Source organism: Erinaceus europaeus, chromosome 6, assembly GCF_950295315.1.
Source record: "Erinaceus europaeus chromosome 6, mEriEur2.1, whole genome shotgun sequence".
Classification (NCBI taxonomy): Eukaryota; Metazoa; Chordata; class Mammalia; order Eulipotyphla; family Erinaceidae; genus Erinaceus; species Erinaceus europaeus.
The window spans coordinates 6,278,706-6,420,040 of NC_080167.1; the positions used below are offsets into that span (position 1 = coordinate 6,278,706).

At 48.1% G+C, this 141,335-nt stretch overlaps 3 protein-coding genes, 2 long non-coding RNA genes and 3 other non-coding genes across 12 annotated transcripts; 5 read left to right on the forward strand and 3 right to left on the reverse strand.

The window, feature by feature from the left end:
• The first annotated feature begins 23,860 nt into the window (after positions 1–23,860).
• Positions 23,861–53,835, forward strand: MSI1 (musashi RNA binding protein 1). Of its 5 annotated transcripts, none has more exons than XM_060192959.1 (15): positions 23,861–23,993; positions 24,169–24,209; positions 24,797–24,878; positions 24,971–25,055; positions 28,024–28,065; positions 29,823–29,915; positions 33,532–33,580; positions 34,514–34,596; positions 37,286–37,403; positions 40,407–40,487; positions 43,230–43,286; positions 46,195–46,263; positions 48,307–48,494; positions 48,841–48,904; positions 52,017–53,835. In XM_060192959.1, the coding sequence occupies exons 1-14, from the start codon at positions 23,935–23,937 to the stop codon at positions 48,880–48,882; spliced, it is 1,089 nt and encodes a 362-aa protein (XP_060048942.1). In that variant the 5' UTR covers positions 23,861–23,934; the 3' UTR covers positions 48,883–48,904; positions 52,017–53,835. The 5 variants fall into 5 exon arrangements, with proteins under 5 accessions (XP_060048942.1, XP_060048943.1, XP_060048944.1 ...); XM_060192960.1 differs by having other exon boundaries at positions 48,340–48,494; XM_060192961.1 differs by lacking the exon at positions 43,230–43,286.
• LOC132539072 (uncharacterized) lies at positions 37,398–90,588 on the reverse strand. Its single transcript, XR_009550371.1, has 4 exons — positions 90,341–90,588; positions 58,266–58,355; positions 42,354–42,445; positions 37,398–37,764 (listed from the first exon to the last, which is right to left on the reverse strand). It is a non-coding gene; the product is annotated as an uncharacterized LOC132539072 (long non-coding RNA).
• On the forward strand, positions 71,663–79,163 carry PLA2G1B (phospholipase A2 group IB). The gene is made up of 4 exons (XM_007525280.2): positions 71,663–71,785; positions 75,815–75,974; positions 77,640–77,767; positions 78,956–79,163. Exons 1-4 carry the CDS (start codon positions 71,752–71,754, stop codon positions 79,078–79,080), a joined length of 447 nt encoding a protein of 148 aa, XP_007525342.1. The 5' UTR covers positions 71,663–71,751; the 3' UTR covers positions 79,081–79,163.
• On the reverse strand, positions 75,118–75,221 carry LOC132539146 (U6 spliceosomal RNA). The gene has a single exon (XR_009550452.1). It is a non-coding gene; the product is annotated as a U6 spliceosomal RNA (small nuclear RNA).
• On the forward strand, positions 90,578–104,968 carry LOC132539073 (uncharacterized). The gene is made up of 3 exons (XR_009550372.1): positions 90,578–90,664; positions 103,715–103,773; positions 104,871–104,968. It is a non-coding gene; the product is annotated as an uncharacterized LOC132539073 (long non-coding RNA).
• SIRT4 (sirtuin 4) lies at positions 97,802–105,463 on the reverse strand. The gene is made up of 5 exons (XM_060192964.1): positions 104,965–105,463; positions 98,791–99,085; positions 98,465–98,676; positions 98,076–98,351; positions 97,802–98,045 (listed from the first exon to the last, which is right to left on the reverse strand). The coding sequence occupies exons 1-3, from the start codon at positions 105,450–105,452 to the stop codon at positions 98,524–98,526; spliced, it is 936 nt and encodes a 311-aa protein (XP_060048947.1). The 5' UTR covers positions 105,453–105,463; the 3' UTR covers positions 97,802–98,045; positions 98,076–98,351; positions 98,465–98,523.
• A 31,931-nt stretch (positions 105,464–137,394) lies between these two features.
• LOC132539116 (U4 spliceosomal RNA) lies at positions 137,395–137,535 on the forward strand. Its single transcript, XR_009550423.1, has one exon. It is a non-coding gene; the product is annotated as a U4 spliceosomal RNA (small nuclear RNA).
• A 487-nt stretch (positions 137,536–138,022) lies between these two features.
• Positions 138,023–138,163, forward strand: LOC132539117 (U4 spliceosomal RNA). The gene has a single exon (XR_009550424.1). It is a non-coding gene; the product is annotated as a U4 spliceosomal RNA (small nuclear RNA).
• Positions 138,164–141,335: the final 3,172 nt, after the last annotated feature.

Consider the following 141,335-nt stretch of genomic DNA (forward strand, 5'->3'; position numbering starts at 1 on the left):
AATAAATAAAAATAAAAAAAACTAAAAAAAAAAACAAAAAAAAAACCCATTTTACTTATTTATTAATGAGAGGAATTAGGAGAGCGCGAAAGAACCAGACACCACTCTGGGACATGTGCTGCCTGGGACTGAACTCAGGACCACCTCCCGGACCACAATAAAGTTTTCTGTTTGTGTGTGTGTTTGTTTTTAACAAGCAAGAAAGCAGCAAACGGCTCCGCTCTGGCACCTGCCGTGCACGGACCAACCCGGGGCCTCCGGCACGCGAGTCCTGCGCCCTGCACTGAGCTGCCACCCCGTGGAAGCACCTAACTAACTTTCGAGCGGCAGGCAGCTTTGCATCCGAAGAAAGAGCCTAATGGGGGCTGAGGCTGTGTGGGGGTGGGCTGAGGGGGGTGAGGGGGTGGTGGCCCCACTGTGTTCAGGAGGAGGCGAACCCGCTCCTTCAGCAGAACTTGCCTGAGCTGCTTCGGTGCAACTGCCAAGTCTCCTCCAGAGCCTCCATTTCTTCCGCTCTCCAGAAGTGGCGAAGCGGCCTGGGCTGCTGGGGGCAGGAGGGCTCACTTCTCTCTCCCTTCTTTGGTGGCTGGACGGCCTCTCCGGGACCTCCCCGCTAGTATTCTGGGCAAGAAGTCACAGATCTGATCATTTCTGTACTCAGCGGCCGCAGGCCCTTCTTCCTCACCTCCGTGAACAACTCCTCGGGCGCCACGTGCACGCAGGATTCCTCCGTGGCTCGCCTCGTCCATGGCCGCAGACTGGGCTCTGTGCGCCTGCGCGGCGCCCTCTGACCCCCACCACCACCACGCAAGCGCAGACACTGCACACGAGGCGAGCAAAGGCATGTGCTACGGAGAGCCGCGAGGCTCACTCCTCGCGTCACGCGTGCGCCAGGCTCTGCTTCTTCCCTTCTACTGGTTGAAGACCTCAAGGCAGGACGGGAGAGATGGCTCGCCAGGTAGGGCGTGTGCTTTGCTGTGCACTCAATCCAACTTTGAGCCCTGACACCATATGAGAGATGCCGAGGCGATGGGGGGAAGCTCAGTTGCTGTGAGGCCTTTCCGACCATCCTGGAAGCTGTGAAATTTTTTTCCCCTTTATTTTATTTATTTATTTTTTTAACCAGAGCACTGCTCAGCTCTGGCTTATGGTGGTGCAGGGGATTGAACCTGGGACTTTAGAGCCTCAGGCATGAGAGTCTCTTTGCATTATGCTGTCTACCCCTGCCCGGAAGCTGTGAAATTATGCATGTGAAAGGTGCCAGCTCCATGATAGAAATTAAAATAGAGGGACTCGGGCTGTAGCGCACCGGGTTAAGTGCATGTGGTGCGAAACTCGAGGACCGGCGTAAGGATCCCAGTTCGAGCCCCCTGCTCCCCACCTGCGGGGGGGGGGGGGGGGGGAGGTCGCTTCACAAGTGGTGAAGCAGGTCTGCAGGTGTCTCTTTCTCTCCCTCTCTTCTCTGTCTTCCCCTCCTCTCTCCATTTCTCTCTGTCCTATCCAACAATGATGACATCAACAACAACAATAATAACTACAACAATGAAAAACAAGGGCAACAAAAGGGAAAATAAATAGATAAATATATAAATAAGGAAAATAAATAAAAATTAAAATAGATTAAATGGGGGGAGGCGTGGGGAGAAAGAAAGTAACTAAGCATAGGAGGGAGAGCTGCTCTCCAGGCAGGAGGAGGCATGACCAGGAAGGGGAAGGGCGCTCAGGTGAGACAGAGGTGTCCTGGGTTAAGCAAAGCCTATTGCAGGCTGAGAATGCTCTAGACTTGGAGCAGGCCACTCCAGGCTCGGTGCTCCAGGCTGGAGGGAGGAAGATGGCTCATGATGTAGAAAAGCTTGGTGAATCCAGGCTCTGAAAGGCCAGTTAACCAGGTAGAAAGGGGCGGCGGGGGGTGGGGGGGTGGGGGGTGGTGATAAGAGAGGGAGAGGGAGAGGGAGAGGGAGAGGGAGAGGGAGAGGGAGAGAGTCAGAGCCCAGGCCATGCAGAACTTAGTAGGCTGGATTTTGTCTGAGGGATCAGGGAAGCCATGGAAGGTTTTTAGCTGAGGCGGAGGGCAACAGCAACTGCTGTTACAGCATCTTGCTGAAGAAGGAGAGCAAGGCCTGTGTGCGGGGATGAGAAGATGGGCAGAGGTGACTAGACCCAGGCACATCAGGAGGCTACTCAGTAGCAGAGCACCTGCCCTGCATGTGGGAAGTGCTGAGTTTGAGCCCCAGCACCACAGGGGAGTAACAAAGATGAAAATGAGTCAGAATATATAGGGCAGTGGCGTACTGGGTTAAGCACAGCGTGGAAATCACAAGGACCTACACAAGGATCCCAGTTCAAGTCCCCACTCCCCACCTGCAGGGGGTCACTTTGCAAGTGGTGAAGCAGGTCTGCAGGTGTCTATCTTTTTTTCCCTTGTGGTCCAGGAGGTGGCGCAGTGGCTAAGGCACTAGACTCTCAAGCATGAGGTCCTGAGTTCAATCCCTGGCAGCACATGTACCAGAGTGATGTCTGGTTCTTTCTCTCTCTCCCCTATCTTTCTCATAAATAAATAAATAAATAATCTTAAAAAAAAAAAAAAAGAAAATGAATCAGAACGTCATCGATGGGGGAGCAATGCTTTACACACTCTGAGTGTGTGTGTGTGTGTGTGTGTGTGTGTCCATCACATTCTCTCATGGAAAATATCATTTTAAAAAAAGGAACTAGGGGTGAGGATATAGCATAATGATTATACAAAGAGATTCTCATGCCTGAGGCTCTCAAGTCCCAGGTTCAATCCCCCACACCATCATAAGCCAGAGCTGAGCAATGCTCTGGTAAAAAAAAAAAAAAAAACTAGGGAGACAGCATAATGGTTTCAGCTTTTCATGCCTAAAGCTCCAAGGTCCCAAGTTCAACCCCTTAGGACCATTGTAAGCCAAAAACTGAGCAGCACTCTAGCAAAACAAAACAAAACAAAACAAAACAAAAAACAGAAATTATTGAATACAAGAGTAGTTGGAACCTTGGAACCTGTCTCTGTGCAAATCTCTACTCCCTGTTTTCCTGTTTCTTCTTTTTAAGTATTTATTTATTTATTTCCTTTTTGTTACTCTTGTTTTTATTGTTGTTGTAGTTATTATTGATGTCGTCGTTGTTGGATAGGACAGAGAGACATGGAGAGAGGAGGGGAAGACAGAGAGGAGGGGAGAGAAAGACAGACACCTGCAGACCTGCTTCACCGCCTGGGAAGCGACTCCCCTGCAGGTGGGGAACCCGGGGGCTCGAACCGGGTTCCTTATGCCGGTCCTTGAGCTGTTTCTCTGTTTCTTTGCTGTGTGGCTTTAGATGCCACACAGCTTCTCTGTGTCTGGGCCTGCCCTTCTGACAAGTGAAGGTATTAAATGTATCTCCCTGGATGTGTGTGTGTGTGTGTGTGTGTGTGTGTGTGTGTGTGTGAACAACACTAACAACACTTGTCTTCTAAGGAAAACCCAGCCAAAGCACCTTGTAGGTTGTAAGCAGGTTATCAGTGGTAATTTTTTACTTATTGTTGTTATTGCTCTATTGTGTTGGAGGAGAGTGGTAGACCTGGGGGTGCTGTATCTGCCTATAGTCCCAGGGAAAAAAAACCCAGGTTGTCCCTAGAAAATAATAAACATTGAGTATTTGTTGGGCACACAGATGATTGCACCATTCTCTCTCATTTGATTTGATTTGACTATCATTTTTGTGGAACCAGGCTTCTCACATGCACAATTCCACTGCTCCAGGCCACTTTTTCGTTCAGATAGAGATACAGAGGGAGGGAGAGACACTATAGCCCGGAGCTTCCTCTAGACTCATAGCACCTCCCCGGGGCTTGAACCAGGTACGTGGGAAGGCTTGCACCCTATCTAAAGCTCTCTCTCCAGCCCTATTTTTAAATAAAATTTATTTATCAAGTCCAGTCCTCACCGTACAGGAGGAAGCTTTAGTGCTGTGGTGTTTTCTCTCTCTCTCTCTCTCTCTATACATATATATATCTGGCAAAGCTATCTTGGAGTGGTGAAGCCCTGGTGATGACAAAAAGGTTGTTTTGTTGATTTCATGAGAGAAAGTGAGAGCGCAGATGGTACCGAGGAGTGAACTCCGGACTTAACGCTGGCAACTCCAGCACTTTACCACTTGTGACACCACCAAGATTTATTTATTTGTTTGTTTGTTTTACCTGAGCACTGCTCATCTCTGGCTTAGGGTGGTGCTGGGAATTGAAACTGGGACCTCAGAACCTCAGGCATAAAAGTCTTTTTGCATAACCCTTATGTCATCTCCCCATTCCCTGGTGTATCACACCAAAGTAAAAGACTCTGGGGTGGGGGTGGGGGGAAGAATACAGATCCAAAAAGGATGACAGAGAACCTAGTGGGGGTTGTATTGTTATATGGAAAACAGGGAAATGTTGTGCATGTACAAACTATTGTATTTACTGTTGAATGTAAAACATTAATTCCCCAATAAAGAAATTTTTAAAAAAGACATCTCCCCATTCCAATAAAAAAAATTGATTTTCTTATTTATTAACAAGAGAAAGTACCAGAGCACTGCTCTGACATGTGTGGTGTTAGGAATCAAACTCGGCTTCATGTTTGCAAATGCTGTGCTCTACCACCGAGTCACCCTTCAAGGCTGCTCTATTTCTTTGTCTGATATATATATATGTACTTTAGAGAGTGAGGGAGAGCTAGAGAGACATAGGAGAGAGAGTGAGAGAGAGAACAAAGTACCATTCTGCCCTCCACGGGGCTCCCTTATGGTGCTGGACCTGGGAGCCAGGGCCTCACACACACATCGCGCATGTAAAGTTGTGAGTGTCACAGCTCCAGCCAGTACCAGGTAGTCCTTGATGGAACGCAGCATCATGCCCATGGGCCAGTTCAGCCAGCCCACTGCGCTCCTGTCTTGGTTCCCGGTACCTGCTCCCCTGCTTCTACTCTGCTGCACCATAGTGCTACTTTCTCCTTGCTCGCCAGCTTACATTTTAAAAAAAATTTATTTATTATTCATTGGATAGAGACAAAGAAATTGAGAGGGAAGAGGAGCGGAGATGGGGGCAAAGAGAGAGATGCTTGTAGCACTACTTGGTCGCTTGTGAAGCTTCCTTCCTGCAGGTGGGGGCTGGAGACCCGAACCTGACAACATGTGTGCTCAGACAGAGCTTCTGAACTCTCTCTTCCTTGAGTTTCATAAAGTCTCTTAGGGTTCTTATTTCCGGCTTAGGTGATCTGTCGTTCTGGTGTATAACGTCTGTGAGAGCAGGAGGCAAGGCTCAGTCGGGTTAGATCCCACTGACATCCATCTGGGAACGGGTGGGAGAGGCCTGCTCGCCTGATGGATTCAGTGCGAAGTGAAGTGATGGAGCCACCAGGCACTGGTGGAGTGTGACCTTGGGCTTGCCGCTGTTCTCTTGGATCTGGAAGTGTCTGTCTATAAAGTAAGCAGGGCCCATCAGAAGCTCCTGAACGCAGACCTTTTCCACCTGTCTTGAACTCCTCGGGACCCTTCCAATGGGGTGACATTTCCACTTACACCAAGCCCCCTTCCAGGGGCATTGAGATAAGATGGCCTGCAGCCCCGATTAACCCCAGCGCTTCCTCTTCCACTCGGGAGAGCTCGTCTGCAGGCCAGGGAGCAAGCGTGATGTTATTTATAGACTTAACCTTGAAGCTATTCTTTTTCATTTGTTTATTTCTATTTCTTCTTCACTTATTTATTAATTTCTTTAAAAGCAAGGAAAGCATTTGCAAGCTTCAGTGGAGGGAGCCGCTAAGAATAGCAAGCCAGAAGCCACGGAGACCTACATTGAAGTCCCTTTCCTTGCCACTGCTGGGTAGAGTAGCCTGGGCCCATGACCAAGCCTCAGTTTCCGGATCTGCAAAATGGGCTATGTGTAACGTAACTAATGTCCTAAGGCAACGGAGGGGAGAGTTACATGGCAGCAGGCAGATGTGTTCTACCAAAAGCAGCTGACAGCAAGGCCTGAGCAAAGTTGTCAGAGTCTGCCTTTACTGTTACTAGTTACAGATCACCCACTACACACTAGAAAGCCGGGATACAGTGCTGAGGACTGAAAACTAATTTCTCCATAAAATGATAAAACATGGGAGTCGGGTGGTAGCGCACTGGGTTAAGCACACGTGGCGCAAAGCGCAAGGACCAGCTTAAGGATCCCGGTTCGAGCCCCCGGCTCTCCACCTGCAAGGGAGTCGCTTCACAGGCGGTGAAGCAGGTCTGCAGGTGTCTGTCTTTCTCTCCCCCCTCTGTCTTCCCCTCCTCTCTCCATTTCTCTCTGTCGGATCCAACAACAATGACAATAATAATAACTACAACAACAAGGGCAACAAAAGGGAATAAATAGATAAATAAAAAGGAAAAAGATGTTAAAAATGATAAAACATAAAGTAAAATAAAGTGAAAAGTGCTATAATGCAAAGTGTGCATTGTCTATCAAATAATCTATAAAAGAATGTAAAACAGGATTAGTAACTTTGTATGGGGCTAGAATATGACTCACTTCACTGGGTGAGGTACACACCTTGCCAGGCTTGTGGACTGAGCAACACATGGGATTGCCCTGGTGCTATAGTGCCCCTCTCTCTCTGTCTAAAATTAAAAGAGCGAAGGGACAGTGAAATATGACGCATGCTCAAGGCCCCAGCACCTCCCTCCAATTTAAAAAAAAAATTATTTATTTATTTTCCTTTTTGTTGCCCTTATTTTTTTATTGTTGTTGTAGTTATTATTGTTGTTGTTGATGTCATCATTGTTAGACAGGACAGAGAGAAATGGAGAGAGGAGGGGAAGACGGAGAGGGGGAGAGAAAGATAGATACCTGCAGACCTGCTTCACTGCCTGTGAAGCGACTCCCCTGCAGGTGGGGAGCCGGGGGCTCGAACCGGGATCCTTAAGCCGGTCCTTGTGCTTTGCACCACCTGTGCTTAACCCACTGCGATACCACCGGACTCTCCAATTTTTTTATTCACATATTGAAATGTAATATTTTGAAGATATTGCTGAAATCAACCTTACCTGATTTCCTTTATTTTTTTTAATTAGGGGAATTAGTGGTTAACAGTAAATACAGTTTTTGATACATGTGTAAAATTTCTCAATTTTCTTCAAGATACTCTCGTCCTCAGCCTACGTTCTCCTCCACCATCGTGCACCAGGACCTGAAAGTTTCCCCTAGAATCCTTTACTTTGGTACCGTACACCACTTTACTTGCCTGTCTTATTTATTTATTTATTTATTCTCTTTTGTTGCCCTTGTTTTTTTATTGCTGTTGTAGTTATTATTGTTGTTGTTACTGATGTTGTTGTTGGATAGGACAGAGAGAAATGGAGAGAGGAGGGGAAGACAGAGAGGGGGAGAGAAAGACAGACGCCTGCAGACCTGCTTCACTGCCTGTGAAGCGACATCCCTTCAGGTGGGGATCCGGGGGGCTCGAACCTGGATCCTTATGCCGGGTTCTTACGCTTTGTGCCACGTGCGCTTAACCCCTGTGCTACCACCCGACTCTCTGTTTTGTTTTGTTTTTAATGTGACAAGAAACATTTAAATTATGTGTGATTTGCAGCTGTGTATTACATTCTCTCTCTCTCATTTCTTCAGAGCCAGGACCTCTTGACTTCAGTCTGCTTTTTCATTCTAATAGAGAGAGATAGAAAGAGGGAGAGATACCATAACATTGGAGTTTCCCTTGGTGTTGTGGTAATCTCATGTGGTGCAAAGGCTCAAATCTGGGCCACAGGCACAGCAAGGCAAATGCTCTGTCCTGTGAGTTATGTCTTCGACTTTTGCATCAGATTCCTGTCGGATGGCAGTGGCATACACATCTTCATTACAATAACTGGGGCTGGCAAGGTAGCTCATCTGCTAGGGCACCATGGCTTCAGCCCCTGGCATAGCACATGGAAGCATTGTCTCACCAAGGGAAGCCGAGGCACTATTGTATCCTCCCTTTGCTCTTTGTACTATCCCACTTTGTAAAACTCATCCCAGAGGTGAAATCATACATTCGAGAGGCCCTACAGATGGGGGGAGGGGGAAGGGAAGAAAGAAAGAAAGGAAAAGAGATAGAAAGAAAGAAAGAAAGAAAGGAAGGAAGGAAGGAAGGAAGGAAGGAAGAAAGAAAGAAAGAAAGAGAGAAAGAGGAAAAAATTCACCATGAAATGTTATCTCTTTCTGGTGCCAGGTAGTAGTGCTCCTAGTTGAGGGCACATGTTACAATGCACAGGATCTGGGTTTGAACCCCCCCTCCCGTCCCCGTCTGCAGGAGGAGAGCTTTGTAAATGATGAAGCAGGGCTGCAGGTGTCTCTCTGTAGCTCTTCCTCTCTATCTCCCCTTTTTAAAAAAATATTTATTTATTTATTTTCCCTTTTGTTGCCCTTGTTTTTATAGTTGTAGTTATTATTGTTGTTATTGATGTCATTGTTGTTGGATAGGACAGAGAGAAATGGAGAGAGGAGGGGAAGACAGACACCTGCAGACCTGCTTCACCGCCCGTGAAGTGACTCCCCTGCAGGTGGGGAGCCGGGGGCTCGAACCGGGATCCTTACTTTGGTCCTTGCGCTTTGCGCCACGTGCGCTTAATCCGCTGCGCCACCGCCTGACTCCCTGTATCTCCCCTTTTCTTCTCAGTTTCTTTCTTTTTAATTTCTTTTTTTTATTTTTTATTATCTTTTATTTATTTATTAGATAGAGAGGGAAGAGGGTGATAGAGAGGGAGAGAGACAGAGAAACACCTGCAACACTGCTTCACCACTCGTGAAGCTACTCCCCTGCAGGTGGGGACTAGGGGCTTGAACCTGGGTCCTTGCACACTATAACATGTCGCCACGTGCGCTTAACCAGGTGCGCCACCACCCGGCCCTCTTTTTAATTTCTTTATTGGGGAATTAATAGTTTATAGTTAACAGTAAAATAAAATACAAGAGTTTGTATATATGTAACATTTTTTTCCCATATAACAAACAATTCAAACCCCATTAGGTCCTCCTGTCTTCCAGAAAACAATATATGTTTTTAATTTTTAAAATCATATCTATGTATTTATTGGATAGAGACAGCAAGAAATTGAGAGGGAAGAAGAGATAGAGATGGAGAGAGACACCTAATACACTGCTTCACTACTCGCAAAGCTTTCCCCTTGCAGATAGCGACTGGTGGCTCAAATCCTGGTCCCTGAGAGTTGTAACATGTGCGCTCAGTCAACTGTGCCACCACTCGGTCCCTTTCCTCTCAATTTCTGACTGTCTTTATCCAATAAAGAAATAAACATAGGGGAAAAAAATTACTTAAAAATTATCTCTTTCTGGGAGTCGGGCGGTAGCTCAGCAGGTTAAGCGCACGTGGCGCAGAGCGCAAGGACCGGCATAAGGATCCTGGTTCGAGCCCCCAGCTCCCCACCTGCAGGGGAGTCGCTTCACAATCGGTGAAGCAGGTCTGTATGTGTCTGTCTTTCTCTCTCCCTCTCTGTCTTCCTCTCCTCTCTCCATTTCTCTCTGTCCTATCCAACAATGACGACGTTATCAAAAACTACAACAATAATAACTACAATAAAACAAGGGCAACAAAAGGGAATAAATAAATAAATATTTTTTAAAATTATCTCTTTCTTTCCTGTCAGTATCTTCTCCTTTACCTCCAAAGACATACTGTTTGAGCTTCTCTCCCCATAGATGAGATCGGCCTCTTTCAGAATTTCACGCCATAGGAGCTCCAATGGCGCAACTGAATAGCACGCGGTCCTTATACAGAATTTCACACCATGTGTTTTATTTTTATTTATTTTTTAAAAACATTTTATTCATTAAGGAGGAAGGATGAAAGAACCAAACATCACTCTGGTACATGTGCTGCCAGGGATTGAATTTAGGACCTCATGTTTGAGAGTCCAGTGCTTTATCCACTGCGCCACCTCCCGGACCACACCATGTGTTTTATATATGTATCAGATACATATATGTGAAAAAAGTGTTTCTCGCGGTCTGGGCAGTAATGCCCTAGGTTAAGTGCACATGGTGCAAAGCACAAGGACCAGTATAAGGGTCCTAGTTTGAGCCCCCAGCTCCCCACCTGCAGGGGGGATCACTTCACAAGCGATGAAGCAGGTCTGCAGGTGTCTTTCTCTCCCCCTCTCTGTCTTCCCCTCCTCTCTCCATTTCTCTGTCCTAGCCAACAACAACGACATCAACAACAATAATAAGTACAACAATAAAAATGACAAAGGCAACAAAAGGGGAAATATATATATATTTAAAAACAAATAAAATTAATAAAAAAGTATTTCTTTATACATATTTTGTTGCTACCTTATTTTGTTCTACATAATGTTTTTTTAATTTGTTTGTCAATGGTATGGCCCTTTTTATTTTTACATAATATTCTGTTGCATGAATATTTCATAGTTGATCCATTCTCAGGCTGATGGACTCTTGAATTGTTTCCAGTTCCTACCAATTTTTTAAAAATATTTTATTTATTTATTAATAAGAAAGATAGGAGGAGAGAGAAAGAACCAGACATCACTCTGACACTGTGTGCTGCCAGGGATCAAACTCAGGACCTCCTGCTTGAGAGTCCAAAGCTTTATCACTGCGCCACCTCCCGGACCACAGTTCCTACCAATTTTAAAGAATGCTGCTACAACCATTCTTGGAAAAGTCTACAGTCTTGTACAGATCATTTTTACTGTGTTTCTGAATCATTAAGAATCCAGGGGAGGGCAGTGGCATACCAGTAGAGTGCTTACACTACCAAGAGCAAAGACCCAGGTTTAAGCCCATGGTTCCCACATGGAGGGGGGAGGAGAAAATTTCATCAACAGTGGAGCAGTGCTGCAAGGGTCTCTATCCCTCTCACTCTCCCCTCCTCTCTCTCTCTCTTTCATATTTATTTATTAACTTTGAATAGAGGCAGAGAGAAATTGAGAGTGGGGGAGGGGACAGAAACACCTGCAGCCTGCATCACGACTGGCGGAGCTTTCCTGGGTTCTCGTGCTGCACTGGGATGTGTGTGCTCAACCAGGTGTGCCACCACCCAGCCCCTTCTTCTCTTCTCTATTTCTCTCTGTCTCTATCATAAAAAAAAAAAAGGCCACTGGGAGTGGTGGAGTTATGAAGTCATCATGCAGGAACCAAGCCCCAGAGACCCCAAGGAAGAAGACAGAAAGAGAAGAATCCATACAGAGGGGAAAAAAATACATACATACACTAACACACAATATGCAACTCCCCCGTGTTAACAGTATGGAGTTAATGGTTTATGGTTTGCCGCGCACCCTGCCAGACCTTTTGCTCCACATACTGCAGCAGGCATTTTTACTTTAATGGCATAGCCACCCTGGTGATTCCTCCCATGGTTGCCTGACCCCTGGGGGTGACAGCTTAACTCTTAGTCTTTGCCCTTCTTGTACTAGAGTCTGTAAAAGACCAGAACTAGTAAAGATGCTGGTGGGGTTTGTGCAGGGAGGACCAACGCATGGCTTTTCTTTCACTGTCCACAGACCACCTGCACCCATGGCAGACATGACTAATCAGTCACAAAATTCCATCCCCACCTTCATCTCAGCCACTACTAATCAATAGAAAAACTGAAACCAATTTCCCATCTCTGAAATCATCTGACCACCTTCCATTTCTGCCCATGAATAAACTAGGACTCAGATGGGGCATGGAGTGCCTGTCTCAAGGTCAGAGATAGCATCTCAGGCTCCTGACTCCTGTTCTTACCACCTTTTTATTTTTTTAACTACATTCGCTGGTATCAAAGGAGTTCCTTAGGATCCCTGCAAGCCTCATCTCTAGAAGGGTGTTTCACTCCCTCAGTAAAAGCTCAGAGATGGGACCCTCCCCTCTAGCCACCTACTCATTTTTGTGTCCTGCGGGAGTGTAACTGAAATCCACCAGCCTGGCTTCCCTCCCCCCACCGTCCCCACCGACAGACCTGCGGTTTCTCTCCTCCAGGTCTGCAGTTTCAGTTTCCCAAAATAGACACCTAGAGGAAAAAAATAAATAAATAAACAAAGGCAACATGTCCTGAGCATTTCTGTCTTCCACCCCAGAATTGTGGCATTATTTATTGACCAGACTCACTTCATGGTTAATTACAGCTGAGAGGTGACTTCAGATGCTGAAAACATAAAATGTGGGCAAGCATCCCTCCTTTCAGCAACACATCAAACCGACTGTGGCTGTCATTGGAAGCGACAGTGAGAAAGTGGGAGAGTCAGCAGCTCTGGACAGTCAGTGGGTGTTCTCAGCTGGACCCACAGAATAGTTTAATTCCTTTGCAACCTGGGGAAAGACTGGGCGGGGCTGTAGATTGTAACATAATGCTTGAGTCAGAACAGGCTTCTTAGACTAGCCCCACACACTTGCCAGCTGTGTGACCTTGAGCATGTCATCGTAGGTGTCTGAGTCTTGGCTTCTTCCTCGGTTAAACAGGCTTCTTCTTTTTTTAAAGATTTTTAAAAATATATTTATTTATTTATTCCCCTTTGTTGCCCGTGTTGTTTTATTGTTGTAGTTATTATTAATGTCATTGTTGTTGGATAGGACAGAGAGAAATGGAGAGAGGAGGGGAAGACTAGAGCACTGCTCAGCTCTGACTTCTGGCACTACTGAGGATTGAACCTGGGACATTAGAGACTCAAGTGCTAAATATTTTTGCATAACCATTATACTATCTCCCTAGCCCCTTAACAAATAACTTTTTTTTTGCCTCCAGGGTTATTGCTGGGGCTCGGTGCCTGCATTACGAATCCACTGCTCCTGGAGGCCATTTTTTTCCATTTTGTTGCCCTGGTTGTTTTATCATTGTTGTAGTTATTATTGTTGTTGTTATTGATGTCGTCATTGTTAGATAGGACAGAAAGAAATGGAGAGAGGAGGGGAAGACAGAGGGGGGAGAGAAAGATAGACACCTGCTTCACCGCCTGTGAAGCGACTCCCCTGCAGGTGGGGAGCCGGGGGCTCCAACTGGGATCCTTGTGCCAGTCCTTGCACTTTGGGCCACCTGCGTTTAACCTGCTGTGCTACCGCCCAACCCCCAACAACTAACTTTTAAGGATCTAAGGTTTGACCCTGAGGATGGTGTGTGTGTGTGTGTGTGTGTGTGTGTGTGTGTGTGTGTGTGTGTACGAGATTGCAAAGAGGCTTAGCACAAAGATCCTGTCCTGAAGTAACCCTTCCTGTAGCAGAGCTGTCCAGAGTCATCTCTACTAAGTGCACTGTGTATACATGAAACAGGAAGGTAATACTGAATATCATGTAGTGGTTTGCGGTGGAGATTCTGACATCGGACTTGAGTTCCAGTCTCAGCTCCTCCACTCGCTATCATTCTGATAATTTTTTAATATTTATTTATTTTCCCTTTTGTTGCCCTTGTTTTTTTATTGTCGTTGTAGTTATTGTTGTTATTATTGATGTCTTTGTTGTTGGATAGGACAAAGAGAGCTGGAGAGAGGAGGGGAAGACAGAGAGGGGGAGAGACAGATAGACACCTGCAGACCTGCTTCACTGCCTGTAAAGCAATTCCCCTGCAGGTGGGGAGCCAGGGGCTTGAACCAGGATCCTTGTGCCGGTCCTTGCGCTTTGCACCACGTGCACTTAACCCGCTGCGCTACCGCCTGACTCCCCATCCTGACATCCCCCCCCCCTCTTTTACCAGAACACTACTAAGCTCTGGCTTATTGTAGTGCTGGAGATTGAACCCTGGATCTTTGGTGTCTCAGGCACAACTGTCTTTTCACATAATCATCATGCTATCTCCCTAGTCTAAGACTTATTTTTCTTGGTTAGTAAAATAAACACATAATTGTTTCTACATTGTAGAATTGCTGCAGATTGAAGTAGGACAATCTCTGAAACGTGTTTAGAATGGGGGGAGGACTTGGACAGAATATTCACCACAGAAGAGATCCAAAAGGCCAAGAAACACATGAAAAAATGCTCCAAGTCTCTGATTGTCAGAGAAATGCAAATCAAGACAACAATGAGATATCACTTCACTCCTGTGAGAATGTCATACATCAGAAAAGGTAACAGCAGCAAATGCTGGAGAGGCTGTGGGGTCAAAGGAACCCTCCTGCACTGCTGGTGGGAATGTCAATGGGTCCAACCTCTGTGGAGAACAGTCTGGAGAACTCTCAGAAGGCTAGAAATGGACCTACCCTATGACCCTGCAATTCCTCTCCTGGGGATATATCCTAAGGAACCCAACACACCCATCCAAAAAGATCTGTGTACACATATGTTCTTGGCAGCACAATTTGTAATAGCCAAAACCTGGAAGCAACCCAGGTGTCCAACAACAGATGAGTGGCTGAGCAAGTTGTGGTCTATATACACAATGGAATACTACTCAGCTATAAAAAATGGTGACTTCACTGTTTTTAGCCAATCTTGGATGGACCTTGAAAAAATCATGTTGAGTGAAATAAGTCAGAAACAGAAGGATGAATATGGGATGATCTCACTCTCAGGCAGAAGTTGAAAAACAAGATCAGAAAAGAAAACAGAAGTAGAACCTGAAATGGAATTGGCATATTGCCCCCAAGTAAAAGACTCTGGGGTGGGTGGGTGGGGAGAATACAGGTCCATGAAGGATGATAAATGACATAGTGGGGGTTGTATTGTTAAATGGTAAACTGGGGAATGTTATGCATGTACAAACTATTGTATTTACTGTTGAATGTAAAACATTAATTCCCCAATAAAGAAATAAATTAAAAAGAAAGAAAAGTGTTTAGCATGGTATCTGGACTATGAAAAGTACCGAATAATTTCTGGGTAGTGATAAAGACAGACCAGGTGGTTGTGTACCTGCTTGAGTGCACACATCACCGTGCACAAAGATGTGGCTTCAAGGATCTGCTTCCACCTGCATGAGGTGGGGTGGGGTCGCTGGGGCTCGGTGCTGGCACTTCGAATCCACTGCCCCTGGAGGCCATTTTTTCCACTTTATTGGACAGGACAGAGAAAATTGAGAGAAAAAGTGGTCCAGGAGGTGGCGCAGTGGCTAAGGCACTAGACTCTCAAGCATGAAGTCCTGAGTTCAATCCCTGGCAGCACATGTACCAGAGTGATGTCTGCTTCTTTCTCTCTCTCCCCTATCTTTCTCATAAATAAATAAAATCTTTAAAAAAAAATTGAGAGAAAAAGGGGAGCTGGAGAGGGACAGAGAAAGATAGACACCTGCAGACCTGTTTTGCTGCTTATAAAGTGTCCTCCCCCCGCAGCTGGGAGCTGGGGGCTGGACCCTTGCACTTTGTACTGGGTGTGCTACGGCCCGGCGCCCCCAGCATAAACATCATTTGCTAACAATTTTAAGATGTAATTCACATACCATGACATTACCCATATAAATTATATAACTCAAAAGTTTTTTTTTTGTTGTTTTTTTTTGGTATGTTCACAGAATCACTTAGTTGCTGTCACAAATCTTAAAACATCTTTGTGACTCTGATTAAAAATCTGGGCCTATTAGCAGTTATCCCTTACTTCCTCTCAGCTCTGTATCTCAAGCCCCACTCCCCCAGCCCTCGGGAACCCACTTTTATGGGTTTTGCTAACGTGGATACCTCATCTAAATGGCATCACAGACTGTGACCTTTTGTGTCTGGCTCCTTTCATTTAGCACAATGTTCTCAAGGTTCACCTGTGCTGTAGCACATGTCAGAACGTCATTCCTTTTTATGGTCCCATAATACTCCATTGTATGGAGCTGATGGACATTTAGGCGGTTTCCACTGGCAAGCTATTGTCAATAACACTGCAGTTAACTTGCAGGTAGAGGTTTTTGTGTGGATCTGTGTCTCCATTGCTCTCGGGGGTGTGTGTAGCAGTGAAATTGTACCTTCACTAGGAATCCACTGCTTCTGGTGGCCGTTTTTTCAATTTTTTTGGATAGGACAGAGAGAAATTGAGAGGGGAGGGGGAGATAGAGAGGGGGAAAGACAGACACCAGCAGACCTGCTTCACCTTCACGCCTTGTGAAATGACTCCCCTGCAGGTGGGGAGCTGGGGTCTTGAACTGGGCTCCTTGTAGGCTATTTTCCATAAAGCTGCACCATTTTACATCCCTATCAGCAATATGCAAAGGTCTCGGTTTCTCTGTTCTTTGCAACACTTGTTTGTTTATATATATATTTTAATATTTATTCCCTTTTGTTGCCCTTGTTTTATTGTTGTAGTTATTATTATTGTCGTCGTTGTTGGATAGGACAGAGAGAAATAGAGAGAGGAGGGGAAGACAGAGAGGGGGAGAAAAAGATAGACACCTGCAGACCTGCTTCACCGCTTGTGAAGCGACACCCCTGCAGGTGGGGAGCCGGGGGCTCGAACCGGGATCCTTACGCCTGTCCTTGTGCTTTGCACCACCTGCGCTTAACCCACTGCGCTACCACCCGACTTCCTTCTTCATTTATTAATGAGAAAGATAGGAGGTGAGAGAGAAAGAACCAGACATCACACTGGTACGTGTACTACCGAACTCAGGACCTCATGTTTGGGAGTCCAATGCCCTATCCACTGCGCCACTTACTGGACCACCACACTTGTTTAGTTTGAGAGTGTTTATTTTGCTAGGATTTTACATATTCACAGAGCTCTGAGTTCCTGCAGTGTCACAGTACCTTCCATGTGATTCTGGGGTTCTAACCAAGGTTGCATGCATGGCAAGGTATGCACTCTACTAGTTGAGCTATCTCCTTGGTCCTTAACACTGCTTATTATTTCTCTCTGATTATAGTTCTCTCAGTGAGTATGAAGTAATATATATATATATATAAGTAATATATATATGGTTTTGATTTGCTTCTTTTTAGCCTCTACTACGAATCCACTGCTCCTGGCAGCCTTTATTTATTTATTTATTTTTTTATTAGATAGGACAGAGAGAGGAGAAGATAGAGATGGGGAGAGAAAGGTAGGCATGTGCAGACCTGCTTCACCACTTGTGAGGTGACCCCCTTACAGGTGGAAAGCCAGGGGCTCCAACTGGGATCCTTATGCAGGTCCTGGTGCTTTGTACTATATGTGCTTAACCCACTGTGCCACTGCCCAGCCACCGAATTTCCCTTTTTATTATTATTATTGCCACCAGGGTTATTGTTGGGGCTCAGTGCCAGCACTATGAATTCACTACTCCCAATGGCCATTCCCCCCCCCCTTTTTTTTTTTAACCAGAGCACTTCTTCTTCTAGCGTTTGCCCTTCTTCCGTAGCCAGTCAACAGCGTCAGGTTGAGCCTGATGTCTGCTTGTTGCTGGCTTTGAAAGTGACTGGGATCCATGTGGATTCAGTCGGCTAGGAAGGATCGTCAGTTTCCCCAATAAATGGGTACTCACGGGATGCACCACGAGAAGGTCGATCCAATGCATCCCAACTGATCAGCTCTGGTTTACAGCAATGCAGGGAATTGAACCTGGGACTTCGAAGCCTCAGGCATGAGAGTCTGTTTGCATAGCCATTATGCTATCTACCCCTGGCCCTCTATTTTTTTTTTTTAATTAGATAAGACAGAGAGAAATTGAGAGAGGACAGGGAGATAGAGGGAAAGACAGACACCTGTAGAACTGCTTCACTGCAGACCCCATGCAGGTGGGGAGCCGGGGCTTGAACCTGGGTAATATGTGTGTGCTACCACCCAGCCCCTGATTTGCATTTCCCTAATGGCTAGTGAGGTTGAACATACGTATCTTTTTCTTTTTCACCATTTGAAATATGTCACATTTATTTTCCCTACATGGATTATTATTTTTAAATGTATTTATTTATAAAATGGAAACACTGACAGGACCATAGGAAAAAAGGTGTACAATTCCGACCACCAGAGCTCTCCTCTTCCTCTACCCCCTCCCCTGATAGCTCTCCTCTTCTGTAACTCTCTGGGAGTATGGACCCAGGGTCATTATGGGGTGCAGAACGTGGAAGGTCTGGCTTCTGGGACATATGTATCTTATTTAGGGAAATGATCATTCTGGTCCTTTGCCCATTTTCAGTTGGATATATATATATATATTAACCAGAGCACTGCTCAGCTCTGGCTTATGGTGATGTGGGGGATTGAACCTGGCATCTTAGAGCCTCAAGAATGAGAGACTGTTTGCATAACCATTATGCTACCTGCCTCCACTTATTTATATTTCTTGTTGAGTTGTATGCTTCGTTATATATCCTAGATACAAGTCCCTTATTCGCAAAATATGTCTTCTTTTCTGTAGTTTGTTTTTTCTCTTTACTTACTTTTTTTTTTTTTTTTTTTACTAGAGCACTGCTCAGCTCTGGTTTATGGTGGTGCGGGGGATTGAACCTGAGATTTTGGAACCTCATGCCTGAGAGTCTCTTTGCATAACCATTATGCTATCTACCCTCACCCTCTTTTCTCTTTCTTAATGAAATCTTTTAAAGGTAGAGGTGCAACTTAACCCTTTGCACCTGTATGTCCAGTTGTCCTGACAACATTTATTGAAGAGATTGTTCAGTTCTCATTGAATTATATTCTTTTTAAAAATTTTTTTATATTTATTCATTTATTTTCCCTTTTTGTTGCCCTTGTTGTTTTATTGTTGCAGTTATTATTGTTGTTGTTAGTGATGTCGTCGTTCTGGATAGGACAGAGAGAAATGGAGAGGAGGGGAAGACAGAGAGGGGGAGAGAAAGACAGACACCTGCAGACCTGCTTCACCGCCTGTGAAGCGACTCCCCTGCAGGGGGGGAGCCGAGGGCTTGAACTGGGATCCTTATGCCGGTCCTTGTGCTTTGCGCCACGTGTGCTTAACCCGCTGTGCTAGAGCCCGACTCCATTGAATTACATTCTTACCCTTACCAAAAATCAGTTGTATGGTCCAGAGAAATAGCTCAGCTGGTAGAGTGTAGGACTTGCATGCCTGATGCTCCTACTTAAACCCCTGGCACCACATATTGCTGGAGTGATACTCCAGTTCTCTCTCTCTCTCATATTGATTTTTTTTAAAAATTTATTTATAAAAAGGAAACACTTGTGTGGTGCAGTGGATAAGGCATCAGACTCTCAGGCATGAGGTCCTGAGTTCAATACCCGGCAGCACATGTACCAGAGTGATGTCTGGTTCTTTCTCCCTCCTCCTATATTTCTCATAAATAAATAAAATCTAAAAAAGAAAAAAGGAAACACTAACAAAAACCATAGGATAAGAGGGGTACAACTCCACACAATTCCCACCACCAGAACTCCATATCCCATCCCCTCCCCTGATAGCTTTCCTATTCTTTCTCCCTCTGGGAGCATGGACCCAGGGTCATTACGGGGTGCAGAAGGTCTGGCTTCTAGAGTGGCTTCCCTGCTGAACATGGGCGTTGACAGTTGGATCCATATTCTGCCTCCAGGGTGATCACTGGGGCTTGGTGCCAGCACTACTTCTTCTTCTCCTTCTCCTTCTCCTTCTCCTTCTCCTTCTCCTTCTCCTTCTCCTTCTCCTTCTCCTTCTCCTTCTCCTTCTCCTTCTCCTTCTCCTTCTCCTTCTCCTTCTCCTTCTCCTTCTCCTTCTCCTTCTCCTTCTCCTAGCATTTGCCCTTCTTCCGTAGCCAGTCAACAGCGTCAGGTTGAGGCTGATGGAAAGTTTCGAGACCTCCTTTGAATCTGGAGAGGTGGCAGTCGTTGACTATGTGGGTCCTAGTCTGTCTGGAGCCGCAGGGGCAGTTCGGGTCGTCTCTGGCTCCCCAGCGATGGAACATAGCGGCACACCGGCCATGGCCTGTTCGATAGCGATTGAGGAGGGCCCAATCCCACCACTCCTGGTGGCCTTCTTTGTTTTTTATTTTTTATTTTATTGAATAGGACAGAGAGAAACTGAGAGGGAAAGGGGGAGATGAACAGGGAGAGAGAAAGACAGATATCTGCAGACCTGCTTTGCTGCTCATGAAGCATTCCTGCTGCAGGAGGGGAGTGGGGGCTTGAACCTGGGGCTCACACCCGAGTCCTTGCGCATAGTACTATGTGCACTTAATCCGGCGCACCACTGCCCGGCCCTTATGTCAATCTTTTATGAAATAAAATTAATCTTTAAAAAAAATCAGTTGATTATGTGAGGGTAGACTTGAGGGTCCTCAGTCCTGTTCCCCTGAGCTGTATTTGTGCTGTGTCACTGGACCAAAGTAACTGAATGCAGGACTGCAATCACACAGCTTCTGGACTTTTCCATAGTGCCCTAAACATTTAAGGTGCGTCCACAATGTGATCTCACTTAAGTCTTGTAGCAGCTGAGAGTCACTGGAAGCTCGGAGTGGCACAACCCGAGATCCACTCACAGAAACAGTGGCAGGTCCAGGAACAACCTGTGACTCTGGACTCTCAGTCAAGTGCTCTCTGCACCTCCACCAATCTCCTTCATAAATTTTGGGGGGAAATATAGAGACATTTTAAGGCAAAGGGGGAGAAGAGAGTAAAACAGACATTATAAATGTTTGGCTCCTAAGCAGCTTACAATCAATTTTCCCTTCTGCATGGACAAGAAATGGGATGTTCTGGGTAATCCAGGGATTTGCTTGGGTACTGCATTTTCAAAGAATGAGAACACAGTGGAATACGAAACTACATGGACTGGAACTTAACCTTTAATTTTGTTGTTGCTGTCAATGTTTCTTCAAGGATGGCCCATGGGAAACCTCACCTATCTTATCATCTGATAGAAGTGTTTGCTTAAAAATATAGATGTCAAAGAAATCCCCTGTCTACCCTGAGTCTACAAAAAAAAAAAAATCACTGGGTGTTTTTGTGTGCATGTGTGTGTGTGATCTGTACATTAAGGTTTGGGGGCCAGTGTTTGAGAGCAGTGAAAGTCTTGGCCCAGAAGGTGGCACAGTGGCCGGAGCACTGAATGTATAGGCATGAGATCCAGAGTTTGATTGCATGGATTGATGTTCTAGTCCCCCCCCCCCCCCAGCCCCCGTTATCAGTAACAAATCCTTCTTTTAAGAAAGCAGAGAAAATCAAATGATGATTATCAGTTATCAGTCCACTCAAGAGATGCAGACTTTCCACTTAAACATTCTGGCTAACACAAATAATGAGCCCTTTTTAGTTCTTTGCAAAGAAGTCACCTTCCCTATGATAATTTTCCAGATACAAAGTTGTGTATCAATCCTTCCCTGTGAGTCTCCCCTTCCCTACTTCTCCTTTGTCACACTTAAGCCAAACATTTCATTTCATCTAACATTTCATTTAACATTTCATCTAACATTCATTTCTGTATCTTCCTTCTATCTATCTGTCTATCTACTTGCTTGTTACTGTTACCTGATGCCTCCCTCTAGCAAACAAGCTTCACAAAAGCAGGTGTAGGGCAATAGCACTTTAGATGGGCTCCAGTAGGTAGCAGATAATCAGTAAATATTTGTGGAATGAATCAATGTACAGTTGTATCCGGTGCTTGGCTATAATGCCATTTGCAGGCTGTCTTTCTCAAAAGGATTAAAAAAAAAAAAAACCCAAACAGCAAATTGCTCTTTAATTTGCTGAGTGATGCTCAGTGTGCGGCACTAGGCAGAAAGAGCTAGAGCTGCATCCTCTTAATCTCCTAATTTTGGAGTCTGGGCCAGTTGCTCTCAAGATCATTTTTCCTTAATACCACTGAGAGACTCCATTTACTGTGAAGCCCAAGCATTCACAGTGGCACTGTCCTGCGAGGGCTACCCCTGAACGGCTCGCTGCCCCCACTGTGCACAAAGTGGACTGGAGCAGGGAGGCTCAGATGAACCTTCAGGAGGAAGTAAAGTCCAACCCGCACGCACAGTCCGGAGCTACAAGCCAAGCATGGACCAGCAGCCGCCTCCTCTTTGGTACAAGAAACCTGTCTCAACCCACTGCTCACACTGGCTTGTTGGCACTGGACAGATGACCCTTAGCCACTCCCTATGCTCCAAGCCACCTGCCCAATAGCACCAGCACACAAACCAATGCCTGGGAAAGTTGAGGTTCCCTTTCCTCGAGCCTCCCCAAGGGGCCCATTTTCCACCAAGGGACCTGAAGTTCAAACCAATAGTTGGGTCTCCTGACACTGGTGTGTGACCTGCTGTGTCTCCCCAGCACACACCTATGTTCCAGCTCGTGTTGTGATGTGAGAAGTGCCCTCTATGGGGTGTCCTCCACCCAGTGTTCAGGGGATGTTGAGAAACTGGGGGACCCAGCGGGTGCCAGCTTTCCCCTAGAAACAGGAAAAGGCACGTTTGTTTCTGGTGCTCTGCACACGGGGGGAGGGGGGGTGGTGGTGGTGGTGGCAGGATCTACCTGCTGAGCGTTCCCAGAAGGCCCCCAAGTCTCTCATGTTCTTATATGGGTGGCAGGTGTGGGAGAGACGGGGTAGTAAAAGGTGGCTGGGTGAGTGGTGGCGGTCAGGGTGGTCAGGGTGAGCAGCAAGGGACTCCTCCCCGCACTGTCACTGGGTCACACCGGCTGGAGTTAAGGAGGGCAGAGGTGCTGGGAGAGAGGGACTCCTGTAGCTGAGTCCCCCAGGATGTCTTAGCGTCCTACCTTAACCCCTTCTTGGGTGACTTCCACCGGGATCTGGAGAAGAGGTTATGGGCTTGGGGGTGCGGTGTGGCGGGTTTAAGGAGAACACCCCCTGGCTCAGGTGATCCAGAACGCCCTTCCTCAAGGCTCCTCCAGGGGAGAGTTCACAGGGTGGCTACAGGGGGCGGGAATAGGGCTCAGAGATGGGGACGAGGGGAGGAGGAGGGAAGGGAGGAGACCTTTGCCTTCTTGGAGGCAATGGAGATGGCTTGAAATGGACCCAGAAGTCGCTCCAAGAAGGCAAGAGGCTTTGGTCCTTCCAATCCTGTGGAGGGTGGTCACTCAATTTTGGGGAGGGGAGGGGAGAAGAAAGAGAGAGAAGGGTTTGGCTGAGTGGGTGAGTATGTGGAGTGAAAGTACCAGCGCTAAGCTGGGCTCCTAACCTGGGGACTTTGCCGTCAGGGGTCCCTGCCCTCTCCCTCAGCCTTGGGGTGGTGGTGGTGGGGGCGGGCAGCGAACTTCTGGGACCGGTCTCCTGAATGCAGACCCAAGTACGAGGGGTTTGGCCAGAGTGCGGCGGAGAGTGAGGAGAACAGTGGGGGGGGGGGGCAGGCAAGCTGGGGACCCTGGTCGGGAAAAGGGGTTTCCTGCAGACAGCAAGGATTTCGAGTAGTTAGCTAAGGAGGAATGGGGGTCTGCCAGTTTCTAGTGGGGTGCTGATGGAGGTTCCCAACTCGGGACGCGAGGCACTGAGAGGGTACCCCAAGCTGGATAGGGGGCTGGGGGCCACTACTAGGCTGGAGGAAACTGGGTGAATGGGGTGGGGGGAAGTCTCACCAGTGGGACCGTGAGGGGCTATCTCCCTCCCGACCCAGGCCCGCCGGGGGCCTCGTAAGCGCTGGGTAGCCTGGACTGAGAAGCAGGACTTGGGTGGGGACCCCCGATCCGAGCTACCTTGAAGGCACCGGGGAGCGCTTCATTCGGGGAGGGCGTTCCCGCGGCCCGGCCCCCGCGCCGCGGAGGGTGGGGGGTGGCGGCCGCGCCCGGGTCCCGGCCTCCCCCGGGTTCGGGTGCCCAGCCCCCGGGGCCCCGCGGCCCAGGCGGGACCCCGGCGGGAACGGGGAGCGGGGAGCGGGGTCCGGGCGCCGCCGCCTCCGCGGCTCCGCGGGCGCCGGGGTGCGGGCGGGCGCCGGGCTTTATGCGCGCAGGGCGGCGAGGGGAGGAGCCGGCAGGTCGGCCCCCGGCGGGCCCTCCCCTCGGCCGTCCCCGCCCGCCCGCCCGAGCGGGGTCGGGGGAGGGGGCAGCATGGCCTGTCCGTCCGGCCCCCTTCGCCGCGCTCCTCATCTGCCCCGCGCCGAGCACCGCCGCCGCCGCCGCCGCCGCCGCTCCGCTGCCCGCGCCGCCCGCGGCTCCCGATGGAGACTGACGCGCCCCAGCCCGGCCTCGCCTCCCCGGACTCGCCGCACGACCCCTGGTACGGCCCGCCCGGCCCGCCCGGCCTGCCCAGCCCGCGCTCGCCCCGGCCCCGCCAACATGGCCGATGCGGGCCGGCCGGGCCTCCCCGGGGCCCGCGCCCCCCGCGCCCCCGCGCCCCCCGCGCCCCGCCGCCCGGCTCACGCGGGCCCTTTGTGTCTCTCCTCCTCCCGCAGCAAGATGTTCATCGGGGGACTCAGTTGGCAGACCACGCAGGGTGAGCCCGCCCGCCCGCAGGGGCAGCCCGCGCCCCCCGCCCCCCGGAACCGGACCCCCGGCCCGGCCCCGCGCCACGCTGACCCCGGCCGCCCCCGGCCGCCCCCGCGCCCTTCCCCACGCCCCGCCCGGGGACCCCGGGCGCGCGGGGCGATCGGCGAGCGCGCACGGCCTGGCGGGCGGAGGGGGGGGCGTGGAGGGGCTCGGGGGGCGCCGGGGCTTGGCCGGGGCCCCGGGCCCGGCCGGCGGCAGCGCCAACTCCACTCGCACCTGCGGCTCAAACTTTTGTGAGGCGGCTCCCGGAGCGGCGGGAACCCGGCCGGGGCCGTTCCCCTTCAGCCCCGCTCGGCCCGCGGCTTCCTGGGGCCCCGGTGGGCGCCCCGAGGCTGCCCAGGAGCCGGCGAAGCTGGCGGGGGGGGGGGAGGCCCGGGAGTACGGGCGGCGGGGAGCGCGGGGGCGGCCAGGCGGCTCGGGGATCACAGGGGGCCGCGCGCTCGGCGGGGCCGGGGTGCCGGGGTGCGGGGCGGGGTGCCGGGCGGGGGGCGGCGTGGGGCCCGGGCGGGTGAGAAGGCGGCTGTGTGGTTGCAGAAGGGCTGCGCGAGTACTTCGGTCAGTTCGGGGAGGTGAAGGAGTGTCTGGTGATGCGGGACCCCCTGACCAAGAGATCAAGGTGAGCCCCTCACCCCGCCCCCGCGCCCGGTCCCCCCCCCCCGCACCCCGCTCTGCCTGGTAACCATCTGCCTCCCTCCACTCGGTGCGCAGGGGTTTCGGCTTCGTCACTTTCATGGACCAGGCGGGGGTGGATAAGGTGCTGGGGCAATCGCGGCACGAGCTCGACTCCAAAACAGTGAGTGGCCCTCGGGCCGTGGGGGTCCTGGGGAGAGGAAGGTGGTCGGGAGAGAGGGGCAGCATCCTTCTCTGGGGACACGGGGTCCGCTAGGCCCGAGGGAGCTGCCTGAGCGGATGGGCTGCCATGCTCTGAAACTTTGTCCCTGGACTTGAGGGCCGAGGGGAGGAGGATAATGCCAGGCATGTGAGGAGATGCCCGGCGCCCTGTCCTGGTGAGGGGAGAGGGGAGATGCCCGGCGTCCTGTCCTGGTGAGGGGAGGGGAGATGCCCTGTCCTGGTGAGGGGAGAGGGGAGATGCCCTGTCCTGCCTGGTGAGGGGAGAGGGGAGATGCCCAGTACTGGTGAAGGGAGAGGCAGCTACCACCCCCCCTCTCTAAATACTAATCTTGGAGCTTGGGGTGGGGCAGGGGCCCTCCCCTGGCCCAAATTGGGGTGAGTCAGGGCTGCAGCGACCCACCCTGTGGCTCCACTGAACTCTATTATACTGTTTGACTCTGCAATCGCCAGCCCCCAATTCCAGACCGAGGGCAGAGTACATCTATACCACCACCACCATCCCCCCCCCCCCGACTTTTCATCAAAGAGCTTCTGGCTTTGTGTACAAGACTCAGACCTCCTTCAGCCGGGGCTGGAAGTGACCCACCTCCCGAGGGCCAGGCCCTGGGAGAAGCTGCATGTTTGCTCTCTGAACTCCTGGAGATTTTTGCCCATGTCCCCCTGCACCCCAGCTTTCAGGACTCTGCAGGGGCTCTGGCCAAGGCCCTAACTCCAGGGGAAGGGGGAAAAACAGCAAAGTCAGAGGAGGGGCCCACTCTGGACTGGAGGTGACCCCTCTACCAGGGGCCTCAAGCACAGTGAGCTCTCTCTCTCTCTCTGCTCCACCCCTGCCCTGGGCCTCCTGCTTGGGTCAGTCCCTGGCTCCTGTTTACCTGCAACAATAGCTGGTTGTGCCCAAGAATTCGTTAAATCACCGCCTGTCCCAGCTCCTGTTATCTCTGCCCAGTGGCTCCCACTCCCGCTTGCAGTAATGAGCAAATGAGGCCAGGCCTCAACTTTGCCGGCTCTGAAAGGATCTTCTTGGCGCAGACTGAGTGACCCAGGCTGGGAACAGGGAGACAGTGGCCTATTGTTTTTGGTGATTATCTCCCATCAAGCTGCCTGCTCTTCTGCCGGCCCCTGTCCTCAGAGTGCATGGGTGGCTTTTGGCGCTCAGGAAGCAAGATTTAGGGCTTGGGTCTGGGGTCCCCTGGGCCGAGGGTATGGAAGATTGAGAAGGGGAACAGAGACAGAAGAGGAAGGAGAGTGAGACAGACGGGCATCCTTCTGCTTCTGCAACTGGGAGAAGGGCGCAGGCTCTGTGTTTGGCTTCCCTGAGCCTGGGAAGGGTGGGGTAGGAGGGAGGTTTGTTGTGGGGAGTGAGTCTATTTTGGGTTCTGACTTTCACCTTTTATTTACTTGTTGGGTTTTATTTATGTTGCCAGCTGTGAGTCACAGTGGAGGTGGGGTGTGTCAGGGACGTGGTGTGCGTGGGTCTGCAGGGACCATCTGCCCATCGGGGTCCTTCCAGGAGGACTGTCTGGGTGTGTGGTGATGGCTGGGGACACTGCCGCTGGGAGGATTGAAAGGAGTGAAAGGAAGAGTATGTCTGGAACCCCGCCTTCACACAGGGGATTGGGCAGTCTGATTTTCCTGGGGTGTCCCAGAGACTGGCTCCTGTGTGGACTTTGGAGGGACCCTTTCTGTGGGAAGAGGCTGTGGGAGGGAACCACACGCACAGAGATCAGCTGTCTGGAACGAGGTTGAGTTGTGAACTTCGGGAAAAGATAGCTCTTCTCTGCCATTGGGTGGTGGGCTTCTGAGGGGTTTCCACCCGTGGGGGTGGCCAGAGATTCTGAAAGACCCTAGCTTCACCCTGGTTGGTTCTGTGTAGGTTAGTGGACCCCAGTCTATGGATCCCAGAGGGACTCAGGAGAACCAAGGTGTCTCTTGCTTTTCTCCCTCTGGGCTTTCCTCAGCCGAGGGCAAAGGTGACCCAGCGTAATAACACCTTTGTTTGTGCAGTGAAGGGCCCTTCACAAAGGGCCGATTTTGCCCATCTTATCTCCTGTGGTTTCCCCATAGCTGCCCTTAGGAAAAGAAGGCATGATGGTCCCCACGCCATAGATGAGGGGACTGAGGCTCAGAGGGGTGGGGCTAGTTGCCAGGCTCCCAGGAAGCCGGGGAGGTGACTCAGTGGTGGAGTGCCTGCCTTCCATGTCCAAGGCTCTGGGTCTGATCCCCACCACTGCATGAGAACACCAAGGACAGAGACAAGTGAGGTTTCCTGGGAGGTAGAGATCTGGTGTCTCTCCCTCTTGTTCATATGTTTATACACAGATCACAGGTCTAGTCTCACGTCCTCGTGTGCCACCAAACTCGCCCCCAGCTAACCCTCCCTCCTAGCCAAGTTAGTTGGGAGCTTCAGAGAGGGCAGTCGGAGGCCTAGAGTGTTGGAGAGACTTAGCCTGCTCCTAGAAGTTTGTGAACTGTTCTCTCCAAGCCTTTCTGTGCCTCCAAAGTCAGGTTCACATGACTGGGAAGTCAGTTAGGTGGGGGAGGCCCTCTGTAGACCAGGGACCCAACTTCTCTAGTTGTTGCTGTGAACCATATATCCTAAGGAGCATTCTGGAAGTTTTTACCTCAGACAACCCTTGGGGGCAGATGTGACCATTTGTCCATTTTGCAGAGGAGTCTCTCCAGGGTTAAGTCACTCACCCAGAGGTCTCCCAGCAGCGGAGCAGAGTTAGGTGGGATGCAGAGCCAGCAGCCTGACTTGAGTGCCTAGATGCTTAACCCACTGTGCTCTCCTTCCCACAGCCCTACTGGTTTCTGTCACCTCAAGTTCCAGAAGTCCAGGGCTGAAGACTGGGTGGTCTGGCCATGGCAAGCGTGATAACCAAGGCTCCTTCTGCTTCTTTCTGTTTCAGATTGATCCTAAGGTGGCCTTTCCTCGACGAGCACAGCCTAAGGTAAGTGTGTCTGGTTAAGGAAGCAGCTCTGTGTCCACAGACAGTGATTTTCCCAGCAACCCCTTCTGGGAAAGATGCTTCTGGGTTTTCTGTTGGGACCATTCTGGACCAGAAAGTAGCAGGAGTTCATTGATACGCTTGCTCTGTGGGTTGGATACATTATGACTCTCTGGCGGGGTCTTCATGTGTTGGGAGAAGAAGCGTAACACTCAAGAGACTCAGTATCTTATATTTAATGCCGGTACAGTTCAGACCCTGAGTTAAATTCCGACTTCAGAGCTTACAGCCTCTGCGCCCAGCTCTCAAGGTGTCAAGTCCAGAACAGACCCCCTGAGGTTGAGCTAGAGTCAGGCAGGGAGATGCCTCTGATTCCTCCTCATTCTGGTCACCTCCTTTCCCCCTGGGGAACAGGGCTTGCAGAGGGGAAGGAACCGTGAAGTTGGTCACCTGATGTCTTTCAACTTGGGTGACTGCTGCCGCCCTCCTATGTGTACTTTCTTTCCTGAGGCTCTGATGAGTTTTTCTTTTTCTTTTTTTTCCCCGTTTTTTCTTTCTGATGAGCTTTTCTGGATGGGTAGGAAAGGGGTTTCTGGGCACTTGAGCTTTGGAGCCCCAGAAGCTCTTGGCACATGGCAGGGCCTGAGACTCTTCCAGGCCCCACAGAGCAGCTAGACAGAGCTTTATTTATTTATTTTTCTTATTATTATCTTTATTTATTGAGTAGAGACAGCCAGAAATCGAGGAGGAAGGGGGAGATAGAGAGAGAAACAGAGAGACACTTGCAGCACTGCTTCACCACTTGTGAAGCTTTCCCCCTGCAGGTGGCAACTGGGGGCTTGAACCCGGGTCCTTGCACGCTGTAAGATGTGTGCTCAACCAGGTGCACCACCGCCCGGCCCCTAACAGAGCTTTATTTGTATGTGGTCAAGGGAGAACAGGGCTTCTTGAGTTGTGTGTCCCAGGACCAGGTCTCTCTCCAGGAGGTCTCACTCTCCCCCTTCCCTGAAGGGGCTGATGGGAAACAGACCTCTTGACTCTCTCAGGCCTGTGGATTTCAGCATGGTGCTCAGTTGCTGCCAAGGGCAAAGGCAGAGGGGCTGGACTGAGGAGACAGGAAAGGGGCATCTCTGGAAGGGTCCAGCAGAGGGCCTGAAAGCAATTACAGAGCAGGTCTTCGGAGGAAGCTGCACCGGGGAGCACATGGTCGGAATTGGGTTAATTCCATTAAGCAGTTTGGTGACAGAAGGTGCTTTAGTGTTAGGATGGGGCTGGGAATTGCCGTGGATTAGCCATGCGCTCCTGGGGTAATTAGGACCATGTGTTCTTCCTAAAACAGGACCAGGATCATGGGGCTGCCAGAGGTTGAGTTGGGAGGAGGTCGAGGAGGGAAATGTCACTGTTGAGTGCTGGGGGTCCTATGCTGGGCCTTAGCCTCTGGGGGATGGATCCCTGAGGTGGGCTTTGAGTCTGAGTAACTCGCCTCCCTCCCTGTGCTGGCCCTTCAGGAAGGTGCTTGCTTGGTGGACACAGATGCTGGAGAGGGAGGCGGGAGTGGGCACACAGCAGGCAGCCAGGGTGTGGGGTGCACAGCTGCCTGTGACAGGTCTGGAGGCAGGGGTCCAAGGGGGACCTTGGGGTTCCTTCCGACTAGCTGGGGCCACAGAGAGCTCGTCAGCTGGCGCCCTGGCAGGAGGGCTGGAGCCCCTGTTGGTGGCAGCAGGCCACGGGATTCAGATGCCCACTATCCTTCCTGACAGATGGTGACTCGAACGAAGAAGGTCTTTGTGGGGGGCCTCTCGGTGAACACCACGGTGGAGGACGTGAAACAGTACTTCGAGCAGTTTGGGAAGGTGGGTCACAACTGGAGGGTGCTTGCTGCTGGGTGGCAGGGGTGTTTCCCAGGCCTGGGTGAGGCCTGGAGAACTGGCCATTGCCGAGGGGGTGCTGGCAGGCGAGGGAAGGGAGCTCTGGGGCCTTCTAGGGGTGAGGCCAGGCCACCCTAGTGCTCAGGCTCCTGTGAACCTTGAGCGGTGACCACATCCCCCAGGGAGAGAAGCCGCACAATGGCTGTCCCTGTCGTTGCCCTTCCCCTGTTTTTTCTCTTGCTTATCTTCCCTCTCCTGAGGGAGGCTGCACTCCGGTTCCATCCAGTGCAAAACCCCCCCCACACACACACACTCCTGGGAGCTTGCACCTGTCTAGGCCAGGGCGGTTGTGCCTTCCCCCACTGCTTCCTGGTGGGTATGATAAGGAGGCAATAAATACAGCTCCCAAAGGCACCCAGAACCCTGCCTGCACAGGTGGGCTCTGGGAAGGGGTACAGAGCACCATAGTCCTCTATGTTGGGAGAGACGGACCGAAGAGATCACCGCCCCCAATCCTAACCAGGTCCTGGAGACCGGCTCTCAGGTGTCTAATGTTTCTAGGCCATTCAGTCTATGTAATAGATGTGACCCATGTGACCATAAGGTGTCCCCAGAAAGGCACGTGACGTGATCACCAAGGGCAACAAGAGGAGCAAGCCTGAAATTTGGGGGGGTGACGCCGGGAGGTCTTCCTTAGTCCTGGGGCCCCTAAGCCTCATCAAAGCAAAAGAGAAAGTGGCTGGGGACCGAGTGGGTGTGCAGACCCGACCCCTGTTGTCTACTCAGGGTGGGAGGTCCCCACCCCACCCCATCCCCGGCCCCCAACCGGCCGTGGCGAGGCAGGGACTCAGGCGCCCCCGAGGGGCCCCGGGGCCCTGGATGGAGGGCAGGTCAGGGCCGGGCCCCAGAGGGAAGGGCGCTCCTGGGAAGCAGCAGGCCCCGCTCGGCTCCGGCGGGGTGTCTTTGTGTCTGAGCGCCGAGCATTAGAGCTCGCACTAATCTGATCCAGCAGCTGTGATTGGAGGCCGCCTGCCCCCGGGGCCGGCGTTGCCATGGCAACCGGGCCCCAGGAGAAGCCGTCAGCGGCCGCGTCTTTTGTTCGGGCCTAAATCGGCGTTGGCATGTGAAACCGGCCCGGGGAGGCCAGGGGGAGCCGCAGAATAGGCTGCCAGGGAGCGAGGGGGACAGCCGGGAATGCCAAGGGCCCCGCGGCGGGGGTGGGGGCGGGGGTGGGGGTGGGGGTGGGGGGTCCCCCCGCCCGGATCGAGGGGCCGCCGCCGAGAGGGGGGAACAATGGTCAGCCGCCATGGCTGCCACTCAGGCTTAGCGGCCGCCGAACTTGGCGGCTCCCACTGGTCAGCCTCCCCTCCCCCGCCCGCGCCCCCTGTCCCCAGGTTTCCATGGAGACCAAAGCCTATTAAGGACACTGGAGCCTCCCACCCCTCCAGTGGCCCCAGGAGGGGACACCCGTGGAGGTCCCCCCTCCTGGACCCCCAGACACTGTGCCTGCTCCCTGCCCTGCCCTCAACCCCGCTGCCCCTCCAGGGGTCCATGCAGCTGGATGGGCACAGCTGCAGGCTTTGGGGGCTCCCCTGGGATGGTGCCATGGGGCTGAATCCTGTGCAGGTCAGGCAGAGCTCCAAGCTGTGGGATTTGGGAGAAGGGTGTGGGTGGCTCCCCCATTCATTCATTCATTCAAAGACCATTTGCTGAGCACAAGTCCAGGTGCGCTTTGGCATGGCCATAGTGACATAGCGTCCCTCCAGTCTTCAGAGCCAGCAGAACTGGGTGACTCTCACTCAGCCTTGCCACTCATAAGGTGCTTGTTCAGCTCCTTGTAATAAAGATCCTAACAGCTATTATTTTGTGTCTTTATTGACAGTATATTGAGTAGCCAGAGCACCCACCGGTGAGCTCTGGCCTATGGTGGCGCTTGGGATACAGCTGGGGCCTCAGACTTGCAAGTTGTAGGTTCTGCTTATCTTTGTGGTTCCCTTGGTGGCTGATATTTATGTATTTTTAAAAAGATTTTTATGTACTTATTAATAAGAAAAATAGGGAGCGGGGTAGATAGCATAATGGTTATTATGCAAATGCAAAGAGACTCTCATGCCTTGCCTCTTAAGTCCCAGGTTCAGTCCCCCCACACCACGATAAGCCTGAGCTGAGCAGTGCTCTGGTAACAATAATAATATAAATTAAAAATAAGAGAAATAGCAGAGAAAAAAAGAACCAGACATCACTCTAATACATGTGCTGCTGGGGATTGAACTTGGGACCTAATGCTTGAGAGTTCAGTGCTTTATCTACTGCACCATCTCCCGGACCTCAGGTTTATTAAACCTAGGTGCTATCTCTTACCTCTCCGTAAACTCCAGGCTTCTGTGAGCATTTTACATGAGGGGCTTAAGCCAGGGACATATCAAATCAGACCCCCACCGGGACCCAAACAGCAGGAGCTGAGCACCTACTCTGCGCTTGTGCTGTGACCACAGCCTTTCTTCGGAGGCGTCTTTCTCATCTGCAGATGCAGAGCCTAGCGTGTTCGAACTGCTTAGGGAGGAGGGGCCTCAGAGTGGGCCCGAGAGGATGAGAGTGAGTTTGGCAGGACCCCCGGGGGCAGGAAGCTGCTCAGGGTGGGTGATGTCATTTCCCTCTGCGTCTCCAGGGACCCGGCTGCCTCCTGGCTCCATGGGGTCCCGGTTCTCCCTGAAGGACATGAGAGGCTTGGTGCAGCTTGGTGCTTGGGGGACCACCCTATTTTGGGCTTGCCCTCTCGGCCTTCAGGAGGCAGATCTCAAAGGGGGTGGGGGAGGCTGTTTCCCTTCGTCCGCTGGATATCTCACCCCTAGGGGGAGGTTCAGCAGCTGGAGTGGGAAAGGGTGGGGGATAACCACACCAGGCTTTGATTTCCAGGGTGAATCAGACCTCAGCCTAACCCCAGGAGGCAGGGGCTGAGGAGTTCAGAGGACTGGGAGAAAGCCCAGAGCTGGGCACAGGGAGTCACACCCCTCTGGCTGTGTGTGTGTGTGTCCCAGGGGCAGCCTGGAGGGGGCAGACTGGAGTCCAGGGGAGGGGAGGGAAGGTAGACTCTCCCTTCCTCAGCCCCTGTCCCTTCCCCCAGTCAGTGGGAGGGAGTGGCCCAGCCACTGAGCTCCACTTGCTTTAATTACAGCCTCTAGCAAAAGGAAACCTCAATTAGAGGAAAGGATCTGGACCCTGAGAGGGGAAGAGTCTGGCTGGAGTGGTCCGCTGGCCTTTGGCAAAGGGGATAATCTGTGTGTTTCCTTTCTCTGCTCCCTCTGTGCCTCCGCCTCCCAGCCTGCCCCCCCCCCCCCGCCCTTGGGCAGGTGACTTCTCCTCTCATAGTCCAGTTCCCCATCGACAGACCGAGGCCGGGTGGACAGTGGGCCATGACGGTTGAGGAGTGGGCAGATAACTGCAGCTGAGGGCTGGGTGTTGGGCGCTGGGACACACAGTGGGGTAGCAAATGGAGAACCATCCCCACACAGGGAGCAGGGTTCAGGGTGTGGGGCCCCGGTCCGGGTCGGGCAGAGTCCCCTGGTGACCAGTGGGTTCATCAAGGCTGGTTCTGTTGCAGGTGGACGATGCCATGCTGATGTTTGACAAAACCACCAACCGGCACCGAGGTGAGTGTGGGCGCCCCTCCCTCTTCCCCTCCCCCTGGGGCTGGGGCCTGTGGTCAGTGGGGGCTGCGGGCCACAGCTGCCCTTTCATCTCGCCTCCTGACATCCTATCCTCCTCTCCCAGCCTGGCCTTACAGAAGGCTTTTGTCCCTCCGTTTCCTGTGCTAGAAACTTGCAGACACCCAGGGAGGGAGCAGACATCAGCCCCTCACCCCCACTCCTGCAGCCACCCCAGCCCGGGCTGCCTGCCTGCCCTTACCTAGTCCCTGGTAACCAGAGCTTGGGCTCGGGCCTGGCTGTCTCCATGGCTGCCTGCTGCTGTCTCCACCTCCCAGTCCCCTTGGGCTGCGCTCAGCCCCAGTCACCCTGCCCTGAACCTGGGAGCAGCCTCACTGTTGTTGGTGTCTCTCCCCCAGGCCGAGGCTTCTGAGAAATCCCACTCCGGCCCCTGGGACTAGTCTCTCCATTTGCACCAGGACTTTGGGCATTTTACAGTGCTTAGGGAGAGAGGTCAGAGCTGGTGTGTGGGTTGTGTGTGTGTGTGTGTGTGTCTATGCCTGGTGTATGGGACCATGGTGCCGGTATAGGGGCGTTTGTGAGTGTGTGATATACAGACATGTTAGCGCACCTCTGTACACCTTTGTCTGAGCTTAACTAAGTGCATGTGCCCTTCCCTCTTTGGAAGGCAGCAAAGAGGAGAAAGGGCAAGTTGTGTGTTTTCACCCCTGCTTTGCCATTTTCTAGCTTTTTGTGTGGCCTCAGGCAAGTCAGTGGTCTTTTCTGAGTGGTAGCCCCCACCTGGGTTAGGAACGCAGGTCTCAGCGGGTGGTTGAGCGGTTCCTTGGGTGGCGGGAGCTGCTCCCCCACTGGGCTGGCTGGGTTTTAACCCTGAGCTCTGGTTCTGACCCTTTCCTCTGCCCTTTGGCCACCGACTAGGGTTCGGGTTTGTCACTTTTGAGAGCGAGGACATTGTGGAGAAAGTGTGTGAAATCCACTTCCATGAAATCAACAACAAAATGGTGAGTTGGGTTTAGATGGGGCATCAGGGGTGCAGAGAGACTGGGGCTGGGGCTGAGGTAGCCGGGTAGCAGGCAGAGGGGCTTGGAGTCTGGGCAGAACCAGTTCTCTCACCTCAGAAGATCTAAGCGGGGAGACAGTGTCCATGGAGGTTAAGAACCGTGGCTGGGAGGGCCAGTTGAGTGCACACATTACCATGTACAAGGACCTAGGCTCAAGCCGCCAGCCTATAGGGGAGAAGCTTCATGAGCGCTGAAGCAGTGCTGCAGCTGTCCCTTTCTCTCCCTGTCTACCACTCCATCCCTCTCAGTTTCTTTCTTCTTCTTCTTCTTCTTCTTCTTCTTTTTTTGCCTCCGGGGTCATTGCTGGGGCTCGGTGCCTGCACCATGAATGCACCGCTCCTGGAGGCCATTTTTTCCCACTTTTGTTGCCCTTGTTGTTTTATTGTTGTTGTGGTTATTGTTGTTATGGATGTCATTGTTGTTGGATAGGACAGAGAGAAATGGAGAGAGGAGGGGAAGACAAATGGGGGAGAGAAAGACAGACACCTGCAGACCTGCTTCACCACTTGTGACGTGACCCCGCCTACAGGTGGGAAGCCAGGGGTTCGAACTGGGATCCTTATGCCGGTCCTTTCGCTTCACACCACGTGTGCTTAACACTCTGTGCTACCACCACCCCACCCCACCCCATTTCTATCTGTCTTATCAAATAAAAGAAAAAAGTGACTGCCAGGAGCAGTGGATTCACTGTACAGGCACTGAGCTCCAGTGACAACCCTCATAACAATGAAAAAGAGAGGGAGGGAGGGAGGGAGGGAGGGAGGGAGGAAGGAAGGAAGGAAGGAAGGGCGAACGAGCATGACTGATCATTCCCCTGGAAGGTCACCCGCTTGGCCATGTGCATAGCGTGAGTCTGAGCCCCTGGTACCCCATATGGGAGTGTGACGGCACTAAGAGGGACGCTCTCTCTCTCTCTGTCTCTCTCTCTGTCTCTTCCTCCTCTCTGTTTCTGTTGGTCTGTCTCTACCTGGAAAATCTGGCTCAAAGTGGGGAAGCCCAGATGATAATAACAAAAAAAGCATGACTGTACACTTCAAACATAGACAGTGGCACCTGTCACTGAGGGCCCCTCCTTATCCATGAGGAAAATGTCTAGTGTCCCCTGGGTGACTTGAAACTGGCTGTCGCACTGAACCCTGTACACACTCAGGTCTTCTCCTAAACCTACATACTGATGACGACATTCAGTTCATAGATCGGACATGCTAAGAGATTATTAGCAATAACTCATACCAAAGTAGGACAGTTAATCAGTAAGCTGGAAGAAGTCACATGAGGGGGAGTCGGGTTGTAGCGCAGTGGGTTAAGCGCAGGTGGCGCAAAGCACAAGGACCGACATAAGGATCCCGGTTCGAACCCCAGCTCCCCACCTGCAGGGGAGTCGCTTCACAGGCGGTGAAGCAGGTCTGCAGGTGTCTATCTTTCTCTCCTCCTCTCTGTCTTCCCCTCTCTCCATTTCTCTCTGTCCTATCCAACAACGACAACAACAATAACTACAACAATAAAACAACAAGGGCAACAAAAGGGAATAAATAAGTAAAAAAAAAAAAGAAGTCACATGAGGGTGGGAGTAGATGGCATAATGGTTCTGCAAAGAGACTCTCTATGCCTGAGGCTCCAAAGTCCCAGGTTCAATCCCCCGCGCTACCTTAAGCCAGAGCTGATCGGTGCTCTGTTTAAAAATAAATAAAAGCAAGAAGAAAATAAATGAATAAAAAAGAAGTCACATGAACATGCTTTTTCTTTAAAAATATTTTTAAATGTTTTATTTATTTATTTCCTTTTATTGCCCTTATTGTTTTATTGTTGTAGTTTTTTAAAAATATTTATTTATCAGTGAGAGGGATAGGAAGAGAAAGAACCAGACATCACTCTGGTACATGTGCAGCCAGGGATCAAACTCCAGACTTCATGCTTGAGAGTCCAGTGCTTTATCCACTGCTCCACCTCCCAGACCACTATTGTTGTAGTTATAATTATTGTTGTTATTGATGTCATCGTTGTTAGATAGGACAGAGAAAAATGGAGAGAGGAGGGGAAGAAAGAGAGGAGAGAAAGATAGACACCTGCAGACCTGCTTCACCGCCTGTGAATCCCCACCCCTGCAGGTGGGGAGCCCGGGGCTCGAATGGGGATCCTTACGCAGGTCCTTGTGCTTTGCACCATGGGCGCGTAACCCATTGTGCTACCGCCTTACCCCCTCTTTCAAAATATCTTGTCGTTCATCATATTTTCACATAGCAGTTGACTACAGCCAACAAACCACAGAAAGTGCGATTGCAAATGGGGTTGGGGTGGGGTGACACTACTGTTTATCCCAGTAAAATGGGGTTGGGGGAAGGGGGTTTGTGGCTGGTGGGATCAGAGAGATCTGGGTGCTAAAATCCTGACTCCCACTTGCTGGTCTGGTCATCAGACAAATGGCTTGCCCTCTTGGGGCCTCGGTTTCCTCACCTGCAGTTGGTTGTGGGTGTCAGTAGCAGCTCTACCTGGAGTCGGTGTAGGCACCCCATAAACTAGTCACTGCACGCGAAGCCGTCTTCACATAGCCTGACACGTGGTGAGGGCAGGGACAGGAGGGCTGATGACCCTGTGTCCTCAGGGGGACTCAACTCAGGTTTTGTTGCAGGTGGAATGTAAGAAAGCTCAGCCTAAAGAGGTGATGTCGCCGACGGGCTCCGCACGAGGGAGGTCTCGAGTCATGCCCTACGGAATGGACGCCTTCATGCTGGGCATTGGCATGCTGGGTATGTGCATGGTCCACGCCTGCGCTTCTTCCTGCCTCACCTCTCGGGCCTCCATGGGAACCGAACGGGGCTGGCATCCCCGCTGTGGCCTGCCCTCCTGCCTGAGTCACTCGGGTGGGAGATGGAAAAGGGACCAAAGTGTTCTGGTCTCCCAGCCCTATGCAAGGTGGGGCCATTTGGTTGTTGGGTGCTGCCCTCTGGTGGTGGCCAGAAGAATAGTCCAGCTCCACCATATGAATTGGCCTGTCAGTCCATTCATTAGTCTGTCCATCGGTGCATTTACCCAGTAGTTATTGGGCAGTTTTAAATGTCAGGCATTGTGCCAGGAGGTACAGCAGTTCTTTCCTTAGAGGTTTATGGTCTGCAGGGAAGGTAAGGAAGGAAGAACATAGGTTGAGGGTGGGTAAGTATAGGAGCCCAGGAAGGCACCATCAGTGCCATGAGAAGGAAAGACCAGCATGAGACGCACAGCTCTGTGACTGCTGGGAGGGGGACTCCTGTGGCCTGGCCTCTGAGGTGACGTCCCAGCTGAGACTTGCACAGTAAGAAGAACCCAGGAGCATGAAGAAGAAGGAAGGGAGGGAGGGAGGGAGGGAGGGAGAAAAGCTACTTGGGTGAGGTGTTCCAAGCAGAGGGAAACTTGAGAAACAGCAGGGAGGCCATTGTGGCTGGAACAGAGTGAACGGGAGGGAGGCAGGAGTCAGAGCACCAAGGGCCTTGGTAAGGGGTTGGCGTGTTCTCACTCGATAAGCATTTCTCTGAGCCTCAGTTTCCCTCTCTGTAAAATGGGGTTCTAGGACCAGGGAGGTGGCTCAGCAGTAACCCACATGCTTTGCACATTCGAGGCCCTGGGTTCCACATCACTATCACCTGAAGTGGTGGACAGATGTTCTGAGCACTCTCTTTCAAAAAAAAAAAAAAATAGAGAGATTAATAGGGGGCTGGAAATAGCCTACCTGGCTGTGCGTGACCCCTGAGTTTGAGTTTCAGTACTGCTCAGAGGAGCACCAAGCATGGTAGAGTGGTAAAGATTAAAAATGGGGGCTGGGGAGACAGCATAATAGTTATGCAAATAGATTTTCGTACCTGAGCCTCCAAAGTCTCAGATTCAGTCCCCTGTAGCACCAAAGCCAGAGCTGAGCAGTGCTCTGGTAATAAATAAATAAGTTGATTAATAAAATAAAACTGGGCTGTGGATGACCTTGGGACTGTTTTAGAAATCAATAAATCGAGCTGGGGAAATCGCATAATAGTTAAGCAAAAGATTCTCATGTCTAAGGCTCTTGAAATCCCAGGTTCAATTCCCCAGCACCACCATAAGCCAGAGTTATGTAGTGCTTTGGTATTTTTCTCTCTCAAGTGGGGGGAAAAAAAAAAAAAATATATATATATATATATATATATATATATATATATATATTTAATTAATAAGTCATGGCTGAAGAAATAGCATAGTGGTTCTACAAAAGACTTTCATGTCTGTGACTCTGGGTCCATGGTTCAGTTCCTGGCACCACCATAAACCACAGCTGAGCAGTGCTTTGGTTTAAAAAAAATAAGTCTCAGGCGGGTTGGGCGGTAGGTAACTCAGCAAGTTAAGTGCACGTGGTGCAAAGCACAAATATTGGCTAAGGATCCCCTCGATCCCCTGGCTCCCCACCTGCAGGGGAGTCGCTTCACAAGTGGTGAAGCAGGTCTGCAGGTGTCTGTCTTTCTCTCTCCCTCTGTCTTCCCCTCCTCTCTCCATTTCTTTCTGTCCTATCCAAAAAATGACATCAATAACAGCAATAATAACCACAACAATCAAACAAGGGCAACAAAAGGGTAAATAAATAATTTTTTTTTAAAGTAAGTCTTGGGGGTCGGACAGTAGCGCAGTGGGTTAAGCGCAGGTGGCGCGAAGCGCAAGGACTGGTGTAAGGATCCTGGTTCGAGCCCCTGGCTCTCCACCTGCAGGGAAGTTGCTTCACAAGCAATAAAGCAGGTCTGCAGGTGTCTATCTTTCTCTCCCCCCCCTCTGTCTTCCCCTCCTCTGTCTTCTCTCTCCATTTCTCTCTGCCCTATCCAACAATGATAACATCAGTAACAACAATAATAATAACTACAACAACAATAAAATACAAAAATGGAAAATAAATAAATAATTAAAAATATAAAAAGTAAGTCTCCCATACATAGACTTTAGTGCCGTTGTGTCTTTCTCTTTCTGCTTCTTGGTTACTGGGGAGTGGGGTGGGGGGTAGGGATGTTGGCCCAGCACAGTGAAGCCCCGGCAACACCAACAACAAGTTTCATAAGCAGGTGGGGAAATAGCTGTAGTTGGCAAAGCATAGGACTTGAATGCCTGAGGCCCCTGCTCCATCTCTGGCACTGCGTGTATGAGAGCGATGTTCTGGCTTTCTTCTCTCATGTAAAACTCTCGACTACTCATGAAATAAATAAAAATAGCTTGGAACAAGAGACAGCTCATCTAGGACCCAGGTCTGAGCCCCTGGAACCATATGGGAGCACTGTACAGGGAAATCTTCACAAGTGGAGTGTGGTGTCTCTTCTCCCACCCCCATCTCTGACACTAAAAGGAAAAACACTTTTTTTTTCTGGTTGTTGCTAGGGGCATCTCTGCTCCAGGGTAACGTTTTCAGATCTAGAGAGAAGGAGAGACACCGGAACAATGATGCTTCCCCCAGGGGGAGCAGGGAGAGCAAAGCAGGCACCCTCTAAGCTATCTCGCCAGCCCTTTCCCCAAAAACTTTAAGATAAGAAAACAGGGCTTTTGACTACTAGCCTTGTAGGGCTCTTGTGAGGTTCACAGAGAGAATAAAGTATGCATTCACTGGACTCTGGACTTAGTTTAGAGCGCGGCATACTGAAGGTGTCTGTGTTACTGTCCCTTGTGATAGGCGGGGGGGGGGGGGGGGGGGGAGATGCTGGTCAGGATCTTTCCCACAGAGCTGGTCCAGGCTGTAGCTCAGGCATCTGACATGAGCCTCCTCTCCCCGTCAGGTTACCCCGGTTTCCAAGCCACGACCTACGCCAGCCGGAGTTACACAGGCCTGGCCCCTGGCTACACCTACCAGTTCCCTGGTAAGTCCCACTCGGTTCCCCTCTGCTGTCAGCATGTCTGTGGTTCCTGGGCAGCCTGACTCCTGGGGTGGGGTCTGGGGGTGCATGGCTGGGGGGTCGGTCCGCCTGCTGGAGGCTTGGAAGGAAAGGCATGTCTGAGGAAGAATCCCTCTCCCCACCGAAACCCTCCTCCCCTTGTTCCCCAGAAACTGGGGCGAGGGCTCACAGTGCGCCCTGCATGGCTCCGCTCTCTCCCAGGCCCTCTACCTGCTCCTGCCTCTCTCTCTGTTCACTTCTGTGGTTGCCACTTACCCAAAGAGGGCATCAGGCTGGTGATGGCCTTTCCTGGCATCCAAACCGATGGTGTCTTTGACGATGTACTTAGAATGTCCACATCCCCTGCTGAGCCCTTTAAAGACCATTTCAGACTCAAAATGCTGAAAAACTGTTCATTCATTTTATCTTTTTAAAAAATGGTTTGTCTATTTATTTATTTATGAGGAATAGAGCAAGAAAGGATCAGAGCATTACTCTGGAACATTCAAGATTGAGAATCAAACTCTGGACCCTATACTTGACAGTCCAGTGCTTTATTTACTGCACCACCTCCTGGGCTGCTATTCATTCATTTTTGGTGCCAGGACTTGAATCCAGGACCTCACACAAAGCAACTGCCAAAAAACTATATTTTTGGCCCTTGGAGAGGGGGACTTTAAAAGCACAAAATCTTACAAGCACCCTCATTTGCAAACTATTCTTGCAAAACTTATTATTTATTTACTTATTTACCAGAGCACTACTCATAAGCTCTGGCTTATGGTGTTCCGGGAGACTGAACTTGGGACTTCGTAGCCTCAGGTGTGAGAGTCTCTTTGGAGAACCCTTATGTTATCTATCCCTGCCCTAAAACTTTTTTCCCTTTTGTTGCCCTTGTTGTTTTATTGTTGTGGTTATTATTGTTGTTTGATAGGACAGAGAGAAATGGAGAGGAGAGGGGAAGAGAAAGACAGACATCTGCAGACCTGCTTCACCGCCTGTGAAGCGACTCCCCTGCAGGTGGGGAGCCGGGGGCTTGAACCGGTATCCTTAACGCCAGTCCTTGTGCTTTGCACCATGTGCTTAACCCGCTGCACTACCACCCGACTCCCAACACTTTTTTTTTTAATATTTATTCCCTTTTGTTGTCCTTGTTGTTTTTATTGTTGTAGTTATTGATGTAGTTGTTGTTGGATAGGACAGAGAGAAACCGAGAGAGGAGGGGAAGACAGAGAGGGGGAGAGAAAGATACACACCTGCAGACCTGCTTCACCGCCTGTGAAGTGACTCCCCTGAAGGTGGGGAGCTGGGGGCTCGAACCGGGATCCTTATGCCAGTCCTTGTGCTTCGAGCCATGTGCGCTTAACCCGCTGCGCTACCGCCTGACTCCCACTTTTTTTAAGAAGGCACTTCAGCCCTGCATCAGGGGTGATTCAGGGGCGGTGCAGCCCCCAGACTGTGCATTCCCTTTCTGATCCTAGCAGCAGGATTGTGGCCTCATGGGAGAGGCTGATCCTCCCTCATCTTTTAAGTGGGGCTTCCAGAAGAAAAGTGACTTACAGGGGGGTTGGATGGTAACGCAGTGGGTTGAGCACATATGGTGTGAAGCGCAGGGACCGGCATAAGGATCCCGGTTCGAGCCCTGACTCCCCACCTGCAGGGGAGTCGCCTCACAGGCGGTGAAGCAGGTCTGCAGGTGTCTATCTTTCTCTCCCCCTCTGTCTTCCCCTCCTCTCTCCATTTCTCTCTGTCCTATCCAACAACAATAATAACTACGATAAGGGCAACAAAAGGGAAAAAAAAATAAAAATTTAAAAAAAACATTAAAAAAAAGAAAAGAAAGTGACTTACAGAGACTCTAATTGAAGGCAGGACAGGCGGCTCAGCGGTAGAGTGGGGTGCCTCCCATGCGTGAGGTTCTGGGTTTGAGCCTGAGCGCCACTCTGAAAGACAAAGAAACGCAGGACTCAGTTACAGAGTGGCGGGACTGGGAGCCCAGTCCGAATCCGACCTGCTCTGGGCTTATTACTTTTCATCAGTGATGCTGATGCCTCCTCAGCTTCTCCCCCACAACCAAAAAGAAAGAAAAGGGGGTGGGGGTGGAGGATTCTGGGAGATTCCTTGGGGCCATCCCCAGCCTCTCAAGACACAGGGAAACTGGCTGCAGCACTGCTTGCTTTCTTGCTTTCTTTTCCCTCCAGGGCTATTGCTGGGGCTCTGTGCTCCTGGAGGCCTTCCTCCCCACCCCTTTTGTTGCCCTTGTTGTTTTATCATTGTTTTGATTATTATTCTTGTCATTGATGTTATTGTTGTTGGATAGGACCGAAAGAAATGGAGAGGGGAGGGGAAGACAGAGAGGGGGAGAGAAAGACAGACACCTGCAGACCTGCTTCACCGCCTGTGAAGCGACTCCCCTGCAGGTGGGGAGCCGGGGGCTCGAACCAGGATCCTTAACGCCAGTCCTAGCGCTTTGTGCCACGAGCGCTTAACCCGCTGCGCTACCGCCTGGCCCCCTGGCTGCAGCATCAGCCCATGCCCAGGGTACAAGTGGTAACTCTGCCTTCTCCCCCACCTCTCTCACCCCCTACCCCCCACCCTCCATGGAGCCATCTTCCCTGCCCCAATGGCTGGGACTGGGACCGTGCTCTGGCCACCCCCAGCTCTCGGCTCCTCTGCACCCACCCAGTGCCCTTGCACCTTCCTAAGCTGTTTTACGTTTCATTTTAGAATTCCGTGTAGAGCGGACCCCTCTCCCGAGCGCCCCAGTCCTCCCCGAGCTTACAGGTCAGTCGCTCGCTCGGGTTGCGTGCACCCCTCAGGCGCCCCGGGGACAAAGGGAAGCACCAGGGACCCTCCCGGGGACAGGGACAGCTAGCGGGAGCCTCCCTGTGGGGCTTAGACTGTGCCCGGGCACTGGCCGGCCCGCCTGTGGAGTGCCGGGGCTCTAGGGGTGGGGCAGAGGGCCAACCCACTCATTCATCCACTTGGCAAATATTTATCCAACGCCTCCTGGGTGCCAGGCACCACGTGGGCTCTAGAAGCCAGCAGTGACCAAGCCGGGGTGGGTCTCTGACTCAGACCAGAGCCGAGACCTGGGCAGATGTGAAAGGGCACGACATGTCCCCCAGGCTGGGAGGGGACATCGACCCGACCCCTTCCCATCTCGTTTTCCAAGAGGAAGCCAGAAACCATTTTTCTCGCTTTCGAAGGAATCTTCCAGTTATTTTCAAAGGTTGGCAACAAAGTCCTGATTTTCAGACTATTCCATGGGCCGATGCAAGCTCTCGGAGGGGTGGGTCCACCCCTGAGGCTGTACCTTTGCAACTAGGGGTGTATGTGGGTGTGTGTGTGTGGGGGTAAGGGTACTTGGCCAGCTGCACTGGGCTCTCTCCAGCTGGGCCTTTCACTTGGGAAAGCTTAGCTCTGCAGTTGGGGGGCAAGACCAGATCCAGGGGGTCCTGGAAGGTGGGACAGTTATAGATGAGTGAACTGTAGGGGGGTTTCTCTATTCAGCCTGCTCTCCCCCAGCCCGGCCATGTGTGGCAGACATGAGTGTGGACGCTGCTTTAGATGAGACCCTCCTTCCAGGGGAGTGCTTAGGAGTCCCTGCAGATGGGAAGTGGGAAGGAACGTGGGCTTCTGGAAGTGGGGAGGGGAACAGAGTATCTTGGAGGCAAGGGTGAGAGGCTGCGCCCTGAGCAGAGTGGGGTTTGGCTAGTGGGTGGGGGTGCCTTCTGTTCAACTCAAGAGTTGTGTGTGGAGGACGCTGCCAGGCCCCGGGGGCAGAATGGGGACAAGCCTGCTCTCCAAGAAGTGACATGAATGAGTCATTCTTCACAGTCGTGATCAGTGCTGGCTTGAGCTGCAACGCCAAGACAGACGCCTTTGCTTTGTGGAGAGGCCTCAGTGGGCCCCAACCCAGACCTCAGAGGCAGCCCCGGCCTGGGAGAACCAGGGGAGGAACGGCCCCTTGCAGACGGAAAGGGGGATGGGTCTGGGCTCCACCATTCTTGGAGGCCTGGGGGTGAACTTTGCTCCCTGCCTTCAGGAGATCTAGACGCGCTCTCTGGGCATTTGGTCAGTGCTTCTCTTCTCGGGCCACGTGCCCTCCTGAGCAGTGAGTGAGTGACACTCACAAGACCCATTTCTTTGGCTTTTATTCTTACATTTTTTTACTTTATTTATTGCTTCCAAGGTTATCATTGGAAGCTCTGTGCTGGCACTCTGAATCCGCTGCTCCTGGTGGCCATTTTTTTTTCCATTTTATTGGCTAGGACAGAGAAATGGACAGAGGAGGGGCAGACAGAGAGGGAGAGAGAGACAGATAAGCTGCAGACCTGCTTCACCGCTTGTGAAGCAACATCCCTGCAGGTGGGGAGCCGGGGGCTCAAACCAGATCCTTACATGGGTCTTTGCACTTCGTACTATGTGCACTTAACCAGGTGCACAACTGCCTGGCCGCCACAAGGTCCCTTTCTTCCCACTCCCCACAGGAAAATGCCCTGAAGTCTTAGAATTGTGGGCAGGGGGCTGCTTTGGGGAACATGGTCAGGGAGGGCTTCTCAGAGGAAGTGACATCTGAGTGGACAAAGAACCAACTGGATAAAGATTCTTCACTCACGGGGCCCCTCCACGGCACGAGAGCCATGTTGTCCTGAACTTTAATCCTCCTGCCCAGGGCCTGGGGGTAGATCTCCCAGTAGAATACACGCTGCCATGCATGAGGGCCTGGGTTCAAGCCCCCAGGACCAGCTGGGAGTACCATTCAAAGGGGAAGCTTCACAAATTACAGTTGGTCCTGTGGTGTCTCTGTCTCCCTGTCTGGGGAGGGGGAAGTGAGACGCTCAAGGGTGCATCTTGGGGTGGCTGACTGGGTTCCTGAGGTTATAGCCAACTCTGCAGACCTCGGTTCTGGACTCCCAGGAACTGCAGGAACAGAGTCAAGCAGCAGTGGGCGCCCACACACATCCCTCCCAGTACCTAGGCCCAAGTCCCTTCTCCTTAACCCAACCTTTATTCAACATCTGCCGTGTCCAAGGCAAGGAGCCAGGTGCTCTGGATAACTGGAGGGAGGGAGCAGTCAGTGCTGGCTTTGTGGGGTGGGGGGCAGAGGCAGGACTGGCGTGCAGGTGATTTCATGCTGGGGACAAGCGAGTGAGGGCAGCAGCCCAGCAGCGGAGGAGCAAAGCCTAGTAATGGCGCAGACTAGAGTCTGGCTCAGCCTGAGCCGTCCCCCCCTCTCCGCCCCCCAGAGCCCCTCCCACCTGGCGTCACTGGGCTGGACCTGTATCCCACACCTTCAGCCCCTGGGTGCCCCTAGCTTGACATGGGAAGGGGACATACCCCCTACCCCCAGGTAGCTCTGGGCTCAGGGACCTGCCCACCCACCCAGACAGCCAGAGACACTCCTGGAGAAGGAGCAGTTCTCAAGGTTGGGGGTACCCTGCACCCACCTTCTATGAGCTTGGGGCTGTCCCTTGAGTCTGGGGAGAAACTGAAAATGTGCTGGCCACCCTCCTCCCTCCTTTGTCCTTCTGTCCAGGGGTCAGGGCACAGATGGCGGCCAAGGGATGGTTTCTGCCTCCATTCCCTGGTGGGGTAGGGCTGGAGAGCTCTGCTCAGAGCAAGGGACGTCGCCTTTCCACCTCTGTCCCCCACCCTCCGGGCTCAAGTGCCACCCCTTTCCTTTCAGCCATTCCTCTCACGGCGTACGGACCGATGGCGGCGGCGGCGGCAGCAGCAGCTGTAGTTCGAGGGACAGGTGAGACTTTGGGGGTTCAGGAAGTGAGGGACAGATGGGGAAGGCAGAAAAGGGAGTTGCCCCCTTCCAGAGGGACTCACGGAGCACTTGCCCTGTTGTGCCTTCATCAGAGACTGACCTGACCCTGCCCTCCAGAGCAAGTAGACTGGGGGCCACCAACATAGCATTGTCCACCCTTTTTCATTAGGTAAGAGAGAAATTGAGAGGGGTGGGGGAGATAGATAGATAGAAAGAGAGAGGGAGAGTGAGCCAGCAAGCTGAAGACTTGCCTCACAGCTTGTAAAGCTTTCCTACTGCAGGTGGAGAATAAGGGCTCAAACCCATGGTGGCATGTGCACTCAAGTGGGTGTGCTACCACCTGGCCGTGTGTGTGTGTGTGTGTGTGTGTGTGTGTGTGTGTGTGTGTGTGTGTGTGTGTGTGTGTGTGTTTCAGCTCTGGTTTATGGTGGTGCCAGGGACTGAACCTAGAACTTTGGAGCCTCACGCATGGGAGTCTGTCACACTACCAATAGTACTAACCTCCCCAGCACTCAGTACCTTTTTGTTGTTGTTGTTGTCACCAGGGCTTCAGTGCCCCAGCCAGATTTTTTTTTTTTGCCTCCAGGGTTATTGCTGGGGCTCAGTGCCTGCACTACAAATCCACTGCTCCTGGAGACCACTTTTTCCCCATTCTTTTGTTGTCCTTTTGTTACTGTTAATTGCTGTTGTTGTTGGATAGAACAGAGAGGGGGAGAGAAAGATAAGACACCTGCAGACCTGCTGCACCACCACTTGTGAAGTGACTCCCCTGCAGGTGGGGAGCCCGGGGCTTGAACTGGGATCCTTGTGCAGGACCTTGCACTTCGCACCATGAACACTTAATCCCCTGTCTCCCCCCCCTTTTTTAAAAAAAAAAAGATGGGGAATGTTATGCATGTACAAACTATTGTATTTACTGTTGAATGTAAAACATTAATTCCCCAATAAAGAAATAAATTATTTTTTTAAAAAAATCTCCCCCAAAAATAAAAAAAAAAGAGAGAGAGAGACCACAGCACTGAAACTTCCTCTAGGATGGTAAGGGCCAGGCTTGAACCTAGGTCGCGCACATAGCAAAGCAGGCGCACTGTCCAGTTGAACTGTTACGTTGGCCTGGACCTCAGTCCTGTTTCAGTATCACAGCAGTGCTGATGCCAAAGGAAGTCAGGCTCTGGGCATGAGCTTTGTAGATGGAGAGGAGGAGGGAACTGCCTGGCAGAGGGAATCCCGTGTGCAAAGGCTTAGGGGCCAGCTTGCACGAGTGAGGTGCAGGAGTGCAGGGGTGGGGAGTGGATAGGAAGAAGTCAGGGAGACACTGAGCCTTGTAAGCACCTGATGGATGGCCACTTGATTGGATTGATTTAATGTTGGCTTACAGACCAGATAGCCTCGCGCGTGTGCGTGCGTGTGTGTGTGTGTGTGTGTCTGCTCACTTCCACCAAAGGTCTAGGATCATCACACCAAAGAGACCCTCTGCCTCTCCCCCTCCCCGTCCAGGAACCACTAGCCAGCGTTTTCTTTCACAGAATCTTAAGAGCTTGGCTGCTGCGATTGTTGTTTTTGTAGACTTATGTTCCACCTACCCAAGGAACCATGCTATTGTTGTCTTTCCTTTCTGGACTTACTTCTCTGAGCATCATCAGCTCCAGTTTCATCTGTCTGTCGTCTTTCTTAATGGCCAAGTAGTATTCCACCAAGTATCTGCTCCTCGGCCTTTTTATCCAGTCAGTTATCAACAGGCATTTAGTTCCATGTTTTGGCTACTGTGAATAGCACTGCTATGAACATAGTGCTTTTGTGCTTGGTGATGTCAGTTTTAGAAGTGTGGGGAAAGATGAAGTGGGGGGTGCTTAAGAGGGGAGTCTTCCAGGAGATAAGGGGCCCCAGGCTGGGGATGCTGGGAGGGGCTACTCTTAGAAGGGTCCCCAGGAGAGAGAGGACCCAAAAGACCTGCCAGGCTGGGGGACGGGGTGCTGTGGACGGCAGGGGCGCCGGGCTATCACTCTCTTCTTTCTGGGTTGCCAGGCTCTCACCCCTGGACGATGGCTCCCCCTCCAGGTTCGACTCCCAGCCGCACAGGGGGCTTCTTGGGGACGACCAGCCCTGGTCCCATGGCCGAGCTCTACGGGGCCGCCAACCAGGACTCGGGGGTCAGCAGTTACATCAGCGCTGCCAGCCCCGCCCCCAGCACCGGCTTCGGCCACAGTCTCGGGGTGAGTGACCACGCTTGGCAGCCTCACCACCCCTTAGCCCCTGGGGAGAGGGCTGGTGGAGTGTCACCAAGAAGGTCCACCATCCATTCAGTGGGTACACGACGATCAACTCTTGTGCCAGTGAGAGTCACCACCTCTGCCAGCACAGAGGCGAGCTCAGGGAGACCTCATCTGAACCTGACTTACATTGCAGACTCCCAGCACCTGCCCTGAGACTCTTTCAGGGGGTCTGCAGAACACTGTGTCTTCCCGGAGTTTCCCTGAGGGAGAGAGGAGCCCCTGGGCTTTCTCTGCTCTCCCCCTACACACCCCAGGAATCTAAAGGCTCAAATTCCTTTCTTTCCAGGGTCCCTTGATTGCCACAGCGTTCACCAATGGGTACCACTGAAGCAGGAGACAGGTGACAGGAGGTGAGGAGACAGGACGGGGATGGGGGTCTGGTGCAGGGTGATACCAGGCTGGTCAGGGCCTCAGACCTTCATATCAGCAAAGTCCATGACCTCGACCAAGTGCTCAGCTGGCTGGAGCGCAAATGAAAACAGCCGGTGGGCAGCGCATCCCAGCTCCTGGAAAGAAGTCTTTTTGTTCGTTGTTGTTTTAAAATTTATTAGGGCTGGGACACAGCGTAATACTTATACAAAGAAGAGAGTCAGGCGGTAGCACAGCAGGTTAAGCGCACGTGGCGCAAAGCGCAAGGACTGGCCTAAGGATCCCGGTTCGAGCCCCCAGCTCCCCACCTGCGGGGGAGTCGCTTCACAGGCCTGCAGGTGTCTGTCTTTCTCTCCCCCTCTCTGTATTCCCCTCCTCTCTCCATTTCTCTCTGTCCTATCTAACAATGACAATGACATCAATAACAACAACAATAATAATAAAGCAAGGGGAAAAATAGTTATGCAAAGAGACTTTCATGCCTGAGGCTCTGAGGTTCCAGGTTCAATCTCCAGCCCTACCATAAGCCAGAACTGAGCAGTGCTTGGGTCTCTGTCTCATTAAAATAGGATAAACTATTTTTCTCAATTTTATTTACCGACTTTTTCATGAGACACACAAAGCATCATTCTGGCACATGTAATGCCAGGGGGTTGAACTTGGGACATCATGTCTGAGACTCTAAAGTTTTCCACTGTGCCACCTCCCAGCCCACAGCTAGAGGTGTTTTGTTGTTTTTTTTATTTATTATTGTATAGAGACAGAGAAATTAAGAGGGGAAGAGAGAGACAGAGGGACACCCGCAGCCCTGCTTCACCACGTGTGAAGCTTTCCCCCTGCAGGTGGGGACCAGGGTCTTGAACCTGGATCCTTGCTGACTAATGCACGCACTTAACCAAGTGCGGCCCCTGCTAGAGTTTTTTTTTTGTTTTTTTTTCCCTCCAGGGTTATTGCTGAGGCCCAGTGAATCCACTATGAATCCACTGCTCCTGGAGGCTTTTTTTTCCCCTTTTGTTGCCTTTGTTGTTTATTATTGTTGTTATTGCTGTCGTTGTTGTTGGGTAGGATAGAGAGAAATCGAGAGAGGAGGGGAAGAGACAGACACCTGCAGACCTGCTTCACCATTTGTAAAGCGACCCCCCCACACACTGGTGGGGAGCAGGGGGCTCGAACTGGGATCCTTACGCTGGTCCTTGTGCTTTGCGCCATGTGCACTTAACCTGCTGCGCTACTGCCCCCAGTGATTTCATTTTTAGGCATTCTTTTTGCACAACTTCACAGATGCCAACATTTTTTGTTTTTGTTCTTTTGTTTTGGCTTTTAGAGGGGGGAGGCAGAGAGAAAGAAAGACACCTGCAGCACTGTTCCAACACTTGTGAAGCTTTACCCTGCAGGTGGGACAAGGCCTAGAACCCAGGTCATTGAGCGTGATAAACTGAGCTACCATTTGACCCCTGGCATTTGTTTTTATTTTGTTAAAGGTTTATTTATGGAGATAGGAAGAATCAGAGGGTCACTCTTGACATGTGCAATCCTAGGGCTCAAACTTGGGACCTCATGCCTTCAAGGCCAACATTTATTTACTGCACCACCTCCCACATTCTTACTTGAATTTGTAAAAAAGCATCTATTTCTTTATTTATTAATGAAAGATGTGGAGAGTGAAAACCAGATCATCACTTTGGCACATATGACACCAGGAATTGAACTTGGTACCTTGTGTTTGAGAGTCCAGCATTTTATCCACTGTACCACCTCCTGGGATATTCATCTTATTTTTATTTATAAAAAATAACAGGGACTCGGGCAGTAGCGCAGTGGATTAAGTGCATGTGGTGCAAAGTGTAAGGATCGCAGTTCGAGCCCCCAGCTTCCCACCTGCAGGGGAGTCACTTCACAGCCGGTAAAGCAGGTCTGCAAGTGTCTATCTTTCTCTCCCCTCTCTGTCTTCCCCTCTTCTCTCCATTTCTCTTTGTCCTATCCAACAACGACGACATCAATAACAACAACAAATAACTACAATAAAACAAGGGCAAGAGAATAAATAAGTATTTAAAAATAATACTAATAATAAATGCTTATTCATTAGGGAGAGAACCAGAGCATCAGTCTGTGACATACATGATGCGGGGGGCCTCATTCAGGACCTCGTACGTGACAGTTCAACACCTCCTGTGCTTCACTCCCTCTTTTTTTTTTCTTTCACTCTGGCCTATGCAGTGCTGGGGGTTGAATTCAGACCCTCATGCTTATAAGTCCTGTGCTCTACGAGTGGGGGCCTTGTCCCAGCCTACTAGACGTTGATTTTATTTTCAAAACCCATAAACCTCTCAGTGGTTAAACTTTAAGTGCGAGTGTGTGCAAACAGTGAGATATTAGGTACCTGTGAAAACAAGAGGCTGCCAGGGTGGTGCTTGGTGGTCCTGCACGTTTGGCATCTAGGAGGTCTGATTGTCCACACCAAAACAGACAGAGCAGACAGAAACCTGTCAGCATACAGGAGAGAGCCAGCAGCACCCTTTGCACTCAGCCCTTCTGCAGGGGAGAGGCCAGTGGGGGCTACTGTGTGGGCCAGTGGCATTTTATTCTCTTATTCAGTCCTTCAAAGAAATATTTACTGAGCGCCATGCTGAGAACAGGGGCAGGCCCTCTCTAGACAAAATGCCAGACTGTGTGTAACAGAACTAATTTAGGGGTTCTGAGAAGGGAACATTGGAACAAATCCAGCTCGTCGAAATCTGGGGGGAGAGTGTTCCCCCATAGGGAACAGAGAGTGCACAGAAGGGCTGGGAGATGGCAGAACACACAGGCCTTACCGCGTGTGAGGCCCTGCGTCCCGGCCTCAGCCTGACACGGGAGCACCGTGTACAGCACCGGGGGAAGCTGTGGATGGTGGGGTGCTGCTGTGCTCACTCCTCTCTGCCTCCTCCTCTAAGTGGGAGGGGAAGATTGGGCCCATAAAGCTCAGTGCCCCGTGCTGAGTGGAAGGGAAGTAAGTGGACGAAGACAGAATGCCGTTTGCCTGAGGACTGGTGTGTCTGGGGGCCTAAAGAGGGATTGGCAGGGCCCCCGTAACCTCTTCCTGTGTTCCAGCACCCCGGCCTGCAGCTGCCTGAGGACCACACGTGAGCCAGCCGGGGGATAGCCGCCTCAGCCGCAGGGACTTGGACCGCTACTGCCTGCCCTCTACCCCCTGGGGCCCCTGGCCCTGCCCCGCCACCCCCGGACACCGTCTGGCTCCCTACTAACCTCCCTCTCTGCCCCCCCAGCCCGCCCTGGCCTTGCTTTTATTTATTTTGGATTAGCCGGTTGCCCCCACCCCTGCTCTCCCTCCTGGGGTCTGCGCCCCTCGCTCCTGGCTTCCCCTCTTAGCACCCCCGCTCCCCAGAAGGCTTTTGTACTTGTGCAGAGCGAGCGAGAGGGCAGAGGGGGCAGAGGGGCCTGCACCAGGCCATAGCCCCACCCATTTGTGTTGTTTTGTTTTGTTTTGTTTTGTTTTACTCTGATTTTCCCTCCTTGTTCCTTGTTTTGGTTTTTTTGGTTGTTTTCTTTTGTTTCTTTCTTTTTTCCTTTTGGCTATTTCTAGGTTTGTGAATGTGAAGCCCCAGATCACAGGGGGCCAGGGGCCAGGGGCCCCCCACCAGCTGAGAACAAATGTGTCTGTGAGTGGGGTCCTTGGCCCCCTCCCTCCATTTCTGGAGAGGAGGACAGGGCTGTAGGCCAGGCCGAGCCCCTGGAATCATCCTGTCCTGTATCATATGTAAATACTGTGAGGTGAAGCCCCCCCATCCCTCTCTGAGACCCCTGGGTGGCTGGAGGCATCGCCCTGCCCAGCAGTGGTCTCCACGTTTCTGCCCCCTCCTCAGACACCGTTACTGTAAGCTTGCAGGCCTCAACCGTGGCCAAGGCAGGCCTTCTCTCTCAGGCCCTAGGGGTCAAGGCCTTGGACCTGCTCCCCGAAAAACCCAGAGTAGGGGTAGGGGGCGAGGAAAGAGAAGGGCCCGCCCAGGACCACTGCTGGAAAGGAATTAACTCTCCAAAGGTCTCCTCAAACCCCCAGCCAAGGTTGGGCCTTCACTGTTCTGCTCTGAGCCCCACCCCCCACCACCACCACTGTGAGTGGGCCTCAGGAGGCGCTTTGGGATGGGGCGGACCCCAGGGGAAAGGAAAGGGCTTCTCAGGGAACCCCCACACTCTCACTGAAGTTTCCCACCAGGAAGGTCCCATGGCCAGAGCCCCTGGGCAGCCCAAGGCTCAGAGGCAGACTCTTGATGCGCAGGGAGGCCTCGCCTGGTGTCTGGTGGCGGGCCGAGGGCCAGCGGACCCTGTCCTGCCCACACACACCCTGTGTATCCTCAGGTCTGAGGCTGGGGACCTGAGCTCCTTTCCCTTTTAAGCCCCACTTTGGAGAGTTAATTGTCTGTGAGGTGCTTAATCCTGTTAGCCCTGAGAACACAAAAGCAATAATCTTTGTTACTGAGATGTGCGGCTGTTCCTGGTGTTTTTTTTTTTTTTAATTATTGTTTTTTTTTTTTATCTTTCCTAATAAAAGAAAAGCTGCATTTTATTGGTTTATTTTTAATTTTCTACACATTTGAGCTAAGTCCTGAGAGACTGAGCTCCTCTTTGCTCCCCTTTCCTGGACCCCACCCCACACCTTCACAGGCCCCCACCCCTGGGATCAGGGTCCTGGAATTCCGTTTTCTGATTTGTTTGGGGAATTTTGTAAAAAAAAAAAAAAAAAAAAAAAAAAAAGAAGAAAAAAAAGAAAAAGAAAAAAAAAGATGTTACATGGTGTTTTGAGGCCAGCAAGTTACCACTCTCCGGTGTCTCTTCTCTCCACATCTGTAACTTCTTTTTTCCAGGTTTTATTTTCAGTTTTAAATTCCTAATAAATTATTTGAAAACGGTGCTGGGCTTGTGAGTGTCTTTTTCATCTCTGTGTAGGGTAAGGCCTAGGTACCCCAAGGAAACCCCCCTTCCCTGTCCAATACTTTGCCTCAGGGTACTGTCCTCAATGTCCGCTAGACGGGCTCAACAAAGCTTAGTGCTGACAGAGAGTTCATTTCAAACCCATGGGGGCGGTGTCTGCTGGAGAGATAGCATAGTGGCTGTGCAGATGACTTCCAGGGCCCCGGTGGTGGCGCACCTGGTTGAGCGCACATGTTACAGTGAGCAAGGAACTGGGTTTGAGCCCCTGGTGCCCAGCTGCAGGGGGAAAGCTTCACACGTGGTGAAGTAGTGCTGCAGGTGTCTCTCTGTCTCCCTTTCAATTTCCGGCTGTGTCTATCCAATAAATAAAAACTTTAAAATATTACTTTCATTCCTGAAGCACCAAAGGTAACAGGTTCAATCTCCAGCACCACCAGAAGCCAGAGCTGAACAATGCACTGCTAAAGAAAATGATAAAGTGAAGGAAAAGATGGAAGCAGCCGGGGATGTGGTAGAATCAGGACTTGCCTGCATGAGGTCCCGAGTTCGGTCCCTGGCACATGCTATGCCACCATGATTTTGCTTCTCTCATTAATAAGTTTTTTTTTTTTTTTTGCATCCAGGGTTATTGCTGGGACTCGGTGTCTGCACTATGAATCCACTGCTCCTGGAGTCTATTTTTCCCTTTTTGTTGCCCTTGTTTATCATTGTTACTATTGTTACTATCGTTCGTTCTTGGATAGGACAGAGAGAAATGGAGAGAGGGGAAGGCGGGGGAGAGAAAGACAGAAATCTGCAAATCTGCTTCACAGCTTGTGAGGTGACCCCCCTGCAGGTGGGGAGCGGGGGGCTCGAACTGGGATCCTTGAGCTGGCGCTTGCACTTTACATCATGTGCGCTTAACCCACGGTGCCACTACCACTGGACCCCCTCATTAATAAATCCTTTAAAGAGGGTGTCGGGCGGTGGCGCAGTGAGTTAAGCACGTGGTGCAAAGCGCAAGGACCGGCATAAGGATCCTGGTTCGAGCCCCCGGCTCCCCACCTGCAGGGGAGTCGCTTCACAGGCGTGACACAGCAGGTCTGCAGGTGTCTGTCTTTCTCTCCCCCTCTCTGTCTTCCCCTCCTCCATTTCTCTCTGTCCTAGCCAACAACATCAACAATGGCAATAATAATAGCCACAACAAAGCTACAACAACAAGGGCAACAAAAGGGGGAAAAATGGCCTCCAGGAGCGGTGGATTCATGGTGCAGGTACCGAGCCCAGCAATAACCCTGGAGGAAAATAAATAAATCCTTTAAAGACAAGATGGAGAGTAGGGAAGATAGCACAATGGTTATATAAACAAACTCTAATGCCTGAGGCTCTTAAAGTCCCAGGTTCAACCTGTCACACCACCATAAGCCAGAGCTAAGCAGTGCTCTGGTGAATAAAAAAATAAAAGTGGAAAATAATTGGGGCCTGGGTGGTGGCACACTGGGTTAAGCGCACATAGTAAGAGACGCAAGGATCTGGATTTGAGCCCCTAGCTCCCCCACTACCTGCAGCGGGGAGCGGCACTTCACAAGTCATGAAGCAGGTCTGCAGGTGTCTTTCTCCCTCACTGCCCTTCCCCTCTCAATTTCTTTTTTTTTAAAGTATTTATTTATTTTATTTTATTTTTATTTTTTTATATATATATATATTTTTTTAAAGGAGACATTAACAAAATTATAGGATAAGAGGGGTACAACTCCACATAATTCCCACCACCAGATCTCCGTATCCCAAGCCCTCCCCCTGATAGCTTTCCTATTCTTTATCCCTCTGGGAGTATGGACCCAAGGTCATTGTAAGATGCAGAAGGTGGAAGGTCTGGCTTCTGTAATTGGTTCCCCGCTGAACATGGGCATTGACTGGTCGATCCATACTCCCAGCCTGCCTCTCTCCCTCCCTAGTGGGGAAGGGATCTGGGGAAGCTGAGCTCCAGGACATATTGGTGGGGTTGTCTGTCCAGGGAAGTCTGGTCAACATCATGCTAGCAACTGGAACCTGGTGGCTGAAAAGAGAGTTAACATACAAAGCCAAACAAATTGTTGACCAATCATGGACCTAAAGGCTGGAATAGTACAGATGAAGAGTTGGAGGGTCTTCCATTTTGTAGATAGCTAGTAGGCACATTTTAGTTATATTTCAAAGGGTCTGTAGCTATACTAGTTTTTCTTTTTATTTTTTTTCCCTCTGAGCCTGAAATCTGATATGCATGTGGATCCAAGTTATTGTCTGGGGAGGTGATGTCATGGCTGGAAAAGGGACAGAAAGCTGGATCAGGGAAGAGAGTAGCTCCCTAATATGGGAAAGGGGTATCAATATTACTTTAAACCCCATCAATTTGATGTGATCTGGGGCCCATATTCAGCTTAGGAACCTATGTGACCTCTGCATCCCTGTAGATAATTTTATTTTTGAGATAGATGAAGAGAGAAAGACACAGAGAAACCAGAGAAACACCAGAGCACTGCTCAGCTCTGGCTTATGGTGGTGCGGGGGATTGAACCTGGGACTTCGGAGTCTCAGGCATGACAGTCTCTTTGCATAACCATTATGCTGTCTACCCCCACCCACCCGTCTCAATTTCTCTCTGTCCTATGCAAAAAAAAAAAAAATTGAAAAAATGAAAAATGGCCACAGGAGCAGTAGAGTCCTAGTGCCAGCATCAAGTCCCAGCAATAACCAGGGAGTCAAAAAAAAAAAAAAAGTGGAAATAACACATCAGTGAGGCTGTGGAGAATCCGAACTCCCTCTGCACTCATTGCTGGTGGGGTGTAGCCCCTACATGACAAGCAGCTTAGTGGTTTCTCAAAGAGCGAAACATCGAATTCCCATTTCTTCCAAGGATTCCACTCTTTCTGTCTCCCTAAAGGAATCAAAAGCAGGGACTCTGGACCAGCAAAATAGCTCACTTGGACAGTGAGCTGCTTTGCCATGTGCATGACTCAAGTTTGAGCCCAGCCCCCAGCACGTTTCATGCCTGAGGCTCCCAGGTCTAGCCCCCCAGCACAACCATAAACCAGAGCTGAGCAATGCTCTGGTCTCTCTCACTTTCTTTTTCCCTATATCTCTCTTTCATTAAAATAAATATTTTTTAAACTACTGCTGGGAGTAATTGGAGAAGAAACAAATAAATGGGAAGACATCACACATTCATAATTTGGACGACTTAGTTGTTTAGAAAAGATACAGACCCCCACCAATGTGTCCTGGAGCTCAGCTTCCCCAGAGACCCACCCTACTAGGGAAAGAGAGAGGCAGACTGGGAGCATGGACCAACCAGTCAACGCCCATGTTCAGCGGGGAAGCAATTACAGAAGCCAGACCTTCTGCCTTCTGCAATCCACAATGACCCTGGGTCCATGCTCCCAGAGGGATAGAGAATGGGAAAGCTATCAGGGGAGGGGGTGGGATATGGAGATTGGGTGGTGGGAATTGTGTGGACCCTCCTACCCTATGGTTTTGTTAATTAATCCTTTCTTAAATTAAAAAAAAAAAAAAAAGAAAGAAAAGATACAGACAAGGAAACAGAAGTAGAAAGAGAGAGAGAATTAGAGAAACCATCTCACTGAAATTTACTTCAGGCTAGTGGGGACCAGGCTCAAACCTGGACAGCACACTTGGCAAAGCAACACACTATCCAAGGAGCCTTTTACCAGCCCAAGACTTAAACATTATCAAGATGGTCACACTACCAAAAGCAACCTGTGTGGTCCGGGAGGTAGCACAATGGATAAAGCATTGGACTCAAGCATGAGGTCTTGAGTTCGATCCCCGGCAGCACATGTACCGGAGTGATGTCTGGTTCTTTCTCTCTCTCCTATCTTTCTCATCAATAAATAAATAAAATCTTTTTTAAAAATCATTAAAAAAAAAAAAAAAGCAATCTGCAGGGCCAGTGCCATCCATGCCTATCAAAATCCCAAAGACATTTTTTTCTAATATAACAGAGTACTCTCTTATTTTAATTTTAAAAATTTAAATTAGGTTTTTTTAAAAGAATTTATTTATTCATGAGAGATAGGCGGAGAGAAAGAACCAGATCTCACTCTGGTACATGTGCTACCAGGGATTGAACTTGGGACTTCATGGTTGAGAATTGAATGCTTTATCCACTGTGCCACCTCCCGGACCACAAGTTATTTATTTATTTATTTATTTATTTTTGGATAAAGACAGAGCAAAATTAAGGGGGGAGAGGGAAATAGATACCTGCAGCTCTACTTCACCACTTGTGAAGCTTTCCCCTTGCAGGTGGGGACCAGGGGCTTGATCCTGGTCCTTGCACACTATATAGTGTGTGCGATTAACCAGGCATGCCACCGCCAGTCCCCCTGCCCCCCAAAAAAAACAATTTTTAGCAGAAATGGAAAAACTCACCTTAGGAGGCCGGGCGCTGACACACCTGCTTCCGTGCACAAAGTAGGAATTGCAAGGACCCGGGCAAGAATCCAGAATGCAGCTCTCCACCTGCAAGAGGGGTGCTTCATGAGCCAGTGAAGCAGGTCTGCAGGTGTCTTATCTTTCACTCTCCCTCTCTGTCTCCCCCTCCCTCTCAATTTCTCTCTGTCCTATCCAATACAATGGAAAAAAATGGCTGCCATTAGCAATGGACTTGTAGACACTAAGCCCCAGTGATAACCCTGGAGGCAAAAAAGAGAGAGAGAAAGAAAGAAAGAGAGAGAGAGAGAACCCTTAAAATTCATATGAAATCTCGAGGAGACCATAATTATATATATAATTTAGAGGAGTCACACTCCCTGATTTCAACACATATTACAAAGCTACAGTAATCAAAACAGTGAGACAGATGCAGAGCCATGAAATAGCCCAGAAATAAACCCTCACCTATGTGGGTGAATGATTATCCATGAAGGGTGTCAAGGCCATTCAGTGTGGAAAGAACACTCATTTCAACAAACAAAGTTGAGAAAACCCAGTACCTACATGCCCGAAGAACGAAGTCAGACCCTTATCTGGCTTCCACTATCTACAAAAACTGCTCAAAGTGCTTTCAAGGCCAACATATCAGACCTGAAACTAACACGCCTAGAAGACGGGGGGGGGGGGGGGGGGGGCAAGTTTCCTGGCACTGGACTGAATAGTGACTTCTCAGAGATGGCAACAAACGCAAAAAAGAGACCAGTGGGACATGTCCAGCTTGAACATACTTGTGCATCAAAGGGCACAACAAAGTGAAGGCAACCCACAGAATGGGAGAAAACATTTGCCTATCATCTCACTGATGAGAGGCCTTTACCCCAGAAGCCGTGAAGAACTTCCCCAGATGGGTGAGATACAGCCAGAGCTGTTCCCAGACTGTTGTGGAAATCCAGATGCTGAGGATAGTGGCTTTGGGTGTGGGGAAAAGCTCTGCTTTTATTTCACGTATTTACTTATCCATTCCTTGTTTAATATTTTCATTTATTTATTAATGAGTGGGATAGGAGGAGAACGAGAGAAAGAGAAACAGACACCACTCTGGTACAAGTACTGCCAGGGATTGAACTCCACCTCATCATGCTTGAGGGTCCAACGTTTTATCCACTTTGCCACCTCCCAGACCACTACTTCTCTATTCTTACTGGAGCACTGCTCAGCTCTACTGTATAAACCTGCTGGGGATTGAACCTGAGACCTTTAGTGCCTCACACATGATGAAAGTTTTTGTGTTTTTTTTTTTTGTATAACCACTATGCTATATTCCCAGTCCTATATATATATATATATATATATATATATATATATATATATATATATAATTGCCACCAGGGTTGTTGCTAGGGTTTTGTGCCTGCATGACAAATCTATCACACTTGACAGCCACTTTTTCCTTTTCTCTTTTATTTCTTTTTTCTTTTGTTGAAGATACAAAGGAAGAACCAGGAAATTGATAGAAATAATATTCATGAAAACCTACATGTTAAAGGAGGTTGCCTGTAAAGTTAGTGTTGTTTTCGACGGGTTATGTTGTTTTCGCCGGGCTGGCTTCACGGGTGGGTAACAGACGACCAGGGACTCATGGTTGAGCTGTAGGCAGTATCTCTTTATTCATGCAGGACGCAGCGCAATCTAAGCCAAGCTGAGCTAAACTAAAGGTACAGTACTGTAAAACCCACAATGCTGTCTTTATATATACTTGCCAAGTAGGGTGGAAACAGGATGTGACATAGAGAGGGTGGAGAGAAAAGTGACTGGTGAAAATCAGAGTGTGACAAAGAGGGGGCAGATTAGGCGAGAATCCTATCACTGAACCACAAATGCCCTGGAGGGAGGGTGGAACTTGTTAACAGTGGTTATGTAAATAGAATGAAGTGGTTATGTAAATAGAATAGTGTTAAGCAGGGGGGATTTAAACCAAATGAAACAGAAGGGGTCTCATGCATACCAACAGTTAGGACCAAGAATGTGTTTCTTCCTTTTTTTAATATTTTATTTATTTATTAATGAGAAAGATAGGAGGAGAGTATGGTCCGGGAGGTGGCTCAGTGGATAAAGCATTGGATTCTCAAGCATGAGGTCCTGAGTTCAATCATCGGCAGTACATGTACCAGAGGGATGTCTGGTTCTTTTTCTCTCTCCGCCTGTCTTTCTCATGAATAAATAAATTCTTTTAAAAAAAACAAAGAAAGATAAGATAGGAGGAGAAGGAGTCGCTTCACAAGCGTGAAGCAAGTTGCAGGTGTCTGTCTTTCTCTCCCCCTCTGTCTTCCCCTCCTCTCTCGTTTTCTCTCTGTCCTATCTAACAACAACAGCAATGATAACAATAACAATAACAAAGGCAACAAAATGTGAAAAATGGCCTCCAGGAGCAGTGGATTCATAGTGCAGGCACCAAGCCCTAGTGATAACCCTGGAGGCAAAAAAAAAAAAAAAAAAAAAGATTTACTTCTTTCTCATTTCATATAAGATGTACACAGAGAGAGAACTTGCACATAAGAGAAAGAGGACCCAGAGCACCACTCTGGTACACAGTGTAAATGGACTCTGGAGCCTCAGGCAAGCAAGCCCTGCTCTCCACCAGATGAGCTCTTTCCTTGAAGCCGTTTTATTATGAGAGAGACCAGTGATTTCTGCATGTTTTGTCTCTGCTGTTAACTCCCTTGGTACCAGGGATGGTGCCCTCTCTGGATCTGCTCATCTGTAACAGCACTTGATCAGGGGCTTGGCACAGCACTCAAAAATGTCATCTGCGAGGCCAGGTGGTGGCGCACCTGGTCCCCACCTGCAGGGAGAAAGCTTCATGAGTGGTGAAGTAGGGCTGCAGGTGTCTCTCTGTCTCTCTCCCTCTCTATCTCCCCCTCCCCTCTCAATTTCTTTCTGTTTCTATCTAATAACAAATAAATTAATTAATAAGAAGAATGTCAGCTACTGCTACTGTTATGTCCACTTTTTGTTTTTGTTTTTCCCTTTTGTTGCCCTTGTTGTTTTATTGTTGTAGTTATTATTATTGTTGATGATGATAACCTCATGGTTGAATAGGACAGAGAGAAATGGAGAGAGGAGGGGAGACAGAGAGGGGGAGAAAAAGACAGACACCTGCAGACCTTGTGCTTTGTGCCACTTGCACTTAACCCGCTGCACTACCGCCCAACTCCCAATAAATAATTTTTAAAAGCTTATGGGTGAGGGTAGATAGCATAATGGTTATGCAAAGAGACACTCATGCCTGAGACTCTGAAGTCTCAGGTTCAGTCTCCTGCACCACAATAAGCCAGAGCTCTGCAGGGCTCTGCTGTTTCTCTCTGTGTCTTTCTCTCTCTACATCTCTCTCAAAAAATAAAATACTTAAAAAAAAAAAAAAAAAAGACTTAGGGGTAGATAGCATAATGGTTATGCAAAGAGACTCTCATGCCTGAGGCTCCAAAGTCCCAGGTTCAATCCCCTGCACCACCATAAGCCAGAGCTGAACAGTGCTCTGGTTAAATAAATAAATAATTGATTGATTAAAAAAAAAAGATTTATTTATGGGTGGTCTGGGAGGTGGCACAGTAGATAAAGCATTGGACTCTCAAGCATGAGGTCCCCAGTTAAATGCCCAGCAGCACATTACCAGAGTGATATCTGGTTCTTTCTCTCTCTCCTCCCATCTTTCTCATTAATAAATAAATAAGGGAGTCGGACAGTAGCGCAGCGGGTTAAGTGCACGTGATGTGAAGCTCAAGGACCCACATAAGGATCCCAGTTCAGTGGTCCGGGAGGTGGTGCGGTGGTAAAGCTTTAGACTCTCAAGCATGAGGTCCCGAGTTGGATCCCTGGCAGCACATGCGTCAGAGTGATGTCTGGTTCTTTCTCTCTCCTACTATCTTTCTCATAAATAAATAAACTCTTAAAAAAAAAAAAAAACGATCCCAGTTCAAGTTCCCGGCTCCCCACCTGCAGGGTGGTTTCTTCATAGGCGGTGAAGCAGGTCTACAGGTGTCTATCTTTCTCTCCCCCTCTCTGTCTTCCCCTCCTCTCTCCATTTCTCTCTGTCCTATCTAACAACGACGACATCAATAACAACAATAGCTGCAACAACAATAAAAAACAAACAGGGGCAACAAAAGGGAAAAATAAATATTTAAAAACAAATAAATAAATTCTTTTTTTAAAAAAGTTTATTTATGGGCCAGAAGATAACTCATCCAATAGAATACACACTTTGCCTCGTGTGAGGACCCACGCTCAAGCCCCTAGCACCACACAGAGGCACCATACAGAGCACCAGGGGGAGCTTCACGAATGGTGGAGCAGTACTGTGGCCTCTCTCTCTTTCTCTTTCTTTTTCTCTCTTTTTTTGTTTGCCTCCAGGTTTATCACTGGGGCTCGGTGCATGCACTATGAATCTACTGCTCCTGTGGTCTTTTTTTTTTTTTTTTTTTTTTGGATAAGACAGAGATTGAGAGGGGAGGGGAAGACAGTGAAGGAGAGAAAGACAGACACCTGCAGACCTGCTTCACCGCCTGTGAAACAGCTACCCTGCAGGTGGAGAGCTGGGGGCTTGAACTGGGATCCTTGTGCCGGTCCTTGTGCTTCATACTATTGTGTACCACCACCTGGCTCCCTCTCCCTCTTTTTTAACTTTTAATATTTATTTATTTTCCCTTTTGTTGCCCTTGTTTTTTATTGTTGTTGTAGTTGTTGTTATTGATGTTGTCGTCGTTGGATAGGACAGAGTGAAATGGAGAGAGGAGGGGAAGACAGAGAGGGGGAGGGAAAGACAGACACCTGCAGACCTGCTTCACCGCCTGTGAAGCGACTCCCCTGCAGGTGGGGAGCCGGGGGCTCGAACCAGGATCCTTAACATGGTCTTTGTGCTTTGTGCTACGTGCGCTTAACCCACTACGCTACCGCCCAACTCCTCCCCTCTCTTTCTCTATCTGAAATTAAAAGGAAAAAAAAAAAGTGGGGCAGTGAAGTGACTCTTGGAGCTGAGGAAGAAGGTGAAACCCCTAGAACAAGCCTCTAAGGCAGGGTCGGTCACAAAGTCTATCCGTACAGAAGAAACACTGGAGGCTCAGAGAGGTGAGGTGACATGGCAATGCCACACAGCAGGAACAAGATGTGATTTGGCTCTGGAGCTTCTGACACCAGATAGCTTCCTGGGGGGTGGACTGATCAGGGTGGGAACAGTAAAAGCCCCTACGACCAGAAGCAGGTTTGGTCCTGTCTCCTTCTGTCCCCACCCCTCCCCTGGCCTGCTGGAAGCTGTCCACAGGGCAGGCTGGACAAATTCCCAGGGACTCAGTACAGTCACAGTGGGGGAGGGGGCACGAGTCTCCTTCTACCCTCTCCCCTTGGTGAGAGACTTGCCAAGAGTGACAGCTCGGCCCTGTGCAGGGGCCACCGAGGTGGCAGGGGAGTGGGCTGAGCAGGTCATTGGGTCTCCTGTTGTTCCCTTACTTCCCGTGGACCGTACCCAGGTGTGTGTGTACAGCCCATCCCTGCCTAGGAAAAACACACTTTCCAGTGGAAAGAACAGCTGAAGACCAGCTCCTTCAGGTGACAGCATACCCACACTCCAGCAAGGTCACGCAGCCGCAGCCACGGAACAGCAACCCGCTACATAGCTACTGAGCGCCTTCTGCTACGGGCTGTCCAGATGTTGCCTTTTCAGCCAAATGGCAAGCTTCTTGTTTTGATGCTGCCTTTGGTTTTGCCCAGAGCCCTGCCTGACTGTTCCTTATGGTGGCACTCTTTCTTAGAGGATCGAACCTGGCATCTCGGAGCCTCAGGCATGGAAGCCTTTTTTCCCCAACCCCACAGTTTTGAGTGTTTAGAGTGTTTTGTTTGCTTAGACGGAGGCAGAAGAGAGCCCAACACAAAGCACAGCACCCAAGTTTCCTTCAATGTGTTTTGGGGACAGGTTCCAACCTGGGCTGAGTACACGGCAAAACAGTGCACTACCCAAGTGAACTAATTTTTTAAATTATTTTTAAATAACTTTATTTCCTTTTTTATATATTTATTGATTGATTTTTTCCCTTTTGTTGCTCTTGTTGTTTAACATTGTTGTGGTTATTGATGTCATTGTTGTTGGATAGGACAGAGAGAAATGGAGAGAGGCAGCGAAGACAGAGAGGGGGAGAGAAAGACAGACACCTGCAGACCTGCTTCACCGCCTGTGAAGGGACTCCCCTGCAGGTGGGGAGCCGGGGGCTCAAACCAGGATTCTTTGGCAGGTGCTTGCGCTTTGTACCACATGCAATTAACCCGCTGCACCACCGCCCGACTCCCTTAAATTATTTTTTTGGAGCAGTAGATCGCTTTCTCTCCTCTCCTCTCCTCTCCCGGATCAACTAGGAATACCAAAGGAGACCACCCGGGACCGAAACAAGACAGGACTAGAATGACCACAGGAACCCAGTAAATCACCCGTGAGTACAAACACGCGTGGCTGGTGACAGAGAGGAGAGAGGGGCCTAAGGAGAGATTAAGTGGCTGCTAACAGTTCAACAGTTTATCAGTGGAGACACCACCTACAGTCTGCTCCACCAACAAGAGGACAGCTGAAGGGAGGAAAGGACTCCCCAGAGACTCACCAAGTGCAACTCTGAGTCTCCATTGCTACTACCCTCAGAATCTGGAGCAGTGACAGGGAGGGACACCAGGGGACAGAGATCTAACCTGGAAACTCAGGAGAAGACCTATACCTCGGTGGCATAGCTGAGGGGCTGTGAAAGTCTCTTTGCATGACCACTGGATTATCTCTGCCACACCCTGCTTTATCTCTTGGTCAGAAGTCAGTGATTAAGCTAAGAAGCCTATTGATAGTTTACAAGCCCTCAGGCTCCCATAGCCTACAGGGAAGAAAAAAAAAAGAGGCTTTTAAACCACTGAGCTCCAACTCAGGGATTGAAAAAACTGTTAACTTCCACCACTGTAAACCCTTTAATTAAATTACTTAGACACAAGTCAACCCAGGCAATAGTGATAAATAATTTGAAAAGTACTGATAAAGGGAACTCATTACATAATATATAAAATGGTTAAAACAACAAGAAAAAATATTGGAGACTCGAACCAGGACAAGAGTCCAGCTAAAAGTCCTCCAGAGGGTGAAGCACAAAACAACGAGTTCAGCAACCAAACATTAGCTAAGGAAATAATAACAGGAGTGAGTAAAGAATTTGAAAACATTGTAATCAGAAATGCAGGAACAACAAATGAGAATGTGGAAGAAAATTCTAATTATCTCATGGTTATTAGAGAGCTGAAAGCTGAAATCGCTGAGCTAAGAAGGCAACTAGCTGAACAAGCTAAAACAGTATCAGAGCAGGGCAACAAAATAGATGAACTCCAGAAAGCAGTAGAGGGCAGAGAGAATAGAATCTATGAGGCTGAAGACAGAATTAGCAAGACTGAGGATGAATTAGAGACAACTAAAAAAGAAGTAAGAGATCTCAAAAAGAGATTAAGAGATGCTGAAAACAACAACAGAGTCCTATGGGATGACTTCAAAAGAAACAATATACGCATTATTTGGCTTACCAGAGGAAGAAAGAGAAGGAGAGGAAGAAAGCATTCTCCAGGCCATAATAGCTGAAAATTTCTCTAGTCTAGACAACATCAAAGACATAAAGATTCAAGAAGCCCAGAGGGTCCCAAACAGAATTAACCCAGACCTAAAGACACCAAGACATGTCATACTTAGAATGGAAAGGAATAAGGATAAAGAAAGGATCCTCAAGGCTGCAAGAGAAAAACAAAGAGTCACCTACAAAGGAAAACCCATAAGATTAGCAGCAGACTTCTCCATACAAACACTACAGGCCAGAAGAGAATGGCAAGATATCTATTGAGTGCTCAATGAGAAAGGCTTTCAGCCAAGAATACTATATCCTGCTAGACTGTCATTCAGACTAGATGGAAGCATCAAAACCTTCTCAGACAAGCAACAGTTGAAGGAAGCAACCATCACCAAGCCTGCCCTGAAAGAAGTTCTGAAAGGTCCCCTATAAACAACCAGACCACCACAAACAGGACATATATCAAAACACTCTAAAACTCTACAAGAATGGCGTTAAAAGATCTTCAATCTTTGATATCAATAAATGTCAATGGCCTGAATTCACCTATTAAAAGACACAGAGTAGGAAGATGGATCAGAAAACACAACCCAACAATATGCTGTCTACAGGAAACTCACCTAACCAACAAGACAAACACAGACTTAAAGTGAAAGGATGCAAAACTATCATACAAGCCAATGGCCCACAAAAAAGGGCAGGAACAGCTATTCTCATATCTGACATGATAGACTTTAAAATAGATAAGATTAAAAAAGATAGGAATGGACACTACTTAATGCTCAGAGGATCAGTCAATCAAGAGGACTTAACAATTATTAACATCTATGCACCCAATGAGAAGCCATCTAAATACATCAAACTTCTACTGAAAGAGCTACAGCAATATATTAACAGCAACACAATCATAATAGGGGACTTCAACACCCCACTCTCTCAACTTGACAGATCATCCAGGAAGAGAATCAGTAAAGACATAAGGGAGCTAAATGAAGAGATAGATAAACTAGAACTATTGGACATTTTCAGAGTCATTCATCCCAAGAAACTGGAATACACATTTTACTCAAATCCACATGGGTCATTCTCAAGGACAGACCATATGTTAGGCCACAAAGACAGCATCAGCCAATTCAAGAGCACTGAAATCATCCCAAGCATCTTCTCAGACCACAGTGGAATTAAACTAACACTTAACAATCAACAAAAGATTAGTAACAGTCCCAAAATGTGGAAGCTCAACAGTACGCTTCTTAACAACTTCTGGGTCAAAGAGGAAATCAAGGAAGAAATCAAAATGTTTCGAGAGTTCAATGAAAATGAAGACACAATCTATCAAAATATTTGGGACACAGCTAAAGCAGTCCTAAGAGGGAAGTTCATAGCTATACAAGCACACATTAGGAAACAAGAAAAGGCACAAATAAACAGCCTGATTGCACATCTTAAAGACATGCACTTAACCTGCACTTAACCTGCTGCTCTACTGCCCAACTCTTTTTTTAAATTATTTTTAATTTTATTTATTTTAAAGAATGTATTTATTTATTCATAAGAGAGATAGGAGAGAAAGAACCAGACATCACTCTGGTACATGCACTGCCGGGGTCCAAACTCAGGACCTCATGGTTGAGAATCCAATGCTTTATCCACTGTGCCACCTCCCAGACCACTTGTTTATTTATTTATTTGTTTGTTTGTTTGTTTGTTTATTTTCCCTTGTCGTTTTTCATTGTTGTTGTCATTATTGTTGTTGTTGTTATTGATGTTGTCATTGTTGGATAGGACAGAGAGAAATGGAGAGAGGAGGGGAAGACAGAGAGGGGGAGAGAAAGATAGACACCTGCAGACCTGCTTCACCGCCTGTGAAGCTACTCCTCTGCAGGTGGAGAGCTGGGGGCTCGAACCGGGATCCTTGTGCCGGTCCTTGCACTTTGCACCACGTGTATTTAAACCAATGCACTCCTGCCCGACTCTCAAATTATTATTATTTTTTTAAGATTTTATTTTATTATTTATGAGAAAGATAAGAGGAGAGAGAAAGAACCAAATATCACTCTGGCACATGTGCTGCCAGGGATCAAACCCAGGACCTCCTGCTTGAGAGTCCAAAGCTTTACCACTGTGCCACCTCCCGGACCACCCAAATTATTTTTTTTTATTTATTTGATACAGAGAAATTGAGAGGAGAGGGAAAGAGAGAGGGAAAGAGACAGAAACACACCTGCAGCCTTGCTTCATCACGTGTGAAGCTTTCCCCCTGCAGGTGGGGACCAGGGGCTTGAACCCAGGTCCTTGTGCACTGTAATGTATGCACTTAACCAGGTGTGCCACCACCTGCCCCCCCTTTTTTTAAAGACTGACTTATTTTCATTAGTGAGTGGGAGAGAGAAATTGAGTTAGATCACAGCATTGGTCAACTTTAGTATATGGTGGTGCTGGGGATCAAACCTGGAATGTCTGAGCCCTCAGGCATGAAAGTCTGATATACTACCATTTCACAGTCTCCCCAGCCATGAACAGGTTTCTTTTTGTCTTTTTTGCCTCCAGGGCTATCACTGGGGCTCGGTGCCTACACTATGAACCCATTGCTCCTGGAGGCCATTTTTTGATTTTTTTTTTTTGATAGGACAGAGAGAAATTGAGAGGGGAAGGTAGAGAGGGGGAGACACCTGCGCTTAACCTGCTGTGCTACCATTATGCTTTCTTCTTCTAGCGTTTGCCCTTCTTCTGTAGCCAGTCAACCATTATGCTAACTTCTCAGCCCTCATCCTTTTTTTTCTTTTTTGCCTCCAGGGTTATCACTGGGGCTTGGTACCTGCACTATGAATCCACTGTTCCTGTGGCCATTTTTTTTTTTAGATAGGACAGAGAGAAATGGAGAGAGGAGGGGAAGGCAGAGAGGGAGAGAGAAAGACAGACACCTGCTGACCTGCTTCACTGCCTGTGAAGCGACTCCCCTGCAGGTGGGGAGCTGGGCCTTGAACCAGGATCCTTGTGCAGGTCCTTATGCTTCACACTATGCGTGTTTAATACAGTTTGCCACCTTCCAGTCCCCACCCCCATTCTACTTTTGATAGTAGGAAGCATCATGCCTGAGTCTCCAAAGTTCCAAGTTCAATCCCCTATACCACCCAAGCTGAGAAGTGCTCTGGTAAAAAACAAACAAACAAACAAACAAAAAACGGGTTCATTATTATTATTATTTTTTTTAACCAGAGCACCGATTAGCTCTGTTTTACAGTGGTGCAAGGGATTGAACCTGGGACTTCAAAGCCTCAGGCATGACAGTCTGTTTGCATAACCATTATGCTATCTACCCTGTCTGGGTTCATCGATCTTAACAGATACTGAGGGGGTGGACAGCTCAGCTGGCAAAGTTTACCACTTGCATGCTCATGGTTTGGTCTCTGGCATTGCAGGTATGTCCCAGAGTGGTGCAATCATTTCTTTTACTCAACTGAAACTCTGACCAGGAAGATAGCTCATCAGGTAATGCTTTGGCTTGCACTCGGCCCAGTTCTAAACCCCAGCACCACACAAGATGTGCCGTAGTGCTGGGGGAAGATCTTTTGTTACGGTGTATCGCTCTGCTAATGAAAAGATAGTAGCGTGGTGCAGGTATGAAACCCAGCAAAACAGAGCAAAACAAAAAAGCAGGGCCTCCCCCATATATGAGGTGGTTGTAAAGATCACACAGTAACTCCCTAAGGAGCATCAAGGGAGTCACTTCTTCTTCTAGCGTTTGCCCTTCTTCTGTAGCCAGTCAACAGTGTCAGGTTGAGCCTGATGTAAAGTTTCGAGACCTCCTTTGAATCTGGAGAGGTGGCAGTCGTTAACTATGTGGGTCATAGTCTGTCTGGAGCCGCAGGGGCAGTTCGGGTGATCTCTGGCTCCCCAGCGATGGAACATAGAAGCGCACCGGCCATGGCCTGTTCGATAGCGATTGAGGAGGGCCTGATCATAACATGCTAGGTCAAAGCCGGGTGGACGCTTGCAGGAGTCTGTGATGAGGTGTTTGTTCTTGACCTCAGCTGACTGCCAACTCTGTTTCCAAGAGTCTGGAACAGAGAAGTTCAGTGTAGGCGAAGGGGACCAGATTGGGTGACGAGACATCAAGCGTTGGACAGGGTGGGCGAAGATATCCGCGTATATTGGCAGGTCCGGTCGAGCGTAGACGTGGGAAATGAACTTAGATGACGCCGCATCCCGACGAATATCTGGCGGGGCGATGTTGCTAAGAACTGGCAGCCATGGAACCGGGGTGGAACGGAATTTCTGGAAGGGAGTCACTGATAAACTGTCACATATTCTACCCATTACCCAGAACAGATAAATCTGTAGAGACAGAGAGCAGACTGGCTCTCAGGAGCCAGAAAGTGACTGCTAGTCGGCACAGGGTTTCTGGGTAAAACTGTTCGGGGGCTGTACTGAATGATGTCTGCACAACATCGTGGGTGTGTTTGATGCTGAATTGTTGGCTTTAAGATTAAATGGTCAGGGGGTTGGACGGTAGCACACCTGGTTAAGCATACATAGTACTAAGCTCAAGGACCTGGGCAGGATCTGGGTTCAAGCCCCTGGTCCCCACCTGTAGGGGGAAAGCCTCACAAAGGGTGAAGCAGGTCTGCAGGTGTCTCTCTCTCTCTCTCTCTCTATCTATCTATCTATCTATCTCCTCCTCCCCTCTCAATTTCTCTCTGTGCTAGCCAGTAAAATGGAAAAAAATGGCCACCAAGAACAATGGATTCACAGTGTGAGCTCTGAGCCCCAGTGATAACCACAGAGGCCAAAAAAAAAAAAAAAGAGAGAGAGAGAGACAGAAAGAAAGACAGACAGACAGAGAAATTAATGGTCAAGGGCTGAGATGTAGCTCAGTGGGAAATCTATGAGCCTTGCATATCCACAGCCCCAGAGTCAATCCATGAGACCACAATAAGATACAGAGCTTGATGTCATGCTATGTGACACACACACACACACACACACTCACTCACACGTGTGCGCTCTGTAGAAATTTGGTAGGATCGTTCCATATTCTACAACCTTGATGCAAGAAGTTTTTAGAACCCCCAAGCCCTAGGTTCTCTTAGAAACCCATATTCGAGGGCCAGGGAGTTACAACAGCCTATTACAGCACCAGTTTGCATGCTTGAAGCCCCGGAGGCTGCAGGTTCAAACCCTGGCATGACTTTATGTCACAGCTAAGCAGTGGAAGGGAGAGAGAGAAGGAGGGAAGAATGAAGGAGAAGGAGCAGAGAAAAGAGGCGCCCAGAGGAGGAGAAGGAAGCAGTCAGTAGTGGTATTATGGGCAAAAACAAAAGATGGCCCTGCAGAACACAGATTGCGCATGCATGAGTCCTGGAGTTCAATCCCCAGCCCCACAGACAAACCGAAGTCTCAGCGCTCCTCTGCCACCTGCTAGCTGTGTGACAAGGCACTTCACCCCTCGGAACTTGTCTCCTCCTCTCCAAGCGCATGACTTATGGGTCATTCACTAAGACCCGAAGCTCAGACCCATGGGGACAGTAGTCATCTCCTTTCTGTTCCCTTCTCCCAGATGTCGGGGTAGGGACTATTTCCTGTCCCCTAACTTGGAAGCCACACTGAGTGCAAAGGGTTGGGTGAAGGCCAAGATTCCTGGAATAATCAATCCCCTTCGGGAGAAAGTGCTGATGACAGTACAGTGACGGCTTTCTTCCAGTGACTCCTTGCTGGCAAACTGACTCAAGGCCAAGCCCCGGTCAGCAGGGAGCAAAGCAAACACTCCAGCCTTATCTCCTGGCCTTGTGGGCAGCTATAAGGAAGGCAGCCAGGGGAGGCTTCAGCCTTTTTTCTCAGCCTCAGACAGCAGGATGAAGCTCCTTGTGTTGGCAGCTCTGCTCACAGGTAGGCCTGGGGCCGCCAACCCCACCCTGGATGCTAAGAGCTGACTCCTATGGAATAGGGGATACAGGTTACCGTGGTCGGTCAGGTTTGGCCAGACCCAGGTCTGCTCAGGGCTCCCCATGGGCCCTAGGAGCTCCTGTGTTAGGGTATCCTCAGATCCCAACAGATGCCTTTCATGTAGTATGTATGTACATGTGTGTGTATGCATGTATGCGTGTACTTAGTTGAGAGGGCACCAGAATCTCACTCTGGCACGTGATTAAACTCGGGACCTCATGTTTGACAGTCTGCTGCTTGACAGACTGCACCACCTCCCAAACTATCAGGCATCTTGTAGTCTTTGTCTTTGTCCGATGAGAGCACTACTCATCTCTGGTATACGGCGGTTTTGGTGACTGAACCTGGGCCCTCACACGCCAGTCCCAGCACTGTGCTACCTCCCTGGCTCTGGGGCTTTTCAGTCTTCAGGTGTGAACTCAGATAACCCTCTCAGAAAGGCTTAGCCTGGGGCTCAAGGCGTAGCTGACCAGGTAGAGCATCTGTCTTGCCACGGACGTGACCCTGGTTCCACACGGGATTATCACAGCACTAGAGGCAGCTCTCGTGCCGAGATGTCTCTCCCTCTCTCTGTCTCTTTATCTAAATGAAAGAGAAGCCCAAGAGTGGTGAAAGTACACATGTACATGGTCCCAAGTCAGAAGGAAGGAAGGAAGGAAGGAAGGAAGGAAGGAAGGAAGGAAGGAAGGAAGGAAGGAAGGGGAAAAGGGGAGGGAAGGACAGGGAAGGGAAAGGAAAGGAAAGCCTGGCCTGGCAGCCCCTTTCTCCCCGTCCCCAACCATGCTGCCTTGGGACTGGGTCTCCCAACACCTGCCTTTGCCCTGCAATTGCTTTCATTTCTTCTGTGGAGTGGAGGACTCAGGCCTGCGCCATTCCATCGCTGCAGGGTGAACTCTGTCACTCAGCTAGAGAGACAGAGGGAGAGAGTCACCACAGCAAGGGACTTGCCCCCACCCACGCCGTGCCATGGCACTCCCACGGAAGGTACACACTCTCCCAGGGAGCTTTCTCTCGGCCTTTCCTGCAAGCTGTACCTTGATTCACTGCCCTACTTTTTTCTTTTTTACCCCACTCACACTAAAACACGGGCTCTGGGAGAGCAGGGTGAGTGCTATTGACATGTGTGTGCTTCATGAGCAAATGGAGTAAGACTCACTAGAGTTCAAACCCCACCTCATCTGTCCACCCATCCATCCATCATCCATTCATCCATCTGTCCATCCGTCTATCCATTACTGATGGTGGAGGAGCCCCATGCATCAGGCTCTGGGTTTAGACAAGGACTAGGCCCTGTCCAAGGAACGCACACAGAGACACACACGTACACTCACACAGAGACACACACGTACACTCGCACGTACACAGAGACACACACGTACACTCACACGCACACAGAGACACACGCGTACACTCGCACGTACACAGAGACACACACACTCACACACACGTACACACACACAGACACACACGTACACTCGCACACAGAGACACACACGTACACTCGCACACACAGAGACACACATGTACACTCGCACACACACAAAGACGCACGCACAAAGAGGCTCTGTGTGAGTCTTACCTCTGTAGTGAGCCAAGTTGTCTGGGTTAGAGGAAGGGAAGGGGGGTCTGGAGAAGGGGCAGGGTACTGCTATCTGAGTCAGTCCAGGCTCAGTCACTCCGAAGGCTGCTGGCAGGGGACAGTCATGGCTGCTTCTCTGCCTCACTCAAGGTCTATAGTAATGACGGCAGCATAGCCCGCAGGCCAGGGCAAGAAGCAAAACACAGGGCAGAGAGACTGGCAGCCAACTGACCAGGACCCGCACATCAATCACTAGCATCTTACAGGGCAGTGAATGAAATGGGGGGAGAGCTGCCTCCATGAACCTACAGAGCTCCACTTTGGCTGATAAGCATTCAGCCAGTGGCAGAATGTTTGCGTTTATCTAGAGGGTATTTCGTGAGCACCTACTCTGTGCTGGGCACTCTAGTTCACTGTCAGCTGGGGGGGGGGGAGGCCTGGGGGATCAAGGCCCCTGGGGCCTGTCATTACTTGCTGGGCTTGTAGTAAGGTAGGCATACAAGAGCTCAGAAATAAAGAAAAAAAAGGAAGGTGAGAGCAGAGGGGCCTCTCAGCTTGGATGGTCAGAAAGGGTGTGTGGTGTGGGGAAGAGAAAGGAGAGCTGGTGGGAGGAGAGAGCTCACAGCACTTCTCAGTCATTCATGGCTCTGGGGATCAAACTCAGGGTCTCATCCATGCAAAGCCTACAGTTCACCCTCTGAGTCACCTCCTCAGCCCCAGTTTTTGGGGTTTTTTTTCCTTCTCTCTTTTCCTTTCCTTTCTTTCCTTTTTTCCCTCCAGGTTTATCACCGGGGCTTGGGGCTGGCACTACAAATCCACTGCTCCTGGTGGCCACTTCTTTTTCCATTTTATTGAATAAGACAGAGAGAAATTGAGAGGGGAGAAGGAGAGAGAGAGACACCTGCAGTCTTCTTCACCACTCATGAACTTTTCCCCTGAATAGCAGGGGCTTGAACCCGTGTCCTTGTGCACTGTACTATTTGCACTTAACCCGGTGCACCACTGCCCAGCCCCCAGGACAATTTATTTATTTACTTATTTATTTATGCCCCCTAGGGTTATTGCTGGGGTTCAGTGCCTGCACTACAATCCATGGCTCCTGGAGGCCACTTATCCCATTTTGTTGCCCCTGTTAATGTCGTTATTATTACTGTTGTCACTGCTGCTGTTGTTGTTGGATAGGACAGAGAGAAATGGAGAGAGGAGGGGAGACAGAGAGGGAGAGAGAAAGACAGACACCTGCAGACCTGCTTCATCACCCCTGCAGGTGGGGAGCCAGGGGCTCAAACCCAGATCCTTACGCCGGTCCTTGCACTTTGCACCCTGTGCACTTCACCCACTGCGCTACTGCCCGACCCTCAGGACCACTTATTTCTATGACTTGTTCAGAGCAGGCAAATCCACAGACTCAGAGACCCGCTGCTGGCTACCAGAGCAGAGACAAAATGAGGAACCGCTGGTAATGGCCACACAGCTCCATGAACATACTAGAAGCCACTAAATTATACTTTTTGAAAAAGATTTTATTTATTAATTAATGAGAAAGATAGAAGGAGAGAGAAAAAGAACCAGACATGTGCCGCCGGGGACTGAACTCAGGACCTCACACTTGAGAGTCCGATGCCCTATCCACTGCGCTACCTCCCGGACCACACTAAATTATACTTTTACAAAAAATACAGTATACTAAAAAAAAAAAAATACAGTATGCTTCACAAATGTGCATGTCATTTTTGCACCAGGGGCTATGCTAGTCTTCTCTGTCTCATTCCAATTTTAGTATATGTGATGCCAAAGCAAGGCATTAAATCATACATTTTAAGTGGTTAGAATGGTGACTTGTGTGAATTCTACCTATTCAGTAAAATTTTATTTTTTTAAAGGCTTATATTAAAAAGAGAATTCCTAGTGGGCTGGGTGGTGGCACAGCGGGTTAAGCACACATGGCGCAAAGCGCAAGGACCAGCACAAGGATCCCGGTTCGAGCCTCCGGCTCCCCACCTGCAGTGGAGTGGCTTCACAGGTGGTGAAGCAGGTCTCTGCTGGTGTCTCTCTTTCTCTCCCCCTCTCTGTATCCCCTCCTCTCTCCATTTCTCTCTGTCCTATCCAACAACGATAGCAATAACAACAATAAACAACAAGGGCAATAAAAGGGAAAAGATGGCCTCCAGGAGCAGTGGATTTGTAGTGCAGGCACCAAGTCCCAATGATAACCTGGAGGCAAGAAAGAGAGAGAGAGAGAGAGCGAATTCCTACTTGTTTCACTAGCTTCTTGTGTCTGCTCTCTTCTGAGGATGCAACTAGGAGCAGAGGCCAGGGGGACAGTGTGGGGCCTGGGGGTGCTTGCACAGTCAACAAGAAGGACGTTTAACTCTGGTTGCCTCTTCTTGTAGTGACTGCTGGGAGGCCCAGCTCCAAAGCAAAGGCGCTGTGGCAGTTCCGCAAGATGATCAAGTGCATGATCCCTGACAGTAACCCCCTGTTGGACTACAATGACTATGGCTGCTACTGTGGCTTGGGGGGGTCAGGAACCCCGGTGGATGAACTGGACAGGTGAGTGATGGGTGAGGAGGAAGTGTGGTGGTGGGCCCAGGGGGGCAGGATGGGCATATGCCAAAGGGTCCAAAAGGAGGCTCAGAAGGGGAGTTGGCATGTTTGATCGAACTCAGGACCTTGCCCATGTAAAGGGTGCACTACTACTGAGCCATCTCCCAGCCTCAGGGACAACTTTTGCCCATGTCCTGTCCTGAAGAGCAAAACCTTCCAGGGGATCCTTACTCCCAAACTTAGACCTAAAGCGGCTTCCTGAGATGTGATATGATGGTTGCTGCTTCCCTCTAGTGGCAGAATCTTGCAACACAAAAACAATATCAGATTTCAATTGTCAGCTCAAGCAGTCATAGTTCATAAACTTATTTTTATTATTATTTTATTTATTTATTTATTTATTGGATAGACATATCCAAAAATTGAGAGGGAAGTGGGTGATAGAGAGGAAGAGAGACAGAGAGACACCTGCAGCCCTTCTTCACGACTCATGAAGCTTTTTCCCTGCAGGTAGGGTCCAGGGGCTTGAACCCCGGTCCTTGAGCACTGTAACATGTGCGCTCAACCAGGTGTGCCACCACCCGGCCCCGTTCATCAATTTCTTTTTTTTATTATTTATTTTTCTTTTTGTTGCCCTTGTTGTTTTATTGTTGTAGTTATTGTTGTTGTTGATGATGTTGTCGTTGTTGGATAGGACAGAGAGAAATGGAGAGAGGAGGGGAAGACAGAGAGGGGGAGAGAAAGACAGACACCTGCAGACCTGCTTCACCGCCTGTGAAGCGACTCCCCTGCAGGTGGGGAGCCGGGGGCTCGAACCAGGATCCTTATGCCGGTCCTTGCGCTTCGCAACACCTGTGCTTAACCCGCTGCGCTACAGCCTGACCCCCTTTCTTTTCTTTTTCTTCTTTTTTTTTTAGCTAATCATTTTCTTTTTTTTTAATAATTTATTTATTCATGAGAAAGATAGGAGAGAAAGATCCAGCCATCACTCTGGTACATGTGCGGCTGGGGATCAAACTCGGGACCTGATGCTTGAGAGTCTAGTGCCTTAGCCACTGTGCCACCTCCCAGACCACAGCTAATCATTTTCTATCTGTCCTATCTAATAAAAAAAAATGGAAGGAAGAAAAGAAAGGGGGGCAGGTGGTAGTAACCTGGTTGACGCACATGTTTCAGTGCTCACAGGCCCCAGGCTTGAGCCCCCAGACCCAACCTGCAGGGGCTAAGCTTTGCAAGTAGTGAAGCAGTGCTGCAGGTGTCCTTGTCTCTCCCTCTCTGTATCTCCCCTTCCCTCTAGATTTTTGGCTGTCTTTATCCAATAAACGAATAAAGATAATTTAAAAAATAAGAAGAAAGAAAGAAAGAAAGAAAAATAGGAAAATGGCCATCTGGAGCAGTGGATTCATAGTGCCAGCACTGAGCCCCAGCAACAACCCTGGTGAAAAAAAAAGAGAGAAAAAAAGAAAAAGAAAGAAAAAATACTCCATCTTCAGAATACAGGATTCTATGCTGTATTCCTGCAACCATTTGCAAGCTGTCCTCTGTAAACATGATGAAAGGATCAGTACCACCCCCACCCCCCAGACCATGTCAGCGGAAGCATCCCCACCTGTCCCTGACTTGCTGTCCCACCCCGGCTCCTGCCTCAGCTCTGTCCTTCCCTCTGTGCAGGTGCTGCGAGACCCATGACCACTGCTACGACCAAGCCAAGAAGCTGGACAGCTGTTTATTCCTCCTGGGCAACCCCTACACCAACAGCTACTCTTACTCATGCTCAGACAAGGAGATCACCTGCAGCAGTGAGTTTACCCTGGTCTTGGCTGCAAGTCCCTCGCCAGGCTTGGGTGACAGAACCATGAGTCATGCTCAGTGACTATTTTCTTGGCGTCAGGCAGTATCTCCCTAATGCTCTCACCAACCCTAGGGGCTGAGTATTGTTATTCTCCTTTTTGTTGCTGTTGTTATTTTCCCTTTTTGTTGCCCTTTTTTTCCATTGTTGTATTAGTTTTTATTATTGTTGTTATTGATGTCGTCGTCATTGTTAGGAAGGACGGAGAGATATGGAGGGGGAGAGAAAGACAGACACCTGCAGACCTGCTTCACCGCCTGTGAAGCGACTCTCCTGCAGGTAGGGAGCCCGGGGCTCGAACCAGGATTATGCTGGTCCTTGCACACCTGGTGAAGTGCACATGTTACAACATGCAAGGACCTGGGTTTAAGGCCCTGGTCCCCACCTGCAAGGGGAAAGCATTCTCTCCATTTCTATCTCTCCCTTTGCTCCAGATTTCTCTGTCTCTATCCAAAATTAAATCAAACTGGGGGTGAGGAGTGGTGCACCTAGTTAAGTACACACATTACAGTGTGCAGGAACTCAGGTTCAAGCCCCTGGTCCCCACCTGCAGAAGGATAGCTTCACAAGTGGTGAAGCAGGACTGCAGGTATTTCTCCGTCTCTATCCCTGTCTGTTTCTCCTCACCTCTCAATTCTGTCTCTATCTACTAATAAGTAAATAAAAAATTAAATATTAAATTAAATTTTAAAAGAAAGTACAGGAGGTCAGGAAGTAGCACAGCAGGTTATGTGCCGGTGGTGCAAAGTGCAAGGACCGGCATAAGGATCCTGGTTCGAGCCCCCGGTTCCCCACCTGCAGGGGAGTCTCTTCACAGGTGAAACAGGTCTGCAGGTGTCTATCTTTGTCTCCCCCTCTCTGTCTTCCCCTCTTCTTTCCATTTCTCTCTGTCCTATCCAACAACGACGACATCAATAACAACAGTAAAAATAAAACAACAAGGGCAACAAAAGGGGAAAAAATAGCCTCCAGGAGCAGTGGATTTGACAAGCCCCACAATAAACGTAGAGGCAAAAAAAAAAAAAAAAGTGCAATAGTATTTAAAGAGAGAGGGAAGGGAGGCCACTCAGTTCTTCCTGCCACGGTTTGTATAAAGTGGGCTCCCGCCTGGTTCAACCCTCTCCCCTCTATTTTCTAGGCAAAAACGGCGCCTGCGACGCCTTCATCTGTGACTGCGACCGCAACGCCGCCATCTGCTTTTCAAAGGCGCCCTACAACGAAGAGTACAAGAACCTGGACACCAAGAAGTATTGCAAAAACTGAGCGTCCCCTCTGAAAGGAGCCCACGCCCCTGCTTCGTGGCCTTGGTGCTCCACTGAGCCCCCAATAAAGCCCCTGTTGAAAGGCCTCGTGCTTAAGCCCATTTTTTTCTTTGTCTGCTGACTATGACTCCGTCTCCTCCTTGTCCTTTGTAAATACCATTCTTTCCAGTCTTGGCAGGTGAATTAAAATGTTTTTTTTAATTTCTTTTATTTTTATTTTTATTTTTATTTTTTTTTAATTTTTTTTAATATTTATTTTTATTTATTTATTCCCTTTTGTTGCCCTTGTTCTTTTATTGTTATAGTTATTATTGTTGTTGTCATTGTTGTTGGATAGGACAGAGAGAAATGGAGAGGGGAGGGGGAAGACAGAGAGAGGGAGAGAAAGATAGACACCTGCAGACCTGTTTCACCGCTTGTGAAGCGACACCCCTGCAGGTGGGGAGCCAGGGCTTGAACCAGGATCCTTATTCGGGTCCTTGTTCTTAGCGCCACCTGCACTTAACCCGCTGCGCTACAGCCCGACTCCCTATTTTTTTTTTTTTATAATTTATTTCTTTATTGGGGAATTAATGTTTTACATTCAACAGTAAATACAATAGTTTGTACATGCATAACATCCCCCAGATTCCCATTTAACAATACAACCCCCACTATGTCATTCATCATCTTTCATGGACCTGTATTCTCCCCACCCACCTACCCACCCCAGAGTCTTTTACTTTGGTGCAATACGCCAATTCCATTTCAGGTTCTACTTGTGTTTTCTTTTCTGATCTTGTTTGTCAACTTCTGCCTGAGAGTGAGATCATCCCATATTCATCCTTCTGTTTCTGACTTATTTCACCCAACATGATTTTTTCAAGGTCCATCCAAGATCGGCTGAAAACGGTGAAGTCACCATTTTTTACAGCTGAGTAGTATTCCACAACTTGCTTAGCCACTCATCTGTTGTTGGACACCTGGGTTGCTTCCAGGTTTTGGCTATTACAAATTGTGCTGCCAAGAACATATGTGTACACAGATCTTTTTGGATGGATGTGTTGGGTTCCTTAGGATATATCCCCAGAAGGGGAATTGCAGGGTCATAGGGTAGGTCCATTTCTAGCCTTCTGAGAGTTCTCCAGACCGTTCCCCACAGAGGTTGGACCAATTGACATTCCCACCAGCAGTGCAGGAGGGTTCCTTTGACCCCACAGCCTCTCCAGCATTTGCTGCTGTTCCCTTTTCTGATGTATGACATTCTCACAGGAGTGAAGTGATATCTCATTGTTGTCTTGATTTGCATTTCTCTGACAATCAGAGACTTGGAGCATTTTTTCATGTGTTTCTCAGCCTTTTGGATCTCTTCTGTGGTAAATATTCTGTCCATGTCCTCCCCCCATTTTTGGATGGGGTTATTTGTTGTCTTGTTGTTGAGTCTGGCAAGCTCTTTATATATGTTGGTTATTAAACTCTTATCTGATGTATGGCATGTAAAGATGCCCATTCTGTGAGGGGTCTCTTGGTTTGGGTAGTGGTTTCTTTTGCTGTGAAGAAGCTTTTTAATTTGATGTAGTCCCATAGGTTTATACTTGCCTTAGTCTTCTTTGTAATTGGATTCGTTTCATTGAAAATGTCTTTAAAATGTATGCGGAAAAAAGTTCTGCCAATATTTTCCTCTAAGTATTTGATAGTTTGTGGTCTAACATCCAAGTCCTTGATCCACTTGGAATTTACTTTTGTATTTGGTGAAATACAGTGATTCAGTTTCATTCTTCTGCATGTTTCAACCCATTGTTTCCAACACCATTTGTTGAAGAGACTCTGCTTTCCCCACGTAATAGTCTGGGCCCCTTTGTCAAAGATTAGATGTCCATAGGTGTGGGGCCTCATTTCTGGGCTCTCAGTTCTATTCCACTGGTCAGTGTGTCTGTTCATGTTCCAGTACCAAGCAGTTTTGATGACAATGACCCTATAATACAGTTTGAGATCTGGGAGTGTGATGCCTCCGGTTCTGTTCTTTTTTCTCAAGATTGTTTTGGCAATTCTAGGTCTTTTCTGGTTCCAGATAAACATTTGTAGCATTTTTTCTATTCTCCTAAAAAATGTGCTTGGGATCTTGATGGGGATAGCATTAAATTTGTAGATGGCTCTGGGTAATATATGCATTTTGATGATGTTAATTCTTCCAACCCATGAACATGGAATATCTTTCCACTCCTTTGTGTCTTTTTCTTTTTTTTTTATAATATTTATTTTATTTATTTATTTCCTTTTGTTGCCCTTGTTGTTTTATTGTTGTAGTTATTATTGTTGTTGTCATTGTTGGATAGGACAGAGAAATAGAGAGAGGAGGGGAAGACAGAGAGGAGGAGAGAAAGATAGACACCTACAGACCTGCTTCACCACCTGTGAAGCAACTCCCCTGCAGGTGGGGAGCCGGGGTTCCAACCGGGACCCTCATGCCGGTCCTTGTGCTTTGCGCCACCTGCGCTTAACCCGCTGCGCTACAGCCCGACTCCCTCTTTGTGTCTTTTTCAATTTCTTTGAGTAGTGACTCATAATTTTCAGTATACAAGTCTTTCACTTCTTTGGCTAGGTTTACTCCTAGATATTTTATTGTTTTTGTTGCTATAGTAAAAGGAACAGATTTCTGGATTTCAATTTCTTCTAACTTAGTGTTTGCGTAGAGGAATGCCACTGACTTTTGAATGTTAATTTTGTAGCCTGACACCTTACTGTATTGCCTGATGATTTCCAAAAGCTTCTTGCTGGATTCCTTAGGTTTTTCCATGTATACTATCATGTCATCTGCCAATAAGGAGAGTTTGACTTCTTCTCTTCCAATCTGTATGCCTTTAATTCCTTGCTCCTGCCTGATTGCTATGGCAAGAACTTCCAACACTATGTTGAATAGTAATGGTGATAGTGGGCAGCCCTGTCTAGTACCTGATCTGAGGGGAAATGCTTCCAGTTTCTCACCATTGAGTAGGATGTTGGCTGTAGGTTTGCTATATATAGACTCCACAATCTTCAGGAATTTTTCATCTGTTCCCATTTTTTGTAGTCTTTTGATCATAAAGGGATGTTGTATTTTGTCAAAGGCTTTCTCTGCATCTATTGATATGACCATGTGGTTTTTGGTCTTGCTTTTGTTGATGTGGTGGATCACATTGATTGATTTACGTATATTAAACCAACCTTGCATGCCTGGGATAAACCCCACTTGGTCATGATGAACAATCTTTTTGATATACTGCTGTATCCGGTTGGCTAGAATTTTGTTCAATATTTTCGCATCTATGTTCATCAGAGATATTGGTCTGTAGTTTTCTTTTTTGGTTGTGTCCCTGTCTGCTTTTGGTATCAGGGTGATGTTGGCTTCATAGAAGCTGGCAGGGAGTATTCCAGTGTCTTCAATCTTCTGGAAGACTTTTAAAAGTAGAGGTATTAGTTCTTCTTTGAAAGTTTTGTAGAATTCATTTGTAAAACCATCTGGTCCAGGACTTTTATTTTTGGGAAGATTTTTGATAACTGTTTCAATTTCATTAGCTGTGATGGGCCTGTTCATGTTATCCACTTCCTCTTTACTTAGTTTTGGAAGTTGGTAGGTATCTAGGAAATCATCCATTTCTTCCCGGTTCTCTAGCTTGGTGGCATATAGTTGTTCATAGAAGCCTCGCATGATATGTCGAATTTCTGCAGTGTCGGTTGTGATATCTCCTCTTTCATTTAGTATCCTATTTATTTGGGTCTTCTCCCTTTTTTGTTTTGTGAGTCTGGCTAAAGGTTTTTCGATTTTGTTTACTCTTTTGAAGAACCAACATTTACTTTCATTGATCTTTTGTATGGTTTTCCTATTCTCAATGTTATTTATTTCTGCCCTAACTTTAGTGATTTCTGTCCTTCTGGTTGCTTTAGGATTCCTTTGTTGTTCTTCTTCTAGGTCTTTAAGGTGTGCAATCAGGCTGTTTATTTGTGCTTTTTCTTGTTTCCAATGTGTGCTTGTATAGCTATGAACTTCCCTCTTAGGACTGCTTTAGCTGTGTCCCAAATATTTTGATAGCTTGTGTCTTCATTTTCATTGAACTCTCGAAACATTTTGATTTCTTCCTTGATTTCCTCTTTGACCCAGAAGCTGTTAAGAAGCGTACTGTTGAGCTTCCACATTTTGGGACTGTTACTAATCTTTTGTTGATTGTTAAGTGTTAGTTTAATTCCACTGTGGTCTGAGAAGATGCTTGGGATGATTTCAGTGCTCTTGAATTGGCTGATGCTGTCTTTGTGGCCTAACATATGGTCTATCCTTGAGAATGACCCATGTGGATTTGAGTAAAATGTGTATTCCAGTTTCTTGGGATGAATGACTCTGAAAATGTCCAATAGTTCTAGTTTATCTATCTCTTCATTTAGCTCCCTTATGTCTTTACTGATTCTCTTCCTGGATGATCTGTCAAGTTGAGAGAGTGGGGTGTTGAAGTCCCCTATTATGATTGTGTTGCTGTTAATATATTGCTGTAGCTCTTTCAGTAGAAGTTTGATGTATTTAGATGGCTTCTCATTGGGTGCATAGATGTTAATAATTGTTAAGTCCTCTTGATTGACTGATCCTCTGAGCATTAAGTAGTGTCCATTCCTATCTTTTTTAATCTTACCTATTTTAAAGTCTATCATGTCAGATATGAGAATAGCTGTTCCTGCCCTTTTTCGTGGGCCGTTGGCTTGTATGATAGTTTTCCATCCTTTCACTTTAAGTCTGTGTTTGTCTTGTTGAGTTAGGTGAGTTTCCTGTAGACAACATATTGTGTTTTTTTTTTTTTCCCTTTTTTTTTATTTAAGAAAGGATTAATTAACAAAACCATAGGGTAGGAGGGGTACAACTCCACACAATTCCCACCGCCCAATCTCCATAACCCACCCCCTCCCCCAATAGCTTCCTTCAACTGTTGCTTGTCTGAGAAGGTTTTGATGCTTCCATCTAGTCTGAATGACAATCTAGCAGGATATAGTATTCTTGGCTGAAAGCCTTTCTCTTTGAGCACTCGATAGATATCTTGCCATTCTCTTCTGGCCTGTAGTGTTTGTATGGAGAAGTCTGCTGCTAATCTTATGGGTTTTCCTTTGTAGGTGACTCTTTGTTTTTCTCTTGCAGCCTTGAGGATCCTTTCTTTATCCTTATTCCTTTCCATTCTAAGTATGACATGTCTTGGTGTCTTTAGGTCTGGGTTAATTCTGTTTGGGACCCTCTGGGCTTCTTGAATCTTTATGTCTTTGGTGTTGTCTAGACTAGAGAAATTTTCAGCTATTATGGCCTGGAGAATGCTTTCTTCCTCTCCTTCTCTTTCTTCCTCTGGTAAGCCAATAATGCGTATATTGTTTCTTTTGAAGTCATCCCATAGGACTCTGTTGTTGTTTTCAGCATCTCTTAATCTCTTTTTGAGATCTCTTACTTCTTTTTTAGTTGTCTCTAATTCATCCTCAGTCTTGCTAATTCTGTCTTCAGCCTCATAGATTCTATTCTCTCTGCCCTCTACTGCTTTCTGGAGTTCATCTATTTTGTTGCCCTGCTCTGATACTGTTTTAGCTTGTTCAGCTAGTTGCCTTCTTAGCTCAGCAATTTCAGCTTTGAGCTCTCTAATAACCATGAGATAATTAGAATTTTCTTCCATTTTCTCATTTGTTGTTCCTGCATTTCTGATTACAATTTTTTCAAATTCTTTACTCACTCCTGTTATTATTTCCTTAGCTAATGTTTGGATGCTGAACTCGTTGTTTTGTGCTTCACCCTCTGGAGGACTTTTAGCTGGACTCTTGTCCTGGTTCGAGTCTCCAACATTTTTTCTTGTTGTTTTAACCATTTTATATATTATTTTATGAGTTCCCTTTATCAGTACTTTTCAAATTATTGATCACTATTGCCTGGATTGACTTGTGTCTAAGTAAGTTAATTAAAGGGTTTACAGTGGTGGAAGTTAACAGTTTTTTCAATCCCTGAGTTGGAGCTCAGTGGTGTAAAAGCCTCTTTTTTTTTTCTTCCCTGTAGGCTCTGGGAGCCTGAGGGCTTTTAAACTATCAATAGGCTTCTTAGCTTAATCACTGCCTCCTGACCAAGAGATAAAGCAGGGTGTGGCAGAGATAATCCAGTGGTTATGCAAAGAGACTTTCACAGCCCCTCAGCTATGCCACCGAGGTATAGGTCTTCTCCTGAGTTTCCTGGTTAGATCTCTGTCCCCTGGTGTCCCTCCCTGTTGCTGCTCCAGATTCTGAGGGTAGTAGCAATGGAGACTCAGAGTTGCACTGGTGAGTCTCTGGGGAGTCCTTTCCTCCCTTCAGCTGTCCTCTTGTTGTTGGAGCAGACTGGAGGTGGTGTCTCCACTGACAAACTGTCGAACTGTTAGCAGTCACTTAATCTCTCCTTAGGCCCCTCTCTCCTCTCTGTCACCAGCCACACGTGTTTGTACTCACCGGTGATTTAGTGGGTTCCTGTGGTCATTCTAGTCCTGTCTTATTTTGGTCCTGGGTGGTCTCCTTTGGTATTCCTAGTTGATCCGGGAGAGGAGAGGAGAGGAGAGAGAGCGATCTGCTGCTCGTAGCTCAGCCTCTGGAAGTCGAATCCAAATATTTTTTATATATATATGTAGGGAGGTGACAATCTTTTTTTTTAAGTTTTCTTTCAATTTTCTTTTTTTTAATTATTCATTCCCTTTAGTTGCCCTTGTTGTTTTACTGTTGTACTTATTGTTGTTATTAATGTCATTGTTGTTGGATAGGAAAGAGAGAAATGGAGAGAGGAGGGGAAGACAGAGAGGGGGAGAGAAAGACAGACACCTGCAGACCTGCTTCATCACTTGTGAATCGACTCCCCTGCAGGTGGGGAGCCGGGGGCTCGAACCAGGATCCTTACGCCAGTTCTTGTGCTTTGCGCCACCTGTGCTTAAGCTGCTGTGCTACCGCCTGACTCCCGAATTAAAATGTTTTCTTTACTGTATTCCTTTTATTTATTTATTTATTTATTTACTTATTTATTGCCTCCAGGGTTATTGCTGGGGCTCGGTGCCTGCTCTACGAAGCTGCTCTCCTGGAAGGCTATTTTTTCCCTTTGGTTGTCCATGTTGTTTTATCATTGTTGTTGTTATTATTATTGTTATTGTTGTCACTGTTGTTAGCTAGGACAGAGAGAAGTGTAGAAAGGAGGGGAAGAAGAGAGGGGGAGAGAAAGAGAGACACCTGCTTCACCGCCTGTGAGGCGACCCCCTAAAGGTGGGGAACCGGGGGCTCGAACTGGGATCCTTGAGTCAGTCCTTGTGCTTCCCAGCATGTGTGCTTAACCCGCTGCACTACTGCCCAGCCCCATCTCTTATCTTTTTAAAAAATATCTTTATTTTTTTATTATTGGATAGAGACAGAGAAAAGTTGAAAGGGGAGAAGGAGATAGAGAGGGAGGGAGAGACAGAGAGATACTGCAGCCCTGCTTCACCACTCATGAAGATTTGACCCTGCAGGTGGGGACTGGGAGCTTGAACCTGCGTCCTTGCGTTGTAATATGTGCATTCAACCAGGCATGCCGCCACCTAGCCCCTTGGGAGTTGAATTAAAGGTCTCTTTCCAGGAAGGAAGCCTCCTGGGGCTAGAATGATGACTCATGGCCGCTATCTATTGATGTTCTCCTCTGTGCCAGGCCTACATGTTTCTAAATCTCCTGATTTGTGGTTTTGACACTACTGGCAAATCTTACTTCTTTCTGAGGCTCAAGAGGAGAAGTATCATGTGTTCAAAGCTAGGTACCTAGTTAACCATTTTCCTGCAATGCTCTTCCTTCCTCAGTCCTTGAAAGACTTCACCACACTTGACAAGCTGATTCTTACACAGCAATTTTCAGATATATTAAGCATAACAGCTTCCACTTCTTGAGCACTTAGTGAATACAGCTCTGTTCAGAATTTTTCACATCTCAGTAATTTCTCAAACCAGCTCATGGTGTGTGTGTGTGTGTGTGTGTGTGTGTGTGTGTGTGTGTGTGTGTGTGCTGCCCCCAATCCATGGCCAATGAACTACAAACCCAGAGAAGTTGTCACTGTTCAGTGATGACACATGGTAGAGAGGGGATTTGACCATGTAGTGACAATGCTTGTGTTTATTTATTTATTTATTCCCTTTTGTTGCCCTTGTTTTATTGTTGTAGTTATTGTTGTTCTTATTGATATCGTCGTCGTTGGATAGGACACAGATGGATAGCACACAGATGGATAGCACACAGAAAAATGGAGAGAGGAGGGGAAGACAGAGAGGGGGAGAGAAAGATAGACACCTGCAGACCTGCTTCACCGCCTGTGAAGCGACTTCCCTGCAGGTGGGAAGCCCGGGGGCTCAAACCGGGATTCTTAGGCCAGTCCTTGTGCTTTGCGCCACCTGCGCTTAACCCGCTGTGCTACCACCTGACTCCCAATGCTTGTGTTCTTAATCATTAAGTCATCAGGACAAGGTTCTCTTGGAGTATTTGTAGTCCACTAGCACTGAACTTCACAGAGAACAGGGAGGGGCAGAGAAGAGAAAAACAAACAGCAGGTGCTAGACTGTGCTTCACATGAAAGCTTGATCCCTCAGAGTTTGATCCCTGGCACCCTTCCCCCCCACCTCCAAAAAAAAAAAAAAAACAGGACAATGGAAACTACTAGAAGTCACTCCAGTTTTAAAGCTCTGCTGGTTAACAGCACAGCGGCCACTTCTTTGCGAGCTCTGGGTAACAAAGGGCCTTCAGTTTGCAAAAAGAACTGGGTACACATTTGCCATTTGGCCTTTTCCTCTCATTTCATTCATCTAACAGATAATTTATAAGATGCCTATTCTGGGTTAGATGCTACACAAAACACTGAGAATACAATGCATCTGGGGTCAGCCTTCACACAATGATTTCTTGTTAGTGAGTGCCTGGGGTTGAGTCTTCTCTGAAGCTTTTTTTCCTTGCTCTTCACACCGACACTTGTGATGTTAGACACCCTATGCTCGCTCTTACGACCTGGGCTACACTAAGCATTTTATACAGTTACCTCATCATCCTCACAATGGCTCGGTAGCCAATGGCTAAGTCTTCCTTTTTAAAAAATATTTATTTATTCCCTTTTGTTGCCCTTGTTGTTTTACTGTAGTTATTCTTGCTGTCATCGTCATTGTTGGGTAGGACAAACAGAAATGGAGAGAGGAGGGGAAGACAGAGAGGGGGAGAGAAAGACAGACACCTGCAGACCTGCTTCACCGCCTGTGAAGCGACTCTCCTGCAGGTGGGGAGCCGGGGACTCAAACAGGGATCCTTACGTCGGTCCTTGCGCTTCACACGTCTTCCTTTTATAGAGAGGAAACTGGCTTAAAGAAGCCAGTGATTTGTCCAAGGTCACCCACTCATAGGTGGCACCCATGAAACTGGATAACTTAGAGGAAATGTATCATCACATGGCTGAGTGCAGAGTCAGGGTTTTTTTTTTTTTTTTTTTTTGCCTCCAGGGTTATCGCTGGGGCTCAGTTCCTGCACTACGAATCCACTGCTCCTGGAGGCTATTTTTCCCATTTTGTTGCCCTTGTTGTTATTGTTATTGCTGTTGTTGTTGTTGGACAGAAGAAAGAAATCGAGAGAGGAAGGGAAGAGAGAGGGGAAGAGAAAGACGGATACCTGCAGACCTGCTTCACTGCTTGTGAAGTGGTCCCCCTGTAGATGGTAGACCACTTACACTGGTCCTTGTGCTTCGTGCCATGTGTGCTTAAACATGGCCTCAGCTTTTAAGGAACTGTAAAGGTGATACATACCTTCCTTCCGTTAGTGGAAAAAAGTGCAAGCCCGTTTGGATAGAGCAGTGGAGGAGTTCTGATGGTTGATTATTTCCATTTTGAGGGGATGACAAAAGGAGGGCCTCAGGTAAGAACAATCATATGGGGAGTCGGGCGGTAGAGCAGCAAGTTGACACACACAGCTTGAAGAGCAAGGACCAGCCGAAGGATCTCAGTTCGAGCCCCCAGCTCCCCACCTGCAGGGGAGTCACTTCACAGGCAGTGAAGCAGGTCTGCAGGTGTCTATCTTTCTCCCCCTGTCTGTCTTCCCCTCCTCTCTCCATTTCTCTCTGTTCTATCCAACAACAACATCAATGGCAACGATAACAATAACGATAACAACAAGGGCAATAAAAATGGGGGAAAAAATGGCTTCCGGGAGCAGTGGATTCATAGTGCAGGCACCGAGCCCTAGCAATAACCCTGAAGGCAAAAAAAATAAATAAATAAACAATCAAATGAGTACCAAAGGTTAGAAATGGGTTCTTTTTTTTTATTGATTCATGATAAATTATAGGAGAGAGAGAGAGAGAGAAAGAACCAGATATCACTCTGGTACATGTGCTGCTGGGGATTGAACTCAGGACCTCATGCTTAAGAGTCCAATGCCTTATCCACTGCACCACCTCCCGGACCACTAGAGCTGGGTTCTAAATGTGTCTTTTTTAAAAAAATATTTATTTTTTATTCCCTTTTGTTGCCCTTGTTGTTTTATTGTTGTAGTTACTATTGATGTCGTCATTGTTGGATAGGACAGAAAGAAATGGAGAGAGGAGGGGAAGACAGAGGGAGAGAGAAAGACAGACACCTGCAGACCTGCTTCACCGCCGGTAAAGCGACTCCCCTGCAGGTGGGGAGCCGGGGGCTCGAACCGGGATCCTTAAACCGATCCTTGCGCTTTGTGCCACCTGAGCTTAACCCGCTGCGCTACCGCCTAAAAGTGTCTTTTAACATACAATTTTTTTTCATTTTTTCATTACCTTAAGGATTGGGAGAAAATAAATTCCTTTAACAGCCGTTTAAAGAAAGACTTTCTCTATTCTATATGAGAGAGCAAGTCAGAGCACCACTCCTGCCTGTACATGTGCCAAGAAGGGAACTTGGAGGCTCAGGCATGCAAGTCCTGCTCTCTACCGGGTGAACCACCTTCTCCCCCCCCACCCCCCCCACACACTTATGCCCTTAAATAACATTCCTATGGGTGTCGGTGACTGAAAACAATTCCGGAAACACTAATACAATGCCTGGGGTATATATTGACTGAGGAATATACTAAATTATTAGGGATATACTAAATTATCTGAACTGCCAGTCCTGATCCTGGGATCACACCCTAACAGCCACAGTATTTTAGCAGCGTTTTAGCACCTGACGCATACTCACTAAATAATCTTTCAGGAAGGTTTCTAGGCAAACGCTAGAAGAAGCAGGCGAGCGAAAAACTAGGGATCCACCGTTACCTTTGGGGGAGGTCACGTGGCCCTGGCGTCCACCTGTGTCCATCCACGACCGGGTTTTTGGACTGATGTCGGAGCTGGAAACTTGATTGGCGGGTGCACGGGCACGTGGCCCTAGGTTCCTCTTTTCTATTGGTGAGTAGCGACCTGGCCCCCCAGGTTCAGGCCCCGCCTCCCGGGTGTTGGAACTGCGCAGACGCAGTGGGCGATAAGGAAGACAGCGGGCCGAGCTCGCAGGGTCCAGTGGCGCTGGATGCTCTTCTGCGGGACCAGAGCCCGACTGGAAGGACCGTGGGCGGCTCAGGCGTAAAAAGAGAGCGAACCCAGGTGGTTGTGGCCGGACTCGTCCTTACACGCCTGCACCCCAGCTCCCCGCGTGTTTCGGGTTAAGATTTCCTCCCTTGTGTGGTCCCTCCATTGAAGGGGACCTAGAGGAGGTCTGGTCACGAAAGGCAAGAGGATTCGAGGTAGCCGAGGCCCTCGGGCGCCCCAAGTCCAAATTTGTGTCCCCAGCCTATGCTCCCGCCAGCAAAAGGCAAGGCGAGCGGGTTTGCAGTCTCTGCATTGGGAATACTCTTCCTGCTTGGCGAGCTGCTGCTGCTGCTGCTGCTGCTGCTGCTGCTGCTGCTGCTGCTGCTGCTGCTGCTGCTGCTGCTGCTGCTGCTGCTGCTGCTGCTGCTGCTGCTGCTGCTGCTGCTGCTGCTGCTGCTGCTGCTGCTTTTTCTTCCTCCTCCTCCCCCCCTCTCCCTCCCCTCCCCCTCCTTCTCCTCCCTCTTCCTGCTTGGCGAGCTTCTTCTTCTTTCCCTTCTCCATCTTCTTCTTGGCTAAACACAGCCAGAAATTGAGAGGGCAGGGGGTGATAGGGAAAGAGACAGAGAGACACCTGCAGCACTACTTCACCACTCGTGAAGCTTTATCCTCTGCAGGTGAGGCCAGGGGCTTGAACTTGGGCCCTTGCGCTCTGTAACATGTGCGCTCAACCAGGTGAACCACCACCACTCAGCCCCAAGAGCCCCCTGTTCTTTCTTGACCCGACATGGCTCTTCTGGAACTCCCTTGAACCAAGCCTTCATTCCCTCCCCTTTCAACGGACAATTGCTCAGCTACCGCACCGGTTTTTGTTGTTGTTGTTGTTTTCCTTGTTTATGAGATTGTTTTCCCCCTTTTGTTGCCCTTGTTTTATCATTGTTATTATTATTGATGTTGTTGTTGTTGGATAGGACAGAGAGAAATGGAGAGAGGAGGGAAGACAGAGAAGGGGAGAGAAAGACAGACATCTGCAGACCTGCTTCACCGCCTGTGAAGCGACTCCCCTGCAGGTGGGGAGCCGGGGGCTTGAACTGGGATCCTTAGGCCATAAAGTTTATTTTTGTAGACCAATAGCTGGAGTTGAGCTGTACTTTGGTTAAAAAAAAAAAAATTAAGAGTTTAGAAAGCAAGAATGTAAAGGAAGGAGACCATAAGAAGCTTCTGTTTCAGGAAATAGTAAGTTGCTCTGAGACAGATTTTTTTTTTTGAGAATTCTATCTCAGGAGGAAATATGAACAATACAAACATTCCTACGGCCCTCAAGTCTTGGTTTCTTAAACCTGGCACTCAGATTGTGCCATTGTGTCAGTCTTAACAGGTGAAGAGAAAGCCTGCCTTCACTCCCTAATCTGCTCCTACCACATTCTAACCATTCCTGGTCTCCTTGGCCTGTGTAAACTACTGGCTTCTACTTCAGGCTAACATTTTTTAAAATATATTTTTATTATCTTTATTTATTTTTTGGAGACAGCCAGAAATTGAAGGGGGAGATGTTGCTGAGGAAGAGAGACACCTGCAGCATTTCTTCACCACTTGTGAAGCTTTGCCCTGCAGGTGGGGACTGGGGACTTGAACCTGGGTCCTTGCATTTTATACCATGTGTGCTCAACCAGGTGTACCCCCACCGGGCCACCAGGCTGACTTTTTTTTTTTTTTTTTTTTTTTACCTCCAGGGTTATCACTGGAGCTTGGTGCCTGCACTATGAATTCACTGCTCCTGGTGGCCATCTTTTCCCATTGTTGTTGTTACCATTATTGATGTTGTTGCTGCTGCTGTTCTTGGATAAGACAGAGAAAAATTAAGGATCCTAGTTCAAGCCCCTGGCTTCCCACCTGCAGGGGAGTCCTTTCACAAGCAGTGAAGCAGGTGTGCAGGTGTCTATCTTTCTCTCCCCCTCTCTGTCCTCCCCTCCTCTATTTCTCACTGTCCTATCCAACAATAAAGACATCAATAACAACAATAATAACTACAACAATGAAAAACAAGGGCAACAAAAGGGAAAATAAATATAAATAAAATTAAATTTAAAAAGACAGTAAAAAATTGAGAGAGAGAAGAGGGAAAACAGAGAGGGGGAAAGACATTTGCAGACCTGCTTCACCGCTTGCAAAACAACCAACCTCCCTGCAGGTGGGGAGCTGGGAGTTCAAACCAGGATCCTTCACACCATGTGTACTTAAGCTGTTGTGCCACTGCCTGGCCCCCCTTTTTTGCCTCCAGGGTTATTGCTGGGGCTCAGTGCCTGTACCATGAATCCACAGCTCCTGGAGGCCATTTTTCCCCTTTTTGTTGCCCTTGTTGTTGTAGCCTTGTGGTTATTGTTCTTGTTGATGTCATCGTTGTTGGATAGGACAGAGAGAAATGGAGAGAGGAGGGGAAGACAGAGAGGGGGAGAGAAAGATAGACACCTGCAGACCTGCTTCACCGCCTATGAAGCGACTCCCCTGCAGGTGGGGAACCAGGGGCTCTAACTGGGATCCTCACACTGGTCCTTGCGCTTAACCTGCTGTGCTATACCGCCCAATGCCCCAGGTTGACTTTTTAAAGGGTTGGGGAGCCAGTGCAGTGATAATGTACCAGACCTAACATTCAAAATGTCCCATGTTCAGCCCCTGTACCATCAACACCCAGAGCTGTGTGATGTCTGGGCTAAATGTATACATATTTATTTACTCATTTATTTTACAAAGTGGAAAGGCCAGAGCATCACTCTGGCATATGCAGTGCTGGGGATCAAACTTGGGACCTCATATGTGCAAGTCTTGCATTCTACTGCCGTGCCACCTCCCAGACCCCTAACTTTTATTATTTTTTCTAATGCAACTCTGGGCCCAGTCATGTGCAACACTGTCAGATGTGCTTTTTAAAAATTCTTTCAGAAGTAGGGAGAAGAGCAGACATATCACAGCACCACTCTGACATCCCTGGAGTGCCCCCATGATACACCTGTGTGGTCTTGGGGAGGAGGTGCTTGAGCCCAGAATTTTTTTTTTTTATATTTATTTATTCCCTTTTGTGGCCCTTGTTTGTTTGTTTTTTACAAGACTTGATATCTTCTTTTTTATTATTTATATACATTTTTGTCTCCAGGGTTATTGCTGGGGCTCAGTGCCTGCACCATGAATCCACTGCTCCTGGAGGCCATTCTTCCCCCTTTTTTGCCCTTGTTGTTGTTCCCTTGTTTTTATTTTAATTGTTGTAGTTATTATTGATGTCATTGTTGTTGGATAGAACAGAGAGAAATGGAGAGAGGAGGGGAAGACAGAGAGGGGGAGAGAAAGACAGACACCTGCAGACCAGCTTCACTGCCTATGAAGGGACTCCCCTGCAGGTGGGGAGCCGGGGGCTCAAACCAGGATCCTTACGCCGGTCAGTCCTTGCACTTCGCGCCATGTGCACTAAAACCCCCTGTGCTACTGCCCAACTCCTGAGCCCAGAATCTTGGTTTGTTTTTTTTTTCTTTTTTTTTAAGGAATTTTGAACAATGAAGGGATTTTGTAAATATGTAATGAAGCACCCTCCCCTCCTCCCCACCTCCCTTACTCCCCTCCTGCCCTCTCCTTGCCCTTGCCTTCTCCCTTCCTCTCCCCCTCCCTTCCCTCTCCTCTCCCTTCCTGCCCCCTTCCCTTCTTTTCTCCCTTCCCTCCCCCCCCCCCAGCCCAGAATCTTTATTCAGGGTAAGACACATGCTCTATTAGGTCAGCTATCTCCTGGCCCCAGGCTGAAGCTCTTGTAACCACAGTCACTGAAGGAGCAGTCCTAGCTCTGGAACTACGTAATGTGATCCTAGGAAAGTCTAGATCTTGCTTTCCTCAAAGATAAAGAGAGGGTGATAGTACACATGTGCTCTCATCGTTATTTTCATATCGCTGGCAGTTTCTGGCAGAGAATAAGATGGTGAGGTAAACAGCACATCTCCCCACCTGCAGGGGAGTCGCTTCACAGGCAGTGAAGCAGGTCTGCAGGTGTCTGTCTTTCTCTCCCCTTCTCTATCTTCCCCTCCTCTCTGTCCTATCCAATAACAGTGACATCAATAACAACAACAATAATAACTACAACAATAAAACAAGAGCAACAACAGGGATTAAATATTTTTTTTAAAAAAAGAGCACAGCTTGGGGAGTCGGGCTGTAGCACAGCGGGTTAAGCGCAGGTGGCGCAAAGCACAAGGACCGGCATAAGGATCCCGGTTCGAACCCAGCTCCCCACCTGCAGGGGAGTCGCTTCACAGGCGGTGAAGCAGGTCTGCAGGTGTCTATCTTTCTCTCCTCCTCTCTGTCTTCCCCTCCCTCTCTCCATTTCTCTCTGTCCTATCCAACAATGACAACAACAATAATAACTACAACAATAAAACAACAAGGGCAACAAAGGGAATAAATAAATAAAATAAATATTAAAAAAAAGAGCACAGCTTGATTAGTTACTTGAGGGCAAGAGGTTGTATCTTTATAGCCTTAATGCATGAATAAAGTGTCTGTCAGTAACCATCGATGAGATTTGTGTCAAAGAATGGCTTGAGACTCAGGAGTCAGATGTCAGTTTAATTTTTGACACACTGACCTTGAGTAACCAGAAAATCTAGTTCAAAGCGCATTAGAAGGGAGTTGGGCGGTAGCACAGTGGGTTAGGGTTAAGTGCACGTGGCGCAAAGCGCAAGGACCCATGTAAGGATCCCAGTTTGAGCCCCCAGCTCCCCACATGCAGGGGAGTTGCTGCATAGGCGGTGAAGCAGGTCTGCAGGTGTTTATCTTTCTTTCCCCCTCTCTGTCTTCCTCTCCTTTCTCCATTTCTCTCTGTCCTATCTATCAACGACATCAATAACAACAATAATAAAAAACAAGGACAACAAAAGGGAAAATAAATAAATATTTTTAAAAAGTTTAAGTTGGGGGGAGGACATGGACAGAATATTTACCACAGAAGAGATACAAAAGGCCGAGAAACACATGAAAAAAATGCTCCAAGTCTCTGATTGTCAGAAAAATGCAAATAAAGACAACAAGATACCACTTCACTCCTGTGAGAATGTCATACATCAGAAAAGGTAACAGCAGCAAATGCTGGAGAGGCTGTGGGGTCAAAGGAACCCTCCTACACTGCTGGTGGGAATGTCAATGGGTCCAGCCTCTGTGGAGAACAGTCTGGAGAACTCTCAGAAGGCTAGAAATGGACCTACCTTATGACCCTGCAATTCCTCTCCAGGGGATAGATCCTAGGGAACCCAAAACATCCATCCAAAAAGATCTGTGTACACATATGTTCTTGGCAGTACAATTTGTAATAGCCAAAACCTGGAAACAACCCAGGTGTCCAACAACAGATGAGTGGCTGAGCAAGTTGCGGTCTATATACACAATGGAATACTACTCAGTTGTAAAAAATGTTGACTTCACCGTTTTCAGCCAATCTTGGATGGACCTTGAAAAAATCATGTTGAGTGAAATAAGTCAGAAACAGAAGGATGAATATGGGATGATCTCACTCTCAGGCAGAAGTTGACAAACAAGATCAGAAAAGAAAACACAAGTAGAACCTGAAATGGAATTGGCATATCGCACCAAAGTAAAAGACTCTGGGGTGGGTGGGTGGGGAGAATACAGGTCCATGAAGGATTCAGAGGATGTAGTGGGGGTTGTATTGTTATATGGGAAACTGGGGAATGTTATGAGTATACAAACATTGTACTTACTGTTGAATGTAAAACATTAATTCCCCAATTTAAAAAAAAAAAAAGTTTAAGTTAAAAAAAAGCGTATTAGAAGCAGTCAGGGGGAGTCGGGCGGTAGTGCAGCAGGTTAAGCCCAGGTGGCGCAAAGCACAAGGACCGGCGTAAGAATCCCATTTCAAGCCCCCGGCTCCCCACCTTCAGGGGAGTCGCTTCACAGGCGGTGAAGCAAGTTTGCAGGTGTCTGTCTTTCTCTCCCCATCTTCCTTCCCTCTCTCCATTTCTCTCTGTCCTATCCAACAACGACATCAATGATAAATACAACATTTTAAAAGAACAAGAGCAACAAAAGGGAATAAATAAATATTTTTTAAAAAAATGTTTAAAAAAAAAAGCTAACATGGCAACAGAACCTCAGAGGCAAAAAATAAAAAAAAAAAAAGCAGTCAGGGTGGCTCAGCAAATAGAAAGAGCCTAGTTCAGGGGCTGGGCGGTAGTACAACAGGTTAAACGCAGGTGGCGCAAAGTGCAAGGACCGACATAAGGATCCCAGTTTGAGCCCCGGCTCCCCACCTGCAGGGGAGTCACTTCACAGGCGATGAAGCAGGTCTGCAGGTGTCTATCTTTCTCTCCCCCTGTCTTCCCCTCCTCTCTCCATTTCTCTCTGTCCTATCCAACAACGATATTCATAACTACAACAACAATAAAAAAATAAAAAGAAAAAAGAAAGAGCCTAGGTCTAATAAGGATCAGGCCCTGGGCTCAGTACCACATATAATAGATTTTTTAATCTTGAGGATCCCCTCTGCCAAAAAAAAAAAAAGTATGAGATTTATAGTCTTGCACCTTAGATAAACAACTGAGCACAGCTGTAGTTGTGCAAGTGAAAAGAACTGTTTTCAAAATCCATGACTATCCCAGTTAACTGGACTTTGCTTCCTAGGCAGGTGCAGGATGAACACATACTGCTTGCTCTCATTTTAGACAAAAGATTAACCGGAATAGGCTGCTATTCTCCTGTCTGCTTCACTTTTTGATGAGAACCTGCAGAAAGCTTTAGCCCAGTGCAGATTCTTCTGGCAAAAGCAGTAATCAAACAAGCCTTGCTGCTTTCCTGGGCAGAAGCACATCAATTTAAGAGGTCACTGGGGAATTGACTGATTCCTCTCTGCAGACCAGGTTCAATGCAGATTCTTATCCTGGTTGCTGACAACAAGCTGTAGTCCTTAGAGAACCATGACAGAAAGCCCCACACACTCTTAGTTGCTTAAAAAGATAATATGGGGCTGGGAAAATAGCATAATGATTATGCAAAAAGACTTTTGTGACTGTAGCAGGTTCAGGTTCAGTCTCCAGCACCACCATCAGCCAGAGCTGAACAATGATATATATATATATATATATATATATATATATATATATATATATATATTCAGGATGTGGCACAGTGGACACAAGTATGAGGTCCTGAGTCTGATCCCCAGCAGCACATGAACCAGAGTGATACCTGGTTCTTGCTGTCTCTCTCCTTCTATCTTTCTCGTTAGTAAATGTTTTTTAAAAGGAAAAAGAAAAAAAGAAGATAAGCTCAGTTCACACATGTTATTGGAAAATTAGTCATTTATTCCTTGATTAGTAAAAAAAAAAACAGTGCTCATCTTATTAAAAAAAGAGGTACATCAATGCTTCCAGTAGAGACACTTAACTGTTTGGATTTAAAATCAGATCCTGCCCTTCTTTTGCCGTCAGCATTGGTGAGATACTCAGGTTAGCCATCCAGAAACCATTCTGGTTGACGTGCTTCTCAGATCACTTCTACCTGATGAGATAAAAAGGGCCCTGAGGTGCTGTTTTAAAAATGTCTTTCTTGGAGATCAAATTTCATCAGCCTGAAGACCTTGAACTTCATTGGTTCTGAAACCAGCCCTGTGCTGTGGAGACAGGCTGGCAGAGATGTTGGTTTGCTGCCCTCTGCAGGTTGCACTTAGGTTGCACTTCCATTCCTTGGAGCAGCTGCCGAGGAAGGAGTCCTTTGGGATCTGAAAACAAGTTAATGACTTTATAAACTCAGTGTGGGGTGGGGCAAATGACTCCTCTCTCAGTTTCTCTCTGTTGGACCCCCAGAAGCTGCTGTCTCCACAGAAGTGTTTACCTGTGACAACAGGATTCCAGTAGAGGTCACAGCTTCGGACTCAGGACCCGCAGGCCCGGTCAGCGGGGGTCTATCAAAGGCAGCAGCTCCCCACAGCGAGAGTCCAGTTTCAGACATGCCAAATGGTCTGAGCGCGTAGGCCCGATGTTCAGGATGGCGATGGGCAGCTTCCTCTCCTGGGCAGTGATGATAAACCGGTAGCCAGAGTACACCTGGCCGGGGAGAAGAAGACCCAGGAAGAGCTTGCAGGATGGAGGAAGGGAACAAGCAGCCAGGAAGCCCCTCCCTCCAGCGGAGGCAGTGCCCACCCAGACCAGGCTCTGTACCTGCAAGGAGGAGCCCACCACCAGGAGAGAGTCAGCCTCCTGGACTCGCCTGCGCACAAAGTCCACCTTGTCGCGGTGCACTGTGTCCCCAAAGAAGACGACGTCTGGTTTCAGGGGGCCTCCGCAGCGAGCACAAGATGCCACCTGAAAGCTCTGGACCTGATCTTCCGAGAGGAAGATATCGCCATCAGGAGCCAGCCCGTGGGCCTCGGCGCTCCAAGTGGGGTTCAGGACCTCAAAGCGCTCCTGCAGCAGCCCTCGAGGGGTCTGGTCCCCACAGTCCAAACAGAGGACTCTGCAACCCAAGAGAAGCCAGTGAACAAGCTGTTGGGGGGAGAGCTGTCCTCCCAGCCATCTCCAGCGCTCTGACGTTCTCCCCACTCCTGTAGTCCACCCCACCCTCCATTGTGGGAGTACTTTCTAGCGACCTCTCTCATCACCACCATTTCCCACCCTGCTCCACTGCCAGCCTTCTAGAACACTGAATGTGTCTTCCTGGCTTCTACTCACTCACATTTTTTTCAATCTTTATTTATTTATTACTAGAGAGAAATGGAGAGGGGAGGGGAGATAGAGGGAGAGAGACAGAGAGAGACGCCTGCAGTCCTGCTTCACCACTTATGATGCTTCCCCTCATGCAGGTGGGGACCAAGGGCTTGAACCTGAGCCCTTGCACACTGTAATATGTGTGTTTAACCAGGTGCTCCACTGCCTGCCCCCCCCAACTCCCTTTTAAAAAAAAAGACTTTTTGGAGGTCGGGTGGTGGCGCACCTACTTGATCATACATGTTACAGTGCACAAGGACCCAGGTTCAAGTCCTCAGTCCCTACCTGCAGGGGGAATCTTCACAAGTAGGGAAGCGGGGCTTCAGGTGTCTGTGTCTCTCCCTCTTATCACGACCTCCTCCTGATTTCTGGCTGTCTCTATCTAGTAAGTCTCTATCTAATAACAAAATATTTTTTTAAAATCAATTAAAAGGGAGTTGGGCGGTAGTGCAACAGGTTAAGCGCACATGGCACAAAGCCCAAGGACCAGTGTAAAGATCCCGGTTCAAACCCCCAGCTCCCCACTTGCAGGAGAGTCACTTCTCAAGCAGTGAAGCAGGTGTCTGTCTTTCTCTCCCCCTCTGTCTTCCTCTCCTCTCTCCATTTCTCTTTGCCCTATCCAACAATGATGACAACAGTAACAACTACAATAATAAAACAACAAAGGCAACAAAAGGAAATAAATATTTTTTTAAAAGCAATAACAAAGACTTTTTGGCAGGGGTAGGTAGCATAATGGTTATACAGACTCTCTCATGCCTGAGGCTCCGAAGTCCCAGGTTCAGTCCCCTGCATCACCATAAGCCAGAGCTGAACAGTTCTCTGGTTTAAAAAAAAAAAAAAAAGTCTCAAAAAATTTAAAAAGGGAGTCGGCAGTAGCGCAGCGGGTTAAGAGCACATGGCGCAAAGCACAAGGACCGGCATAAAGATCCCGGTTCGAGCTCCCAGCTCCCCACCTGCAGGGGAGTCGCTTTACAGGCGGTGAAGCAGGTCTGCAGGTGTCTGTCTTTCTCTCCCCCTCTCTGTCTTCCCCTCCTCTCTCCATTTCTCTCTGTTCCTGTCAAACAACAATACTAACAACAAATAATAACAGCAACATTAAAAACAAGGGCAACAAAAGGGAAAAATAGCCTCCAGGAGCAGTGGATTCGTAATGCCGGCACAGAGCCCCAGCGAGAACCCTGGAGGCATATATATATCTTGGTACCTCAGCCATCATTCTGTTACCCTGTCTGGGCCCGTCCAGCTGGCCTCCTAGTCACTCTCTAATCCTGTCTACCCTTCCTATTTTTATTCTTCTGTTTTCTCACTCAGAAACCACTAATGACTAGTTGGGCTCTCCCAACAGATCCAAACTATGCCGCCTGGCTTTCAGGGCATCCATGACTTAGGGTGAGCTCCTCAGACAATCTGATGTCATCCTGTTATCCACAGGGGCCAAACCAGACTCCTTCAGATCCCCCAAATCCTGTCTACTTAGACCAGTGCACCGCTCCATCTCGGTTGTTCTTGTTTTTAAATTTAGGGGGGGGGTTTGTTTGTATTTTTTTGGTTTTTGGTACTTTTTGCCTCCAGGGTTATCACTGGGGCTCAGTGCCCACACTACAAATCCACCGCTCCTGGAGGCGATTTTTTTTTTTCCATTTCTGTTGCCCTTGTTATTATTATTGTTGCCAATGTTTTTATTGTTGTTATATAGGACAGAGAGAAATGGAGAGAGGAGGGGAAGACAGAGAGGGGGAGAGAAAGATAAACATTGCAGACCTGCTTCACCGCTTGTGAAGCAACAACCCCTAGACACACAGGTGGGGAAGTAGAGGCTCGAACCGGATTCTTAAGTTGGTCCTTGTGCTTTGCGCCATATGCACTTAACCAGCTGTACTACCACCCAGCCCCCTAAATTTGTTTTTTATTTATTTATTTATTTATTTTTCCTTTTGTTGCCCTTGTTGTTTTTTTCCCGTTTTTTTTTTTTGTTGTTGTTGTTGTACTTATTATTATTTCTTTTTTTATATAGGACAGAGAGAAATGGAGAGAGGAAAGAAAGACAGAGAGGGAGAGAAAGACAGACACCTGCAAACCTGCTTCACCGCCAGTGAAGCGACTCCCCTGCAGGTAGGGAGCCCTTGTTTTTTTAATTCCCTTTTGTTACCCTTTTTTTTTTTAATTGTTGTAGTTATTGTTGTTACTGATGTTGTTGTTGTTGGATAAGACAGAGAGAAATGGAGAGAGGAGGGGAAGACAGAGAGGGGGAGAGAAACACAGACACCTGCAGACCTGCTTTACCGCTTATGGAGCGACTCCCCTACAGGTGGGGAGCTGAGAGCTCGAACCTGGATCCTTAACGGTCCTTACGCTTTGCGCCACATGCGCATAACCCACTGCGCTACCGCCCGACTCCCCCTTGTCTCTTGTATTGTTGTAGTTGTTGATGTCGTTGTTGGACAGGACAGAGAGAAATGGAGAGAGGAGGGAAGACAGAGAGGGGGGAGAGAAAGACAGACACCTGCAGACCTGCTTCACCGCCTGTGAAGCGACTCCCCTGCAGGTGGGGAGCCGGGGGCTCGAACTGGAATCCTTACGCCAGTCTTTGTGCTTTGCGCCACATGCGCTTAACCCACTGCGCTACCACCCGACTTCCTAAATTTAGTTTTTAAATGAGATGCCTGGCATCAACTCAGAGGCACACACGGGGATACACTTACTGCTGAACCTCCTCTCCATTTAGAAAACTCCTTCCCACTTTGCCTAGCCTGACGGAGCCGGTGGGCAGGAGATAGCACACCTAGTGGAGTACACGCCTTGCCAAGAAGGAGGCCGTGAGTTTGGGTCACGGTACCACGTACGAGTGAGATGGAGGATGGAGAGGGCATCTTACCTGTCTCTCCTTCTTCCCTCTTTTTTTTTTTCCTACTTTCCTCTCTACATCTTTCTCTAAAATAAGAATTAAGATGGGGCTGGGGGAGTCGGGCTGTAGCACAGCGGGTTAAGCGCAGGTGGCGCAAAGCACAAGGACCGGCATAAGGATCCCGGTTCCAACCCCGGCTCCCCACCTGCAGGGGAGTCGCTGCACAGGCGGTGAAGCAGGTCTGCAGGTGTCTGTCTTTCTATCTCTCTGTCTTCCCCTCCCTCTCTCCATTTCTCTCTGTCCTGTCCAACAACGACAACAACAATAATAACTACAACAATAAAACAACAAGGGCAACAAAAGGAAATAAATAAAATAAATATTTTTAAAAAAAAAAAGATGGAGGGAGTCGGGCTGTAGCGCAGCGGGTTAAGCGCAGGTGGCGCAAAGCACAAGGACCGGCGTAAGGATCCCGGTTTGAACCCCGGCTCCCCACCTGCAGGGGAGTCGCTTCACAGGCGGTGAAGCAGGTCTGCAGGTGTCTGTCTTTCTCTCCTCCTCTCTGTCTTCCCCTCCTCTCTCCATTTCTCTCTGTCCTATCCAACAACGACAACAACAATAATAGCTACAACAATAAAAAAAAAAAAGATGGGGCTGGGTGGTGGTGCACCTGGTTGAATGCACACATTACAGTGCACAAGGACCTAGGTTCAAACCCCCAGACTCCCCAGCAGAGGGGAAGCTTCTTGAGTGGTGAAGCGGTGCTGTTAGTCTCTCTCTCTCTCTCCCTATCTTTCTCTTTCCTCTCAATCTCTCTGTCTCTAGCCAAAGTAAATAAATAAAAATATTAAAATAAGAATTAAGGGATGGCAGCATGGGAAGTATGTCAGTGGCTGAAGCATCGGGCCTCTCAGGCACGAGATCCTGAGTTTGATCCCTGGCTTTGCCATGTGCCAGTGACACTCAGGGTCTCCCCTTTTCCCTCTTTCTTTTACTAAACAGATAAAAAATTTTATGATTTTATTTTTTTATTAATGAGAAATACAGGAGGAGAGATTAAAAAAGAACCAGACATCACTCTGACATGTGTGCTGCCAGGGATTAAACTCAGGACCTCATGGCTGAGTGTCCAGTGCTTTATCCACTGAACCACCTCCAGACCACAATAAATAAATTTAACTAAGAGACTATAGCTCAAACTGGTAAGAGTGCAAAACCTGCATCATTCCTGAGGTTCCTGGTTTCATTCCCAGCATGACATGTACTGGAGCACTGGAGCGGTGTTCTGGCTTCTCTCATGTGAAACTATCATCATGATTTCTTTCTTTCTTTTTTTTTTTTTTTTGCCACTAGAGTAATCACTGGGACTCAGTGTCTGTATAATGACTCCACCACTCCTGGTGGTCTCTTCTCCTTCCTTCTCCTCCTCTTCCTCCTCTTCCTCCTCCTCCTCCTTCTTCTTTTTCTTATATAGAGAAGGAGAGACATCTACAGCACTGCTCCACCACTCATGACACTTATCCCCTGCAGGTGGAGACCAGGGGATTGAACCTTGGCTCTCGAACATGATGACCTGTTTATTCTATGAGGTGTGTCACTGTCCAGCCTCAAATCTTTTTCAAAGATTTAGGCCAGAGAGATAGCATAGTGGTTGTGCACAGGACTTTCATGCCTGAGGCTCAAAGGTCCCAGGTTCAATCCCCAGTACCATCATAAGCTAGAGCTAAGCAGTGTTCTGGTAAGATAGATAGACAGACAGACAGATGATAGATAGACAGATGAAAAAGATAAGAGGGGTGTGGTAGAGAGGATAATGGTTATATAAAGAGACTCTTGCCTGAGACTCCCAAGTCCCAGGTCCTAGCCCCCAAACCACCATAAGCCACAGCTAAACAGTGCTCTGGTAATAATAATAATAATATAAGAGAGAGAAGGGGACCAGGTGGTGGGTGGTGGTGCACCTGACTGACTGCACATGTTACAGTGTACAAGGACGGGAGTTCAAGCCCCCAGTCTCCCATGCAGGGGGGAAAGCTTTGCAAGTGGTGAAGCAGTGCTGCAGGTGTCTCTACCTCTCTCCCTCTCTACCTGTTCTCTCTCAATTTCTGGCTGTCTATATCAATCAATAAAGATGATTAAGGGAGTCGGGCTGTAGCGCAGCGGGTTAAGTGCAGGTGGCGCAAAGCACAAGGACCGGCATAAGGATCCCGGTTCGAACCCCCGGCTCCCCACCTGCAGAGGAGTCCCTTCACAAGGGGTGAAGCAGGTCTGCAGGTGTCTATCTTTCTCTCTTCCTCTCTGTCTTCCTCTCCTCTCTCCATTTCTCTCTGTCCTATCCAGCAACGACGACAACAATAAAAAGAAACAAGGGCAACAAAAGGGAATAAATAAATAAATGAGTAAATTTAAAGAAAAAGATAATTAAGAAGAAAGAAAAAAGTTTGAAAAGAGAAGAGAAAAACGAATAAACCAATGAGAGGAAATAACCAGAGCACTGCTTAGCTCTGGCTGATAACGGTGGCTGACATTAAACCTAGGATCCTCAGGTCTCAGACATGAAAGTCCTATGCACTGTGCGATCTCCCTGGCCAAAATATTAAAAAGTAAAATAAGAATGTGGAGAATTGCCACAGAGAGACCAGTCAGTGGCGATATCCTGCACAACTAGCACTCAGATCCTTCCCAGGCACCACATTTAAAGAGGTGGAGGCGGTCGGCAGAGGACAAGAGCCGAGGCCCTGCGAGACCACCTCCGTGCTGCCCAGCTGGCCATCCTGCACCTGTTCATGCAGCCGTGGAGCTCCGTCAGGCGCTGGCTCCCTGCCTTGGTGTGCAAGGCGTCCACGTTCTGCGTCACCAGCCAGTACAACTTCCCGTGCCGCTCCCAGCTGCTCAGTGCCTGGTGTGCAGAGTTGGGCAAGTGGGACGAGAAGCGAGGCCAGCCCACGAAGTTCCTGGCCCAGTACTGCTGGCGGACGGGCGCGCTGCTAATGAAGTCCCGGTGCTGGATGGGTCTGCGGTCCGTGCGAGCATAAAGGCCCACCTTCTCCGACCTGTAGTCTGGGATCCCCGACTCGGTAGACACGCCTGCCCCGGTCATCACCAGGAGTCTCTTGGAAAGACTGATGAAGCGCTGCAGTTCTCTAACCTTCTCAGGGTCCAGCGGAGGGCTCTGTGGCACAAAGAGCCCCGTGGAACACTGCTGGCTATGTGTCACCGCCAGGCGTCCTTTCCCCTGCTTGAAACCCAGGCCCAAACTCAGCCTCATTCTAGGGAGAAAGAAAGGTAACACAGTGGTTATGTTAAGACGTTCATGCCTGGCTGGGAGTATGGATCGACCCCGGCTCCCCACCTGCAGGGGAGTCACTTCATGGGCGGTGAAGCAGGTCTGCAGGTGTCTATCTTTCTCTCCCCCTCTCTTTGTCTTCCCCTCCTCTCTCCATTTCTCTCTGTCCTATCCAACAACAAAGCAACGTCAACAATGGCAATAATAACCGCAACGAGGCTGCAACAACTAGGGCAAAAAAAAGTAGGGAAAAAGGCCTCCAAGAGCGGTGGATTCATGGTGTAGGCACGGAGCGCAGCAATAACCCTGGAGGAAAAAAAAAATGACAAAAACTCTCTTCCCAGATCCAGTTTTCTGGTCCGTTTTCCAGCCATGACATCATCTCCTCAGACAATAACTTAGATCCACCTGCATATCAAATGTCAGGCTCAGGACAAAACAAACAACAAAAAAAGTGGGTTGGGGAGCTAAAGAGTGGCTAAAGACTTTCTTCTATTTATTTATTTATGTATATGCCCCCCCACCTTTTCTTGCCCTTGTTAGGTTTTATTGTTATGGTTATTAATGTCGTCGTTGTTGGATAGGACAGAGAGAAATGGAGAGAGGAGGGGAAGACAGAGAGGGGGAGAGAAAGACAGACACCTGCTTCACCGCCTGTGAAGCAGAGAGCTGAGGGCTCAAACCAGGGTCCTTATGCCGGTCTGCCAGGCTAGCGTGGGGCGCGTACTCTCTGGGTTGAAGAGAACTGACCGGAACCAGCTACTCAGCAGCTACTAGGCTGCTACTCACTCAGCGATGATGCGTGAGAGATGACCCAGGAACAGAGCTGAGCACTGTTCAGCTCAGGCTTATGGTGGGTGGTGCAGGGGATTGAACCTGGGAATTTAGAGCCTCAGGCATGAGAGTCTGTTTGCATAACCATTATGCTATCTACCCTCTGCTGCTTCAATTCTTTATTGATCAGAAAGCCAAGCTTTTAAAAGTCGAACCTGGAAGTGGCAACTCGGAAACAGAAATGGCTTGACAATACCATACAAGATTAGGAAAGAGGTGGAGAAAGCCAAAGGGGGCTGGGAAAGTCATGAATTTCCTTAGCAACTGTTAGGAAGGTTTTAACTGGTAGGATTAATAGTATCCTGTATGCAGGGAGGGTCTTGAGGGTAGAAAGAAGACAGATCAAAGCAATGGAATGGGTGGGGAAATAGGGGGGGATCTTTCAGGCATAACAATGATGATGTAGATAATAAGGGAGCAGGCCACAGTATCAGGAATGTGGGATGCTTTGTGATGCAGGGAGTCTGATAAGATGAGGCAAACCTTGGGGGGTCTCGTGTCCCTCCTCACTCACTCAATAGAGAGAGGGAGACTGACAGGATATTATTATTGCCTCAGCAATAAGCCTGGAAGCAAAAATAAAAAGAGAAAGAAGACATTGCAGCTTCCGAAGTTTTCCCCTACAGGTGGAGACAGGGCTTGAACCTGGGTCCTTGCCTTGTAACAAGTGTGCTCTGCCAGGTGCACCACCACCCAGCCCCCCAGACATCCCCATGTTTATCACTGAAATCAGACACATGCACGCCTTTACTCGTCCCATATTCAATTACCTTCAAGTGCAAACTGCACTAGAACACCCAGACCCATCAAGATGTTCTACTGGGGTGGGGAAAACAGCACAATGGTTATGCTAACTGACTCTCATGCCTGAGGCTCCTAAGTCCCAGGTTCAATCCCCTCCACCGCACCCCCCTCACCCCCACCACCCCCACCATAAACCAGAGCTGAGCAGTGCTCTGGTGTTTCTGTGTGTCTCTCTGTGTGTGTGTGTCTCTCTGCATCTCTCTCTCAATAAATACATAAATAAAGGGGGTGGGGCGGTGGCGCACTGGGTTGAGAGCATGTGGCACGAAGCGCAGGGACCAGCGTAAGGATCCCAGTTCGAGCCCCCGGCTCCCCACCTGCAGGGGAGTCGCTTCACAGGCGGTGAAGCAGGTCTGCAGGTGTCTGTCTTTCTCTCCCCCTCTCTGTCTTCCCCTCCTCTCTCCATCTCTCTCTGTCCTGTCCAACAACAACGACATCAGTAACAGTCACAATAATAACTATAACAAAACAAGGACAACAAAAGGGAATAAACACATAAATATTAATAAAATAAAGACAGGAGAAATCCCTCGCAAGGACCCACAACTTGTAGCCGGGAGCCCTTATACTGAGCACTTACTTCTCGCAGCTTCCGAGACCTGCGGCTCTCAGCTGGGGCGACCTGGGTGCACTTGCATTCTGGGAAATGGAGTTCGAGATACTGACAGTGCAGGAGAAACTACAAAGCCCATTATGCCTTGACTTTGACCATTTAAGGGACCCAGGTTATTCAACAGCGCCCCTGTCGGCACTTCCTGTTCCTGATCAGATCAAAATGTTGTTTTTTGTTGTTAATATTTATTTATTTATTTCCTTTTGTTGCCCTTGTTGTTTTTCATTGTTGTTGTAGTTATTATTGTTGTTGTTGTTGGATAGGACAGAAGGAAATGGAGAGAGGAGGGGAAGACAGAGACGGGGAAAGACAGACACCTGCAGACCTGTTTCACCGCCTGTGAAGCGACTCCCCTGCAGGTGGGGAGCTGGGGCCTCGAACCGGTATCCTTGCGGGTGTCCTTGTGGTTTGTGCCACCTGCGTTTAACCCGCTGAGCTACAGCCCGACTCCCCATGTTTTGGTTTTTTTAAGATTTTATTTATTTGGGCGGAGGGTAGATAGCATAATGGTTATGCAAACAGACTCTCATGCCTGAGGCTCCAAAGCCCCAGGTTCAATCCCCAGCACCACCATAAGCCAGAGCTGAACAGTGTTCTGGTTAAAGAAAAAAAAAAAAAAAAGATTTTATTTATTTATGACAAAGATAGGAGGAGAAAGAACCAGACATCATCACTCTGGTACATATGCTGCTATTTTTAAACATATTTATTTATTTATTTATTTATTTATTAATGAGAAAGAACTAGACATCATCACTCTGGTACATATGCTGCCAGAGATAGAACTCGGGACCTCATGCTTGAGAGTCCAAAGCTTTCCCACTGCGCCACCTCCCAGACCACCAGATTAAAAAATTAATTTGCTCTCACTTAAGCTAACACATTGACATCTCTGAGAAATGGTTAATTTTGGACATCACTGTCTTGAATATAAAATAGTGCATCCAGTGGTCTTGGAGGTGGCACAGTGGATAAAGCAAGCATGAGGCCCCAAGTTCAATCCCAGGCAGCACATGTACCACAGTGATGTCTGGTTCTTTCTCTTTCTCATCCTATCTTTCTCATTAATAAATAAATATGTTTAAAAATAATAATCAAAATAAAATAGTGCATCCAAACAGAGCTAATTTAAGAATTCATTCATCCTGTGGTCTGGGAAGTGGCACAATGGATACAGCACTGGACTCTCAAGCATGAGGTCCTTCCCTGGCAACACATGTACCAGAGTGATGTCTGCTTCTTTCTCTCTCTCCTCCTATCTTTCTCATTAATAAATTTTAAAAAATTAAAAAGAATTCATTCATCCTGTTAATGTCCATGTCCAGTGGAGAAGCAATTACAGAAGCCAGGCCTTCCACCTTCTGCACCCCATAAAGATCTTTGGTCCATACTCCCAGAGGGATAAAGAACAGGGAAACTTACAAAGGAAGGGATGGGATATGGAACTCTGGTGGTGGGAATTGTATGGAACGATATCCCTCTTTTTTTTTTTTTTTTTAAGAATTTATTTATTTATTCATGAGAAAGATAGGAGGAGAGAAAGAACTAGCCATCACTCTGGTACATATGCTGCCGGGGATTGAACTCAGGACCTCATGCTTGAGAGTCTAGTGCCTTAGCCACTGCGCTACCTCCGGACCACGGAACTGTATCCCTCTTATACCATGGTCTTGTCCATCATTATTGAATCACTAATTTTAAAAAAGGATTAACTCATTTCTTCTAAATTTATTTTAATCAGAGATACAAATAGAGAGGGATCCGGGAGGTGGCACACCAGGTTAAGCGCACATAGTGCTAAGTGCAAAGACCCACTCAAGGATCCGAGTTGAAGTCCCAGCTCTCTACCTGCAGGAGAGTCGCTTCACAAGCGACGAAGTAGGTCTGCAGATATCTATCTTTATCTCTCCCCCTTTTTTTTTTAACAAGAGCACTGTTCAGCTCTGGCTTATGGTGGTGAGGGGGATTGAACCTGGGACTTTGGAGCCTCAGGCATGAGAGTCAGTTTGCATAGCCATTTATACTGTCTACCCTCCGCCCTCTCCCTCCCTTTCTATCTACCCCACCCTTCTCAATTTCTCTCTGTCCTATCCAATAAAATGGAAAAAATAACCACCAGGAGCAGAGGATTTGTAGTGCCAGCACCAAACCCCAGCGATAACCCTGGGGAAAAAAAGGATAGTGAGAGAGACCAGAGCACTATTCAGTGTATGGTGGTGTTGGGGACTGAACCTGGTACCTCAATGCCTCGAGCATAGAAGTCCTTTCCATAACCATTATGCTGTCTCCCCAGCCAATGGCTGACATTTTAAGAAAGTTATTAATTTTGGAGTCCGGTGGTAGCGCAGCAGGTTAACAGCATGTGGTGCAAAGCACAAGGACTGGTGTAAGGATGCCAGTTCGAGCCCCTGGCTTCCCACCTGCAGGGGAGTCGCTTCACAGGCGGTGAAGCAGGTCTGCAGGTGTCTGTCTTTCTCTCCCCCTCTCTGTCTTCCCCTCCTCTCTGCATTTCTCTCTGTCCTATCCAACAATGATGACATAACAACAACAGCAATAATAACTACAGCAACATTAAAATAAATAAATATTTAAAAAAATAGAATCTCCCATGGGGCTGGGTGGTGGCGCACCTGGTTGAGCGCACATGTTGCAATGCTCAAGGACCCAGGTTCGAGCCCCCAGTCCCCACCTGCAGGGGGAAAGCTTTGCGAGTGGTGAAGCAGGGCTGCAGGTGTCTCTCTGTCTCTCTCCCTCTCTGTCTCTCCCTTCTGCTCGATTTCTGACTGTCTCTATCCGATAAATAAATATAGATAAAGAAAAAATCTCCCTCCCTGCAGGTGGAATTTGAACCTGAATCTAAAAGTCGGACCTGGAAGTGGCAACTCGGAAACAGAAATGGCTTGACAATACCATACAAGATTAGGAAAGAGGTGGAGAAAGCCAAAGGGGGCTGGGAAAGTCATGAATTTCCTTAGCAACTGTTAGGAAGGTTTTAACTGGTAGGATTAATAGTATCCTGTATGCAGGGAGGGTCTTGAGGGTAGAAAGAAGACAGATCAAAGCAATGGAATGGGTGGGGAAATAGGGGGGGATCTTTCAGGCATAACAATGATGATGTAGATAATAAGGGAGCAGGCCACAGTATCAGGAATGTGGGATGCTTTGTGATGCAGGGAGTCTGATAAGATGAGGCAAACCTTGGGGGGTCTCGTGTCCCTCCTCACTCACTCAATAGAGAGAGGGAGACTGACAGGATATTATTATTGCCTCAGCAATAAGCCTGGAAGCAAAAATAAAAAGAGAAAGAAGACATTGCAGCTTCCGAAGTTTTCCCCTACAGGTGGAGACGGGGCTTGAACCTGGGTCCTTGCCTTGTAACAAGTGTGCTCTGCCAGGTGCACCACCACCCAGCCCCCCAGACATCCCCATGTTTATCACTGAAATCAGACACACGCACACATGCACACTCGTCCCATATTCAATTACCTTCAAGTGCAAACTGCACTAGAACACCCAGACCCATCAAGATGTTCTACTGGGGTGGGGAAAACAGCACAATGGTTATGCTGACTCTCATGCCTGAGGCTCCTAAGTCCCAGGTTCAATCCCCTCCACCGCACCGCCACCACCACCATAAACCAGAGCTGAGCAGTGCTCTGGTGTTTCTGTGTGTCTCTGTGTGTGTGTGTCTCTCTGCATCTCTCTCTCTCAATAAATACATAAATGAAGGGGGTGGGGCGGTGGCGCAGTGGGTTGAGAGCATGTGGCGCGAAGCGCAGGGACCAGCGTAAGGATCCCAGTTCGAGCCCTCGGCTCCCCACCTGCAGGGGAGTCGCTTCACAGGCGGTGAAGCAGGTCTGCGGGTGTCTGTCTTTCTCTCCCCCTCTCTGTCTTCCCCTCCTCTCTCCATCTCTCTCTGTCCTGTCCAACAACAACGACATCAGTAACAATCACAATAATAACTATAACAAAACAAGGACAACAAAAGGGAATAAACACATAAATATTAATAAAATAAAGACAGGAGAAATCCCTCGCAAGGACCCACAACTTGTAGCCGGGAGCCCTTATACTGAGCACTTACTTCTCGCAGCTTCCAAGACCTGCGGCTCTCAGCTGGGGCGACCTGGGTGCACTTGCATTCTGGGAAATGGAGTTCGAGATACTGACAGTGCAGGAGAAACTACAAAGCCCATTATGCCTTGACTTTGACCATTTAAGGGACCCCGGTTATTCAACAGCGCCCCTGTCGGCACTTCCTGATCAGATTAAAATGTTGTTGTTGTTTGTTGTTAATATTTATTTATTTCCTTTTCTTGCCCTTGTTAGGTTTTATTGTTGTGGTTATTAATGTCGTCGTTGTTGGATAGGACAGAGAGAAATGGAGAGAGGAGGGGAAGACAGAGATGGGGAGAGAAAGACAGACACCTGCTTCACTGCCTGTGAAGCAGAGAGCTGAGGGCTCAAACCAGGGTCCTTATGCCGGTCTGCCAGGCTAGCGTGGGGCGCGTACTCTCTGGGTTGAAGAGAACTGACCGGAACCAGCTACTCAGCAGCTACTGGGCTGCTACTCACTCAGCGATGATGCGTGAGAGATGATTCAGGAACAGAGCTGAGCACTGTTCAGCTCAGGCTTATGGTGGGTGGTGCAGGGGATTGAACCTGGGAATTTAGAGCCTCAGGCATGAGAGTCTGTTTGCATAACCATTATGTTATCTACCCTCTGCTGCTTCAATTCTTTATTGATCAGAAAGCCAAGCTTTTAAAAGTCGGACCTGGAAGTGGCAACTCGGAAACAGAAATGGCTTGACAATACCATACAAGATTAGGAAAGAGGTGGAGAAAGCCAAAGGGGGCTGGGAAAGTCATGAATTTCCTTAGCAACTGTTAGGAAGGTTTTAACTGGTAGGATTAATAGTATCCTGTATGCAGGGAGGGTCTTGAGGGTAGAAAGAAGATAGATCAAAGCAATGGAATGGGTGGGGAAATAGGGGGGGATCTTTCAGGCATAACAATGATGATGTAGATAATAAGGGAGCAGGCCACAGTATCAGGAATGTGGGATGCTTTGTGATGCAGGGAGTCTGATAAGATTAGGCAAACCTTGGGGGGTCTCGTGTCCCTCCTCACTCACTCAATAGAGAGAGGGAGACTGACAGGATATTATAATTGCCTCAGCAATAAGCCTGGAAGCAAAAATAAAAAGAGAAAAAAGACATTGCAGCTTCCGAAGTTTTCCCCTACAGGTGGAGACAGGGCTTGAACCTGGGTCCTTGCCTTGTAACAAGTGTGCTCTGCCAGGTGCACCACCACCCAGCCCCCCAGACATCCCCATGTTTATCACTGAAATCAGACACCTGCACGCCTTTACTCGTCCCATATTCAATTACCTTCAAGTGCAAACTGCACTAGAACACCCAGACCCATCAAGATGTTCTACTGGGGTGGGGAAAACAGCACAATGGTTATGCTAACTGACTCTCATGCCTGAGGCTCCTAAGTCCCAGGTTCAATCCCCTCCACCGCACCGCCACCACCACCATAAACCAGAGCTGAGCAGTGCTCTGGTGTTTCTGTGTGTCTCTGTGTGTGTCTGTCTCTCTGCATCTCTCTCTCTCAATAAATACATAAATAAAGGGGGTGGGGCGGTGGCGCAGTGGGTTGAGAGCATGTGGCGCGAAGCGCAGGGACCAGCGTAAGGATCCCAGTTCGAGCCCCCGGCTCCCCACCTGCAGGGGAGTCGCTTCACAGGCGGTGAAGCAGGTCTGCGGGTGTCTGTCTTTCTCTCCCCCTCTCTGTCTTCCCCTCCTCTCTCCATCTCTCTCTGTCCTGTCCAACAACAACGACATCAGTAACAGTCACAATAATAACTATAACAAAACAAGGACAACAAAAGGGAATAAACACATAAATATTAATAAAATAAAGACAGGAGAAATCCCTCGCAAGGACCCACAACTTGTAGCCGGGAGCCCTTATACTGAGCACTTACTTCTCGCAGCTTCCGAGACCTGCGGCTCTCAGCTGGGGCGACCTGGGTGCACTTGCATTCTGGGAAATGGAGTTCGAGATACTGACAGTGCAGGAGAAACTACAAAGCCCATTATGCCTTGACTTTGACCATTTAAGGGACCCAGGTTATTCAACAGCGCCCCTGTCGGCACTTCCTGTTCCTGATCAGATCAAAATGTTGTTTTTTGTTGTTAATATTTATTTATTTATTTCCTTTTGTTGCCCTTGTTGTTTTTCATTGTTGTTGTAGTTATTATTGTTGTTGTTGTTGGATAGGACAGAAGGAAATGGAGAGAGGAGGGGAAGACAGAGACGGGGAAAGACAGACACCTGCAGACCTGTTTCACCGCCTGTGAAGCGACTCCCCTGCAGGTGGGGAGCTGGGGCCTCGAACCGGTATCCTTGCGGGTGTCCTTGTGGTTTGTGCCACCTGCGTTTAACCCGCTGAGCTACAGCCCGACTCCCCATGTTTTGGTTTTTTTAAGATTTTATTTATTTGGGCGGAGGGTAGATAGCATAATGGTTATGCAAACAGACTCTCATGCCTGAGGCTCCAAAGCCCCAGGTTCAATCCCCAGCACCACCATAAGCCAGAGCTGAACAGTGTTCTGGTTAAAGAAAAAAAAAAAAAAAAGATTTTATTTATTTATGACAAAGATAGGAGGAGAAAGAACCAGACATCATCACTCTGGTACATATGCTGCTATTTTTAAACATATTTATTTATTTATTTATTTATTTATTTATTTATTAATGAGAAAGAACTAGACATCATCACTCTGGTACATATGCTGCCAGAGATAGAACTCGGGACCTCATGCTTGAGAGTCCAAAGCTTTCCCACTGCGCCACCTCCCAGACCACCAGATTAAAAAATTAATTTGCTCTCACTTAAGCTAACACATTGACATCTCTGAGAAATGGTTAATTTTGGACATCACTGTCTTGAATATAAAATAGTGCATCCAGTGGTCTTGGAGGTGGCACAGTGGATAAAGCAAGCATGAGGCCCCAAGTTCAATCCCAGGCAGCACATGTACCACAGTGATGTCTGGTTCTTTCTCTTTCTCATCCTATCTTTCTCATTAATAAATAAATATGTTTAAAAATAATAATCAAAATAAAATAGTGCATCCAAACAGAGCTAATTTAAGAATTCATTCATCCTGTGGTCTGGGAAGTGGCACAATGGATACAGCACTGGACTCTCAAGCATGAGGTCCTTCCCTGGCAACACATGTACCAGAGTGATGTCTGCTTCTTTCTCTCTCTCCTCCTATCTTTCTCATTAATAAATTTTAAAAAATTAAAAAGAATTCATTCATCCTGTTAATGTCCATGTCCAGTGGAGAAGCAATTACAGAAGCCAGGCCTTCCACCTTCTGCACCCCATAAAGATCTTTGGTCCATACTCCCAGAGGGATAAAGAACAGGGAAACTTACAAAGGAAGGGATGGGATATGGAACTCTGGTGGTGGGAATTGTATGGAACGATATCCCTCTTTTTTTTTTTTTTTAAGAATTTATTTATTTATTCATGAGAAAGATAGGAGGAGAGAAAGAACTAGCCATCACTCTGGTACATATGCTGCCGGGGATTGAACTCAGGACCTCATGCTTGAGAGTCTAGTGCCTTAGCCACTGCGCTACCTCCGGACCACGGAACTGTATCCCTCTTATACCATGGTCTTGTCCATCATTATTGAATCACTAATTTTAAAAAAGGATTAACTCATTTCTTCTAAATTTATTTTAATCAGAGATACAAATAGAGAGGGATCCGGGAGGTGGCACACCAGGTTAAGCGCACATAGTGCTAAGTGCAAAGACCCACTCAAGGATCCGAGTTGAAGCCCCAGCTCTCTACCTGCAGGAGAGTCGCTTCACAAGCGACGAAGTAGGTCTGCAGATATCTATCTTTATCTCTCCCCCTTTTTTTTTTAACAAGAGCACTGTTCAGCTCTGGCTTATGGTGGTGAGGGGGATTGAACCTGGGACTTTGGAGCCTCAGGCATGAGAGTCAGTTTGCATAGCCATTTATACTGTCTACCCTCCGCCCTCTCCCTCCCTTTCTATCTACCCCACCCTTCTCAATTTCTCTCTGTCCTATCCAATAAAATGGAAAAAATAACCACCAGGAGCAGAGGATTTGTAGTGCCAGCACCAAACCCCAGCGATAACCCTGGGGAAAAAAAGGATAGTGAGAGAGACCAGAGCACTATTCAGTGTATGGTGGTGTTGGGGACTGAACCTGGTACCTCAATGCCTCGAGCATAGAAGTCCTTTCCACAACCATTATGCTGTCTCCCCAGCCAATGGCTGACATTTTAAGAAAGTTATTAATTTTGGAGTCCGGTGGTAGCGCAGCAGGTTAACAGCATGTGGTGCAAAGCACAAGGACTGGTGTAAGGATGCCAGTTCGAGCCCCTGGCTTCCCACCTGCAGGGGAGTCGCTTCACAGGCGGTGAAGCAGGTCTGCAGGTGTCTGTCTTTCTCTCCCCCTCTCTGTCTTCCCCTCCTCTCTGCATTTCTCTCTGTCCTATCCAACAATGATGACATAACAACAACAGCAATAATAACTACAGCAACATTAAAATAAATAAATATTTAAAAAAATAGAATCTCCCATGGGGCTGGGTGGTGGCGCACCTGGTTGAGCGCACATGTTGCAATGCTCAAGGACCCAGGTTCGAGCCCCCAGTCCCCACCTGCAGGGGGAAAGCTTTGCGAGTGGTGAAGCAGGGCTGCAGGTGTCTCTCTGTCTCTCTCCCTCTCTGTCTCTCCCTTCTGCTCGATTTCTGACTGTCTCTATCCGATAAATAAATATAGATAAAGAAAAAATCTCCCTCCCTGCAGGTGGAATTTGAACCTGAATCTAAAAGTCGGACCTGGAAGTGGCAACTCGGAAACAGAAATGGCTTGACAATACCATACAAGATTAGGAAAGAGGTGGAGAAAGCCAAAGGGGGCTGGGAAAGTCATGAATTTCCTTAGCAACTGTTAGGAAGGTTTTAACTGGTAGGATTAATAGTATCCTGTATGCAGGGAGGGTCTTGAGGGTAGAAAGAAGACAGATCAAAGCAATGGAATGGGTGGGGAAATAGGGGGGGATCTTTCAGGCATAACAATGATGATGTAGATAATAAGGGAGCAGGCCACAGTATCAGGAATGTGGGATGCTTTGTGATGCAGGGAGTCTGATAAGATGAGGCAAACCTTGGGGGGTCTCGTGTCCCTCCTCACTCACTCAATAGAGAGAGGGAGACTGACAGGATATTATTATTGCCTCAGCAATAAGCCTGGAAGCAAAAATAAAAAGAGAAAGAAGACATTGCAACTTCCGAAGTTTTCCCCTACAGGTGGAGACGGGGCTTGAACCTGGGTCCTTGCCTTGTAACAAGTGTGCTCTGCCAGGTGCACCACCACCCAGCCCCCCAGACATCCCCATGTTTATCACTGAAATCAGACACACGCACACATGCACACTCGTCCCATATTCAATTACCTTCAAGTGCAAACTGCACTAGAACACCCAGACCCATCAAGATGTTCTACTGGGGTGGGGAAAACAGCACAATGGTTATGCTGACTCTCATGCCTGAGGCTCCTAAGTCCCAGGTTCAATCCCCTCCACCGCACCGCCACCACCACCATAAACCAGAGCTGAGCAGTGCTCTGGTGTTTCTGTGTGTCTCTGTGTGTGTGTGTCTCTCTGCATCTCTCTCTCTCAATAAATACATAAATGAAGGGGGTGGGGCGGTGGCGCAGTGGGTTGAGAGCATGTGGCGCGAAGCGCAGGGACCAGCGTAAGGATCCCAGTTCGAGCCCCCGGCTCCCCACCTGCAGGGGAGTCGCTTCACAGGCGGTGAAGCAGGTCTGCGGGTGTCTGTCTTTCTCTCCCCCTCTCTGTCTTCCCCTCCTCTCTCCATCTCTCTCTGTCCTGTCCAACAACAACGACATCAGTAACAATCACAATAATAACTATAACAAAACAAGGACAACAAAAGGGAATAAACACATAAATATTAATAAAATAAAGACAGGAGAAATCCCTCGCAAGGACCCACAACTTGTAGCCGGGAGCCCTTATACTGAGCACTTACTTCTCGCAGCTTCCGAGACCTGCGGCTCTCAGCTGGGGCGACCTGGGTGCACTTGCATTCTGGGAAATGGAGTTCGAGATACTGACAGTGCAGGAGAAACTACAAAGCCCATTATGCCTTGACTTTGACCATTTAAGGGACCCAGGTTATTCAACAGCGCCCCTGTCGGCACTTCCTGATCAGATTAAAATGTTGTTGTTGTTTGTTGTTAATATTTATTTATTTCCTTTTCTTGCCCTTGTTAGGTTTTATTGTTGTGGTTATTAATGTCGTCGTTGTTGGATAGGACAGAGAGAAATGGAGAGAGGAGGGGAAGACAGAGATGGGGAGAGAAAGACAGACACCTGCTTCACTGCCTGTGAAGCAGAGAGCTGAGGGCTCAAACCAGGGTCCTTATGCCGGTCTGCCAGGCTAGCGTGGGGCGCGTACTCTCTGGGTTGAAGAGAACTGACCGGAACCAGCTACTCAGCAGCTACTGGGCTGCTACTCACTCAGCGATGATGCGTGAGAGATGATTCAGGAACAGAGCTGAGCACTGTTCAGCTCAGGCTTATGGTGGGTGGTGCAGGGGATTGAACCTGGGAATTTAGAGCCTCAGGCATGAGAGTCTGTTTGCATAACCATTATGCTATCTACCCTCTGCTGCTTCAATTCTTTATTGATCAGAAAGCCAAGCTTTTAAAAGTCGGACCTGGAAGTGGCAACTCGGAAACAGAAATGGCTTGACAATACCATACAAGATTAGGAAAGAGGTGGAGAAAGCCAAAGGGGGCTGGGAAAGTCATGAATTTCCTTAGCAACTGTTAGGAAGGTTTTAACTGGTAGGATTAATAGTATCCTGTATGCAGGGAGGGTCTTGAGGGTAGAAAGAAGATAGATCAAAGCAATGGAATGGGTGGGGAAATAGGGGGGGATCTTTCAGGCATAACAATGATGATGTAGATAATAAGGGAGCAGGCCACAGTATCAGGAATGTGGGATGCTTTGTGATGCAGGGAGTCTGATAAGATTAGGCAAACCTTGGGGGGTCTCGTGTCCCTCCTCACTCACTCAATAGAGAGAGGGAGACTGACAGGATATTATAATTGCCTCAGCAATAAGCCTGGAAGCAAAAATAAAAAGAGAAAAAAGACATTGCAGCTTCCGAAGTTTTCCCCTATAGGTGGAGACAGGGCTTGAACCTGGGTCCTTGCCTTGTAACAAGTGTGCTCTGCCAGGTGCACCACCACCCAGCCCCCCAGACATCCCCATGTTTATCACTGAAATCAGACACACGCACACATGCACACTCGTCCCATATTCAATTACCTTCAAGTGCAAACTGCACTAGAACACCCAGACCCATCAAGATGTTCTACTGGGGTGGGGAAAACAGCACAATGGTTATGCTGACTCTCATGCCTGAGGCTCCTAAGTCCCAGGTTCAATCCCCTCCACCGCACCGCCACCACCACCATAAACCAGAGCTGAGCAGTGCTCTGGTGTTTCTGTGTGTCTCTGTGTGTGTGTGTCTCTCTGCATCTCTCTCTCTCAATAAATACATAAATGAAGGGGGTGGGGCGGTGGCGCAGTGGGTTGAGAGCATGTGGCGCGAAGCGCAGGGACCAGCGTAAGGATCCCAGTTCGAGCCCCCGGCTCCCCACCTGCAGGGGAGTCGCTTCACAGGCGGTGAAGCAGGTCTGCGGGTGTCTGTCTTTCTCTCCCCCTCTCTGTCTTCCCCTCCTCTCTCCATCTCTCTCTGTCCTGTCCAACAACAACGACATCAGTAACAATCACAATAATAACTATAACAAAACAAGGACAACAAAAGGGAATAAACACATAAATATTAATAAAATAAAGACAGGAGAAATCCCTCGCAAGGACCCACAACTTGTAGCCGGGAGCCCTTATACTGAGCACTTACTTCTCGCAGCTTCCGAGACCTGCGGCTCTCAGCTGGGGCGACCTGGGTGCACTTGCATTCTGGGAAATGGAGTTCGAGATACTGACAGTGCAGGAGAAACTACAAAGCCCATTATGCCTTGACTTTGACCATTTAAGGGACCCAGGTTATTCAACAGCGCCCCTGTCGGCACTTCCTGATCAGATTAAAATGTTGTTGTTGTTTGTTGTTAATATTTATTTATTTCCTTTTCTTGCCCTTGTTAGGTTTTATTGTTGTGGTTATTAATGTCGTCGTTGTTGGATAGGACAGAGAGAAATGGAGAGAGGAGGGGAAGACAGAGATGGGGAGAGAAAGACAGACACCTGCTTCACTGCCTGTGAAGCAGAGAGCTGAGGGCTCAAACCAGGGTCCTTATGCCGGTCTGCCAGGCTAGCGTGGGGCGCGTACTCTCTGGGTTGAAGAGAACTGACCGGAACCAGCTACTCAGCAGCTACTGGGCTGCTACTCACTCAGCGATGATGCGTGAGAGATGATTCAGGAACAGAGCTGAGCACTGTTCAGCTCAGGCTTATGGTGGGTGGTGCAGGGGATTGAACCTGGGAATTTAGAGCCTCAGGCATGAGAGTCTGTTTGCATAACCATTATGCTATCTACCCTCTGCTGCTTCAATTCTTTATTGATCAGAAAGCCAAGCTTTTAAAAGTCGGACCTGGAAGTGGCAACTCGGAAACAGAAATGGCTTGACAATACCATACAAGATTAGGAAAGAGGTGAAGAAAGCCAAAGGGGGCTGGGAAAGTCATGAATTTCCTTAGCAACTGTTAGGAAGGTTTTAACTGGTAGGATTAATAGTATCCTGTATGCAGGGAGGGTCTTGAGGGTAGAAAGAAGATAGATCAAAGCAATGGAATGGGTGGGGAAATAGGGGGGGATCTTTCAGGCATAACAATGATGATGTAGATAATAAGGGAGCAGGCCACAGTATCAGGAATGTGGGATGCTTTGTGATGCAGGGAGTCTGATAAGATTAGGCAAACCTTGGGGGGTCTCGTGTCCCTCCTCACTCACTCAATAGAGAGAGGGAGACTGACAGGATATTATAATTGCCTCAGCAATAAGCCTGGAAGCAAAAATAAAAAGAGAAAAAAGACATTGCAGCTTCCGAAGTTTTCCCCTACAGGTGGAGACAGGGCTTGAACCTGGGTCCTTGCCTTGTAACAAGTGTGCTCTGCCAGGTGCACCACCACCCAGCCCCCCAGACATCCCCATGTTTATCACTGAAATCAGACACATGCACGCCTTTACTCGTCCCATATTCAATTACCTTCAAGTGCAAACTGCACTAGAACACCCAGACCCATCCAGATGTTCTACTGGGGTGGGGAAAACAGCACAATGGTTATGCTGACTCTCATGCCTGAGGCTCCTAAGTCCCAGGTTCAATCCCCTCCACCGCACCGCCACCACCACCATAAACCAGAGCTGAGCAGTGCTCTGGTGTTTCTGTGTGTCTCTGTGTGTGTCTGTCTCTCTGCATCTCTCTCTCTCAATAAATACATAAATAAAGGGGGTGGGGCGGTGGCGCAGTGGGTTGAGAGCATGTGGCGCGAAGGCAGGGACCAGCGTAAGGATCCCAGTTCGAGCCCCCGGCTCCCCACCTGCAGGGGAGTCGCTTCACAGGCGGTGAAGCAGGTCTGCAGGTGTCTGTCTTTCTCTCCCCCTCTCTGTCTTCCCCTCCTCTCTCCATCTCTCTCTGTCCTGTCCAACAACAACGACATCAGTAACAGTCACAATAATAACTATAACAAAACAAGGACAACAAAAGGGAATAAACACATAAATATTAATAAAATAAAGACAGGAGAAATCCCTCGCAAGGACCCACAACTTGTAGCCGGGAGCCCTTATACTGAGCACTTACTTCTCGCAGCTTCCGAGACCTGCGGCTCTCAGCTGGGGCGACCTGGGTGCACTTGCATTCTGGGAAATGGAGTTCGAGATACTGACAGTGCAGGAGAAACTACAAAGCCCATTATGCCTTGACTTTGACCATTTAAGGGACCCAGGTTATTCAACAGCGCCCCTGTCGGCACTTCCTGTTCCTGATCAGATCAAAATGTTGTTTTTTGTTGTTAATATTTATTTATTTATTTCCTTTTGTTGCCCTTGTTGTTTTTCATTGTTGTTGTAGTTATTATTGTTGTTGTTGTTGGATAGGACAGAAGGAAATGGAGAGAGGAGGGGAAGACAGAGACGGGGAAAGACAGACACCTGCAGACCTGTTTCACCGCCTGTGAAGCGACTCCCCTGCAGGTGGGGAGCTGGGGCCTCGAACCGGTATCCTTGCGGGTGTCCTTGTGGTTTGTGCCACCTGCGTTTAACCCGCTGAGCTACAGCCCGACTCCCCATGTTTTGGTTTTTTTAAGATTTTATTTATTTGGGCGGAGGGTAGATAGCATAATGGTTATGCAAACAGACTCTCATGCCTGAGGCTCCAAAGCCCCAGGTTCAATCCCCAGCACCACCATAAGCCAGAGCTGAACAGTGTTCTGGTTAAAGAAAAAAAAAAAGAAAGATTTTATTTATTTATGACAAAGATAGGAGGAGAGAGAAAGAACCAGACATCATCACTCTGGTACATATGCTGCTATTTTTAAACATATTTATTTATTTATTTATTTATTAATGAGAAAGAACTAGACATCATCACTCTGGTACATATGCTGCCAGAGATAGAACTCGGGACCTCATGCTTGAGAGTCCAAAGCTTTCCCACTGCTCCACCTCCCAGACCACCAGATTAAAAAATTAATTTGCTCTCACTTAAGCTAACACATTGACATCTCTGAGAAATGGTTAATTTTGGACATCACTGTCTTGAATATAAAATAGTGCATCCAGTGGTCTTGGAGGTGGCACAGTGGATAAAGCAAGCATGAGGCCCCAAGTTCAATCCCAGGCAGCACATGTACCACAGTGATGTCTGGTTCTTTCTCTTTCTCATCCTATCTTTCTCATTAATAAATAAATATGTTTAAAAATAATAATCAAAATAAAATAGTGCATCCAAACAGAGCTAATTTAAGAATTCATTCATCCTGTGGTCTGGGAAGTGGCACAATGGATACAGCACTGGACTCTCAAGCATGAGGTCCTTCCCTGGCAACACATGTACCAGAGTGATGTCTGCTTCTTTCTCTCTCTCCTCCTATCTTTCTCATTAATAAATTTTAAAAAATTAAAAAGAATTCATTCATCCTGTTAATGTCCATGTCCAGTGGAGAAGCAATTACAGAAGCCAGGCCTTCCACCTTCTGCACCCCATAAAGATCTTTGGTCCATACTCCCAGAGGGATAAAGAACAGGGAAACTTACAAAGGAAGGGATGGGATATGGAACTCTGGTGGTGGGAATTGTATGGAACGATATCCCTCTTTTTTTTTTTTTTTTTAAGAATTTATTTATTTATTCATGAGAAAGATAGGAGGAGAGAAAGAACTAGCCATCACTCTGGTACATATGCTGCCGGGGATTGAACTCAGGACCTCATGCTTGAGAGTCTAGTGCCTTAGCCACTGCGCTACCTCCGGACCACGGAACTGTATCCCTCTTATACCATGGTCTTGTCCATCATTATTGAATCACTAATTTTAAAAAAGGATTAACTCATTTCTTCTAAATTTATTTTAATCAGAGATACAAATAGAGAGGGATCCGGGAGGTGGCACACCAGGTTAAGCGCACATAGTGCTAAGTGCAAAGACCCACTCAAGGATCCGAGTTGAAGCCCCAGCTCTCTACCTGCAGGAGAGTCGCTTCACAAGCGACGAAGTAGGTCTGCAGATATCTATCTTTATCTCTCCCCCTTTTTTTTTTAACAAGAGCACTGTTCAGCTCTGGCTTATGGTGGTGAGGGGGATTGAACCTGGGACTTTGGAGCCTCAGGCATGAGAGTCAGTTTGCATAGCCATTTATACTGTCTACCCTCCGCCCTCTCCCTCCCTTTCTATCTACCCCACCCTTCTCAATTTCTCTCTGTCCTATCCAATAAAATGGAAAAAATAACCACCAGGAGCAGAGGATTTGTAGTGCCAGCACCAAACCCCAGCGATAACCCTGGGGAAAAAAAGGATAGTGAGAGAGACCAGAGCACTATTCAGTGTATGGTGGTGTTGGGGACTGAACCTGGTACCTCAATGCCTCGAGCATAGAAGTCCTTTCCATAACCATTATGCTGTCTCCCCAGCCAATGGCTGACATTTTAAGAAAGTTATTAATTTTGGAGTCCGGTGGTAGCGCAGCAGGTTAACAGCATGTGGTGCAAAGCACAAGGACTGGTGTAAGGATGCCAGTTCGAGCCCCTGGCTTCCCACCTGCAGGGGAGTCGCTTCACAGGCGGTGAAGCAGGTCTGCAGGTGTCTGTCTTTCTCTCCCCCTCTCTGTCTTCCCCTCCTCTCTGCATTTCTCTCTGTCCTATCCAACAATGATGACATAACAACAACAGCAATAATAACTACAGCAACATTAAAATAAATAAATATTTAAAAAAATAGAATCTCCCATGGGGCTGGGTGGTGGCGCACCTGGTTGAGCGCACATGTTGCAATGCTCAAGGACCCAGGTTCGAGCCCCCAGTCCCCACCTGCAGGGGGAAAGCTTTGCGAGTGGTGAAGCAGGGCTGCAGGTGTCTCTCTGTCTCTCTCCCTCTCTGTCTCTCCCTTCGGCTCGATTTCTGACTGTCTCTATCCGATAAATAAATAAAGATAAAGAAAAAATCTCCCTCCCTGCAGGTGGAATTTGAACCTGAATCTAAAAGTCGGACCTGGAAGTGGCAACTCGGAAACAGAAATGGCTTGACAATACCATACAAGATTAGGAAAGAGGTGGAGAAAGCCAAAGGGGGCTGGGAAAGTCATGAATTTCCTTAGCAACTGTTAGGAAGGTTTTAACTGGTAGGATTAATAGTATCCTGTATGCAGGGAGGGTCTTGAGGGTAGAAAGAAGACAGATCAAAGCAATGGAATGGGTGGGGAAATAGGGGGGGATCTTTCAGGCATAACAATGATGATGTAGATAATAAGGGAGCAGGCCACAGTATCAGGAATGTGGGATGCTTTGTGATGCAGGGAGTCTGATAAGATGAGGCAAACCTTGGGGGGTCTCGTGTCCCTCCTCACTCACTCAATAGAGAGAGGGAGACTGACAGGATATTATTATTGCCTCAGCAATAAGCCTGGAAGCAAAAATAAAAAGAGAAAAAAGACATTGCAACTTCCGAAGTTTTCCCCTACAGGTGGAGACGGGGCTTGAACCTGGGTCCTTGCCTTGTAACAAGTGTGCTCTGCCAGGTGCACCACCACCCAGCCCCCCAGACATCCCCATGTTTATCACTGAAATCAGACACACGCACACATGCACACTCGTCCCATATTCAATTACCTTCAAGTGCAAACTGCACTAGAACACCCAGACCCATCAAGATGTTCTACTGGGGTGGGGAAAACAGCACAATGGTTATGCTGACTCTCATGCCTGAGGCTCCTAAGTCCCAGGTTCAATCCCCTCCACCGCACCGCCACCACCACCATAAACCAGAGCTGAGCAGTGCTCTGGTGTTTCTGTGTGTCTCTGTGTGTGTGTGTCTCTCTGCATCTCTCTCTCTCAATAAATACATAAATGAAGGGGGTGGGGCAGTGGCGCAGTGGGTTGAGAGCATGTGGCGCGAAGCGCAGGGACCAGCGTAAGGATCCCAGTTCGAGCCCCCGGCTCCCCACCTGCAGGGGAGTCGCTTCACAGGCGGTGAAGCAGGTCTGTGGGTGTCTGTCTTTCTCTCCCCCTCTCTGTCTTCCCCTCCTCTCTCCATCTCTCTCTGTCCTGTCCAACAACAACGACATCAGTAACAATCACAATAATAACTATAACAAAACAAGGACAACAAAAGGGAATAAACACATAAATATTAATAAAATAAAGACAGGAGAAATCCCTCGCAAGGACCCACAACTTGTAGCCGGGAGCCCTTATACTGAGCACTTACTTCTCGCAGCTTCCGAGACCTGCGGCTCTCAGCTGGGGCGACCTGGGTGCACTTGCATTCTGGGAAATGGAGTTCGAGATACTGACAGTGCAGGAGAAACTACAAAGCCCATTATGCCTTGACTTTGACCATTTAAGAGACCCCGGTTATTCAACAGCGCCCCTGTCGGCACTTCCTGATCAGATTAAAATGTTGTTGTTGTTTGTTGTTAATATTTATTTATTTCCTTTTCTTGCCCTTGTTAGGTTTTATTGTTGTGGTTATTAATGTCGTCGTTGTTGGATAGGACAGAGAGAAATGGAGAGAGGAGGGGAAGACAGAGATGGGGAGAGAAAGACAGACACCTGCTTCACTGCCTGTGAAGCAGAGAGCTGAGGGCTCAAACCAGGGTCCTTATGCCGGTCTGCCAGGCTAGCGTGGGGCGCGTACTCTCTGGGTTGAAGAGAACTGACCGGAACCAGCTACTCAGCAGCTACTGGGCTGCTACTCACTCAGCGATGATGCGTGAGAGATGATTCAGGAACAGAGCTGAGCACTGTTCAGCTCAGGCTTATGGTGGGTGGTGCAGGGGATTGAACCTGGGAATTTAGAGCCTCAGGCATGAGAGTCTGTTTGCATAACCATTATGCTATCTACCCTCTGCTGCTTCAATTCTTTATTGATCAGAAAGCCAAGCTTTTAAAAGTCGGACCTGGAAGTGGCAACTCGGAAACAGAAATGGCTTGACAATACCATACAAGATTAGGAAAGAGGTGAAGAAAGCCAAAGGGGGCTGGGAAAGTCATGAATTTCCTTAGCAACTGTTAGGAAGGTTTTAACTGGTAGGATTAATAGTATCCTGTATGCAGGGAGGGTCTTGAGGGTAGAAAGAAGATAGATCAAAGCAATGGAATGGGTGGGGAAATAGGGGGGGATCTTTCAGGCATAACAATGATGATGTAGATAATAAGGGAGCAGGCCACAGTATCAGGAATGTGGGATGCTTTGTGATGCAGGGAGTCTGATAAGATTAGGCAAACCTTGGGGGGTCTCGTGTCCCTCCTCACTCACTCAATAGAGAGAGGGAGACTGACAGGATATTATAATTGCCTCAGCAATAAGCCTGGAAGCAAAAATAAAAAGAGAAAAAAGACATTGCAGCTTCCGAAGTTTTCCCCTACAGGTGGAGACAGGGCTTGAACCTGGGTCCTTGCCTTGTAACAAGTGTGCTCTGCCAGGTGCACCACCACCCAGCCCCCCAGACATCCCCATGTTTATCACTGAAATCAGACACATGCACGCCTTTACTCGTCCCATATTCAATTACCTTCAAGTGCAAACTGCACTAGAACACCCAGACCCATCCAGATGTTCTACTGGGGTGGGGAAAACAGCACAATGGTTATGCTGACTCTCATGCCTGAGGCTCCTAAGTCCCAGGTTCAATCCCCTCCACCGCACCGCCACCACCACCATAAACCAGAGCTGAGCAGTGCTCTGGTGTTTCTGTGTGTCTCTGTGTGTGTCTGTCTCTCTGCATCTCTCTCTCTCAATAAATACATAAATAAAGGGGGTGGGGCGGTGGCGCAGTGGGTTGAGAGCATGTGGCGCGAAGGCAGGGACCAGCGTAAGGATCCCAGTTCGAGCCCCCGGCTCCCCACCTGCAGGGGAGTCGCTTCACAGGCGGTGAAGCAGGTCTGCGGGTGTCTGTCTTTATCTCCCACTCTCTGTCTTCCCCTCCTCTCTCCATCTCTCTCTGTCCTGTCCAACAACAACGACATCAGTAACAGTCACAATAATAACTATAACAAAACAAGGACAACAAAAGGGAATAAACACATAAATATTAATAAAATAAAGACAGGAGAAATCCCTCGCAAGGACCCACAACTTGTAGCCGGGAGCCCTTATACTGAGCACTTACTTCTCGCAGCTTCCGAGACCTGCGGCTCTCAGCTGGGGCGACCTGGGTGCACTTGCATTCTGGGAAATGGAGTTCGAGATACTGACAGTGCAGGAGAAACTACAAAGCCCATTATGCCTTGACTTTGACCATTTAAGGGACCCAGGTTATTCAACAGCGCCCCTGTCGGCACTTCCTGTTCCTGATCAGATCAAAATGTTGTTTTTTGTTGTTAATATTTATTTATTTATTTCCTTTTGTTGCCCTTGTTGTTTTTCATTGTTGTTGTAGTTATTATTGTTGTTGTTGTTGGATAGGACAGAAGGAAATGGAGAGAGGAGGGGAAGACAGAGACGGGGAAAGACAGACACCTGCAGACCTGTTTCACCGCCTGTGAAGCGACTCCCCTGCAGGTGGGGAGCTGGGGCCTCGAACCGGTATCCTTGCGGGTGTCCTTGTGGTTTGTGCCACCTGCGTTTAACCCGCTGAGCTACAGCCCGACTCCCCATGTTTTGGTTTTTTTAAGATTTTATTTATTTGGGCGGAGGGTAGATAGCATAATGGTTATGCAAACAGACTCTCATGCCTGAGGCTCCAAAGCCCCAGGTTCAATCCCCAGCACCACCATAAGCCAGAGCTGAACAGTGTTCTGGTTAAAGAAAAAAAAAAAGAAAGATTTTATTTATTTATGACAAAGATAGGAGGAGAGAGAAAGAACCAGACATCATCACTCTGGTACATATGCTGCTATTTTTAAACATATTTATTTATTTATTTATTTATTAATGAGAAAGAACTAGACATCATCACTCTGGTACATATGCTGCCAGAGATAGAACTCGGGACCTCATGCTTGAGAGTCCAAAGCTTTCCCACTGCTCCACCTCCCAGACCACCAGATTAAAAAATTAATTTGCTCTCACTTAAGCTAACACATTGACATCTCTGAGAAATGGTTAATTTTGGACATCACTGTCTTGAATATAAAATAGTGCATCCAGTGGTCTTGGAGGTGGCACAGTGGATAAAGCAAGCATGAGGCCCCAAGTTCAATCCCAGGCAGCACATGTACCACAGTGATGTCTGGTTCTTTCTCTTTCTCATCCTATCTTTCTCATTAATAAATAAATATGTTTAAAAATAATAATCAAAATAAAATAGTGCATCCAAACAGAGCTAATTTAAGAATTCATTCATCCTGTGGTCTGGGAAGTGGCACAATGGATACAGCACTGGACTCTCAAGCATGAGGTCCTTCCCTGGCAACACATGTACCAGAGTGATGTCTGCTTCTTTCTCTCTCTCCTCCTATCTTTCTCATTAATAAATTTTAAAAAATTAAAAAGAATTCATTCATCCTGTTAATGTCCATGTCCAGTGGAGAAGCAATTACAGAAGCCAGGCCTTCCACCTTCTGCACCCCATAAAGATCTTTGGTCCATACTCCCAGAGGGATAAAGAACAGGGAAACTTACAAAGGAAGGGATGGGATATGGAACTCTGGTGGTGGGAATTGTATGGAACGATATCCCTCTTTTTTTTTTTTTTTTAAGAATTTATTTATTTATTCATGAGAAAGATAGGAGGAGAGAAAGAACTAGCCATCACTCTGGTACATATGCTGCCGGGGATTGAACTCAGGACCTCATGCTTGAGAGTCTAGTGCCTTAGCCACTGCGCTACCTCCGGACCACGGAACTGTATCCCTCTTATACCATGGTCTTGTCCATCATTATTGAATCACTAATTTTAAAAAAGGATTAACTCATTTCTTCTAAATTTATTTTAATCAGAGATACAAATAGAGAGGGATCCGGGAGGTGGCACACCAGGTTAAGCGCACATAGTGCTAAGTGCAAAGACCCACTCAAGGATCCGAGTTGAAGCCCCAGCTCTCTACCTGCAGGAGAGTCGCTTCACAAGCGACGAAGTAGGTCTGCAGATATCTATCTTTATCTCTCCCCCTTTTTTTTTTAACAAGAGCACTGTTCAGCTCTGGCTTATGGTGGTGAGGGGGATTGAACCTGGGACTTTGGAGCCTCAGGCATGAGAGTCAGTTTGCATAGCCATTTATACTGTCTACCCTCCGCCCTCTCCCTCCCTTTCTATCTACCCCACCCTTCTCAATTTCTCTCTGTCCTATCCAATAAAATGGAAAAAATAACCACCAGGAGCAGAGGATTTGTAGTGCCAGCACCAAACCCCAGCGATAACCCTGGGGAAAAAAAGGATAGTGAGAGAGACCAGAGCACTATTCAGTGTATGGTGGTGTTGGGGACTGAACCTGGTACCTCAATGCCTCGAGCATAGAAGTCCTTTCCATAACCATTATGCTGTCTCCCCAGCCAATGGCTGACATTTTAAGAAAGTTATTAATTTTGGAGTCCGGTGGTAGCGCAGCAGGTTAACAGCATGTGGTGCAAAGCACAAGGACTGGTGTAAGGATGCCAGTTCGAGCCCCTGGCTTCCCACCTGCAGGGGAGTCGCTTCACAGGCGGTGAAGCAGGTCTGCAGGTGTCTGTCTTTCTCTCCCCCTCTCTGTCTTCCCCTCCTCTCTGCATTTCTCTCTGTCCTATCCAACAATGATGACATAACAACAACAGCAATAATAACTACAGCAACATTAAAATAAATAAATATTTAAAAAAATAGAATCTCCCATGGGGCTGGGTGGTGGCGCACCTGGTTGAGCGCACATGTTGCAATGCTCAAGGACCCAGGTTCGAGCCCCCAGTCCCCACCTGCAGGGGGAAAGCTTTGCGAGTGGTGAAGCAGGGCTGCAGGTGTCTCTCTGTCTCTCTCCCTCTCTGTCTCTCCCTTCGGCTCGATTTCTGACTGTCTCTATCCGATAAATAAATAAAGATAAAGAAAAAATCTCCCTCCCTGCAGGTGGAATTTGAACCTGAATCTTTGTACATTTTGACACGTGCGCTCAAGCAGGTATGCCACAATCTAGCCCCTCTGATGGCTGACATGTTACTTACTTAGTTGATAGAAGCAGGAAGAGAGAGAAAGGAGGAGGAGGAGGAGGAGGAAGAGGAAACCCCAGCACCAAAGCTTCCTTCAGTGTGGAGGGGTAGGCTCAATCCTGGGTTGTGCACTATCCAAGTGAGCTATTTTGCCTTTTTTTTTTTTTTTTTTTTGGTTAATGAGATAGAACCAGAGAATCACTGTAGCATTTACTTTGCTGACAGCTGAACTTAGGACTTCCATGCTTGAGAATCCAAGGCTTTATCCACTTTGCCACCTCCTGGTCCCAGGAATTCATTCTATCTTAAGATAGAAAATTTTTTTAAAAAAAGGTGTATTGTGGGGATCAGGCAGTGATGCATCTGATTAAGCACACACATTACATTCTGCAAGGACCCAGGTTCAAGCCCCTGGTCCCAACTGCAGGGGGGAGAAGCTTCATGAGTAGTGAAGCAGGGCTTCAGGTCTGTCTCTCTCCCTCTCTATCTCCCCCTTCCCTCTCAATTTCTCTGTCTCTATCTAATAATAAAGATTAAAAAATTTAAAAAGAAAGAATGTATTGTGGGCAAGGGAGATAGCATAATGATTCTGCAAAGAGGCTCTCAGGCCTGAAGCTTTGAAGTCCCAAGTTCAGTTCTCCACACCACCATAAGCCAGATAATAAATAAATAAATAAATAAATAATAAATAAAAGTATCGAGTCGGGAGTCGGGCTGTAGCGCAGCGGGTTAAGCGCAGGTGGCACAAAGCACAAGGACCAGCATAAGGATCCCGGTTCGAACCCCGGCTCCCCACCTGCAGGGGAGTCGCTTCACAGGCGGTGAAGCAGGTCTGCAGGTGTCTGTCTTTCTCTCCCCCTCTCTGTCTTCCCCTCCTCTCTCCATTTCTCTCTGTCCTAGCCAACAACAATAACAACAATAATAACTACAACAATAAAAAACAACAAGGGCAACAAAAGGAATAAATAAATATAATATATAAAAATAAAAAAATTTAAAAAAAAAGTATCGAGTGGCCTGGGAGGTGACACAGTAGCTAAAGCACTGGGCCTAAGAGCATGACATCCCTAATTTGATCCCTAGTATCACATGTACCAGAGTGATGCTCTCCTTCTCTTTCTCATAAATATTTTTTTTAAGATTGTATTTATTGATTCATGAGAAATGATAGAAGAGAGAGAGAGAGCCAGATATCACTCTGGTACACGTGCTGCCGGGGATCGAACTTAAGGACCTCATGCTTGAGAGTCCAGTGCCTTATTCACTGCGCCACCTCCCAAACCACATAAATAATTTTTTAAATTTACTATCTTTATTGTATAGAGACAGCCAGAAATTGAGAGGGAAGGGGAAGACAGAGGGAGAAACATGTGTACTCAGCCAGGTGTACTGCCACCTGGCCCCTAAATGACTGAATCTTAAAAAAAAAAAAAAAAGTCCTGGGAGCTGGGCGGCGGCGCAGCGGGTTAAGCGCACGTGGCGCAAAGCGCAGGGACCGGCGTTAAGGATCCCGGTTCGAGCCCCCGGCTCCCCACCTGCAGGGAAGTCGCTTCACGGGCGGTGAAGCAGGTCTGCAGGTGTCTATCTTTCTCTCCCCTTCTCTGTCTTCCCCTCCTCTCTCCATTTCTCTCTGTCCTATCCAACAACAAAGCAAAGTCAACAATGGCAATAATAACCGCAACGAGGCTGCAACAACTAGGGCAACAGAAAGGGGGAAAAATGGCCTCCAGGAGCAGTGGATTCATGGTGCAGGCACCGAGCCCAGCAATAACCCTGGAGGGAAAAAAAAAAAAAAAAAAAGTCCTGGGTTCAATCCCTGGTACTTCCATAAGTCAGGGCTGAGCAGTGCTGAGGGAGGAAGGAAGGGGGGGGGGGACCAAAGGAGAGGAGAGGAAACGTAACAATAGCCTTCTAGAAGGTGTCATAGTGGACTTCAAGCATGAGGTCCTGAGTTGGATCTGCAGCATCACATGTGCCTGAATAATGCAGGTTATTCAGGTTGTCTCTCACTCTGGTTGTCTCTCACTCCCTTTCTCATAAATAAATAATAAAAGAAGGATCATGCAATAGTAGATCTAGATGTGATCCATCTACTTGAATAAGTAAATTAAAAAAAAATTTAAGAGGGAGTTGGGTGGGTAGTGCAGCGGGTTAAGCGCATGTGGAGCAAAGCGCAAGGACCGGTGTAAGGATCCTGGTTTGAGTCCCTGGCTCTCCACCTGCAGGGGAGTCGCTTCACAGATGGTGAAGCAGATCTGCAGGTGTCTGTCTTTCTCTCCCCCCTCTGTCTTCCCCTCCTCTCTCCATTTCTCTCTGTCCTATCCAACAACAATAATAACTACAACAATAAAACAATGGCAACAAAATAAAATAAGTAAATAAAATTAAAGAGAGATGGTATACAGAGACTAATATGTTTATCCACTTAGCTCCTCCAATTTTATTTTCACATCTTGTGTTTTTATTACGTTAACCAGCACAAGTTTATTAAGTTAGTCTGTGTGGCACTTCCAGAGATTCTAACTTGATTGGTCTTAGAAGATGCCTGGGAATCAAAATGTTAATAAATTCTCAGTTGGTGGGGGGTTGGGCAGTAGCGAACCAGGTTATGCGCATATAACAGGAAGCACAGGGACACACGAAAGGATTCCGGTTGGAGCCCCTGGCTCCCCACCTGCAGGGGGGTTGCTTCACAAGCACTGAAGCAGGTCTGCAGATGTCTTCCTCTCCCTGTCTCTTCTCCTTCACTATTTCTCTCTGTTTTATCCCAAAACTGGAAAAAATGGTTGTCAGGAGCAGTGGATTCATAGTGCAGGCAGCAAGCCCCAGCGGTAACCGTGAAGGAAAAATCAATCAATCAATAAAAATAAAATAAAATTCTAAGTTGTTTAATGTGCAGCCAATGAGAGTCACAACTTATAGTACTGTAATGAGACATCAATACGTTTGTGCTTTAGAACAGAAGCAAATGGAAGCCACCTGAAGACCCTTGTCCCCATTTTCAGATGAACTGAACCCAGATGAGTGGTATGGAATCTGGAAGTGGAATCTGATTCCTGCTTCTCTCATCGCACATATGAGGCAAATAATGGTAAGTTGCCCTGTTTAGTATTACAGTTTGGGAGCAATGTATCCAGAAATAACTTAGGTAAGTCACTAGCCAGGGAGAGTCACCTGACCTTGTTGGCTGAAAGACTTCATAGGCTGGAAACTTTTACAAAGTCAAGATATTTTGATGCAGAATGTTCTCTGCACACACATGTAACTGATCAAAACCTATGAAAATGCCAACATCCTAGTGTGAAAAATGTTCAATTCACATTGTCTGTATAGTGTTCTAAATGGGATGTGCATCATTAAGAGAGACTGTTGGGGCTACACAGGGCTGTTGTGCTTTTAGGCGTCTCAAAGAACATCATGTTCTGGGAAGAAATCAGCTCGACACTTTGTTTTTCTCATGGTGCTGGAAAGTCATCATGCAGGATGAAGTCATCCACAGCAGTTGGAAAGCACACAATTTCCCTTCGTAGTTACAGTGTACAAAGAGCCACCCAAGCAATATGTTTCCAGGGACAGAGAAGTTCTTCAAGTTCTTTGGATAACTGTAGTCTCTCTTTTTTTTAAATTAAAAAAAAATTTTCCCTTTTGTTGCTCTTGTTGTTTATCATTGTTGTTGTTGTTCTTATTGTTGTTATTGATGTTGTTGTTGTTAGATAGGACAGAGAGAAATGGAGAGAGGAGGGGAAGACAGAGAAGGGGAGAGAAAGACAGACACCTGCAGACCTGCTTCACCGCCTGTGAAGAGGGAGAGAAACAGACAAGAGCACTGCTCAGCTCTGGCATAGTGGGACTGGGGGGTTGAACCTGGGACCTTGGAGCCTCATGCATGAAAGTCTCTGCATAACCATTTTGCTGTCTCCCCAGCCCCAATCTGATACTTAAAACAAACAAACAAAAAAAAAAAAAAACTGTCTTATTTACAGAAGAGAGATGGGGGCTGGGTGGTGACGTACCTGGTTGAGTGCTCAGTGACCCAGGTTCAAGCCCCCGGTCCACACCTGCAGGAGAAAAGCTTTGCAAGTGGTGAAGCAGGGCTGCAGGTGTCTCTTTGTCTCTCTCCCTATCTCCCCATCCCTCTTGATTTCTGGCTGTCTCTATCCAATCAGTAAATGAAGATTTAAAAAAAGAATAATCTCAAACAAAACATAAAAGGGACCCAGGTGCCTTATCACCCTAGTCCAGAAGCGAGCTGGACTAGGGCCTGGGCCTAAGACAACCATCAGTGGAATTTGAAGAACAAAAACCTGTGGCCAGAGGCCAAAAGGAGTCATGCCCTAAGTGGCAGAGAGTTGGCCTCGCTAGCTAGTGCTCCAAAAACGCAATAACCATACAGGTCAAGAAGTAAAGAAGGAAGGATGCCTGCATCCACCTAAGAGCCCTCCAGGCATCTGGAGTGTCTCAGCTGGCTTCCCTGCTTGAGAGGTACCTGACCTGGACTGGCAGTCAGGAAGGGCTTCCTGCAGGAGAGGACAGCTGAGCTGAGCCTTAAAGAGGAGCTGGGTGGCCCGGGGAACTCGATGGAAGGTGGAGTGGTGCAGTGGTGCATCTTTCTTTCTCTCTCTTTCTTTCTTTTTTGAATATTTTTGAAATGATTTTTTTAAAGTTTTTATTTATTTGTTAATGAGAAAGAGAGGAGAGAGAGAGAGAGAAAGAACCAGACATCACTCTGGTACATGTACTGCCGGGGATTGAACTCAGGACCTCATGCTTGAAAGTCTAGTGCCTTAGCCACTGCGACACCTCCTGGACCACGCATCTCCTTTTTGTCTGTCTCCTCTCCCTTCCTCATGCTCTATATTTCACCCTAAACTAAAGAATAGAGCTGGAGAGATAGCATAATGGCTCTGCAAAATCTCATGACTGAGGCTCCAAAGGACCCAGGTTGAATCTCCCACACCACCAGATGCCACAGCTGAGCAGTGTTCTAGTGAAAGGGTGGAAGGAAGGAAGGAAGGAAGGAAGGAAAGAAGGACTGGGTTGTCTTCCTCTATTTGTCACAAATACCAAGGAGTCAGAAACCCTCAGCACGTCTGGCTGTAGGCCAGTGACTGAAGATATTCCTGATTCTTCAAGCAGGGGCAGGGGGGAGGGAGCTCTTTAATGAAGAGAGCTGCAAGCTCTCATTGTGGCTGGGGGATGGCACAGTGGATAAGCCACTGGGCTCTCCAGCCTGTGGTAAATTCAATCCCTGACACCACATATGCCAGAATGATGCTCTGGTTCTCTATTTTTCAATCTCTCCTCCCCTGCCCTCCCCTTCCTCCTCTCTCTCTCATACATAAATAAGAACAAATACTAAAAATAATAATGGTCCAGGAGGTAAATTCTCAAGCATGAGGTCCTGAGTTCTATCCCTGGCATCACGTGTACCTGAGTAATGCTCTGACCCCCCCCCCTTATTAATAAATAAAATCTTAAAAAAAAAAAAAAAAAAGAGTGGTCCGGTAGGTGGCGCAGTGGATAAAGCACTAGATTCTCAAGTATGAGGTCTTGAGTTCAGTCTCCAGCAGCACATGTACCAGAGTGATATCTGGTTCTTTCTCTCTCTCCTCCTATTTTTCTCACTAATAAATAAATACAAATCTTTAAAAAAAGAAAAAAGATGGGGAGAATACAGGTCCATGAAAGATGATGAATGACATAGTGGGGGTTGTATTGTTAAATGGGAATCTGGGGAATGTTATGCATGTACAAACTATTGTATTTACTGTTGAATGTAAAACATTAATTCCCCAATAAAGAAATAAATTATAAAAAAAAAGAAATAAAACTGAAAAGAAAAGTTTTATTTATCTTTATTTATTGGATAGAGACAACTAGAAATTGAGAGGGAAGAAGGTGAAAGAGAGGGAGAGAGACAGAGAGACACCTGCAGCCATGCTTCACCACTCACAAAGCTTTCCCCCCTGCAGGTGGACACCAGGGACTTGAACCTGGGTCCTTGTGCACTATAACATGTGCACTTAACCAGGTGCATCACCACCTGGTCCCCCAAGAGATTTATTTCTTCACTATGGAGAAAGGGGGCGAGGGAGAGAGAAAAAAAGAAAAAGAAAAAAGAGTGGTCCGGGACGTGGCGCAGTGATAAAGCTTTGGTCTCTCAAGCATGAGGTCCCAAGTTCGATCCCTGGCAGTACATGTACCAGAGTGATGTCTGGTTCTTTCTCTCTCCTCCTATCTTTCTCATAAATAAATAAAATCTTGAAAGAAAGAAAGAAAGAAAGAAAGAAAGAAAGAAAGAAAGAAAGAAAGAGAAAGAGAGAAAGAAAGAAAGAAAAGAAAGAGTGGTCTGGGAGGTGGCGCAGTGGAAAAAGCATCAGACTCTCAAGCATGAGGTCCTGAGTTCAATCCCCCACAGCACATGTACCACAGCACATGTACCAGAGTGGTGTCTGGCTCTTTCTCTCTCCTCCTATGTTTCTCATAAATAAATAAATAAAAACTTAAAGAAAGAAAGACCAATCCTTTATTCACTGCGCCACCTGCCAGGTCAATCAATGGACATAAACTTCCCACAATGCCTTGCTCCAGGCTCAATCAAAATCCAGTGACATCAAGCAAGTGAATCATCACAGACTGCCTAGACAATTAATAGACACTTGCACGGGCGTATATAATGTTCCCATAAACAATAACGGAAGGCTTCTCCACGCGCCCCCAATTCACCTCTCTGAAATAGGGACCTTGCTTATTGGGTACGATGGCCGGGGGTCTTCCCCTTCAGCTTTGCGCAGTGGCAGTATCGTAGCCAATGAGGTTTATCCGAGGCGCGATTATTGCTAGTTGAAAACTTTTCCCAATACCCCGCCATGACGACTTGAAATATAGTCGGCATTGGCAATTTTTGACAGTCTCCACGGAGACTGAATCACACTGTTAAAAAAAGAGCATATAAACTATACTCGCAGGGCTTTCTTTTCTCTGGTTAGTTATTTGCGTGGCAACTTTGAATTACTTTTAGGCTTTCTCTGAAGTTTTCCCGTTTTTTTCTAGTAACTGACCCGAGTCGCTTTATTCCACCTCCTTTGAAAGTTGCTGCTTCTTGGACTTCCGTTTCAAGTGGCTCAAATATCTGAACTGTAAACACACACAGGCAGAGCCCCTATGTGACGTCATGGTGATTTGCATAAAATCCCCCAGCATGCCCCGCGGACAACCGTTCTCTTTCCCAAACCTGGACGATCCACACACGCAGATGCCACGAGGAGGAGGCTCCCGCGCAGGCTGGGCCGAGCACTGAGCGCCGGGGTGGCGAGCACATCCTCCGCGCGGGGTCGCGGGCAGCCGCTCACCCTCAGTGAAAAGGCAGCTGCGGCCTATGGGGAGAGGGGCGCGGAAGCTCTGCTCTTCAGCTTTGCGCAGTGGCAGTATCGTAGCCAATGAGGTTTATCCGAGGCGCGATTATTGCTAATTGAAAACTTTTCCCAATACCCCGCCATGACGACTTGAAATACAGTCGGCATTGGCAATTTTTGACAGTCTCTACGGAGACTGATTATTGGATGTCTAAAGTCAGTTTTGCTTAGTTCTTCATCAGTGGTGGTATGTCACTAAGTGATAACTTGGCTTTGTTGGGATGGCTTGAGTCTGTCGTTGCAAGTTGCAATTTACTTACACTGTCAACTTCATTTCTAGTTCGTGGAAGTAGTATTAGCGGGTGTTCTGGAGTTGAACCAGGGAGTTCAGGCTAGGTTAAAGCGCCTCTATTCAGAATTTGTAGATTGGGACTCGGAGATTGGAGGGGAAGGTGTCAGAATAGTGCTCATTTTGGAGGGGACAAAGTGAAAGTGCTTTGCACCTGCAGGTAAACTACAGGAGCTGAGCAGGGGACTGGTTGATGCAGGAGGAGGCGAAGGCAGGGAGCTAGCTCATCCAGGGCCTGGACTTTCCTCTACTCCAGAGTCTTAACAGCCCCCAGCTACCCCGGTCTTAGAGCATTCTCCAGGACTTAAGGCATTTCACTTCTGCGTGTCTGTGCCTGCGATTCCCGCTCCTTTTTTATATTACTTTTTTATTTCTTTATTGGGGAATTAATGTTTTACATTCAACAGTAAATACAATAGTTTGTACATGCATAACATTCCCCAGTTTCCCATATAACAATACAACCCCCACTAGGTCCTCTGTCATCCTTCTTGGACCTGTATTCTCCCCACCCACCCATAATATTAATTTATTAATGAGAAAGAAGACAGGAGAGAGAGAACCAGACATCACTCTGGTACATGTGCTGCCGGGGACTAAACTCAGAACTTCATGCTTAAGAGTCCAATACTTTTTATTTATTTTCCCTTTTGTTGCCCTTTTTTTTTTAATTGTGTTGTAGTTATTGTTAAAGTCGTGGTTGTTGGATAGGACAGAGAGAAATGGAGAAAGGGAAGACAGAGAGGGGGAGAGAAAGACAGACACCTGCAGACCTGCTTCACCACCTGTGAAGAGACTCCCCTGCAGGTGGGGAGTCCAGTTGGGGGCTGGAACCAAGATCCTTAAGTCGGTCCTTGCGCTTTGCACCACGTTCGCTTAACCCACTGCGCTACTACCCGACTCCCGAGAGTGCAATACTTTATCCACTGAGCCACCTCCGGACCACGTCTTTTTTCTTCTTAAATGAGATTATATGTATGTATGTATGTCTTTCACTGATTTATCTCTTTTTTTAATATTTATTTATTCCCTTTTGTTGCCCTTGTTTTATTGTTGTAGTTACTATTGTTATTGACGTCATCGTTGTTGAATAGGACAGAGAAATGAAGAGAGATGGGAGACAGAGAGGGGGAGAGAAAGTCAGACACCTGCAGACCTGCTTCACCGCCTGTGAAGCGACTCCCCTGCAGGTGGGGAGCCGGGGGCTCGAACCGGGATCCTTAGGCCGGTCCTTGCGCTTTGCGCCACGTGCGCTTAACCCACTGCACTACCGCCCGACTCCCTATCTTATTTTTTAAAAAAGATTTTATTTGTTAATGAATGAGAAAGACAGGAGGAGAGAGAGAGAGAGAAAGAACCAGACATCACTCTGGTACATCACTGCCAGAGATCGAACTCAGGACCACCTGATTCATCTTGTATTTATTTTTGCCCCCAGGGTTATCGCTGGGGCTCAAATCCACTGCTCCTGGAGGTCATGTTTTCATTTTGTTTCCCTTGTTCTTATTGCTGTTATTGGATAGAACAGAGAGAAATGGAGAGAGAAAGCTAGACACCTGCAGACCTGCTTCACCGCCTGTGAAGCGACTCCTCGGGAGCTGGGCTGCTGTGCAACCACCCCGCCCCCTATCTTATATTTATTTAACCAGAGCACTGCTTAGTTTCTGTTTATGGTGGTGCTGGAGTTTGTACTTGGGGTTATAGGTGCCTGTGCAGCAGCTCAGTAGAACACTTTGTCATGTGTGCGACTCAGGTTCAAGCTTGGCTTTCACTGCACTGAAGGAAGCTTTGGTGCTATGATCTTTTTACATTCTTTCTCTTAAAAAAATAATAATCGGGAGTCGGGCTGTAGTGCAGTGGGTTAAGCGCAGGTGGCGCAAAGCACAAGGACCGGCATAAGGATCCCGGTTCCAACCCCGGCTCCCCACCTGCAGGGGAGTCGCTTCACAGGCGGTGAAGCAGGTCTGCAGGTGTCTATCTTTCTCTGCCCCTCTCTGTCTTCCTCTCCTCTCTCCATTTCTCTCTGTCCTATCTAACAATGACATCAATAACAATAATAACTACAACAACAATGAAAAACAACAAGGACAACAAAAGAGAAAATAAATAAATAAAATATTTTTAAAAATTAATAATAATAATAATAATAATAATAATATTCATTTATTTGATAGAGACAGCCAGAAATCCAGAGGAAGGAGGATACAGAAAGGGAGAGAGAGAGATTGAGACCTTTAGCACTACTTCACTACTTGTCAAGCCTTCCTCCTGCAGGTGGGGATATGGGGCTTGAACCTGGATACCTGTGCATTGTAGCATGTGCACTCAGTCAGCTGGACCCAGCCCCCAAAATTAAATGTTAATATTAGTCATTGAAGATGTCTACTTTTTCTTGCCATCTACATAACATTGTACTGGGAAAAAGATCCCTCTTCATAAAATAAAATCAGTCTTTTTTGGGAAAAAAAAATCCATCTCTGTTCATAGGAATTTTTATCTTGTCAAATTAAGAATTATCTTTTTGGGGCCCAGTGGTAGTGCACCAAGTTAAGCGCACATAGTATAAGTGCAAGGACCCGCTCAAGGATCCTGGTTCAAGCCCCCAGTTCCCCACCTACATGGGGGTCGCTTCATAATCAGTAAAGCAGGTCTGCAGGTATCTCTCTCTCCCTATTTTCCCCACCCCTCTCAATTTAATATCTGTCCTATCCAAAAAAAAAAAAAAAAATGGCCAAAGGAGCAGTAGATTTGTAGTGCAGGCACTGGGCCCCAGCAATAACCCTGGAAGATATATATCTTTTTAGAGTGGGGGAGGTAGCATAATAGTGATGCAAACAGATTCTAGTGCCTGAGGCTCACAGGTCCCAGGTTCAATCCCCAGCACCACCATAAGCCAGAGTTGAGCAGTAGCTGGCCTGGCAAAAAACAACAAAAACAAACAAAACCATTATTATTATTATTATTTTTGATAGAGACGGAAATTGAGGGGGTCAGGCGGTGGTGCACCATGTTAAGTGCA

Excerpts from the sequence above, each read along its gene's own strand:
- MSI1 (XM_060192959.1), top strand. The coding sequence starts at position 23,935 with ATGGAGACTGACGCGCCCCAGCCCGGCCTCGCCTCCCCGGACTCGCCG. Across the intron at positions 24,879-24,970 it reads CCCCTGACCAAGAGATCAAG|GGGTTTCGGCTTCGTCACTT; the intron begins GTGAGCCCCTCA and ends CTCGGTGCGCAG. Across the intron at positions 33,581-34,513 it reads AACCACCAACCGGCACCGAG|GGTTCGGGTTTGTCACTTTT; the intron begins GTGAGTGTGGGC and ends GCCACCGACTAG.
- PLA2G1B (XM_007525280.2), top strand. The coding sequence starts at position 71,752 with ATGAAGCTCCTTGTGTTGGCAGCTCTGCTCACAG. Across the intron at positions 71,786-75,814 it reads GTTGGCAGCTCTGCTCACAG|TGACTGCTGGGAGGCCCAGC; the intron begins GTAGGCCTGGGG and ends CTCTTCTTGTAG. Across the intron at positions 77,768-78,955 it reads CAAGGAGATCACCTGCAGCA|GCAAAAACGGCGCCTGCGAC; the intron begins GTGAGTTTACCC and ends TCTATTTTCTAG.
- SIRT4 (XM_060192964.1), bottom strand. The coding sequence starts at position 105,452 with ATGAGGCTGAGTTTGGGCCTGGGTTTCAAGCAGGGGAAAGGACGCCTG. Across the intron at positions 99,086-104,964 it reads CTCCACGGCTGCATGAACAG|AGTCCTCTGTTTGGACTGTG; the intron begins GTGCAGGATGGC and ends CTTGGGTTGCAG. Across the intron at positions 98,677-98,790 it reads TGGTGGGCTCCTCCTTGCAG|GTGTACTCTGGCTACCGGTT; the intron begins GTACAGAGCCTG and ends CTCCCCGGCCAG.